Source organism: Ranitomeya imitator, chromosome 4 (assembly GCF_032444005.1).
Source record: "Ranitomeya imitator isolate aRanImi1 chromosome 4, aRanImi1.pri, whole genome shotgun sequence".
Lineage (NCBI taxonomy): Eukaryota > Metazoa > Chordata > Amphibia > Anura > Dendrobatidae > Ranitomeya > Ranitomeya imitator.
Genome location: NC_091285.1, coordinates 715322769 through 715466947, shown reverse-complemented (window position 1 = coordinate 715466947; position 144179 = coordinate 715322769). Strand labels below are relative to the sequence as shown.

Genomic DNA, 144179 nt, shown 5'->3' with positions numbered 1-144179 from the left:
CCGCGCATGCGTGGCCGTAACTCCGCCCCCTCCTCCCCAGGACATAGATTGGGCAGCGGATGCGTTGAAAAACTACAGCTGCTGCCCACGTTGTGCACAATTTTCACAACGTGCGTCGGTATGTCGGGCCGACGCATTGCGACGGCCCCGTACCGACGTAAGTGTGAAAGAAGCCTAACCCTAAATTTAGCCCCAACCCTAACCCTAAATTTAGCCCCAACCCTAACCCTAAATTTAGCCCCAACCCTAGCCCTAACCCTAGCCCTAGCCCTACCCCTAACCTAACCCTACCCCTAACCTAACCCTACCCCTAACCCTACCCCTAACCCTAACCTAACCCTACCCCTAACCTAACCCTAGCCGTAACCCTACCCCTAACCCTAACCTAACCCTACCCCTAACCTAACCCTAGCCGTAACCCTACCCCTAACCTAACCCTAGCCCTAACCCTACCCCTACCCTAACCCTAACCCTACCCCTAACCCTACCCCTAACCCTACCCCTAACCCTACCCCTAACCTAACCCTAGCCCTAACCCTACCCCTACCCTACCCCTACCCCTAACCCTACCCCTACCCCTAACCCTACCCCTAACCCTACCCCTAACCCTACCCCTAACCCTAATTTTAGCCCTAACCGCTGTTCTCCTGCCGGCCGGCAGATGGAGACAGATGGCGGGCGCACTGGGCATGCGTCCGCCATGTTCTTCTGCCGGCGGCCAGGAGGAGCAGCAAGAGGATCCAGGGACCTAGGTGAGTATGCTAGGGTCCCCGAATCCCCCTATTTCTCTGTCCTCTGATGTGCGATCACATCAGAGGACAGAGAATTACACTTTACTTTTTTTTTTTTTTTTTGCGGTCGCCGGTAAACAGTTAATTACCGGCGATCGCAAAACAGGGGTCGCTAAAACCGACCCCCGATCATGCTCTTTGGGGTCTCGGCTACCCCAGGCAGCCGAGACCCCAAAGATTCTCCCGGTGCCGGCCGGCGGGCACACTGCGCATGCGCCCGCCATTTTGAAGATGGCGGCGCCCACCGGGAGACACGAGGAGCATCAGGGGAGCTAGGTGAGTATTGGGGGGCCACCTGGGACCCCTTTTCTCTGTCCTCCGATGTGCGATCACATCGGAGGACAGAGAAATTAAAAAGAGATCGCTTTTTTTTTTTTTTTTTTTTTTTTTTTGCGATCGCCGGTAAACGGTTAATTACCGGCGATCGCAAATGCGGGGAGGGTTAAAAACCCCCCGAATCATGTTCTCTGGGGTCTCGGCTACCCTCGGCAGCCGAGACCCCGGAGAAAATCGGCCTGTGGGGGGCGCTATACACTTTTTCCACAGCGCCGTTAATTAACAGCGCTGTGGTTTAAGTACCCTTAGCGGCCGCCGTTAAAAGGCGTATCGGCGGTCGCTAAGGGGTTAATAAACCGTTTGTCAGTATGTATATATTGAGTTTGGAGTGTGACCCATTTGTGACTTGAGGAAATGGGTTGGTGCGTTATGTTCATCACCCACAAAATTTAGGCAGTGCTTTATCAAAATATGTTACAAAGATGTTACAAATGAGACAATTGCAAATATGTACAAGGTAATTATAAAGGGATTACAGGAGAAAAGATAACACTCACATGTTTTCAAATCATTGCAGGCAACCAGGCTAGTGAAGTTTCCATACGTCCCAGTTCGTTGGACGTGCTCAGGGCTCTCCAGGAAAAAAAGACAAGAAGTGACTGCTGGGATCTGGGCAGACAGTTATAGCTTCAGCCTGTGACATCCCAGAAAGGGGTTGGATCACCTCATCCCTCCTACCTCTTCAGTTAACTAATTTTACCCTAACTTTTATCTAATTTCTATAACTCCGCTACAAAACATGTCATAGTCATAACAAACCCAGCATTCATCTCGGATTAACGTGGGCATTCTAATGAGATCAAATATGTCCTATCTGTGATACATATTTACAGAGAAATCCCTACTTCTTTACCAGATGGAGTTAGAAGCCTGTGTTTAGAGTGATGAGTAGATCCACCGAGGGAGATTAAGAATATATATTTTCGTGTTCTTAACTTAAATTGTTTGCCTAATATCTTCCAATAATGGAACAAAGGACTTCCATGAATTTTGGAGCCATTTTTCCAGTTCTAGCTGGTCACTTTCCACTGCAGGGATGCCGGTCGTAAATACCTTCGCTTTCAGAGCTAGAAGCAATAAACTCCTCTTCCCCCATACCTTGGAAAGGAAAGCTCTTGGCTGAGTGAAAGGGAAGATGGGCTTTTTAGCCCACAGCCTGCTAGCAAGAGAAACTACTTATATGATATTTCATACCATATCGTGACACTTTATTAGCCTTCTGGGGTTTGCTCCAAGCTATTTATCAGTAAGATTTATGCTGTTCTTATTGTATTCAGTTTATTACTCTCACCTGTTTTACGGCATTATATTTGTGTTTACATTACACACCATGGCAACTGCAGCTCATAGATAATAATAATCTTTATTTTTATATAGCGCTAACATATTCCGCAGCACTTTACAGTTTGCACACATTATCATCGCTGTCCCCAATGGGGCTCACAATCTAAATTCCCTATCAGTATGTCTTCGGAATGTGGGAGGAAACCGGAGAACCCGGTGGAAACCCAGCAAACACGGGGAGAACATACAAACTCCTTGCAGATGTTGTCCGAGGTGGGATTAGAACCCAGGACTCCAGCGCTGCAAGGCTGCTGTGCTAGCCACTGCGCCACTGTGCTGCCCCTGGACTAATGGCTCAATACAGAACCCATCCAAAGTTGGGATTATAACCTTATTAGGCAGTACTTCTTTGTTTTTGTATCTCCAATTTTATTGATTATTTTTATTCGGATGTTTTCAATAAAGGTGATTTAATTTTACTTTATGGCTTCCTTGCTCTATTTGGACATTCTCATCAAGGCTGAGTCCTTTTACCAGGCCCAGGAAAGTCTGTCCATTGTTCTCGACACCCTGTCCTGATTCGGATGGCTAATCAACAGGGCAAAGTCTTGCCTTGTCCCGCCCCACCCCCTCATTTTTCTAGGCATGCTTTTCCACACCCATCCGACAAGGGTTTTTCTGCCAAAGGAGAAGAGAGCAATCCTCCAGTGGGGGGGTTCGCTCTCTGCAGGGCCCTTGGCCTCCATCTTTCCGCTCAGCCATGGCGGCCCTGGAAGGATGGTGGCAGCATCAGAAGTGATTCCTTTTGCACAATTCAGTTCAAGATCACTTCAGCAGGCCATTCTATCGCAGTGGAACACGTGTGTTCTCTCTCTGAACCGTCCGGTATGGCTCTCTTCCCAAGTCTGGCAATCTCTCAGTTGGTGACTGTCATCCTCTCTCATCTTCCAGGGTCGGTCATTCCTTCCCGTTCACTGGCAGGTGGTGACGACGGACGCCAGCCTTCTCAGCTGGGAGGCTGTCTTTCGTCACCTGACTGTTCAAGGAGGTTGGTTGACATGAATCTTCCCTACCGATCAACATCCTCGAGATAAGGGCCATTCTTCTGTCCCTCTGCCATTGGGATAGACTTCTTAGGGGTCTGCAAATCCGAGTTTAGACAATCCCACGGTGGTGGCATATATCAATCACCACAGAGGAACTCTGGAGGCCTTTTGCAATGGCCGAGGTATTCAAGATTCTCCTCTGGGCAGAGGCGACGGTTCTGGCAATATCAGCAGTGCATGTCCCCGGCGTCGAAAATTGGGCCGCCGACTTTCTCAGCCGCGAGGGTCTCGCTGTGGGAGAATGGACCCTGCATTAGGAAGTCGTCCATCAGATTTGCCTTGTCTTTGCTGGTGCACTCCGGTTGTGGATCTCATCGCATCCCGCCTAAACAGAGAGGTTCCACAGTTCGTTTTCATGTCCTGCGATCCTCTCGTGGTGGGAGCCGATGCTCTGGCAATACGCTGGTGACAGTTTGTTCTTCCCTATCTGTTCCCTTCCCAGGCTGTTGAAGAAGATCAAGGCGGAAGGGGTGTCCGTTGTTCTGATAGCACTGGATTGGCCCAGCAGGTCTTGGTTTGCAGAGATTGTCAATCTTCTCACAGATGCCCCCTGGAGTCTCCCAGACAGATCGGTTCTTCTGTCTCAAGGGCCGATCTGCCACCAGAATTCTCGGTCGCTCGATTTAACGGCGTGGCTGTTGAAACCGCGGTTCTAAGAGCGTCTGGGTTTTCCAATTGGGTGATTCAGACCATGATCCAGGCTAGGAAGCAGTCGTTGTCTCAAGTCTATTATCAGACTTGGAAAGCCTACTTCAGATGTGTGAGTGTAACCACATCTTGCCTTTGTCCATTGCTCTCCTTCTATTCTGGCGTTCCTCCAGTTGAGATTTGACGCTGGCCTTGCTTTTAGTTCGCTAAAGAGCCAGGTGTCAGCGCGCTCTATTCTTTTTCAGAAAAACATATCCTCCTGTTCTTAGGTCAGAACTTTTCTCCAGGAAGTATCGCACGCCACACCCCCATACCAGACAACCGTGGACCTCTAGGACCTCTATCTAGTCCTGGAGGCCCTTAGGAGTTCTCCCTTTGAACCACTCAAAGAAGTCTCTCTGTCTATTCTGTCTTGGAAGGTGGTGTTTCTTGTGGCCATCACCTCCATGAGTAGCATCTTGGAATTGGCGGCTCTTTCCTGTCGCTCTCCTTTCCTGGTTTTCCACCAGGACAAGGTGGTTTTACGTCCTCTACCTTCCTTCCTTTCCAAGGCTCACTTAAATGAGGATATTGTCCTCCCTTCCTTTTGCCCGGCTCCGACTCCTCCTCTGGAGCGTTCACTGAACAGGTTAGACCTAGTCAAGGCGGTGCTGCGGGTCTATTTTGCTAGGACCACCCCCTTTAGGAAGACAGACTCTTTTTGTCAATCCATAGGATGCGAGTAGAGGCCTGCAAGCCTCCAAGGCTACAATTGCTCTCTGGATCCGAACAGCAATTGTGGGGGAATACCGGGTTAAGAATAGAGCGCCTCCCCTGAGATTAAGGCACACTCTACCCGGGCAGTGGGCGCCTCCTGGGCTGTTCACACTCTACCCGGGCAGTGGGCGCCTCCTGGGCTGTTCACCATAGGGCATCCGCCCTGCAACTCTGCAAAGCGACAACCCGGTCCTCCATCCACACGTTCACTAAATTTTACAGGGTCCATACCTATTCTTCAGCATACGCCAGCCTAGGTAGAAGGATCTTGCAGGCGGCAGTGGTGAGTTCTCCGACCTGAATGGAGTTTCTGCTGTTCCCTCCCCAGGGACTGTTTTGTGCTTTGAGACGTCCCATGGTTTCCTGTCTCCCCCAATGAAGCGATAGAGAAAACAGGATTTTTGGTTACTAACCGTAAAATCTGTTTCTTGGAGCCTTATGTGGGGAGACACAGCACCCCCCATGTTTATCAGCTGTGTTTACTGTGCTATATTGTTACACTTTGAGTTGTTTTCTTCCTCTTTTACAGTGAAGGAAATAAGTATTTGATCCCTTCTTGATTTTGTAAGTTTGCCCACTGACAAAGACATGAACAGTCTATAATTTTAAGGGAAGGTTAATTTTAACATTGAGAGATAGAATATCAAAAATAAAATCCAGAAAATCACATTGTATAAATTATATAAATTTATTTGCATTTTGCAGTGAGAAATAAGTATTTGATCCCTCTGGCAAACAAGACTTAATACTTGGTGGCAAAACCCTTGTTGGCAAGCACAGCAGTCAGACGATGTCAGGAGGAATTTTGGTCCACTCCTCTTTGCAGGTCATCTTTAAATCATTAAGATTTTGAGGCTGCCGCTTGCCAACTCGGAGCTTCAACTCCCTACATAAGTTTTCTATGGGATTAAGGTCTGGAGACTGGTTAGGCTACTCCATGACCTTAGTGTGCTTCTTTTTGAACGACTCCTTCATTGCCTTGGCTGTATGTTTTGGGTCATTGTCTTGCTGGAAGACCCAGCCACGACCCATTTTTAATGTCATGGCAGAGGGAAGGAGGTTGTCACTCAGGATTTTACAGTACATGGCTCCATCCATTCTCCCATTGATGCGGTGAAGTAGTCCTGTGCCCTTAGCACAAAAACACCCCCAAAACATGTTTCCACCTCCATGCTTGACAGTGGGGACTGTGTTCTTTTGGTCATAGGCAGCATTTCTCTTCATCCAAACACAGTTAATGCCAAAGACCTCAATTTTTGTCTTATCTGACCACAGCACCTTCTCCCAATCACTCACAGAATCATCTAGGTGTTCATTGTCAGACTTCAGACGGCCTGCACATGTGCCTTCTAGAGCAGGGGAACCTTGCGGCACTGCAGCATTATAAACCTTTACGGTGTAATGTGTTAGCAATGGTTTTCTTGGTGACTGTGGTCCCAGCTGCCTTGAGATCATTAACAAGTTCCCCCAGTGTAGTTTTAGGTTGATCGCTCACCTTCCTCATGATCAGGGATATCCCACGAGGTGAGATTTTGCATGGTGCCCCAGATCGATGTCGATTGACAGTCATTTTGTATTTCTTCCATTTTCTTACTATTGCACCAACAGTTGTCTCCTTCTCACCCAGCGTCTTACTTATGGCTTTGTTGACCAGTCCAGCTTTGTGCAGGTCTATGTGGATCTTGTCCTTTATAAAGCTCTTTGGTCTTGCCCATGTTGTAGAGGTCAGAGTCTGACAGATTAATTGTGTCTGTGGACAGGAGTCTTTTATAAAGGTGACTATGTAAGACGGCTGTCTATAATGCAGGTAACGAGTTGATTAGGAGCGTCTAACTGATCTGTAGGAGCCAGAACTAGTTGGTAGAGGATCAAATACTTATTTCTCACTGCAAAATGCTAATAAATGTATATAATGTATACAATGTGATTTTCTGGATTTTATTTTTGATATTCTATATTCTATCTCTCAATGTTAAAATTAACCTACCCTTAAAATTATAGACTGTTCATGTCTTTGTCAGTGGGCAAACTTACAAAATCAAGAAGGGATCAAATACTTATTTCCTTCACTGTACATGTTGCTTCTCCTGCATTCTCACTAACTGATTAACCTGGTGCCGGTCGGTGGGTGGACACTTCTGAGGAGCCACCTTTTTTATTGCACAGTGTCTCCTAGTGGCAGCAGCGTACATCCAAGGTTTCCTGTGTCCCCCAAAGAAGGCTCCGAGAAGCAGATTTTATGATGAGTAACCAAAAATCCTGTTTTCTCTGATAAGCAGGTGCACATGGTGGCTAGTTGCAGGGTAAAGCATGGTGGATAGCAGAGCAGGATCTAATTGTCCACATTTACGTCTGTACTTCGGGTTTTTGTCAGATTCTGACTTTTCCTTAGGTTTATATAAGAGATGCAGAGATGTAACCTGACGGTAGCAGCCATCACATGATATGACGGAGAACGGCCCTCAGAAGGGAACGAGGAAGGCGCAGAGTCTGGAGAACTCCACCGAGAACGGCCCTTAGAAGGGAGGATGGTAGGCGCAGAGTCTGGAGAGCTCCACCAAGAATGACCCTCAGAAGGGATGGAGGAAGACAGAGGTGGTGCATTTGTGGCTAGAGAACCCCACAGAGAATGGCCTTCAGAAGGGACGGAGGAAGGCAGAGGCTGTGCATTGTGGCTAGAGAACCCCACCGAGAATGGCCTTCAGAAGGGACAGGAAGGCACAGAGGTGGGGCTCAGCGTCTGGAGAACCCCACCGAGAATGGCCTTCAGAAGAGACAGAGGAAGGCAGAGGCTGTGCATTGTGGCTAGAGAACACCACCGAGAATGGCCTTCAGAAGGGACGGAGGAAGGCAGAGGCTGTGCATTGTGGCTAGAGAACCCCACCGAGAATGGCCTTCAGAAGGGACAGGAAGGCAGAGGCTGTGCATTGTGGCTAGAGAACTCCACCGAGAATGGCCTTCAGAAGGGACAGGAAGGCAGAGGCTGTGCATTGTGGCTAGAGAACCCCACCGAGAATGGCCTTCAGAAGGGACAGGAAGGCACAGAGGTGGGGCGCAGCGTCTGGAGAACCCCACCGAGAATGGCTTTCAGAAGGGACAGGAAGGCAGAGGCGGTGCATTGTGGCTAGAGAACCCCACAGAGAATGGCCTTCAGAAGGGACGGTGGACGGCAGAGGCTGTGCATTGTGCCTAGAGAACCCCACCAAGAATGACCTTCAGAAGGGACGGAGGATGGCAGAGGCTGTGCATTGTGGCTAGAGAACCCCACCGAGAATGGCCTTCAGAAGGGACAGGAAGGCACAGAGGTGGGGCGCAGCGTCTGGAGAACCCCACCGAGAATGGCCTTCAGAAGGGTCGAAGGAAGGCAGAAGCGGTGCATTGTGGCTAGAGAACCCCACCGAGAATGGACTTCAAAAGGGACAGGAAGGTGCAGCGTCTGGAGAACCCCACCGAGATTGGCCTTCAGAAGACGCGGAGGTCGTGCTCAGCTTCTGGAGAACCCCACCAAGAACGCCTTTCACAAGGGATGGAGGAAGGCGCAGAGGGGGTGTGCTGCTTCTGGAAAACCCCACTGAGAAAGGCCTTCAGAAGAAATGGTGAGAGACACAGATGGAGAGCACCGTATATAGTGGTCCCCAGTGAGAGGTTCATTGTCTATAGAAAACCCCACCGAGAATGGTCTGCTGCAGGGATGGTAAAGCAGGAGCGTTGTAACCCTCTGCCAGATGTGGGTCTGAACAGTACACAGAGCTGACTATACACCAGCCAGAATGTGGCCCCTCAGTGCAGACCGGTGGGTAAGGTCCTGGTGGGTGAGGACAAGGCGCATTCGGCTCTAGAAATACAGCAGGCTTCTTCTATAACTGTCCTACATGAGAAGCTGAACATGGCCCCCAGGATTGGGCTACGTATTCTCTCTAACGTGTGCACAGTGTCGGTACAGGAATGAGTCACAGTGTCAGTTTATTGACGTGGCGTATTGTCAGCACCACGAGGATGAGGCTTATATTGCTTATTCTTGGGACCTGACCCCACAGAGGTGATATATAATTCTATGGGGAGCCCCTGACCCCCACAGTGGTGATGTATAACTATGGGGAGACCCTGACCCCTAACCCCCATGGAGGTGGTGTATAACTCTATGGGGGGCCCTGACTCCTACAGAGGTGGTGTATAATTCTATGGGGGGGGCCCTGACTCCTACAGAGGTGGTGTATATCTCTACGGGGGGCCACGAACAGCCTTTGACTCCCACAGAGGTGATGTATAACTCTACAGGGGTTTCCCAATGGGACCTTTGCCCCAGGTACCTAGTGTATAACTGAGGGCCACCTGACTGGTCTTTAGCCCCCACAGAACTATTGTATAACTACGGGAGTCCCCTAGACGTGGTATATAACTCTGGGGGTCTCCCTTGATTGGACCACTGCCCCTTACAGAGGGTTATGACTGCTCGCATCATGACGAGTTACGGTTGGCTTCATTACAAATCCTGACCGGTTTTCCAGCAACGTTCACCTTCCATACAGATGTCGGGGGGCTTACGTTCCTCTTCCATACTGATGTCGGGGGCTTACGTTCCTCTTCCATACTGATGTCGGGGGCTTACGTTCCCCTTCCATACTGATGTCGGGGGGCTTACGTTTCCCTTCCATACAGATGTCGGGGGGCTTACGTTCCACTTCCATACTGATGTCGGGGGGCTTACGTTCCTCTTCCATACTGATGTCGGGGGGCTTACGTTCCCCTTCCATACTGATGTCGGGGGGCTTACGTTCCCTTTCCATACTGATGTCGGGGGGCTTACGTTCCTCTTCCATACTGATGTCGGGGGGCTTACATTCCCCTTCCATACTGATGTCGGGGGCTTACATTCCCCTTCCATACTGATGTCGGGGGGCTTACGTTCCTCTTCCATACTGATGTCGGGGGCTTACATTCCCCTTCCATACTGATGTCGGGGGCTTACATTCCCCTTCCATACTAATGTCGGGGGGCTTACGTTCCCCTTCCATACTGATGTCGGGGGGGCTTACGTTCCCCTTCCATACTGATGTCGGGGGGCTTACGTTCCCCTTCCATACTGATGTCGGGGGGCTTACGTTCCCCTTCCATACTGATGTCGGGGGGGCTTACGTTCCCCTTCCATACTGATGTCGGGGGGCTTACGTTCCCCTTCCATACTGATGTCGGGGGGCTTACGTTCCTCTTCCATACTGATGTCAGGGGGCTTACGTTCCCCTTCCATACTGATGTCGGGGGGCTTACGTTCCCTTTCCATACTGATGTCGGGGGGCTTACGTTCCTCTTCCATACTGATGTCGGGGGGCTTACGTTCCCCTTCCATACTGATGTCGGGGGCTTACGTTCCCCTTCCATACTGATGTCGGGGGGCTTACGTTCCTCTTCCATACTGATGTCGGGGGCTTACATTCCCCTTCCATACTGATGTCGGGGGCTTACGTTCCCCTTCCATACTGATGTCGGGGGGCTTACGTTCCCCTTCCATACTGATGTCGGGGGGGCTTACGTTCCCCTTCCATACTGATGTCGGGGGGGCTTACGTTCCCCTTCCATACTGATGTCGGGGGGGCTTACGTTCCCCTTCCATACTGATGTCGGGGGGCCTACGTTACTCTTCCATACTGATGTCGGGGGGCTTACGTTCCTCTTCCATACTGATGTCGGGGAGCTTACGTTCCTCTTCCATACTGATGTCGGGGGGCTTACGTTCCATTTCCATACTGTCAGGGGCTTACGTTCCTCTTCCATACTGATGTCGGGGGCTTACGTTCCTCTTCCATACTGATGTCGGGGGGCTTACGTTCCTCTTCCATACTGATGTCGGGGGCTTACGTTCCCCTTCCATACTGATATCGGGGCTTACGTTCCTCTTCCATACTGATGTCGGGGGCTTACGTTCCCCTTCCATTTTGATATCGGGGCTTACGTTCCCCTTCCATACTGTCAGGGGCTTACGTTCCCCTTCCATACTGATGTCGGGGGCTTACGTTCCTCTTCCATACTGATGTCGGGGGCTTACGTTCCTCTTCCATACTGATGTCAGGGGCTTACGTTCCCCTTCCATACTGTCAGGGGCTTACGTTCCCCTTCCATACTGTCAGGGGCTTACGTTCCCCTTCCATACTGATATCGGGGCTTACGTTCCCCTTCCATACTAATGTTGTGGGGTTTACGTTCCACTTCCATACTGATGTCGGGGGGCTTACGTTCCTCTTCCATACTGATGTCGGGGGGCTTACGTTCCCCTTCCATACTGATGTCGGGGGCTTACGTTCCCCTTCCATACTGATGTCGGGGGCTTACGTTCCCCTTCCATAGTAATGTTGGGGGCTTACGTTCCTCTTCCATACTGATGTCGGGGGGCTTACCTTCCTCTTCCATACTGATGTCGGGGGCTTACGTTCCCCTTCCATACTGATGTCGGGGGGCTTACGTTCCCCTTCCATACTGATGTCGGGGGCTTACGTTCCCCTTCCATACTGATGTCGGGGGCTTACGTTCCCCTTCCATAGTAATGTTGGGGGCTTACGTTCCTCTTCCATACTGATGTCGGGGGGCTTACCTTCCTCTTCCATACTGATGTCGGGGGCTTACGTTCCTCTTCCATACTGATGTCGGGGGGCTTACGTTCCCCTTCCATACTGATGTCGGGGGCTTACGTTCCCCTTCCATACTGATGTCGGGGGCTTACGTTCCCCTTCCATAGTAATGTTGGGGGCTTACGTTCCTCTTCCATACTGATGTCGGGGGCTTACGTTCCCCTTCCATACTGCTGTCGGGGGGCTTACGCTCCCTTTCCATACTGATGTCGGGGGGCTTACGTTCCCTTTCCATACTGATGTCAGGGGCTTACGTTCCTCTTCCATACTGATGTCGGGGGGCTTATGTTCCCCTTCCATACTGTCAGGTGCTTACGTTCCTCTTCCATACTGATGTCGGGGGGCTTGCGTTCCTCTTCCATACTGATGTTGGGGGGCTTACATTCACCTTCCATACTGATGTCGGGGGCTTATATTCCCCTTCCATACTGATGTCGGGGGGGCTTACGTTCCCCTTCCATACTGATGTCGGGGGGCTTACGTTCTTCTTCCATACTGATGTCGGGGGCTTACGTTCCCCTTCCATACTGATGTCGGGGGGCTTACGTTCCCCTTCCATACTGATGTCGGGGGGCTTACGTTCCCCTTCCATACTGATGTCGGGGGGCTTACGTTCCCTTTCCATACTGATGTCGGGGGGCTTACGTTCCCCTTCCATACTGATGTCGGGGGGGCTTACGTTCCTCTTCCATACTGATGTCGGGGGGGCTTACGTTCCTCTTCCATACTGATGTCGGGGGGCTTACGTTCCCCTTCCATACTGATGTCGGGGGCTTACGTTCCCCTTCCATACTGATGTCGGGGGCTTACGTTCCCCTTCCATAGTAATGTTGGGGGCTTACGTTCCTCTTCCATACTGATGTCGGGGTCTTACGTTCCCCTTCCATACTGATGTCGGGGGGCTTACGCTCCCTTTCCATACTGATGTCGGGGGGCTTACGTTCCCTTTCCATACTGATGTCAGGGGCTTACGTTCCTCTTCCATACTGATGTCGGGGGGCTTACGTTCCCCTTCCATACTGTCAGGTGCTTACGTTCCTCTTCCATACTGATGTCGGGGGGCTTACGTTCCTCTTCCATACTGATGTTGGGGGGCTTACATTCACCTTCCATACTGATGTCGGGGGCTTATATTCCCCTTCCATACTGATGTCGGGGGGGCTTACGTTCCCCTTCCATACTGATGTCGGGGGGCTTACGTTCTCCTTCCATACTGATGTCGGGGGCTTACGTTCCCCTTCCATACTGATGTCGGGGGGCTTACGTTCCCCTTCCATACTGATGTCGGGGGGCTTACGTTCCCCTTCCATACTGATGTCGGGGGGCTTACGTTCCCCTTCCATACTGATGTCGGGGGGCTTACGTTCCCCTTCCATACTGATGTCGGGGGGGCTTACGTTCCTCTTCCATACTGATGTCGGGGGGCTTACGTTCCTCTTCCATACTGATGTCGGGGGGCTTACGTTCCTCTTCCATACTGATGTCGGGGGGCTTACGTTCCATTTCCATACTGTCAGGGGCTTACGTTCCTCTTCCATACTGATGTCGGGGGCTTACGTTCCTCTTCCATACTGATGTCGGGGGGGCTTACGTTCCTCTTCCATACTGATGTCGGGGGCTTACGTTCCCCTTCCATACTGATGTCAGGGGCTTACGTTCCCCTTCCATACTGTCAGGGGCTTACGTTCCCCTTCCATACTGATATCGGGGCTTACGTTCCTCTTCCATACTGATATCGGGGCTTAAGTTCCCCTTCCATACTGATGTCAGGGGCTTACGTTCCCCTTCCATACTGATGTCAGGGGCTTACGTTCCCCTTCCATACTGATATCGGGGCTTACGTTCCTCTTCCATACTGATGTCGGGGGGGCTTACGTTCCCTTTCCATACTGATATCGGGGCTTACGTTCCCCTTCCATACTGTCAGGGGCTTACGTTCCCCTTCCATACTGATATCGGGGCTTACGTTCCCCTTCCATACTGATGTCAGGGGCTTACGTTCCCCTTCCATACTGATGTCAGGGGCTTACGTTCCTCTTCCATACTGATATCGGGGCTTACGTACCTCTTCCATACTGATGTCAGGGGCTTACGTTCCCCTTCCATACTGTCAGGGGCTTACGTTCCCCTTCCATACTGTCAGGGGCTTACGTTCCCCTTCCATACTGATATCGGGGCTTACGTTCCCCTTCCATACTAATGTTGTGGGGTTTACGTTCCACTTCCATACTGATGTCGGGGGGCTTACGTTCCACTTCCATACTGATGTCAGGGGGCTTACGTTCCTCTTCCATACTGATGTCGGGGGTCTTACGTTCCCCTTCCATACTGATGTCGGGGGCTTACGTTCCCCTTCCATACTGATGTCGGGGGCTTACGTTCCCCTTCCATAGTAATGTTGGGGGGCTTACGTTCCCCTTCCATACTGATGTCGGGGGGCTTACCTTCCTCTTCCATACTGATGTCGGGGGCTTACGTTCCCCTTCCATACTGATGTCGGGGGGCTTACCTTCCTCTTCCATACTGATGTCGGGGGGCTTACCTTCCTCTTCCATACTGATGTCGGGGGGCTTACCTTCCTCTTCCATACTGATGTCGGGGGCTTACGTTCACCTTCCATACTGATGTCGGGGGGCTTACGTTCTCCTTCCATACTGATGTCGGGGGCTTACGTTCCCTTTCCATACTGATGTCGGGGGGCTTACGTTCCCTTTCCATACTGATGTCCGGGGGCTTACGTTCCCTTTCCATACTGATGTCGGGGGCTTACGTTCCCCTTCCATACTAATGTGGGGGGGCTTACGTTCCCCTCCACATCCGCAGTCTGTCACGGCTCGAGCAGTGGATTATCCTGTAGTAGAGACTCCGCCGTCCGTCACACGAATGTCACCAGATAATTGTGCTCCTAGAGAAATGGCCACAAGGTGGCAACAGCCAGTAAAAGTAGAACTGGGCGGCTGATACCAGAGACAATAGTGCGCTATTATACACACAGGCATGTAGATAACCAAATCCTAAAAGACATATGACAGGGCTGCACAAAAGTTTTAGGCGGGTGTAGGATGAGGATAATGGCGGCTCCAGATATCCATGTTCGCTCCCCCTTGCGATGAAATCTCACGAATGCATGAAGATTAAGATTGCTTTCAGCCGAATGTTATTCTGATTGTGTGATCGTCTGCAGCATGCTGCGATTGTTTATGGAAATTGGATCACATTCACATGTAGAAATCAATGGGTGCGAGAAATAAAATCGCATGGCACCCGGACCATGCAAGTCTGATTTCTCCATACCCATGGCCCTGCCGCATACAGTAAAATCACAGCGTTACCCAACAGGATCCACAGGACAGGTATAGAGGTCAGGCACATATATAATTATTACAGGGCGCAGCTTACTATGCAAATTACCTTCCAAAAAAACAGACATGGGATCCCCAGACGTTCCTCTTCCATACTGATGTCGGGGGGCTTACGTTCCTCTTCCATACTGATGTCGGGGGCTTACGTTCCTCTTCCATACTGATGTCGGGGGGGCTTTCGTTCCCCTTCCATACTGATGTCTGGGGGGCTTACGTTCTTCTTCCATACTGATGTCGGGGGCTTACGTTCCTCTTCCATACTGATGTCGGGGGGCTTACGTTCACCTTCCATACTGATGTCGGGGGGCTTACGTTCCCCTTCCATACTGATGTCAGGGGGGCTTACGTTCCCTTTCCATACTGATGTCGGGGGCTTACGTTCCTCTTCCATACTGATGTCGGGGGGCTTACGTTCCTCTTCCATACTGATGTCAGGGGCTTACGTTCCTCTTCCATACTGATGTCGGGGGGCTTACGTTCCTCTTCCATACTGATGTCAGGGGCTTACGTTCCCCTTCCATACTGATGTCAGGGGCTTACGTTCCTCTTCCATACTGATGTCGGGGGGCTTACGTTCCTCTTCCATACTGATGTCGGGGGGCTTACGTTCCTCTTCCATACTGATGTCAGGGGCTTACGTTCCTCTTCCATACTGATGTCGGGGGGCTTACGTTCCTCTTCCATACTGATGTCGGGGGCTTACGTTCCCCTTCCATACTGATGTCGGGGGGCTTACGTTCCTCTTCCATACTGATGTCGGGGGGGCTTACGTTCCTCTTCCATACTGATGTCGGGGGGCTTTCGTTCCTCTTCCATACTAATGTCGGGGGGCTTACGTTCCTCTTCCATACTAATGTCGGGGGGCTTACGTTCACCTTCCATGCTGATGTCGGGGGCTTACGTTCCCCTTCCATACTGATGTCGGGGGGCTTACGTTCCTCTTCCATACTGATGTCGGGGGGGCTTACGTTCCTCTTCCATACTGATGTCGGGGGGCTTTCGTTCCTCTTCCATACTAATGTCGGGGGGCTTACGTTCCTCTTCCATACTAATGTCGGGGGGCTTACGTTCACCTTCCATACTGATGTCGGGGGCTTACGTTCCTCTTCCATACTGATGTCGGTGGGGCTTACGTTCCCCTTCCATACTGATGTCGGGGGCTTACGTTCCCCTTCCATACTGATGTCGGGGGGCTTACGTTCCCCTTCCATACTGATGTCAGGTGCTTACGTTCCTCTTCCATACTGATGTCGGGGGGCTTACGTTCCCCTTCCATACTGATGTCAGGGGCTTACGTTCCCCTTCCATACTGATGTCGGGGGGCTTACGTTCCCTTTCCATACTGATGTCGGGGGGCTTACGTTCCTCTTCCATACTGATGTCGGGGGGCTTACGTTCCTCTTCCATACTGATGTCGGGGTGCTTACGTTCCCCTTCCATACTGATGTCAGGGGCTTACGTTCCCCTTCCATACTGATGTCGGGGGGGCTTACGTTCCCCTTCCATACTGATGTCGGGGGGGCTTACGTTCCCTTTCCATACTGATGTCGGGGGCTTACGTTCCCCTTCCATACTGATGTCGGGGGCTTACGTTCCCCTTCCATACTGATGTCGGGGGGGGCTTACGTTCCCTTTCCATACTGATGTCGGGGGCTTACGTTCCTCTTCCATACTGATGTCGGGGGGCTTACGTTCCTCTTCCATACTGATGTCGGGGGGCTTACGTTCCTCTTCCATACTGATGTCGGGGGGCTTACGTTCCTCTTCCATACTGATGTCGGGGGGCTTACGTTCCTCTTCCATACTGATGTCGGGGGGCTTACGTTCCCTTTCCATACTGATGTCAGGGGGGCTTACGTTCCCCTTCCATACTGATGTCAGGGGGGCTTACGTTCCTCTTCCATACTGATGTCGGGGGCTTACGTTCCTCTTCCATACTGATGTCAGAGGGGCTTACATTCCCCTTCGATACTGATGTCAGGGGCTTACGTTCCTCTTCCATACTGATGTCGGGGGGCTTACGTTCTCCTTCCATACTGATGTCAGGGGCTTACGTTCCCCTTCAATACTGATGTCAGGGGCTTACGTTCCCCTTCAATACTGATGTCGGGGGGCTTACAATCCCCTTCCATACTGATGTCGGGGGGCTTACTTTCCCCTTCCATACTGTCAGGTGCTTACGTTCCTCTTCCATACTGATGTCGGGGGGCTTACGTTCACCTTCCATACTGATGTCGGGGGGCTTACGTTCCTCTTCCATACTGATGTCGGGGGGCTTACGTTCACCTTCCATACTGATGTCAGGGGCTTACGTTCCCCTTCAATACTGATGTCGGGGGGCTTACGTTCTCCTTCCATACTGATGTCGGGGGGCTTACGTTCCTCTTCCATACTGATGTCGGGGGGCTTACGTTCACCTTCCATACTGATGTCAGGGGCTTACGTTCCTCTTCCATACTGATGTCGGGGGGCTTACGTTCTCCTTCCATACTGATGTCAGGGGCTTACGTTCCCCTTCAATACTGATGTCGGGGGGCTTACAATCCCCTTCCATACTGATGTCGGGGGCTTATATTCCCCTTCCATACTGATGTCGGGGGGCTTACGTTCCCCTTCCATACTGATGTCGGGGGCTTATATTCCCCTTCCATACTGATGTCGGGGGGCTTACGTTCCCCTTCCATACTGATGTCGGGGGGCTTACGTTCCCCTTCCATACTGATGTCGGGGGCTTACTTTCCCCTTCCATACTGATGTCGGGGGGGCTTACGTTCCCTTTCCATACTGATGTCGGGGGCTTACGTTCCCCTTCCATACTGATGTCGAGGGGCTTACGTTCCCCTTCCATACTGATGTCGGGGGGCTTACGTTCCCCTTCCATACTGATGTCGGGGGGCTTACGTTCCTCTTCCATACTGATGTCAGGGGCTTACGTTCCCCTTCCATACTGATGTCGGGGGGCTTACGTTCCCCTTCCATACTGATGTCGGGGGCTTACGTTCCCCTTCCATACTGTCAGGGGCTTACGTTCCTCTTCCATACTGATGTCGGGGGGCTTACGTTCCCCTTCCATACTGTCAGGTGCTTACGTTCCTCTTCCATACTGATGTCAGGGGGCTTACGTTCACCTTCCATACTGATGTCGGGGGGCTTACGTTCCTCTTCCATACTGATGTCGGGGGGCTTACGTTCCTCTTCCATACTGATGTCGGGGGGCTTACGTTCCCCTTCCATACTGATGTCGGGGGGCTTACGTTCCCCTTCCATACTGATGTCGGGGGGCTTACGTTCCCCTTCCATACTGATGTCGGGGGGGCTTACGTTCCTCTTCCATACTGATGTCGGGGGGCTTACGTTCCTCTTCCATACTGATGTCGGGGGGCTTACGTTCCTCTTCCACACTGATGTCAGGGGCTTACGTTCACCTTCCATACTGATGTCGGGGGGCTTACGTTCCCTTTCCATACTGATGTCGGGGAGCTTACGTTCCTCTTCCATACTGATGTCAGGGGCTTACGTTCCCTTTCCATACTGATGTCGGGGGGCTTACGTTCCCCTTCCATACTGATGTCAGGGGCTTACGATCCTCTTCCATACTGATGTCAGGGGCTTACGTTCCACTTCCATACTGATGTCGGGGGCTTACGTTCCTCTTCCATACTGATGTCGGGGGCTTACGTTCACCTTCCATACTGATGTCAGGGGCTTACGTTCCCCTTCCATACTGATGTCAGGGGCTTACGTTCCTCTTCCATACTGATGTCGGGGGGCTTACGTTCCTCTTCCATACTGATGTCAGGGGCTTACGTTCCCCTTCCATACTGTCAGGGGCTTACGTTCCTCTTCCATACTGATGTCAGGGGCTTACGTTCCTCTTCCATACTGATGTCGGTGGGCTTACGTTCCCTTTTCCATTCTGATGTCGGGGGCTTACGTTCCTCTTCCATACTGATGTCGGGGGGCTTACGTTCCTCTTCCATACTGATGTCGGGGGGCTTACGTTCCCTTTCCATGCTGATGTCGGGGGCTTACGTTCCTCTTCCATACTGATGTCAGGGGGGCTTACGTTCCTCTTCCATACTCATGTCGGGGGCTTACGTTCCCCTTCGATACTGATGTCAGGGGCTTACGTTCACCTTCCATACTGATGTCGGGGGCTTACGTTCCTCTTCCATACTGTCAGGGGCTTACGTTCCTCTTCCATACTGATGTCAGGGGCTTACGTTCCCCTTCCATACTGTCAGGGGCTTACGTTCCTCTTCCATACTGATGTCAGGGGCTTACGTTCCCCTTCCATACTGTCAGGGGCTTACGTTCCTCTTCCATACTGATGTCGGGGGGCTTACGTTCTCCTTCCATACTGATGTCAGGGGCTTACGTTCACCTTCCATACTGATGTCGGGGGCTTACGTTCCTCTTCCATACTGTCAGGGGCTTACGTTCCTCTTCCATACTGATGTCAGGGGCTTACGTTCCCCTTCCATACTGTCAGGGGCTTACGTTCCTCTTCCATACTGATGTCAGGGGCTTACGTTCCTCTTCCATACTGATATCGGGGGCTTACGTTCCCCTTCCACACTGATGTCAGGGGCTTACGTTCACCTTCCATACTGATGTCGGGGGGCTTACGTTCCCTTTCCATACTGATGTCGGGGGGCTTACGTTCCTCTTCCATGCTGATGTCAGGGGCTTACGTTCACCTTCCATACTGATGTCGGGGGGCTTACGTTCCCTTTCCATACTGATGTCGGGGGGCTTACGTTCCTCTTCCATACTGATGTCAGGGGCTTACGTTCACCTTCCATACTGATGTCGGGGGCTTACGTTCCCTTTCCATACTGATATCGGGGGGCTTACGTTCCTCTTCCATACTGATGTCGGGGGCTTACGTTCCTCTTCCATACTGATATTCGGGGGCTTACGTTCACCTTCCATACTGATGTGGGGGGGGGCTTACGTTCCCTTTCCATACTGATGTCGGGGGGCTTACGTTCACCTTCCATACTGATGTCGGGGGGCTTACGTTCACCTTCCATACTGATGTGGGGGGGGGCTTACGTTCCCTTTCCATACTGATATCAGGGGCTTACGTTCCCCTTCCATACTGCTGTCGGGGGGCTTACGTTCCCCTTCCATACTGATGTCAGGGGCTTACGTTCCCCTTCCATACTGATGTCGGGGGCTTACGTTCCTCTTCCATACTGATGTCGGGGGCTTACGTTCCTCTTCTATACTGATGTCGGGGGCTTACGTTCCTCTTCTATACTGATGTCAGGGGCTTACGTTCCCCTTCCATACTGATGTCGGGGGCTTACGTTCCTCTTCCATACTGATGTCGGGGGCTTACGTTCACCTTCCATACTGATGTCGGGGCTTACGTTCCTCTTCCATATTGATGTCAGGGGCTTACGCTCCCCTTCCATACTGATGTCAGGGGCTTATGTTCCCTTTCCATACTGATGTCGGGGGGCTTACGTTCCCCTTCCATATTGATGTCAGGGGCTTACGCTCCCCTTCCATACTGATGTCAGGGGCTTATGTTCCCTTTCCATACTGATGTCGGGGGGCTTACACTCCCCTTCCATACTGATGTCAGGGGCTTACGTTCCTCTTCCATACTGATGTCGGGGGGCTTACGTTCCTCTTCCATACTGATGTCAGGTGCTTACGTTCCTCTTCCATACTGATGTCGGGGGGCTTACGTTCCCTTTTCCATTCTGATGTCGGGGGCTTACGTTCCTCTTCCATACTGATGTCAGGGGCTTACGTTCACCTTCCATACTGATGTCGGGGGCTTACGTTCCTCTTCCATACTGTCAGGGGCTTACGTTCCTCTTCCATACTGATGTCAGGGGCTTACGTTCCCCTTCCATACTGTCAGGGGCTTACGTTCCTCTTCCATACTGATGTCGGGGGGCTTACGTTCCTCTTCCATACTGATATCGGGGGCTTACGTTCCCCTTCCACACTGATGTCAGGGGCTTACGTTCACCTTCCATACTGATGTCGGGGGGCTTACGTTCCCTTTCCATACTGATGTCGGGAGGCTTACGTTCCTCTTCCATACTGATGTCAGGGGCTTACGTTCACCTTCCATACTGATGTCGGGGGGCTTACGTTCCCTTTCCATACTGATGTCGGGGGGCTTACGTTCCTCTTCCATACTGATGTCAGGGGCTTACGTTCACCTTCCATACTGATGTCGGGGGCTTACGTTCCCTTTCCATACTGATATCGGGGGGCTTACGTTCCTCTTCCATACTGATGTCGGGGGCTTACGTTCCTCTTCCATACTGATATTCGGGGGCTTACGTTCACCTTCCATACTGATGTGGGGGGGGGCTTACGTTCCCTTTCCATACTGATGTCGGGGGGCTTACGTTCACCTTCCATACTGATGTCGGGGGGCTTACGTTCACCTTCCATACTGATGTGGGGGGGGGCTTACGTTCCCTTTCCATACTGATGTCAGGGGCTTACGTTCACCTTCCATACTGATGTCGGGGGGCTTACGTTCCTCTTCCATACTGATGTCGGGGGGCTTACGTTCCCCTTCCATACTGATATCGGGGGTGCTTACGTTCCCCTTCCATACTGATATCAGGGGCTTACGTTCCCCTTCCATACTGCTGTCGGGGGGCTTACGTTCCCCTTCCATACTGATGTCAGGGGGGCTTACGTTCCTCTTCCATACTGATGTCGGGGGCTTACGTTCCTCTTCCATACTGATGTCGGGGGGCTTACATTCCCCTTCCATACTGATGTCGGGGGGCTTACGTTCCCCTTCCATACTGATGTCGGGGGGCTTACGTTCCCTTTCCATACTGATGTCGGGGGGCTTATGTTCCCCTTCCATACTGATGTCGGGGGGCTTACGTTCCTCTTCCATACTGATGTCGGGGGGCTTACGTTCCCCTTCCATACTGTCAGGTGCTTACGTTTCTCTTCCATACTGATGTCAGGGGCTTACGTTCCCCTTCCATACTGATGTCGGGGGGCTTACGTTCCCCTTCCATACTGATGTCGGGGGGCTTACGTTCCCCTTCCATACTGATGTCGGGGGGCTTACGTTCCCTTTCCATACTGATGTCGGGGGGCTTACGTTCCCCTTCCATACTGATGTCGGGGTGCTTACGTTCCTCTTCCATACTGATGTCGGGGGCTTACGTTCCCCTTCCATACTGATGTCGGGGGGCTTACGTTCCCCTTCCATACTGATGTCGGGGGGCTTACGTTCCTCTTCCATACTGATGTCGGGGGCTTACGTTCCTCTTCCATACTGATGTCGGGGGGCTTACGTTCCTCTTCCATACTGATGTCGGGGGGCTTACGTTCCCTTTCCATACTGATGTCAGGGGGGCTTACGTTCCCCTTCCATACTGATGTCAGGGGGGCTTACGTTCCCCTTCGATACTGATGTCAGGGGCTTACGTTCCCCTTCCATACTGTCAGGGGCTTACATTCCTCTTCCATACTGATGTCGGGGGGCTTACGTTCTCCTTCCATACTGATGTCAGGGGCTTACGTTCCCCTTCAATACTGATGTCGGGGGGCTTACAATCCCCTTTCATACTGATGTCGGGGGGCTTACGTTCCCCTTCCATACTGTCAGGTGCTTACGTTCCTCTTCCATACTGATGTCGGGGGGCTTACGTTCACCTTCCATACTGATGTCGGGGGGCTTACGTTCCCCTTCCATACTGATGTCAGGGGGGCTTACGCTCCCCTTCCATACTGATGTCAGGTGCTTACGTTCCTCTTCCATACTGATGTCGGGGGGCTTACGTTCCCCTTCCATACTGATGTCAGGGGCTTACGTTCCTCTTCCATACTGATGTCGGGGGGCTTACGTTCCTCTTCCATACTGATGTCGGGGGGCTTACATTCCCCTTCCATACTGATGTCGGGGGGCTTACGTTCCCCTTCCATACTGATGTCGGGGGGCTTACGTTCCCTTTCCATACTGATGTCGGGGGGCTTATGTTCCCCTTCCATACTGATGTCGGGGGGCTTACGTTCCTCTTCCATACTGATGTCGGGGGGCTTACGTTCCCCTTCCATACTGTCAGGTGCTTACGTTCCTCTTCCATACTGATGTCGGGGGGCTTACGTTCCCCTTCCATACTGATGTCGGGGGGCTTACGTTCCCTTTCCATACTGATGTCGGGGGGCTTATGTTCCCCTTCCATACTGATGTCGGGGTGCTTACGTTCCTCTTCCATACTGATGTCGGGGGCTTACGTTCCCCTTCCATACTGATGTCGGGGGGCTTACGTTCCCTTTCCATACTGATGTCGGGGGGCTTACGTTCCCCTTCCATACTGATGTCGGGGGGCTTGCGTTCCTCTTCCATACTGATGTCGGGGGCTTACGTTCCTCTTCCATACTGATGTCGGGGGGCTTACGTTCCTCTTCCATACTGATGTCGGGGGGCTTACGTTCCCTTTCCATACTGATGTCAGGGGGGCTTACGTTCCCCTTCCATACTGATGTCAGGGGGGCTTACGTTCCTCTTCCATACTGATGTCGGGGGGCTTACGTTCCTCTTCCTTACTGATGTCGGGGGGCTTACGTTCCTCTTCCATACTGATGTCGGGGGGCTTACGTTCCTCTTCCATACTGATGTCAGGGGCTTACGTTCCCCTTCCATACTGATGTCGGGGGGCTTACGTTCCTCTTCCATACTGATGTCGGGGGGCTTACGTTCCTCTTCCATACTGATGTCGGGGGGCTTACGTTCCTCTTCCATACTGATGTCGGGGGGCTTACGTTCCTCTTCCATACTGATGTCGGGGGGCTTACGTTCCTCTTCCATACTGATGTCAGGGGCTTACGTTCCCCTTCCATACTGATGTCGGGGGGCTTACGTTCCCTTTCCATACTGATGTCGGGGGGCTTACGTTCCTCTTCCATACTGATGTCGGGGGCTTACGTTCCCGTTCCATACAGATGTCAGGGGCTTACGTTCCCTTTCCATACTGATGTCGGGGGGCTTACGTTCCTCTTCCATACTGATGTCAGGGGCTTACGTTCCCCTTCCATACTGTCAGGGGCTTACGTTCCTCTTCCATACTGATGTCAGGGGCTTACGTTCCTCTTCCATACTGATGTCGGGGGGCTTACGTACCCCTTCCACACTAATGTCAGGGGCTTACGTTCACCTTCCATACTGATGTCGGGGGGCTTATGTTCCCTTTCCATACTGATGTCGGGGGGCTTACGTTCCTCTTCCATTCTGATGTCGGGGAGCTTACGTTCCTCTTCCATACTGATGTCAGGGGCTTACGTTCCCTTTCCATACTGATGTCGGGGGGCTTACGTTCCCCTTCCATACTGATGTCAGGGGCTTACGTTCCCCTTCCATATTGATGTCAGGGGCTTACGCTCCCCTTCCATACTGATGTCAGGGGCTTATGTTCCCTTTCCATACTGATGTCGGGGGCTTACGTTCCCCTTCCATACTGATGTCAGGGGCTTACGTTCCCCTTCCATACTGATGTCGGGGGCTTACGTTCCCCTTCCATACTGATGTCAGGGGCTTACGTTCCCCTTCCATATTGATGTCAGGGGCTTACGCTCCCCTTCCATACTGATGTCAGGGGCTTATGTTCCCTTTCCATACTGATGTCGGGGGGCTTACGTTCCCCTTCCATACTGATGTCAGGGGCTTACGTTCCCCTTCCATACTGATGTCAGGGGCTTACGTTCCACTTCCATACTGATGTCTGGGGGGCTTACGTTCCACTTCCATACTGATGTCGGGGGGCTTACGTTCCTCTTCCATACTGATGTCAGGGGCTTACGTTCCCCTTCCATACTGATGTCGGGGGGCTTACGTTCCCTTTCCATACTGATGTCGGGGGGCTTACGTTCCTCTTCCATACTGATGTCGGGGTGCTTACGTTCCCCTTCCATACTGATGTCAGGGGCTTACGTTCCTCTTCCATACTGATGTCGGGGGGCTTACGTTCCCTTTCCATACTGATGTCAGGGGGGCTTACGTTCCCCTTCCATACTGATGTCAGGGGGGCTTACGTTCCTCTTCCATACTGATGTCGGGGGCTTACGTTCCCCTTCGATACTGATGTCAGGGGCTTACGTTCCCCTTCCATACTGATGTCAGGGGGGCTTACGTTCCCCTTCCATACTGATGTCGGGGGGCTTACGTTCCTCTTCCATACTGATGTCGGGGGGCTTACGTTCTCCTTCCATACTGATGTCAGGGGCTTACGTTCCCCTTCAATACTGATGTCGGGGGGCTTACAATCCCCTTCCATACTGATGTCGGGGGGCTTACGTTCCCCTTCCATACTGTCAGGTGCTTACGTTCCTCTTCCATACTGATGTCGGGGGGCTTACGTTCACCTTCCATACTGATGTCGGGGGGCTTACGTTCCTCTTCCATACTGATGTCGGGGGGCTTACGTTCACCTTCCATACTGATGTCGGGGGCTTATATTCCCCTTCCATACTGATGTCGGGGGGCTTACGTTCCCCTTCCATACTGATGTCGGGGGGGCTTTTGTTCCCTTTCCATACTGATGTCGGGGGCTTACGTTCCCCTTCCATTCTGATGTCGGGGGGCTTACGTTCCCCTTCCATACTGATGTCGGGGGGCTTACGTTCCCCTTCCATACTGATGTCGGGGGGCTTACGTTCCCCTTCCATACTGATGTCGGGGGGCTTACGTTCCTCTTCCATACTGATGTCGGGGGGCTTACGTTCCCCTTCCATACTGATGTCGGGGGGCTTACGTTCCCCTTCCATACTGATGTCGGGGGGGGCTTACGTTCCCTTTCCATACTGATGTCGGGGAGCTTACGTTCCTCTTCCATACTGATGGCAGGGGCTTACGTTCCCTTTCCATACTGATGTCGGGGGGCTTACGTTCCCCTTCCATACTGATGTCAGGGGCTTACGATCCTCTTCCATACTGATGTCAGGGGCTTACGTTCCACTTCCATACTGATGTCGGGGGCTTACGTTCCTCTTCCATACTGATGTCGGGGGCTTACGTTCACCTTCCATACTGATGTCAGGGGCTTACGTTCCCCTTCCATACTGATGTCAGGGGCTTACGTTCCTCTTCCATACTGATGTCGGGGGGCTTACGTTCCTCTTCCATACTGATGTCAGGGGCTTACGTTCCCCTTCCATACTGTCAGGGGCTTACGTTCCTCTTCCATACTGATGTCAGGGGCTTACGTTCCTCTTCCATACTGATGTCGGGGGGCTTACGTTCCCTTTTCCATTCTGATGTCGGGGGCTTACGTTCCTCTTCCATACTGTCAGGGGCTTACGTTCCTCTTCCATACTGATGTCAGGGGCTTACGTTCCCCTTCCATACTGTCAGGGGCTTACGTTCCTCTTCCATACTGATGTCAGGGGCTTACGTTCCTCTTCCATACTGATATCGGGGGCTTACGTTCCCCTTCCACACTGATGTCAGGGGCTTACGTTCACCTTCCATACTGATGTCGGGGGGCTTACGTTCCCTTTCCATACTGATGTCGGGGGGCTTACGTTCCTCTTCCATACTGATGTCAGGGGCTTACGTTCACCTTCCATACTGATGTCGGGGGGCTTACGTTCCCTTTCCATACTGATGTCGGGGGGCTTACGTTCCTCTTCCATACTGATGTCAGGGGCTTACGTTCACCTTCCATACTGATGTCGGGGGGCTTACGTTCCCTTTCCATACTGATATCGGGGGGCTTACGTTCCTCTTCCATACTGATGTCGGGGGCTTACGTTCCTCTTCCATACTGATATTCGGGGGCTTACGTTCACCTTCCATACTGATGTGGGGGGGGGCTTACGTTCCCTTTCCATACTGATGTCGGGGGGCTTACGTTCACCTTCCATACTGATGTCGGGGGGCTTACGTTCACCTTCCATACTGATGTGGGGGGGGGGCTTACGTTCCCTTTCCATACTGATGTCAGGGGCTTACGTTCACCTTCCATACTGATGTCGGGGGGCTTACGTTCCTCTTCCATACTGATGTCGGGGGGCTTACGTTCCCCTTCCATACTGATATCAGAGGCTTACGTTCCCCTTCCATACTGATATCAGAGGCTTACGTTCCCCTTCCATACTGATGTCGGGGGGCTTACGTTCCCCTTCCATACTGATATCAGGGGCTTACGTTCCCCTTCCATACTGCTGTCGGGGGGCTTACGTTCCCCTTCCATACTGATGTCAGGGGGGCTTACGTTCCTCTTCCATACTGATGTCGGGGGCTTACGTTCCCTTTCCATACTGATGTCGGGGGGCTTACGTTCCCCTTCCATATTGATGTCAGGGGCTTACGCTCCCCTTCCATACTGATGTCAGGGGCTTATGTTCCCTTTCCATACTGATGTCGGGAGGCTTACACTCCCCTTCCATACTGATGTCAGGTGCTTACGTTCCTCTTCCATACTGATGTCGGGGGGCTTACGTTCCCCTTCCATACTGATGTCAGGGGCTTACGTTCCTCTTCCATACTGATGTCGGGGGGCTTACGTTCCTCTTCCATACTGATGTCGGGGGGCTTACATTCCCCTTCCATACTGATGTCGGGGGGCTTACGTTCCCCTTCCATACTGATGTCGGGGGGCTTACGTTCCCTTTCCATACTGATGTCGGGGGGCTTATGTTCCCCTTCCATACTGATGTCGGGGGGCTTACGTTCCTCTTCCATACTGATGTCGGGGGGCTTACGTTCCCCTTCCATACTGTCAGGTGCTTACGTTTCTCTTCCATACTGATGTCAGGGGCTTACGTTCCCCTTCCATACTGATGTCGGGGGGCTTACGTTCCCCTTCCATACTGATGTCGGGGGGCTTACGTTCCCCTTCCATACTGATGTCGGGGGGCTTACGTTCCCTTTCCATACTGATGTCGGGGGCTTACGTTCCCCTTCCATACTGATGTCGGGGTGCTTACGTTCCTCTTCCATACTGATGTCGGGGGCTTACGTTCCCCTTCCATACTGATGTCGGGGGGCTTACGTTCCCTTTCCATACTGATGTCGGGGGGCTTACGTTCCCCTTCCATACTGATGTCGGGGGGCTTACGTTCCTCTTCCATACTGATGTCGGGGGCTTACGTTCCTCTTCCATACTGATGTCGGGGGGCTTACGTTCCTCTTCCATACTGATGTCGGGGGGCTTACGTTCCCTTTCCATACTGATGTCAGGGGGGCTTACGTTCCCCTTCCATACTGATGTCAGGGGGGCTTACGTTCCTCTTCCATACTGATGTCGGGGGCTTACGTTCCCCTTCGATACTGATGTCAGGGGCTTACGTTCCCCTTCCATACTGTCAGGGGCTTATGTTCCTCTTCCATACTGATGTCGGGGGGCTTACGTTCTCCTTCCATACTGATGTCAGGGGCTTACGTTCCCCTTCAATACTGATGTCGGGGGGCTTACAATCCCCTTTCATACTGATGTCGGGGGGCTTACGTTCCCCTTCCATACTGTCAGGTGCTTACGTTCCTCTTCCATACTGATGTCGGGGGCTTACGTTCACCTTCCATACTGATGTCGGGGGGCTTACGTTCACCTTCCATACTGATGTCGGGGGGCTTACGTTCCCCTTCCATACTGATGTCGGGGGCTTACGTTCCCCTTCCATACTGATGTCGGGGGGCTTACGTTCCCCTTCCATACTGATGTCGGGGGGCTTACGTTCCCCTTCCATACTGATGTCGGGGGGCTTACGTTCCCCTTCCATACTGATGTCGGGGGGCTTACGTTCCTCTTCCATACTGATGTCGGGGGGCTTACGTTCCCCTTCCATACTGATGTCGGGGGGCTTACGTTCCCCTTCCATACTGATGTCGGGGGGGGCTTACGTTCCCTTTCCATACTGATGTCGGGGGGGCTTACGTTCCCTTTCTATACTGATGTCAGGGGCTTACGTTCCCCTTCCATACTGATGTCGGGGGGCTTACGTTCCCCTTCCATACTGTCAGGGGCTTACGTTCCCCTTCCATACTGATGTCGGGGGCTTACGTTCCCCTTCCATACTGTCAGGGGCTTACGTTCCTCTTCCATAGTGATGTCGGGGGGCTTACGTTCCCCTTCCATACTGTCAGGTGCTTACGTTCCTCTTCCATACTGATGTCGGGGGGCTTACGTTCACCTTCCATACTGATGTCGGGGGGCTTACGTTCCTCTTCCATACTGATGTCGGGGGGCTTACGTTCCTCTTCCATACTGATGTCGGGGGGCTTACGTTCCCCTTCCATACTGATGTCGGGGGGGCTTACGTTCCCTTTCCATACTGATGTCGGGGGCTTACGTTCCCCTTCCATACTGATGTCGGGGGCTTACGTTCCCCTTCCATACTGATGTCAGGGGCTTACGTTCCCTTTCCATACTGATGTCGGGGGCTTACGTTCCTCTTCCATACTGATGTCAGGGGCTTACGTTCACCTTCCATACTGATGTCTGGGGCTTACGTTCCTCTTCCATACTGATGTCGGGGGGCTTACGTTCCTCTTCCATACTGTCAGGGGCTTACGTTCCTCTTCCATACTGATGTCAGGGGCTTACGTTCCTCTTCCATACTGATGTCGGGGGGGCTTACGTTCCTCTTCCATACTGATGTCAGGAGCTTACGTTCCCTTTCCATACTGATGTCGGGGGCTTACGTTCCTCTTCCATACTGATGTCAGGGGCTTACGTTCACCTTCCATACTGATGTCGGGGGCTTACGTTCCTCTTCCATACTGTCAGGGGCTTACGTTCCTCTTCCATACTGATGTCAGGGGCTTACGTTCCCCTTCCATACTGTCAGGGGCTTACGTTCCTCTTCCATACTGATATCGGGGGCTTACGTTCCCCTTCCACACTGATGTCAGGGGCTTACGTTCACCTTCCATACTGATGTCGGGGGGCTTACGTTCCCTTTCCATACTGATGTCGAGGGGCTTACGTTCATCTTCCATACTGATGTCAGGGGCTTACGTTCACCTTCCATACTGATGTCGGGGGCTTACGTTCCCTTTCCATACTGATGTCGGGGGCTTACGTTCCCTTTCCATACTGATATCGGGGGGCTTACGTTCCTCTTCCATACTGATGTCGGGGGCTTACGTTCCTCTTCCATACTGATATTCGGGGGCTTACGTTCACCTTCCATACTGATGTCGGGGGCTTACGTTCCCTTTCCATACTGATATCGGGGGGCTTACGTTCCTCTTCCATACTGATGTCGGGGGCTTACGTTCCTCTTCCATACTGATATTCGGGGGCTTACGTTCACCTTCCATACTGATGTGGGGGGGGGGGCTTACGTTCCCTTTCCATACTGATGTCGGGGGGCTTACGTTCCTCTTCCATACTGATGTCGGGGGGCTTACGTTCCCCTTCCATACTGATATCGGGGGGCTTACGTTCCCCTTCCATACTGATATCAGAGGCTTACGTTCCCCTTCCATACTGATATCAGAGGCTTACGTTCCCCTTCCATACTGATGTCGGGGGGCTTACGTTCCCCTTCCATACTGATATCAGGGGCTTACGTTCCCCTTCCATACTGCTGTCGAGGGGCTTACGTTCCCCTTCCATACTGATGTCAGGGGGGCTTACGTTCCTCTTCCACACTGATGTCGGGGGCTTACGTTCCTCTTCCATACTGATGTCGGGGGCTTACGTTCCTCTTCCATACTGATGTCGGGGGCTTACGTTCCCCTTCCATACTGATGTCGGGGGCTTACGTTCCCCTTCCATACTGATGTCGGGGGCTTACGTTCCCCTTCCATACTGATGTCGGGGGCTTACGTTCCCCTTCCATACTGATGTCGGGGGCTTACGTTACCCTTCCATACTGATGTCGGGGGCTTACGTTCCTCTTCCATACTGATGTCGGGGGGCTTACGTTCCTCTTCTATACTGATGTCGGGGGCTTACGTTCCCCTTCCATACTGATGTCGGGGGCTTACGTTCCCCTTCCATACTGATGTCGGGGGCTTACGTTCCCCTTCCATACTGATGTCGGGGGCTTACGTTCCCCTTCCATACTGCTGTCGGGGGGCTTACGTTCCCCTTCCATACTGATGTCGGGGCTTATGTTCCTCTTCTATACTGATGTCAGGGGCTTACGTTCCCCCTCCATACTCATGTCGGGGGGCTTACGTTCCCCTTCCATATTGATGTCGGGGCTTACGTTCCTCTTCTATACTGATGTCGGGGGGCTTACGTTCCCCTTCCATACTGATGTCGGGGGGCTTACGTTCCCTTTCCATACTGATGTCGGGGGCTTACGTTCCCTTTCCATACTGATGTCGGGGGGCTTACGTTCCCCTTCCATACTGATGTCGGGGGGCTTACGTTCCCCTCCACATCCGCAGTCTGTCACGGCCCGAGCAGTGGATTATCCTGTAGTAGAGACTCCGCCGTCCGACACACGAATGTCACCAGATAATTGTGCTCCTAGAGAAATGGCCACAAGGTGGCAACAGCCAGTAAAAGTAGAACTGGGCGGCTGATACCAGAGACAATAGTGCGCTATTATACACACAGGCATGTAGATAACCAAATCCTAAAAGACATATGACAGGGCTGCACAAAAGTTTTAGGTGGGTGTAGGATGAATACAGGATAATGGTGGCTCCAGATATCCATGTTCGCTCCCCCTTGCGATGAAATCTCACGAATGCATGAAGATTAAAAGATTGCTTTCAGCCGAATGTTATTCTGATTGTGTGATCGTCTGCAGCATGCTGCGATTGTTTATGGAAATTGGATCATATTCACATGTAGAAATCAATGGGTGCGAGAAATAAAATCGCATGGCACCCGGACCATGCAAGTCTGATTTCTACATACCCATGGCCCTGCCGCATACAGTAAAATCACAGCGTTACCCAACAGGATCCACAGGACAGGTATAGAGGTCAGGCACATATATAATTATTACAGGGCGCAGCTTACTATGCAAATTACCTTCCAAAAAAACAGACATGGGATCTCCAGACTTTTTTTTATTAACCAGCAGGGGAAAAGCGGACAGCTGATGTGTACAGCCTGGGAAGGGGGTCGTATCCACGGAGCTTCCCAGGCTATTAATTCTTATTCTTTATTGGTTATTAAAATGGAGGACATCTCCCCCCCCCCCCACACCCTTCCCCCCAATAAAAAAAAACCAACAGCTAAACAAAGACATAGGATCCCCTATATTTAATAACCAGCAAAGGCTAGGCAGACAGCTGTGGGCTGATATTAGACTAACAAGGGACCATAGATGATAGCTCCCTACCAGACTTAAAACATCAGCTCTCACCCACACCAGAAAAGGAGCATCTATAATGCGCTAATTCTGGCACTTAGCCTCACTCTTCCCTCTTGCCCTGGTGCGGTGTTAAGTGGGGGGACAGTTGGGGGGATTGCAGCTTTGTATTGTCAGGTGACATCAGGCCCAGGGATTAGTTATGGAGGTGTCAATAGGACACCCCCATTACTAACCCCATAGCGGGGTTTGCTTTGGCGGACCGTCGGGAGCAAAAAACGCTACATGAAACGTTTTTTGCTCCTGACGGACCGTTTTTTCCGACCGCGCATGCGCGGCCGGAACTCCACCCCCACAATGGGGCAGCGGATGCGCCGGAGAAATGCATCCGCTGCCTCCATTGTGCAGTGCGTTAAACACTAGCGTCGGAATCTCTGCCCGACACATTGCGACGGGGAGATTCCGACGCTAGTGTGAAAGTAGCCTTAATTGAAATAATCACACAGACACCTTTTAATGAATCTACATTTACCAAAACCACATGTAGGCAGATCGCCCAGTCCACTGAAGCCAATGTGTCCTGTAACAGAATGTAATAAACAATATTCCTCACCTTTCCGCAGAGAAGATAAAACTCCAATTGTCTAGCGCTGCGACGGGCTCTGCTACATTTAGATGGCAGACTGACTTTAATTGAAATAATCACAGACTCCTTTTAATGAATCTACATTTACACAATCCACGTATAGGCAGATCATCGCCCAGTCCACTGAAGCCAATGTGTCTTGTAACAGAATGTAATAAACAATAGTCCTCACCTTTCCGCAGAGAAGATAAAAATCCAATTGTCCGGCGCCGCGTCTAGCTCTGCTACATCTAGATGGCAGGCTGCATTGATGCATATTGCGACCATCCAGCAGCGTCTCACGGTCCCCCCCCCCCTACAACACCAGGAATGCCAGAAAGTTCTCACCCTCGTGGAGCCGTCTTAAAAGGTCCTGGGATTTCACAGCCAATGAACTCGGCTTAACTCACTGATGTTAGTGCGAGCGCCATGGGAAAAGTTCTAAGGTGAAAGGCGTTCACGCTGTGCAGCTCAGTGTCTCTGCTGGATGGCAGGCTGCATAGTCACATCTTGCAACTACGCTTCACCTTCTGCTAGGTTATTTCTACAGTCGGGACCGTGTACGAGTATAGAGGGTTACAGACTGAGACAGAAACAGCTGTGGAAGGATGAAAACTGGGTAAGAGACAGCTGTACTCTGCTACAACGGTGAGGTTGTGGAAGACGGATGTAATCTCTATATATCACGCGCCTGGGGCTCCCTCCAGGGGTCACAGCAGATATTACACTAGACACCAGTATTATTTATTGCACAATTTCAGTTTTCATTTAAAATATTTCCATTAAAAAAAAAAGTAAAAAAAATACAATTTTGGCAGCGAATAATTTAAAGCGTTTTGTACAGAAGCGGCGAATGCTCTTTATAAAGCGTCTCGGCGCGGCGACCTCTGGCTCCGTCTCTTGCTCCGAGGGTCTGGTAACATGAAGGCGGCGTGGGATGAAGATCAGCGGCAACACCGTAGTGATGATGCCGTAGTGATGGTGCAGCGCACAACTCCGCTATGATGGAGCCAGAGCACGGGGTAAAGACGAGAACCATCTGCTGATGACTGCCCCCTAGTGACAGACGGTGCGGCCGCCATGATTGGTGCCAGACGGACCCCTCTGCTCAGAGTCCTACACGGGAGGGAGTCGCCCTAGGGTCAAGGATCCACGAATGACACCATGATGTAGCGCGTCCCCCGGGTGGTGGGCAGCCCCTCGTGGTAATGTGTCAGCCGCCCCGGGTGGATGAAGGACCAGCCCTTCCGCGGAGACTCCACACGGCAGTTGTAGCGGATGAATCTGCAGCCACCGCCCTGCGGAGGAAGAGTCACCACGTCAGTGCCACAGCCCCCACAGATGGAGACCTGGCCGATCACAAATCTCTCCCGTGCCTGGTAATACCAGTGGCCAAGAGACCCCGCACACGACGCCCTTCGTTACCCTCCAGGCACACAAACGACGCCCCTCGTTACCCGCCAAGCCCACAACGCCCCTCATTACCCGCCAGGCACACGAACGACGCCCCTCGTTACCCGCCAAGCCCACGACGCCCCTCGTTACCCGCCAGGCACACGAACGACGCCCCTCGTTACCCGCAAAGCCCACGAACGACGCCCCTCGTTACCCGCCAAGCCCACAACGCCCCTAGTTACCCGCCAAACACACACCGCCCCTCGTTACCCACCAGCCACACGACGCCCCTCGTTACCCGCCAAGCCCACGACCCCCCCCCCCCCATCGTTACCCGCCAAACACACACCGCCCCTCGTTACCCACCAGCCACACGACGCCCCTCGTTACCCGCCAGCCACACGACGCCCCTCGTTACCCGCCAGCCACACGACGCCCCTCGTTACCCGCCAGCCACACGACGCCTCTCGTTACCCGCCAGCCACACGATGCCCCTCGTTACCCCCCAGCCACACGACGCCCCTCGTTACCCACCAGCCACACGATGACCCTCGTTACCCGCCAGGCACACGACGCCCCTCTTTCCCACCAGGCACATGAAGGACCCCGTGACACCCCCAAGAACCCACCTCATAGTCGATGTCTTTATTGTTGAGGGCCACGTTGATGGTGAAGGTGGAGGAGTCGTGGTGCGGGCGCAGGGACGGCTGCTCGTCCGGCCGATACCGCACTATGAAGTTCAGGAACGCCTTGGCCTGACAAGAAGATGGTGGTCAGTGCAGGCGACAAATAACGACCGGCGGACGGGCGAGAAGGGCGATACCTTGGTGTAGTATCCAGGGAACAGCTTTTCGGTGACGGGCGCAATGTAATCCTTCAGGAACTTCAACCATTCGTCCTGGTACCCGACCTGCGTCATGTGGATGTCCACAGTGGGAACGCTCTCGTAACCGCCGGCCAGACGCTTATCCTGCGAGCGGAGGGAACGGGAGGACGGGTTATAATGTACGCAGTATCACAGGCTCATTATTATCCCCGCGGTATATTACAGGCTCATTATTATTATTATCCCTGCGGTATATTACAGGCTCATTATTATTATTATCCCTGCGGTATATTACAGGCTCATTATTATTATTATCCCTGCGGTATATTACAGGCTCATTATTATTATTATCCCTGCGGTATATTACAGCTCATTATTATTATTATCATCTCCGCGGTATATTACAGGCTCATTATTATTATTATTATCCCTGCGGTATATTACAGGCTCATTATTATTATTATCCCTGCGGTATATTACAGGCTCATTATTATTATTATCCCTGCGGTATATTACAGCTCATTATTATTATTATTATCATCTCCGCGGTATATTACAGGCTCATTATTATTATTATTATCCCTGCGGTATATTACAGGCTCATTATTATTATCCCTGCGGTATATTACAGGCTCATTATTATTATCCCTGCGGTATATTACAGGCTCATTATTATTATTATCCTGCGGTATATTACAGGCTCATTATTATTATCCCTGCGGTATATTACAGGCTCATTATTATTATTATCCCTGCGGTATATTACAGGCTCATTATTATTATTATCCTGCGGTATATTACAGGCTCATTATTATTATCCCTGCGGTATATTACAGGCTCATTATTATTATTATCCCTGTGGTATATTACAGGCTCATTATTATTATCCCTGCGGTATATTACAGGCTCATTATTATTATTATTATCCCTGCGGTATATTACAGGCTCATTATTATTATTATCCCTGCGGTATATTACAGGCTTATTATCATCATCTCTGCGGTATATTACAGGCTTATTATCATCATCTCTGCGGTATATTACAGCTCATTATTATTATCCCTGCGGTATATTACAGCTTATTATTATTATTATCATCTCCGCGGTATATTACAGGCTCAATATTATTATTATTATCCCTGCGGTATATTACAGGCTCATTATTATTATCCCTGCGGTATATTACAGGCTCATTATTATTATCCATGCGGTATATTACAGGTTTATTATTATTATCCCCGCGGTATATTACAGGCTTATTATCATCATCTCTGCGGTATATTACAGCTCATTATTATTATCCCTGCGGTATATTACAGCTTATTATTATTATCATCTCCGCGGTATATTACAGCTCATTATTATTATTATTATCCCCGCGGTATATTACAGGCTTATTATCATCATCTCTGCGGTATATTACAGGCTCATTATTATTATCATCTCCGCGGTATATTACAGCTCATTATTATTATCTCCGTGGTATATTACAGGCTCATTATTATTATCCCTGCGGTATACTACAGGCTCATTATTATTATTATTATTACTAGTTGAAGAGCCCGGCGTTGCCTGGGCATAATAAATATCTGTGGTTAGTTATAGCACCTCACTTCTCTCATTTTCTCCCTCACTCCTCTCATTCCCCCCTAACACTTGTCATTTCGACCTCACATCTGTCATTTTCACCTCAGTATATACATGTTTGTCATCTCCCTTATATATAGTATACACCTGTATGTCATCTCCTGTATATAGTATATACCTGCTGTGTGTCATCTCCCCTGTATATAGTATATACCTGTATGTCATCTCCTCCTATATATAGTATATACCTGTATGTCATCTCCTTCTATATATAGTATATATCTGTATGTCATCTCCTCCTGTATATAGTATATACCTGTGTGTCATCTCCCCTGTACATACTATATATAGTATATATCTGTATGTCATCTCTCTTGTATATAGTATATACCTGTATGTCATCTCCTCCTGTATATAGTATATACCTGTGTGTCATCTCCCCTGTATATACTATATATAGTATATATCTGTGTGTCATCTCCCCTGTATATAGTATATACCTGTATGTCATCTCCTGTATATAGTATATACCTGTGTGTCATCTCCTCCTGTATTAGACCTCGTTCACACGTTATTTGCTCAGTATTTTTACCTCAGTATTTGTAAGCTAAATTGGCAGCCTGATAAATCCCCAGCCAACAGGAAGCCCTCCCCCTGGCAGTATATATTAGCTCACACATACACATAATAGACAGGTCATGTGACTGACAGCTGCCGTATTTCCTATATGGTACATTTGTTGCTCTTGTAGTTTGTCTGCTTATTAATCAGATTTTTATTTTTGAAGGATAATACCAGACTTGTGTGTGTTTTAGGGCGAGTTTCGTTTGTCAAGTTGTGTGTGTTGAGTTGCGTGTGGCGACATGCATGTAGCGACTTTTGTGAGATGAGTTTTGTGTGGCAACATGCGTGTAGCAACTTTTTGTGTGTCGAGTTGCATGTGACAGGTTAGTGTAGCAAGTTGTGTGCAGCAAGTTTTGCGCATGGCGAGTTTTGCGCATGGCGAGTTTTATGTGTGGTGCCTTTTGAGTATGTGCAAGTTTTGTGTGAGGCAACTTTTGCGTGTGTTGCAACTTTTGTGCATGTGGCATTTTTTCTGCGTGTGCAAGTTTTGCATGTGGCGAGTTTTCCATGAGGTGAGTTTTGCACTTGTGGCGAGTTTTGCGTGAGCCTAGTTTTTGCATGTGGCGAGTTTTGCGCATGGCGAGTTTTGTGTTTCGACTTTTATGTGGCAAGGTTGGTGTATGTGTGGTGAAATGTGTCCTGAGGGCGGTATATGTGTTCAAGCACGTGGTAGTGTGTGGAGCATTTTGTGTATGTGTTCATATCCCCCGTGTGTGGTGAGTATCCCTTGTCGGGGCCCCACCTCAGCAACTGTACGGTATATACTCTTTGGCGCCATCGCTCTCACTCTCTAAGTCCCCCTTGTTCACATCTGGCAGCTGTCAATTTGCCTCCAACACTTTTCCTTTCACTTTTTCCCCATTATGTAGATAGGGGCAAAATTGTTTGGTGAATTGGAAAGCGCGGGGTTAAAATTTCACCTCACAACGTAGCCTATGACGCTCTCGGGGTCCAGACGTGTGACTGTGCAAAATTTTGTGGCTGTAGCTGCGACGGTGCAGATGCCAATCCCGGACATACACACACACACACACATTCAGCTTTATATATTAGATTACTAGATGGTGGCCCGATTCTAACGCATCGGTTATTCTAGAATATGCATGTCCACGTAATATATTGCCCAGCCACGTAGTATATTGCCCAGTGACGTAAAATAAAAAATAAACATATACTCACCATCGGAGGGCCCCTTGTAGTCCTGTCGCCTGTGTGCGGTGCACGCGGCAGGTTCCGGTCCCAGGGTTAGATGGGCGCAGGACCTGTGATGACGTCGCGGTCACATGACCGTGACGTCATGCAAGGTTTTTCTCGCATACCATCCTTGGCCCCGGAACCTGCCGCTTGCACTACCGAGGACAGGATGCGACGGCGGAGGGTGAGAATAACCTTTTTTTTATTATTATTATTTGTAACATTAGATCGTTTTACTATTGATGCTGCATACGCATCATCAATAGTAAAAACTTGGTCGCACAGGGTTAATAGCTGCGTTACCAGAGTGCGTTATAACGCGGCATAACGCGGTCCATTACCGCTGCCATTAACCCTGTGTGAGGGCCGACTATGGAACGGGCACTGACTGCAGGGAGGAAAGAGCGGCCATGTTGCCGCCGGACTGTGCCCATCGCTGATTGGTCGTGGCGATGGTCGTGGGCGTTTTGCCATGACCAATCACCGACTTGGATTCCATGACAGACAGAGGCCGCGACCAATGAATATCTGTGACAGACAGACAGACAGAAGGCAAGAAAGATGGAAGTGACCCTTAGATAATTATATAGTAGATACCCGATGCGTTAGAATCGGGCCACCATCTAATATTCATATACTGTAAACATTGGTGCTTCCATTTATGTATTAACCCATTGGACACACTGCCATTGTTTTTCTCCTGTCTTTATTTTAAGAGTCAAAACTTTATTAGTCATCTATCGCTATATGACAGCTTGTTTTCTACAGGACAACTTGTAGTTTTCAAAGACACCATTTATTTTTCCATAATGATAAACTTAAAAATGGGGAAAATTTTTATTCTCTCCCTCACAGACTGTCCTCCATGTTATTCTCTCCCTCATAGACTGTCCTCCATGTGATTCTCTCCCTCACAGACTGTCCTCCATGTTATTCTCTCCCTCACAGACTGTCCTCCATGTGATTCTCTCCCTCATAGACTGTCCTCCATGTGATTCTCTCCCTCACAGACTGTCCTCCATGTTATTCTCTCCCTCACAGACTGTCCTCCGTGTGATTCTCTCCCTCACAGACTGTCCTCCGTGTTATTCTCTCCCTCAGACTGTCCTCCATGTGATTCTCTCCCTCACAGACTGTCCTCCATGTGATTCTCTCCCTCACAGACTGTCCTCCATGTGATTCTCTCCCTCACAGACTGTCCTCCATGTTATTCTCTCCCTCACAGACTGTCCTCCATGTGATTCTCTCCCTCACAGACTGTCCTCCATGTGATTCTCTCCCTCACAGACTGTCCTCCATGTGATTCTCTCCCTCACAGACTGTCCTCCATGTGATTCTCTCCCTCACACACTGTCCTCCATGTTATTCTCTCCCTCACACACTGTCCTCCATGTTATTCTCTCCCTCACACACTGTCCTCCATGTTATTCTCTCCCTCACACACTGTCCTCCATGTTACTCTCTCCCTCACAGACTGTCCTCCATGTTATTCTCGCCTTCAGACTGTCCTCCATGCTATTCTCTCCCTCACAGACTGTCCTCCATGTTATTCTCTCCCTCACACACTGTCCTCCATGTTATTCTCTCCCTCACACACGGTCCTCCATGTTATTCTCTCCCTCACACACTGTCCTCCATGTTATTCTCGCCTTCAGACTGTCCTCCATGTTATTCTCTCCCTCACAGACTGTCCTCCATGTTATTCTCTCCCTCACAGACTGTCCTCCATGTTATTCTCTCCCTCACAGACTGTCCTCCATGTTATTCTCGCCTTCAGACTGTCCTCCATGTTATTCTCTCCCTCACAGACTGTCCTCCATGTTATTCTCTCCCTCACACACTATCCTCCATGTTATGCTCTCCCTCACACACTGTCTTCCATGTTATGCTCTCCCTCACACACTGTCCTCCATGTTACTCTCGTGCTAGTATATGTATGTAGTTTATTTATGAACGCTGATTCGTTGAGGGCGGCCGGTCTCGATGAAACAGCAAAGCGGGATTTCGGTTACAAACAGACCCTTAGACAATATCTACTATATAATTGTCTAAGGGTTACTTCCATCTGTCTGTCTGTCACGGATATTCATTGGTCGCGGCCTCGGTCTGTCATGGAAATCCAAGTCACTGATTGGTCGTGGCAAAATGCCCACGACCAGTCAGCGACGGGCACAGCCTGGCGTCAACATGGCCGCTCCATACTCCCCTCCAGTCAGCGCTTACACAGGGTTAATGGCAGCGTTAACGGACCGCATTATGCCACGGTGTAACGCACTCCATTAATGCTGCTATTAACCCTGTGTGACCAACTTTTTTTTTACTATTGATGCTGCCTATGCAGCATCAATAGTAAAAAGATCTAATGTTAAAAATAATAAAAAAAATAAAAAATCGTTATATACTCGCCATCCGTCAGCCCCTCGGATCCAGAACAGGCCTTTCCCGCTCGCGACGCTCTGGTGACCGCTCCATGCATTGTAATCTCGCGAGATGATGACGTATCGGTCTCGTGAGACCGCTACGTCATCATCTCGCGAGACCACCATGCACTCGAGACCGAAGCGCGCGAGGAGCGTCGGTAAACGCTTCCTGGATCCGGGGGCCAACGGAAGGTGAGTATATAACTTTTCTATTTTAATTCTTTTTTTTTAACAAGGATATGATGCCCACATTGCTATATACTACGCGGGCTGTGCAATATACTACGCGGGCTGTGCTATATACTGCGTGGGCTATGCAGTACACTGCGTGTGCTGTGCAATACACTGCGTGTGCTGTGCAATACACTACTTGGGCTGTGCAATACACTACGTGGGCTGTGCAATACACTACGTGGGCTGTGCAATACACTACGTGGGCTGTGCAATACACTACGTGGGCTGTGCAATACACTACGTGGGCTGTGCAATACACTACGTGGGCTGTGCAATACACTACGTGGGCTGTGCAATACACTACGTGGGCTGTGCAATACACTACGTGGGCTGTGCAATATACTACGTGGGCTGTGCAATACACTACGTGGGCTGTGCAATACACTACGTGGGCTGTGCAATACACTACGTGGGCTGTGCAATACACTACGTGGGCTGTGCAATACACTACGTGGGCTGTGCAATACACTACTTGGGCTGTGCAATACACTACTTGGGCTGTGCAATACACTACGTGGGCTGTTATACACTGTGCTCTACGTGGCTGTGATATATACTATGTGGCTGTGCAATATACTATGTAGCTCTGCTATATACTCCGTGGGCTGTGCTATATACTCCGTGGCTGTGCTATTTACTACGTGGGCTGTTATAAACTTTGTGGCTGTGCTATATACTACGTGGCCGGCGGCTAACAATCAACGACAGGCGCAGTCCGGCCACGAATTGGCGAGGGAGTTGAACCACGCTTCGCTAATTGGTCGCGGCTGGCCGAATCCTGTGTATTCAATGTATTTTTCTAAAATCTTCATAAGTGAACTACATACATATTCTAGAATACCCGATGCGTTAGAATCCGGCTACCATCTAGTGTATATATTTATTTATTTTATCCCTGCAGTATATTATAGGCTCATTATTAATATCATCCCTGCGGTATATTACAGGCTCATTATTATTATTATCCCCGCGGTATATTACAGGTTCATTATTATTATTATCCCTGTGGTATATTACAGGCTCATTATTTTTTTTTTTTATAAAATAGGTTTTTATTAAAGTCGAATATGAACAATACAATTTATGCATTTTTCCATTATTTTACAAAATTTTTACATTTTCCAAATCCCCAACAATCCCAACAAAACCCAAACCTCCCCTGACAGCTCATAGCCATTTATACTTTTGTTACCAGTATTGATGGCTCTTTGAGCCATTTGACTCACTTATGTCCGCTTGTTCCTTTAGCACTCTCTTCCTTTCAGAGGCCCTCATCCTCTCACTTCCCATAACTACTCATCCCAGCTCGAGCCACGGAGACCACATTTTGTCAAACGTTTCTATTTTCCCACGTCTTTTGTAGACCCCCTTTTCCAAATTGAGACCATGTTTAACATATTTCAGAAATTCCCCCCTTGTAGGCGGTTCCTCCTTGATCCAGTTCCTTGCTATCACCTTCCTTGCCATATATAATAGCCTGGCTATTGCTATCTTCCAGATGTTATCCACTCTAATTTCCTCTACATGTCCCAGTATACACACTATCGGATCTCTCGGCACTCTGCATTTATACGCCCCTTCCACCCGGCTCAGTACCACCAGCCAAAAAGCAGCCAGTCTTGGACATGTCCACATCATGTGGTATATTCCTGCATTCTCAGTCCTGCATCTCGGGCATTCAGAGTCCGCACGCAACCCCGCTCTGTGCAACACTTCCGGTGATTTATAGACTGTGCACGATGTACAGCTGCGATAGTCTATACGGCTCGCTCAGTGACACTTGTGGGACCCACTCCAACACCGACTCCCAGGTTTCATCCTCCATTGGGCCTAAATCTCTTTCCCATTTCGCTCTCGCTTTTAGGGGGAAGTCTAGCAAATATGCATGTAGAAGGTCCTTATAAAGGGTGGTAATGACTCCCCTTGTGGACCCTTCCCCACACACGTATTCCAGAACTATGTCCTCCTGGATCTCAATACCACCGCCCTTGTTTTGAGCTTTAAAAGCATGTTTCATCTGAGCATATTGATACTCCCCAGTCGGTCTCAATCCAAACTCCCCTTGAAGCTGCGAAAAGGACTTTAATCCTCGTTGTTGAACTATCTGAGCCACCAAGTGGATTCCTTTGGCCTGCCACTCCGCCGGCACTCCAAGGGCCGCAAATTCAACCAAATTATTATTAAGCCATATCGGTGTAAATTTAGTCAGCCCCGTAACCCCCCGAATATGTCGCAGTCTGGTCCATAATTTATGTATCAAAAACATAGTTGGGTATAATTTCCCCAATACTTTCAAGGAGCCATCCTCCAGACACTGCACCACCGGTCGTCGGTCCGTCACCCTCTCCATCAAGTGCTGTACCGCACTGGCAGACGCCTCCCGCGCCCAGCCCTTCAAATGCTGGCTCTGGCCTGCAAGAAAATATAACTCAGGATTGGGCAAAGCCAACCCTCCATCTTCCTTGGGCCGCTGAAGCGTCTCCAGGCGAATACGTGGGTACCGCCTCCCCCATATCAGACTTCTAAAAAGAGCACTAATCTGCCGGAATTTCCCACGTGGAATCCAAACTGGCGCATTATGTAAGACGTAAAGTAATTTGGGCATCAGAACCATTTTAATGAGATTAACCCTACCCACCACCGATAGGTGCAATTTATTCCATGCATCCACTTTTGCTTTAAGGGCGCCCATGAGAGGTGTCAAATTCCTATAAAGAAACTCCGTAACTGGCATCGAGATCCATATTCCCAGGTATTTGAAAAGGGATGCCACCTTAAGCCGCTCCTCTCCCAATGGCTCACTTCTGCTCTCCTCCACCTCATCCACCTCAAAGAGGACAGATTTATCCCAATTTATCCTCAATCCCGACAAGTCTCCAAATTTCCCAATGATCTCGATAGCCCCATTCAAGGCTTCATCCGGGTCCGCCAGGAACAGTAAGATGTCATCTGCATATAGCGCGATCTTCTCCTCAACACTCCCATAACTGAACCCAGGGACCTCATCCGACTGTCGTATCTTGGCGGCCAGTGGCTCCACAGCTAAGGCAAACAGAAGGGGCGACAGTGGGCATCCCTGCCTCGTACCTCTGTCCAACTTTATAGGCTGAGAAAGTTCCCCATTCACTCTGATTCTAGCTGTCGGTAGTGAATATAACAGTTGAGTCCACGCCACAAATTGCGGACCAATACCCATACACTTCAACACCTGCCAGAGATATCCCCACTCCACACTGTCAAACGCCTTATGGGCATCCAAGGACGCAATGACCCTTCGGCCACAGTTGTCAGACTTCAGCTGCAGGTTCATATGCAGCCTCCGCAGATTAACCGCTGTAGACCTGTCAGGCATAAAACCAGACTGATCCGGATGTACAAGATTAGTAATGACACTGGACAGACGGGTAGCTAACACCTTGGCCAAGAGCTTGACATCGATGGTTAACAGAGAGATTGGCCGATATGACTCGGGCTTCCCCAGATCCTTATCCTCCTTCGGAATAACCACTATAATAGCCTCCCTCATAGATGCTGGGACATACCCCCGGCATCCAGCCTCCTCCAGTACTAACTTTAATCTAGACTTTTATAGATTTCGGCTGGTAACCCATCAACTCCAGGTGCCTTCCCGTTGGCCATAGACTTCAGCGCCCGACTCACTTCCTCCTCGGTGATAGGGGCATCGAGGCTCACCCTATCCTCCTCACTCAATTTCGGAAGACCCAGACTCTCAAGGAAAGTCTCCGTATCTCCGGCTGACTCATTGACCCTGGAGGAATATAAGTCCGCGTAGAAGTCCGCAAAGACCTTTATAATTTCAGGTGTTTCAGATACCCTGCTCCCCCCATCCGAAACCAACGAGTGCACATACGAGGTACTACGCTGAGCCGCGACTACCACCGATAGCATGTGACCCACTGTTTCTCCCTCCTGAAAATAAGTCATCCTCTGAAACTACAGGTTCATTATTAATATCATCCCTGCGGTATATTACAGGCTCATTATTAATATCATCCCTGCGGTATATTACAGGCTCATTATTAATATCATCCCTGCGGTATATTACAGGCTCATTATTAATATCATCCCTGCGGTATATTACAGGCTCATTATTAATATCATCCCTGCGGTATATTACAGGCTCATTATTATTATCATCCCTGCGGTATATTACAGGCTCATTATTATTATCCCTGCGGTATATTACAGGCTCATTATTATTATCCCTGCGGTATATTACAGGCTCATTATTATTATCATCCCTGCGGTATATTACAGGCTCATTATTATTATTATCCCTGCGGTATATTACAGGCTCATTATTATTATTATCCCTGCGGTATATTACAGGCTCATTATTATTAACATCCCTGCGGTATATTACAGGCTCATTATTATTATTATCCCTGCGGTATATTACAGGCTCATTATTATCATCCCTGCGGTATATTACAGGCTCATTATTAATATCATCCCTGCGGTATATTACAGGCTCATTATTAATATCATCCCTGCGGTATATTACAGGCTCATTATTAATATCATCCCTGCGGTATATTACAGGCTCATTATTATTATCCCCGCGGTATATTACAGGCTCATTATTATTATCCCCGCGCTATATTACAGGCTCATTATTATTATTATCCCTGCGGTATATTACAGGCTCATTATTATTATCCCCGCGGTATATTACAGGCTCATTACTATTATTATCCCTGCGGTATATTACAGGCTCATTATTATTATCCCTGCGGTATATTACAGGCTCATTATTATTATTATCCCTGTGGTATATTACAGGCTCATTATTATTATTATCCTGCGGTATATTACAGGCTCATTATTATCCTGCGGTATATTACAGGCTCATTATTATTATTATCCCTGCGGTATATTACAGGCTCATTATTATTATTATCCCTGCGGTATATCACAGGCTCATTATTATTATTATCCCTGCGGTATATTACAGGCTCATTATTATTATCCCCGCGGTATATTACAGGCTCATTATTATTATCCCCGCGCTATATTACAGGCTCATTATTATTATTATCCCTGCGGTATATTACAGGCTCATTATTATTATCCCCGCGGTATATTACAGGCTCATTACTATTATTATCCCTGCGGTATATTACAGGCTCATTATTATTATCCCTGCGGTATATTACAGGCTCATTATTATTATTATCCCTGTGGTATATTACAGGCTCATTATTATTATTATCCTGCGGTATATTACAGGCTCATTATTATCCTGCGGTATATTACAGGCTCATTATTATTATTATCCCTGCGGTATATTACAGGCTCATTATTATTATTATCCCTGCGGTATATTACAGGCTCATTATTATTATTATCCCTGTGGTATATTACAGGCTCATTATTATTATCCCGCGGTATATTACAGGCTCATTATTATTATTATCCCTGTGGTATATTACAGGCTCATTATTATTATTATCCCTGTGGTATATTACAGGCTCATTATTATCCTGCGGTATATTACAGGCTCATTATTATTATTATCCCTGCGGTATATTACAGGCTCATTATTATTATCCCTGCGGTATATTACAGGCTCATTATTATTATTATCCCTGCGGTGTATTACAGGCTCATTATTATTATCCCTGCGGTATATTACAGGCTCATTATTATTATCCCGCGGTATATTACAGGCTCATTATTATTATTATCCCTGCGGTATATTACAGGCTCATTATTATTATTATCCTGCGGTATATTACAGGCTCATTATTATTATTATCCTTGCGGTATATTACAGGCTCATTATTATCCCTGCGGTATATTACAGGCTCATTATTATTATTATCCTTGCGGTATATTACAGGCTCATTATTATTATTATCCCTGCGGTATATTACAGGCTCATTATTATTATTATCCTGCGGTATATTACAGGCTCATTATTATTATTATCCTTGCGGTATATTACAGGCTCATTATTATCCCTGCGGTATATTACAGGCTCATTATTATTATTATCCTTGCGGTATATTACAGGCTCATTATTATTATTATCCCTGCGGTATATTACAGGCTCATTATTATTATTATCCCTGCGGTATATTACAGGCTCATTATTATTATTATCCTTGCGGTATATTACAGGCTCATTATTATTATTATCCCTGCGGTATATTACAGGCTCATTATTATTATTATCCTGCGGTATATTACAGGCTCATTATTATCCTGCGGTATATTACAGGCTCATTATTATTATTATCCCTGCGGTATATTACAGGCTCATTATTATTATTATCCCTGCGGTATATTACAGGCTCATTATTATTATTATCCCTGTGGTATATTACAGGCTCATTATTATTATCCCGCGGTATATTACAGGCTCATTATTATTATTATCCCTGTGGTATATTACAGGCTCATTATTATTATTATCCCTGTGGTATATTACAGGCTCATTATTATCCTGCGGTATATTACAGGCTCATTATTATTATTATCCCTGCGGTATATTACAGGCTCATTATTATTATCCCTGCGGTATATTACAGGCTCATTATTATTATTATCCCTGCGGTGTATTACAGGCTCATTATTATTATCCCTGCGGTATATTACAGGCTCATTATTATTATCCCGCGGTATATTACAGGCTCATTATTATTATTATCCCTGCGGTATATTACAGGCTCATTATTATTATTATCCTGCGGTATATTACAGGCTCATTATTATTATTATCCTTGCGGTATATTACAGGCTCATTATTATCCCTGCGGTATATTACAGGCTCATTATTATTATTATCCTTGCGGTATATTACAGGCTCATTATTATTATTATCCCTGCGGTATATTACAGGCTCATTATTATTATTATTATTATCCTGCGGTATATTACAGGCTCATTATTATTATCCCGCGGTATATTACAGGCTCATTATTATTATTATCCCTGTGGTATATTACAGGCTCATTATTATTATTATCCCTGCGGTATATTACAGGCTCATTATTATCCTGCGGTATATTACAGGCTCATTATTATTATTATCCCTGCGGTATATTACAGGCTCATTATTATTATCCCTGCGGTATATTACAGGCTCATTATTATTATTATCCCTGCGGTGTATTACAGGCTCATTATTATTATCCCTGCGGTATATTACAGGCTCATTATTATTATCCCGCGGTATATTACAGGCTCATTATTATTATTATCCCTGCGGTATATTACAGGCTCATTATTATTATTATCCTGCGGTATATTACAGGCTCATTATTATCCTGCGGTATATTACAGGCTCATTATTATTATTATCCTGCGGTATATTACAGACTCATTATTATTATCCCTGCGGTATATTACAGGCTCATTATTATTATTATCCCTGCGGTATATTACAGGCTCATTATTATTATTATCCTTGCGGTATATTACAGGCTCATTATTATCCTGCGGTATATTACAGGCTCATTATTATTATTATCCCTGCGGTATATTACAGGCTCATTATTATTATTATCCCTGCGGTATATTACAGGCTCATTATTATTATTATCCCTGCGGTATATTACAGGCTCATTATTATTATTATCCTTGCGGTATATTACAGGCTCATTATTATTATTATCCCCGCGGTATATTACAGGCTCATTATTATTATTATCCCTGCGGTATATTACAGGCTCATTATTATTATTATCCCTGCGGTATATTACAGGCTCATTATTATTATTATCATCCCCGCGGTATATTACAGGCTCATTATTATTATCATCCCCGCGGTATATTACAGGCTCATTATTATTATTATCCCTGCGGTATATTACAGGCTCATTATTATTATTATCCCTGCGGTATATTACAGGCTCATTATTATTATTATCATCCCCGCGGTATATTACAGGCTCATTATTATTATCATCCCCGCGGTATATTACAGGCTCATTATTATTATTATCCCTGCGGTATATTACAGGCTCATTATTATTATTATCCCCGCGGTATATTACAGGCTCATTATTATTATTATCCCTGCGGTATATTACAGGCTCATTATTATTATTATCCCTGCGGTATATTACAGGCTCATTATTATTATTATCCCTGCGGTATATTACAGGCTCATTATTATTATTATCCCCGCAGTATATTACAGGCTCATTATTATTATTATTATTATCCTGCGGTATATTACAGGCTCATTATTATTATCCCGCGGTATATTACAGGCTCATTATTATTATTATCCCTGTGGTATATTACAGGCTCATTATTATTATTATCCCTGCGGTATATTACAGGCTCATTATTATCCTGCGGTATATTACAGGCTCATTATTATTATTATCCCTGCGGTATATTACAGGCTCATTATTATTATCCCTGCGGTATATTACAGGCTCATTATTATTATTATCCCTGCGGTGTATTACAGGCTCATTATTATTATCCCTGCGGTATATTACAGGCTCATTATTATTATCCCGCGGTATATTACAGGCTCATTATTATTATTATCCCTGCGGTATATTACAGGCTCATTATTATTATTATCCTGCGGTATATTACAGGCTCATTATTATCCTGCGGTATATTACAGGCTCATTATTATTATTATCCTGCGGTATATTACAGACTCATTATTATTATCCCTGCGGTATATTACAGGCTCATTATTATTATTATCCCTGCGGTATATTACAGGCTCATTATTATTATTATCCTTGCGGTATATTACAGGCTCATTATTATCCTGCGGTATATTACAGGCTCATTATTATTATTATCCTTGCGGTATATTACAGGCTCATTATTATCCTGCGGTATATTACAGGCTCATTATTATTATTATCCCTGCGGTATATTACAGGCTCATTATTATTATTATCCCTGCGGTATATTACAGGCTCATTATTATTATTATCCCTGCGGTATATTACAGGCTCATTATTATTATTATCCTTGCGGTATATTACAGGCTCATTATTATTATTATCCCCGCGGTATATTACAGGCTCATTATTATTATTATCCCTGCGGTATATTACAGGCTCATTATTATTATTATCCCTGCGGTATATTACAGGCTCATTATTATTATTATCATCCCCGCGGTATATTACAGGCTCATTATTATTATCATCCCCGCGGTATATTACAGGCTCATTATTATTATTATCCCTGCGGTATATTACAGGCTCATTATTATTATTATCCCCGCGGTATATTACAGGCTCATTATTATTATTATCCCTGCGGTATATTACAGGCTCATTATTATTATTATCCCTGCGGTATATTACAGGCTCATTATTATTATTATCCCTGCGGTATATTACAGGCTCATTATTATTATTATCATCCCCGCGGTATATTACAGGCTCATTATTATTATTATCCCTGCGGTATATTACAGGCTCATTATTATTATTATCCTGCGGTATATTACAGGCTCATTATTATTATTATCCCCGCGGTATATTACAGGCTCATTATTATTATTATCCCCGCGGTATATTACAGGCTCATTATTATTATTATCCCCGCGGTATATTACAGGCTCATTATTATTATTATCCCCGCGGTATATTACAGGCTCATTATTATTATTATCCCCGCGGTATATTACAGGCTCATTATTATTATTATCCCTGCGGTATATTACAGGCTCATTATTATTATTATCCCTGCGGTATATTACAGGCTCATTATTATTATTATCCCTGCGGTATATTACAGGCTCATTATTATTATTATCCCTGCGGTATATTACAGGCTCATTATTATTATTATCCTGCGGTATATTACAGGCTCATTATTATTATTATCCTGCGGTATATTACAGGCTCATTATTATTATTATCCCTGCGGTATATTACAGGCTCATTATTATTATTATCCCTGCGGTATATTACAGGCTCATTATTATTATTATCCTGCGGTATATTACAGGCTCATTATTATTATTATCCTGCGGTATATTACAGGCTCATTATTATTATTATCCTGCGGTATATTACAGGCTCATTATTATTATCCTGCGGTATATTACAGGCTCATTATTATTATTATCCCTGCGGTATATTACAGGCTCATTATTATTATCCTGCGGTATATTACAGGCTCATTATTTTTATTATCCCTGCGGTATATTACAGGCTCATTATTATTATTATCCTGCGGTATATTACAGGCTCATTATTATTATTATCCCTGCGGTATATTACAGGCTCATTATTATTATTATCCTGCGGTATATTACAGGCTCATTATTATTATCCTGCGGTATATTACAGGCTCATTATTTTTATTATCCTGCGGTATATTACAGGCTCATTATTATTATTATCCCTGCGGTATATTACAGGCTCATTATTATTATTATCCTGCGGTATATTACAGGCTCATTATTATTATTATCCCCGCAGTATATTACAGGCTCATTATTATTATTATCCCCGCAGTATATTACAGGCTCATTATTATTATTATCCTGCGGTATATTACAGGCTCATTATTATTATTATCCCCGCAGTATATTACAGGCTCATTATTATTATCCCTGCGGTATATTACAGGCTCATTATTATTATTATCCCCGCGGTATATTACAGGCTCATTATTATTATTATCCCGCGGTATATTACAGACTCATTATTATTATTATCCTGCGGTATATTACAGGCTCATTATTATTATTATCCCCGCAGTATATTACAGGCTCATTATTATTATTATCCTGCGGTATATTACAGGCTCATTATTATTATTATCCCCGCAGTATATTACAGGCTCATTATTATTATTATCCCTGCGGTATATTACAGGCTCATTATTATTATTATCCCTGCGGTATATTACAGGCTCATTATTATTATTATCATCCCCGCGGTATATTACAGGCTCATTATTATTATTATTATCATCCCCGCGGTATATTACAGGCTCATTATTATTATTATCCCCGCGGTATATTACAGGCTCATTATTATTATTATCTCCGCGGTATATTACAGGCTCATTATTATTATTATCCCCGCGGTATATTACAGGCTCATTATTATTATTATCCCCGCGGTATATTACAGGCTCATTATTATTATTATCTCCGCGGTATATTACAGGCTCATTATTATTATTATCTCCGCGGTATATTACAGGCTCATTATTATTATCCCTGCGGTATATTACAGGCTCATTATTATTATCATCCCCGCGGTATATTACAGGCTCATTATTATTATTATCCCTGCGGTATATTACAGGCTCATTATTATTATTATCCCTGCGGTATATTACAGGCTCATTATTATTATTATCATCCCCGCGGTATATTACAGGCTCATTATTATTATTATCCCCGCGGTATATTACAGGCTCATTATTATTATTATCCCCGCGGTATATTACAGGCTCATTATTATTATTATCCCCGCGGTATATTACAGGCTCATTATTATTATTATCCCCGCGGTATATTACAGGCTCATTATTATTATTATCCCCGCGGTATATTACAGGCTCATTATTATTATTATCCCTGCGGTATATTACAGGCTCATTATTATTATTATCATCCCCGCGGTATATTACAGGCTCATTATTATTATTATTATCATCCCCGCGGTATATTACAGGCTCATTATTATTATTATCCCCGCGGTATATTACAGGCTCATTATTATTATTATCCCTGCGGTATATTACAGGCTCATTATTATTATTATCCCTGCGGTATATTACAGGCTCATTATTATTATTATCATCCCCGCGGTATATTACAGGCTCATTATTATTATTATCCCCGCGGTATATTACAGGCTCATTATTATTATTATCCCCGCGGTATATTACAGGCTCATTATTATTATTATCCCCGCGGTATATTACAGGCTCATTATTATTATTATCCCTGCGGTATATTACAGGCTCATTATTATTATTATCCCTGCGGTATATTACAGGCTCATTATTATTATCCTGCGGTATATTACAGGCTCATTATTATTATTATCCTGCGGTATATTACAGGCTCATTATTATTATTATCCCTGCGGTATATTACAGGCTCATTATTATTATCCTGCGGTATATTACAGGCTCATTATTTTTATTATCCTGCGGTATATTACAGGCTCATTATTATTATTATCCCTGCGGTATATTACAGGCTCATTATTATTATCCTGCGGTATATTACAGGCTCATTATTATTATTATTATCCTTGCGGTATATTACAGGCTCATTATTATTATTATCCTGCGGTATATTACAGGCTCATTATTTTTATTATCCTGCGGTATATTACAGGCTCATTATTATTATTATCCCTGCGGTATATTACAGGCTCATTATTATTATTATTATCCTTGCGGTATATTACAGGCTCATTATTATTATCCCCGCGGTATATTACAGGCTCATTATTATTATTTTTATTATCCTGCGGTATATTACAGGCTCATTATTATTATCCTGCGGTATATTACAGGCTCATTATTATCCCTGCGGTATATTACAGACTCATTATTATTATTATCCCCGCGGTATATTACAGGCTCATTATTATTATTATCCCCGCGGTATATTACAGGCTCATTATTATTATTATCCCCGCGGTATATTACAGGCTCATTATTATTATTATTATCCCTGCGGTATATTACAGGCTCATTATTATTATTATCCCTGCGGTATATTACAGGCTCATTATTATTATGCCCCGCGGTATATTACAGGCTCATCATTATTATTATCCCTGCGGTATATTACAGGCTCATTATTATTATTATTATTATCTTGCGGTATATTACAGACTCATTATTATTATTATCCCTGCGGTATATTACAGGCTCATTATTATTATTATCCCTGCGGTATATTACAGGCTCATTATTATTATCCCTGCGGTATATTACAGGCTCATTATTATTATCCCGCGGTATATTACAGGCTCATTATTATTATTATCCCTGCGGTATATTACAGGCTCATTAGTATTATCCCGCGGTATATTACAGGCTCATTATTATTATCTTGCGGTATATTACAGGCTCATTATTATTATCCTGCGGTATATTACAGGCTCATTATTATTATTATTATTATCCCTGCAGTATATTACAGGCTCATTATTATTATTATCCCGCGGTATATTACAGGCTCATTATTATTATTATCCCTGCGGTATATTACAGGCTCATTATTATTATCCCTGCGGTATATTACAGGCTCATTATTATTATCCCGCGGTATATTACAGGCTCATTATTATTATTATCCCTGCGGTATATTACAGGCTCATTAGTATTATCCCGCGGTATATTACAGGCTCATTATTATTATTATCCCTGCGGTATATTACAGGCTCATTATTATTATTATCCCTGCGGTATATTACAGGCTCATTAGTATTTTCCCGCGGTATATTATAGGCTCATTATTAATATCATCCCTGCGGTATATTACAGGCTCATTATTATTATTATCCCTGCGGTATATTACAGGCTCATTATTATTATCCCGCGGTATATTACAGGCTCATTATTATTATTATCCCTGCGGTATATTACAGGCTCATTATTATTATTATCCCTGCGGTATATTACAGGCTCATTATTATTATCCCGCGGTATATTACAGGCTCATTATTATTATCCCGCGGTATATTACAGGCTCATTATTATTATTATCCCTGCGGTATATTATAGGCTCATTATTATTATTATCCCTGCGGTATATTACAGGCTCATTATTATTATTATCCTTGCGGTATATTACAGACTCATTATTATTATTATCCCTGCGGTATATTACAGGCTCATTATTATTATCCTGCGGTATATTACAGGCTCATTATTATTATCCTGCGGTATATTACAGGCTCATTATTATTATTATTATCCCTGCAGTATATTACAGGCTCATTATTATTATTATCCCTGCGGTATATTACAGGCTCATTATTATTATTATCCCTGCGGTATATTACAGGCTCATTATTATTATCCCGTGGTATATTACAGGCTCATTATTATTATCCCGCGGTATATTACAGGCTCATTATTATTATTATCTCCGCGGTATATTACAGGCTCATTATTATTATCCCTGCGGTATATTACAGGCTCATTATTATTATCCCTGCGGTATATTACAGGCTCATTATTATTATTATCTCCGCGGTATATTACAGGCTCATTATTATTATCCCTGCGGTATATTACAGGCTCATTATTATTATTATCCTGCGGTATATTACAGGCTCATTATTATTATTATCCCTGCGGTATATTACAGGCTCATTATTATTATTATCCCTGCGGTATATTACAGGCTCATTATTATTATTATCCCTGCGGTATATTACAGGCTCATTATTAATATCATCCCTGCGGTATATTACAGGCTCATTATTATTATTATCCCTGCGGTATATTACAGGCTCATTATTAATATCATCCCTGCGGTATATTACAGGCTCATTATTATTATTATCCTTGCGGTATATTACAGACTCATTATTATTATTATCCCTGCGGTATATTACAGGCTCATTATTATTATCCTGCGGTATATTACAGGCTCATTATTATTATCCTGCGGTATATTACAGGCTCATTATTATTATCCTGCGGTATATTACAGGCTCATTATTATTATCCCGCGGTATATTACAGGCTCATTATTATTATTATTATTATCCCTGCGGTATATTACAGGCTCATTATTATTATCCCGTGGTATATTACAGGCTCATTATTATTATCCCGCGGTATATTACAGGCTCATTATTATTATTATCTCCGCGGTATATTACAGGCTCATTATTATTATCCCTGCGGTATATTACAAGCTCATTATTATTATCCCTGCGGTATATTACAGGCTCATTATTATTATTATCTCCGCGGTATATTACAGGCTCATTATTATTATCCCTGCGGTATATTACAGGCTCATTATTATTATTATCCCTGCGGTATATTACAGGCTCATTATTATTATTATCCCTGCGGTATATTACAGGCTCATTATTAATATCATCCCTGCGGTATATTACAGGCTCATTATTATTATTATCCCTGCGGTATATTACAGGCTCATTATTATTATTATCCCTGCGGTATATTACAGGCTCATTATTATTATTATCCCTGCGGTATATTACAGGCTCATTATTATTATTATCCTTGCGGTATATTACAGACTCATTATTATTATTATCCCTGCGGTATATTACAGGCTCATTATTATTATCCTGCGGTATATTACAGGCTCATTATTATTATCCTGCGGTATATTACAGGCTCATTATTATTATTATTATTATTATCCCTGCAGTATATTACAGGCTCATTATTATTATTATCCCTGCGGTATATTACAGGCTCATTATTATTATTATCCCTGCGGTATATTACAGGCTCATTATTATTATCCCGTGGTATATTACAGGCTCATTATTATTATCCCGCGGTATATTACAGGCTCATTATTATTATTATCTCCGCGGTATATTACAGGCTCATTATTATTATCCCTGCGGTATATTACAGGCTCATTATTATTATCCCTGCGGTATATTACAGGCTCATTATTATTATTATCCCTGCGGTATATTACAGGCTCATTATTATTATCCCGCGGTATATTACAGGCTCATTATTATTATTATCCCTGCGGTATATTACAGGCTCATTATTATTATTATCCCTGCGGTATATTACAGGCTCATTATTATTATTATCCCTGCGGTATATTACAGGCTCATTATTAATATCATCCCTGCGGTATATTACAGGCTCATTATTATTATTATCCCTGCGGTATATTACAGGCTCATTATTATTATTATCCCTGCGGTATATTACAGGCTCATTATTATTATTATCCCTGCGGTATATTACAGGCTCATTATTATTATTATCCCTGCGGTATATTACAGGCTCATTATTAATATCATCCCTGCGGTATATTACAGGCTCATTATTATTATTATCCCTGCGGTATATTACAGGCTCATTATTATTATTATCCCTGCGGTATATTACAGGCTCATTATTATTATCATCCCTGTGGTATATTACAGACTCATTATTATTATTATCCCTGCGGTATATTACAGGCTCATTATTATTACCCTGCGGTATATTACAGGCTCATTATTATTACCCTGCGGTATATTACAGGCTCATTATTATTATCCCTGCGGTATATTACAGGCTCATTATTATTATCCCCGCGGTATATTACAGGCTCATTATTATTATCCTGCGGTATATTACAGGCTCATTATTATCCCTGCGGTATATTACAGGCTCATTATTATTATTATCCCTGCGGTATATTACAGGCTCATTATTATTATTATCCCTGCGGTATATTACAGGCTCATTGTTATTATCATCCCTGCGGTATATTACAGGCTCATTATTATTATCATCCCTGCGGTATATTACAGGCTCATTATTATTATTATCCCTGCGGTATATTACAGGCTCATTATTATTATTATCCCTGCGGTATATTACAGGCTCATTATTATTATTATCCCTGCGGTATATTACAGGCTCATTATTATTATTATCCCTGCGGTATATTACAGGCTCATTATTATTATTATCCCTGCGGTATATTACAGGCTCATTATTATTATCCCGCGGTATATTACAGGCTCATTATTATTATCCCGCGGTATATTACAGGCTCATTATTATTATCCTGCGGTATATTACAGGCTCATTATTATTATTATCCCTGCGGTATATTACAGGCTCATTATTATTATCCCTGCGGTATATTACAGGCTCATTATTATTATCATCCCTGCGGTATATTACAGGCTCATTATTATTATCCCTGCGGTATATTACAGGCTCATTGTTATTATCATCCCTGCGGTATATTACAGGCTCATTATTATTATCCCTGCGGTATATTACAGGCTCATTATTATTATTATCCCTGCGGTATATTACAGGCTCATTATTATTATCCTGCGGTATATTACAGGCTCATTATTATTATTATCCCTGCGGTATATTACAGGCTCATTATTATTATTATCCCTGCGGTATATTACAGGCTCATTATTATTATCCTGCGGTATATTACAGGCTCATTATTATTATTATCCCTGCGGTATATTACAGGCTCATTATTATTATCCTGCGGTATATTACAGGCTCATTATTATTATTATCCTGCGGTATATTACAGGCTCATTATTATTATCCTGCGGTATATTACAGGCTCATTATTATTATCCTGCGGTATATTACAGGCTCATTATTATTCCCGGGTCTCGTTACCTCGTTTTTGCCTCCGGACCAGCGGCCGAAGTTCTCCATTTGCTCCACAAACTCGTCACACATGACGTCCTTGAAGATCGGGAACCAGTAGACGTCCGGACAGGGCTGCGGAGAGCGACACCTCGTCACACCCCACCCCCACACATGGCGCCATCAAACCCTCGGCCGCCACCATGTTACCTGCTGATAATAATCCTCCTCAAAGATCCGGGAGTAATTCTCATGGATGTATTTCTCCTTCCAGTCCTAGCGAGGAAAAAACCCCAATGAAACTGCTGGGGGAGGGGCCACGAGGCAGGGGAGGAGCCAAGATGAAGGAGGAGCATAGTTAGAAGAGGCGCTGCATCAGGTGAAAGCAGCAAGAATCAGGTCGGTGATAGATCTGAAAGGCTAGATCTGGGGGGAGGAGCATAGAGTGAGGCCAGATCTGGGGGGAGGAGCATAGAGAGGCCAGATCTGGGGGGAGGAACATAGAGTGAGAGTCTAGATCTGGGGGGAGGAGCATAGAGTGAGAGGCTAGATCTGGGGAGGAGCATAGAGTGACAGGCTAGATCTGGGGAGGAGCATAGAGTGACAGGCTAGATCTGGGGAGGAGCATAGAGTGAGGCCAGATCTGGGGGAAGGGTATAGAGTGAGAGTCTAGATCTGGGGGGAGGAGCATAGAGTGAGAGGCTAGATCTGGGGGAGGAGCATAGAGTGAGAGGCTAGATCTGGGGAGGAGCATAGAGTGACAGGCTAGATCTGGGGAGGAGCATAGAGTGAGGCCAGATCTGGGGGAAGGGTATAGAGTGAGAGGCTAGATCTGGGGGAGGAGCATAGAGTGAGAGGCTAGATCTGGGGGAGGAGCATAGAGTGAGAGGCTAGATCTGGGGAGGAGCATAGAGTGATAGGCTAGATCTGGGGGAAGGGTATAGAGTGAGAGGCTAGATATGGGGGAGGAGCATATAGTGAGAGGCTAGATCTGGGGGAAGGGTATACAGTGAGAGGCTAGATCTGGGGGAAGGGTATAGAGTGAGGCTAGATCTGGGGGAAGGGTATAGAGTGAGAGGCTAGATCTGGGGGAAGGGTATAGAGTGAGAGGCTAGATCTGGGGGATGGGTATAGTGTGAGAGGCTAGATCTGGGGGAGGAGCATAGAGTGAGAGGCTAGATCTGGGGGAGGAGCATAGAGTGAGAGGCTAGATCTGGGGGAGGAGCATAGAGTGAGAGGCTAGATCTGGGGGAGGAGCATAGAGTGAGAGGCTAGATCTGGGGGAGGAGCATAGAGAGAGAGGCTAGATCTGGAGGAGGAGCATAGAGAGGCTAGATGTGGGGGAGGAGCATATAGAGGCTAGATCTGGGGGAGGGGCAGTGAGAATGGGGACGGGCTTCTTACCACGGGGTTTTCAAAGATTTGCCACAAGTCGCTGTGCAGTCGGGAGGTGTTGTACTTGGACGTGGAGATCAGACGACCAAAGTCATCGCGATTACTGATGTGCAGAAAGACGCTCTGCAGAGGATAGAAGAGGAGTCACCCAGGGGGAACCATCACCCTCATCATCCCCCGCACGCCGTCACCTACCTTATCCCTCACGCTCTTACAGAAAGACATGTCCGAGTCGACTCCTGACAACGTGAAGACGTTCCTGCGCGACAGCTCCTGCCGAATCGTCTCCCCCGAAATGAGGTAAGAGTGGGCGATGTACGGGACGTTCCACACCCCACTGCAAGGCAGACAGGTGTGAGCAGCCCCGCCCCCGGAGGGTGATGGGATAATCATGCACATTGTCCCCACCCACTGCAGGGCGCCACTCACATCCGCTTTCCCTGCACGATATCCACGTAGTCCTCAGACCGGGCGTAGTACCCCTCCGGGCTGAGCGCCCCCCAGAAGTTGGACCACAGTTTGCCACTGCGAGACACCATAGGGGCGATGACTTTCCTGCAGATATAGGATTGGGTGTCAGGTCACCTGTCCACAGAGCCCCTCCCCACTGACTGTAGGGTGAGACCCTCCCCACTGACTGTAGGGTGAGCCCCTCCCCACTGACTGTAGGATGAGCCCCTCCCCACTGACTGTAGGGCGAGCCCCTCCCCACTGACTGTAGGGCGGCGGCACTGACCGCTTCTCCTGGATCAGGATGTACAGGGTGTCGGGGTTGGTCAGCACCACGTCGGCGTCCAGGCTGAAGTAGTAGTCGCAGGTGTCGTCCTGGCGGCACAGGTCCCTGCCACACACAGTGAGTGAGACGGGGGTCAGCGCACTGCGCCCCCCAGCCCAGCCTCCGCCGCGGTACTTACATGCCCATGTCCCGGGCCTCCCCCTGGCTCAGCCCTTCCTCAGGACCCACCACCTTCACAGCCGGGAACTCCTCCTTGTGGTTCTCAAAGAAGTTCTGGATGTGCTGCTCGTGGTAAACTTCCTGCGGGCAAGAAACGGCGCGGCGGCGTCACTATCGTCATGGAAACAGAAGAGCAAAGAAGACCACCCACAGAAAATGCCCCCCACTGCTCTAGAAGTGTATGGAAAAGGAAAACTTTACTGACAACATCCATTAAAACCAATAACCAATTCCTCCCACCATGATCCTGCAAATAAACAGGTAATGGATATATATAACATACAAACCTACAGCCAGCAATCTTCATAACGCAACATAGAAGTTCCCCAACACCTCGAACACCTCGGCTGCAATAACCTTTATGTTCCCCTCAGGTCATTTTGGTCTTTGACCTCTGGACCTTGTATAACTCTGGAGTTCTGTGTTCTCTGAATACGGTGGTTGGCCTCTCTGGCCCAGTGATACGGATTCTCATCGGGATCTGTTCGGGCCTTGCTGGGCTTCAGCTTCTATAACACACGATCATGGAGAACATCCCAGTAGGCCAATGTGGCAATGGCTGAGAAGACCTCGGTTCCATCACGGATGGGGCGGCTCTCTAATAACTCATTTCTGGACGATGTCTCCAACTTCTGGGGTTATTCCGAACTATTAGGCGACATCTGAGTGTTGGGACCATCTCCTCTGGACTTGTTCTATATTAGTTTGGGGATCTTTTCCATCACGGATGGAGCTCGTGTTTCCATGCTGCCCTCTATGTATTGACGCTTCAGGCTCACCTTTGGGTTCCATATATATGTCTGGGCACCATGGTTAGCGGGCTTTAGCCTTTGTTTTCCACAGAATACGATATGGCTGTTTTATCTTTGACTATTTGTGCGCCTTGATATATGCTCGCAACCAGTCAGGGGGTAGTATAGCGTTCTCGTGTTGGGGTAGTATAGCGTTCTCGTGTTGGGGGAGTATAGCGTTCTCGTGTTGGGGGAGTATAGCGTTCTCGTGTTGGGGGAGTATAGCGTTCTCGTGTTGCGGTAGTATAGCGTTCTCGTGTTGCGGTAGTATAGCGTTCTTGTGTTGGGGTAGTATAGTGTTCTCGTGTTGGGGGAGTATAGCGTTCTCGTGTTGGGGGAGTATAGCGTTCTCGTGTTGGGGGAGTATAGGGTTCTCGTGTTGGGGCAGTATAGGGTTCTCGTGTTGGGGTAGTATAGCGTTCTCGTGTTGGGGTAGTATAGCGTTCTTGTGTTGCGGTAGTATAGTGTTCTTGTGTTGCGGTAGTATAGTGTTCTTGTGTTGCGGTAGTATAGTGTTCTTGTGTTGGGGTAGTATAGTGTTGCGGTAGTATAGCGTTCTTGTGTTGGGGTAGTATAGTGTTCTTGTGTTGCGGTAGTATAGTGTTCTTGTGTTGCGGTAGTATAGTGTTCTCGTGTTGGGGTAGTATAGTGTTGCGGTAGTATAGCGTTCTTGTGTTGGGGTAGTATAGCGTTCTTGTGTTGCGGTAGTATAGTGTTCTTGTGTTGCGGTAGTATAGTGTTCTTGTGTTGCGGTAGTATAGTGTTCTTGTGTTGGGGTAGTATAGTGTTGCGGTAGTATAGCGTTCTTGTGTTGGGGTAGTATAGCGTTCTTGTGTTGCGGTAGTATAGCGTTCTTGTGTTGCGGTAGTATAGTGTTCTTGTGTTGCGGTAGTATAGTGTTCTTGTGTTGCGGTAGTATAGTGTTCTTGTGTTGGGGTAGTATAGTGTTGCGGTAGTATAGCGTTCTTGTGTTGGGGTAGTATAGCGTTCTTGTGTTGCGGTAGTATAGCGTTCTTGTGTTGGGGTAGTATAGTGTTCTTGTGTTGCGGTAGTATAGTGTTCTTGTGTTGCGGTAGTATAGCGTTCTTGTGTTGCGGTAGTATAGCGTTCTTGTGTTGGGGCAGTATAGTGTTCTTGTGTTGCGGTGCGTTTCACACATGTTTGGTTATTTCCGCAATTTGTTCCTGTTTGGTTCTGCTTTTTGCCGTTATTGCGGTACTATCCATTATGGCAAAGGATACATTTCTTCTTCCCCTTTTCTTTTGTTCTCTTCTTCATTTATTCATTTTGTTTGTTGGTTTATTTTTCTTATTTATTTTGTTTATTTTCACTTTATACTATCATTATTGTTTTGTGTAAGGCTCATTTCTTCATCATTCATTGTCAATTATTATTCTTTTTGTTTTGCTTATTTATTTATTTATTTATTATCTTAATTTTTCTTACTTTGTCCATTTATTCATTATTTATTTTTGTATTTTTCTTGTTTTGTTTAAATATTCATTTTCAGTAATTTTATTTATTTTATTTCCCCTTTTTTTTACTTTTGTTTGGTTGGCGTTCTATTTATATAGTAGATGTTGTGCACACCCCTTTTTCCGTTGCTCATTGTGTTTCAGCCCAATATTTATGGGTTTAAACCTCCATGCTCCTTAATTCCTCCTTCTCCATTCTGCGCAGGCGCCCTCCACAGTTGCACATTACTCTCCGACGCGCTGAATATCTTTGGCGCATGCGCACTGCATAGTACGGGCAGAGACGTCTGCCCACAGTTCGTGGCCGGTGAGCTGACGTCCGGTTTTCTGCAGACCGGCGCTCACTAATCATTTGTCATCTTCAGGTATTGATCATGGCTTTGACGCCTTACTTCACACTTCCCCTGACGAAGCCATCAGTGTAACGGCGACGCGCGTTGGGTTCCCCCCCCCCACGCTCACTCCTGCTCCCCTTCACCTCTGGGCTGGACATGTGAGCGGCTATTGTCCGGGGCCATCTTCTGGGTGTAGACCCTTGCTATATTGCTTAACTCTGGAGCTCGCACACAGACGGCCCATTTAGCACTTTTAGTGGCCGGTAGGTTTTGATTGCAATTATAGCTTCTGACACGGGCATTTTAGTGTCAGCGGACATGATGGTCCCTGTGGACATGGTGGTCCCTGTGGGCAGCCTTGTATATATCTGCCACTCCGTGCAACCACGGTGTTGGGTAACTTCTATGTTGCGTTATATAAACCTACAGACGACAATCTTAATGTTATATATATATATCCATATACCTGATTATTGGCAGGATCATGGGGGGAGGAATTGGTTACTGGTTATAATGGGCGTTGTCAGTAAAGTCTCCCTTTTTCCATACACGTATAGCAGTGGGGGGCACTTTCTGTGGGTGGTCTTCTTCGTTCTTCTTTGCTCTTCTGTTTCTATAGATTTCATGACCACTTATTTGCATCCCTGGAATATTATATTATACATAGATAGTGCGCCAGTATTTCTTCTTACATTAACTGTACCGTCATGGCACTAACAAGCGGCGCACTGTGCAATCCCCCGCTAATGGAGAGGGAGCCGAGTAATCCCCCGCTAATGGAGGAGGGAACCGAGTAATCCCCCGCTAATGGAGGAGGGAACCGAGTAATCCCCCGCTAATGGAGAGGGAACCGAGTAATCCCCCGCTAATGGAGGAGGGAACCGAGTAATCCCCCGCTAATGGAGGAGGGAACCGAGTAATCCCCCGCTAATGGAGAGGGAACCGAGTAATCCCCCGCTAATGGAGGAGGGAACCGAGTAATCCCCCGCTAATGGAGGAGGGAACCGAGTAATCCCCCGCTAATGGAGAGGGAACCGAGTAATCCCCCGCTAATGGAGGAGGGAACCGAGTAATCCCCCGCTAATGGAGGAGGGAACCGAGTAATCCCCCGCTAATGGAGGAGGGAACCGAGTAATCCCCCGCTAATGGAGGAGGGAACCGAGTAATCCCCCGCTAATGGAGGAGGGAACCGAGTAATCCCCCGCTAATGGAGGAGGGAACCGAGTAATCCCCCGCTAATGGAGGAGGGAACCGAGTAATCCCCCGCTAATGGAGGAGGGGAACTGAGTAATCCCCCGCTAATGGAGGAGGGAACCGAGTAATCCCCCACTAATGGAGGAGGGGAACTGAGTAATCCCCCGCTAATGGAGGAGGGAACCGAGTAATCCCCCGCTAATGGGGGAGGGAACCGAGTAATCCCCCGCTAATGGAGGAGGGAACCGAGTAATCCCCCGCTAATGGAGGAGGGAACCGAGTAATCCCCCGCTAATGGAGGAGGGGAACCGAGTAATCCCCCGCTAATGGAGGAGGGAACCGAGTAATCCCCCGCTAATGGAGGAGGGAACCGAGTAATCCCCCGCTAATGGGAGAGGGATACCAGGCAATACCCCAGTAATTTGGGAGGACTCTGGGTAATATCCCACTTACTGAGGGTGCTTCGGGGAATGCCCTGCTGGGGGGCACTGAGTAACAATGGGGGAGGAGGCGTGTATCTGGGCACTCGGCGTGGGATCTCTAGGGGGCGCCGTCCCGCGGACACTCACACTGTTGTGGATGTAGAGGGACAGCCGGTCCCGCGGGTAGTTTATCATCATCAGTCGCTCCAGGAACTGCGGCAGGAACGGCGTCGGCTGCTCGATGAACACGGCCAGGAGAACCCGGGGCAGATCCTCGTCCTGCGGGAGACATCACCGGTCACTCCCGGGAGCGGGCATGCTCTGCTGCAGTGCATTGTGGGAGAGGACTGCAGGGGTAGGGTTATATCCCACAATACAATGCTCTACAGAGCAAGACATGATGTAGCAGCAGAATAGTGACTGCAGCTCTGGAGGTGACTGGAGGATAAGACACGATGTAGCAGCAGAATAGTCTCACAACCCTAAACAGCTTTTCAACACTTAATTCTCTACTCCGTCCCCCAGCATCTCCTCCGTCTTCTTTCATTTCTGCTGAAGACTTCGCCTCTTTCTTTAAACAGAAGATCGATACGATCAGAGAAAGCTTTGGCCCACAGCGCCCACTGCCCCTCTTAGCTGCTCAACCCTGCTCCTCCATAACTAACTTCTCCACCATGACAGAAGATCAGCTCTCCACCCTCCTGTCTAGATCACACCTCACCACCTGCACGCTTGACCCGCTCCCGTCCCACCTCATCTCTAACCTCACCACGGTCTTCATCCCAACCCTAGCGCACCTCTTCAGCCTCTCACTCACAACAGGTGTCTTCCCCTCATCCTTCAAACATGCCAAGATCACACCCCTCCTCAAAAAGCCCTCCCTCGACCCATCCTCTGTGTTCAGCCATCGCCCAATATCTCTTCTCCCTTATGCCTCAAACCTACTGGAACAACGCGTCCATCTTGAACTGTCCTCCCACCTCTCCTCCTGCTCCCTCTTTGATCGGTTACAATCAGGCTTCCGTTCCCATCACTCAACTGAAACTGCCCTAACTAAAGTCACCAATGACCTATTAACTGCCAGGAGCAAGCGACACTACTCTGTCCTCCTTCTCCTGGACTTGTCTTCTGCCTTTGACACTGTAGACCACTCCCTTCTGCTACAAATCCTCTCATCCCTTGGCATCACAGACTTGGCCCTTTCCTGGATGTCGTCATATCTGACAGACCGAACATTCAGTGTCTCCCTCCCCCACACCACCTCCTCACTTCACCCCTTGTCAGTCGGTGTTCCTCAAGGCTTTGTTCTAGGACCCCTACTCTTCTCCATCTACACCTTCGGCCTGGGACAGCTCATAGAATCCCACGGTATGCAGTACCATCTCTACGCTGATGACACGCAGATTTACCTCTCCGGACCTGACCTCACCTCCTTACTGACCACAATCCCACACTGTCTGTCTGCTATTTCAGCCTTCTTTTCTGCTCGCTTTCTACAACTGAACATGGACAAAACAGAATTCATCATCTTTCCCCCATCTCACTCTGCCCCTCCACCAGACCTATCCATCAATGTCAATGGCTGCTCACTTTCCCCAGTCCCACACGCCCGGTGCCTCGGGGTGATCCTCGACTTTGCCCTCTCTTTCAAGCCACATATCCAAGCCCTTGTCTCCTCCTGCCGTCTCAAACTCATAAATATTTCCCAGATCCGTGCTTTCCTTGACCGCGACACCGCTAAAACACTAGTGCATGCCCTTATCTCCCGCCTCGACTACTGCAACCTCCTACTCTCTGGACTCCCCTCTAGCACTCTGGCACCACTCCAATCCATCCTACACTCTGCTGCCCGACTAATCCACCTGTCCCCCCGCTATTCCCCGGCCTCTCCCCTATGTCAAGCCCTTCACTGGCTTCCTATCACCCAGAGACTCCAGTTCAAAACCCTAACCATGACGTACAAAGCCATCCACAACCTGTCTCCTCCATACATCTGTGACATGGTCTCCCGGTACCTACCTACACGCAACCTCCGATCCTCTCAAGATCTCCTTCTCTACTCCTCTCTTATCTCTTCTTCCCACAATCGCATCCAAGACTTCTCCCGTGCTTCCCCCATGCTCTGGAACTCTCTACCACAACACATCAGACTCTCGCCTACCATAGAAACCTTCAAAAAGAGCCTGAAGACCCACCTCTTCCGACAAGCCTACAGCCTGCAGTGATCCTCAACCTACTGAACCTCCACACAACCTGCCCTACCCTCTCCTACCGTATCCTCACCCACCCCCTGCAGACTGTGAGCCCTCGCAGGCCGGGTCCTCCCTCCTTCTGTACCCATGTGCCTTGTTTTTTTACTCATGTTTATTGTATTTGTCTATATTTGCCCCCTTTTCACATGTAATAAATGGCGCTATAAAAAATGTATAATAATAACAGCAGAATATTGACTGCAGCTCTGGAGGTCACTGGAAGATAAGACATGACGTAACAGCAGAATAGTGAGTGCAGCTCCGGAGGTGACAGGATAATAAGACATGATGTAACACCCCATCATACGGATCTATGATGTACCCGGCAGGACCACAAGGGCTCTGCACTCACCTCCACCTCAGAGAGGTCCAGCAGGTCATCGTCGCAGACCTCACAGCCGCCCTCATGGGTCCAGGCGTTTGGCACATAATTCCCAAGATAGTTCAACTGCAGCTAAAGAGAAACCGGGATCAGTGGGTGCGGGGGCTGCAGGGCGAGCCGCAGGACGGGGGGCAGGGCGAGCCGCAGGACGGGGGGCAGGGCGAGCCGCAGGACAGGGGGCAGGGCGAGCAGCAGGACGGGGGGGCAGGGCGAGCAGCAGGACGGGGGGGCAGGGCGAGCCGCAGGACGGGGGGCAGGGCGAGCCGCAGGACGGGGGGCAGGGCGAGCAGCAGGATGGGGGGCAGGGCGAGCAGCAGGACGGGGGGGCAGGGCGAGCAGCAGGACGGGGGGGGGGGGGGGGGGGGGCGGCAGCAGCACGGGGGGCAGGGCGAGGCGCAGGACGGGGGGCAGGGTGAGCAGTACCTTTGTGGGTCCGTTTCCATGGATGATGACTGGGATGGTATCGTAGGCCACGTTCCGCGCTCGCACCTTGTTCTTGTCGAACTTCATGACCACCTCATCTGTGAGATGAGATGTTACCTTCTAGCTATAGACGGCAGCCCGACGCCCCGTTACCTTCTACCTATAGACGGCAGCCCGACGCCCCGTTACCTTCTAGCTAGACGGCAGCCCGACGCCCCGTTACCTTCTAGCTATAGACGGCAGCCCGACGCCCCGTTACCGTCTAGCTATAGACGGCAGCCCGACGCCCCGTTACCTTCTAGCTATAGACGGCAGCCCGACGCCCCGTTACCTTCTAGCTAGACGGCAGCCCGACGCCCCGTTACCTTCTAGCTAGACGGCAGCCCGACGCCCCGTTACCTTCTAGCTATAGACGGCAGCCCGACGCCCCGTTACCTTCTACCTATAGACGGCAGCCCGACGCCCCGTTACCTTCTACCTATAGACGGCAGCCCGACGCCCCGTTACCTTCTACCTATAGACGGCAGCCCGGCGCCCCGTTACCTTCTAGCTATAGACGGCAGCCCGACGCCCCGTTACCTTCTAGCTATAGACGGCAGCCCGACGCCCCGTTACCTTCTAGCTAGACGGCAGCCCGACGCCCCGTTACCTTCTACCTATAGACGGCAGCCCGACGCCCCGTTACCTTCTACCTATAGACGGCAGCCCGACGCCCCGTTACCTTCTACCTATAGACGGCAGCCCGACGCCCCGTTACCTTCTACCTATAGACGGCAGCCCGACGCCCCGTTACCTTCTACCTATAGACGGCAGCCCGACGCCCCGTTACCTTCTAGCTATAGACGGCAGCCCGACGCCCCGTTACCTTCTACCTATAGACGGCAGCCCGACGCCCCGTTACCTTCTACCTATAGACGGCAGCCCGACGCCCCGTTACCTTCTACCTATAGACGGCAGCCCGACGCCCCGTTACCTTCTACCTATAGACGGCAGCCCGACGCCCCGTTACCTTCTACCTATAGACGGCAGCCCGACGCCCCGTTACCTTCTAGCTATAGACGGCAGCCCGACGCCCCGTTACCTTCTACCTATAGACGGCAGCCCGACGCCCCGTTACCTTCTACCTATAGACGGCAGCCCGGCGCCCCGTTACCTTCTAGCTATAGACGGCAGCCCGACGCCCCGTTACCTTCTAGCTATAGACGGCAGCCCGACGCCCCGTTACCTTCTAGCTATAGACGGCAGCCCGACGCCCCGTTACCTTCTAGCTATAGACGGCAGCCCGACGCCCCGTTACCTTCTAGCTATAGACGGCAGCCCGACGCCCCGTTACCTTCTAGCTATAGACGGCAGCCCGACGCCCCGTTACCTTCTAGCTAGACGGCAGCCCGACGCCCCGTTACCTTCTAGCTATAGACGGCAGCCCGACGCCCCGTTACCTTCTACCTATAGACGGCAGCCCGACGCCCCGTTACCTTCTAGCTATAGACGGCAGCCCGACGCCCCGTTACCTTCTACCTATAGACGGCAGCCCGACGCCCCGTTACCTTCTACCTATAGACGGCAGCCCGACGCCCCGTTACCTTCTAGCTATAGACGGCAGCCCGACGCCCCGTTACCTTCTACCTATAGACGGCAGCCCGACGCCCCGTTACCTTCTAGCTATAGACGGCAGCCCCCCCGACGCCCCGTTACCTTCTACCTATAGACGGCAGCCCCCCGACGCCCCGTTACCTTCTACCTATAGACGGCAGCCCGACGCCCCGTTACCTTCTAGCTATAGACGGCAGCCCGACGCCCCGTTACCTTCTAGCTATAGACGGCAGCCCGATGCCCCGTTACCTTCTAGCTATAGACGGCAGCCCCCCGACGCCCCGTTACCTTCTAGCTATAGACGGCAGCCCGACGCCCCATTACCTTCTACCTATAGACGGCAGCCCGACGCCCCGTTACCTTCTACCTATAGACGGCAGCCCGACGCCCCGTTACCTTCTAGCTATAGACGGCAGCCCGATGCCCCGTTACCTTCTAGCTATAGACGGCAGCCCCCCCGACGCCCCGTTACCTTCTAGCTATAGACGGCAGCCCGATGCCCCGTTACCTTCTAGCTATAGACGGCAGCCCCCCGACGCCCCGTTACCTTCTAGCTATAGACGGCAGCCCGACGCCCCGTTACCTTCTACCTATAGACGGCAGCCCCCCGACGCCCCGTTACCTTCTACCTATAGACGGCAGCCCGACGCCTCGTTACCTTCTACCTATAGACGGCAGCCCGACGCCCCGTTATCTTCTAGCTGTAGACGGCAGCCCGACGCCCCGTTACCTTCTACCTATAGACGGCAGCCCGACGCCTCGTTACCTTCTAGCTATAGACGGCAGCCCGGCGCCCCGTTACTCAACAGTTGCTCCACACACAGCAGCCTGGTGCCGTTTCGTAGCAGAAACCTCACAAACGGCAACCAGTTACCCAGCAGCAGCCCCGCAGACGGCAGCCCGGCCCTTTGTTACTCAACAGCTGCTCTACTAACAGCAGCCTGGCACTCCATTACTCAGCAGCAGCCCCGTTACCAAACAGCAGCCCCACAGACGGCCCAATGGCAGTCTGGCATACTGCAGCCCTGAGTCCTGTTACCCAGCTGACGGCAGCAAATCCACCTACCGATGGCTCCATTAAGATTCTGGAAGATCTTAGACTTGTGGTCGAGGCCGATGTTAAACTTCTCCTACGAGAGAGGGGACAGGTCAGTTAGCTGACTACCTGGGCACAGGGGCATTGGCTGATAAATTTGTGGCCCCTCACCCTGAACTCCTCATCCAGGTAGACCTTGGTGTAGAATAGTTGGTCGTCGTCGTCGTCCTTGAACTTCCACAGTTGGGCGATGCGGTAAAGCTGCGGAGCGTAACCGATGAAACCTGCAGAGAGACGGGTGTAAGAGAAGTGAGGTGTCACACTGCACCACGTGTAAACATGCCTGCCATCGCACACTCACCTCCGGAGTTCAGGAAACGTTTGCCGTTGCTGACCGGCGGGTATTTCTCCGCCAGGGACCAGTCCGGCCAGCAGAAGCCCTCCGCAGAGAAGACCACCTTCTGATCAAACTGCTGGAACTTCCAGAGCAGCTCGATGGGGCTCCCAGCCAGGATGACGTCATAACTACGAGGAAAGATGGCAGACAGAGGGTCAGATACAGCCCGGACCCTCACCCAGCAGTCAGGGGACACTCACCTGTCCACAAACAGGATGATCCTGTCCTCCTCCTCCCGATAATCCTCCAGCGCCTCCTTCAGCCAGCGCACCTTCTGACCGCCTCCGACAGTGCGGGCTACGTCTCCACCCTTCCACTCCTGCCCCAGGCCAAGGGTCTGTGAGAACAGGGGATGAAGTTAGAAACAGAGACCCCCATATGTGGCATGTCCAGGTACACTGCCTTACCTTTACTGTGTAGTTAAAATGGCGGGCGGTTCGGAGGAAGCGCTGGTAGCCCTCTGTGGTGTCCGTGGCCACAGTGATGACCAGGAGCTTCTCTGCAAGACAAGAAGAGCAATGAGCGATGGGAAAATGGAGGAGCCCTGACCGACCGCCATACAGAGCCTCACACCGGAGGAGCCCCGACCAACAAGAGGAGCCCTGACCGACTGCCATATAGAGCAGAGGAGCCCTGACCGGCCGCCATACAGAACCTCACACCGGAGGAGCCTCGACCAGCCGCCATACAGAGCCTCACACCGGATGAGCCTCGACCAGCCGCCATACAGAGCCTCACACCGGAGGAGCCTCGACCAGCCGCCATACAGTGCCTCACACCGGAGGAGCCCCGACCAACGGGAGGAGCCCTGACCGACTGCCATATAGAGCAGAGGAGCCCTGACCGACCGCCATACAGAGCCTCACACCGGAGGAGCCCCGACCAACGAGAGTAGCCCTGACCGACTGCCATATAGAGCAGAGGAGCCCTGACCGGCCGCCATACAGAACCTCACACCGGAGGAGCCTCGACCAGCCGCCATACAGAGCCTCACACCGGAGGAGCCTCGACCAGCCGCCATACAGTGCCTCACGCCGGAGGAGCCCGACCAACGAGAGGAGCCCTGACCGACTGCCATATAGAGCAGAGGAGCCCTGACCGACTGCCATACAGAGCCTCACACCGGAGGAGCCTCAACCAGCCGCTATAGAGAGCCTCACACCGGAGAAGCCTGACCAACGAGAGGAGCTGTGCCCGACCACCATAAAGAGAGGAGCACATGGCGGTCAGTCAGGGCTCCTCCATACGGTGGTACAGAGCCGCCATATAGATCCTTACATGGAGGAGCCCCGACCAACGAGAGGAGCCGTGACCGACCACCATGCAGAGCGGAGGAGCCCTTACTGACCACTGACAGAGCCGCCATGTAGATCCTTACATGGAGACCCGACCAATTAGAGGAGCTGTGACCGACCGCCATAAAGAGATGAACCCTGACAGACCACTGTACAGAGCCACCATATAGATCCTTACATGGAGGAGCCCCGACAAACGAGAGGAGCTGTGACCGACCGCCATATAGAGCAGAGGAGCCCTGACCGACCGCTGTACAGAGCCGCCATATAGATCCTTACATGGAGGAGCCCGACCAACGAGAGGAGCTGTGCCTGACCGTCATATAGATCCTCACACAGAGGAGCCCTGACCGACCGCCATACAGAGCCTCACATGGAGGAGCCCCAACAAACAAGAGGAGCCCTGATCGGCTATCATAAATCCTCACATCGGAGGACTACCAACCGATGGGAGAAGTCCTGACCGACTGCCATACAGAGCCTCACACGGAGAAGCCCCCACCGGTGAGCGGAGACCTGACTGTCCGCCATATAGATCCTCACACTAAGGAGCCTGACCGATCGCCAGACAGAGCCTCACACTGGACGAGCCTCAACTGATGAAAAGAGCTCTGACTGACCGCCATACAGAGCCTCCCACTGAGGAGCCCCGACCGAGAGCCATACAGAGCCTCCCACGGAGGAGCCCTGACCGAGAGCCATACAGAGCTTCCCACGAAGGAGCCCCGACCGAGCGCCATACAGAGCCTCACACTGGACGAGCCTCAACTGATGAAAAGAGCTCTGACTGACCGCCATACAGAGCCTCCCACTGAGGAGCCCCGACCGAGCGCCATACAGAGCCTCCCACGGAGGAGCCCTGAGCAAGCGCCATACAGAGCCTCCCACGGAGGAGCCCGACCGAGCGCCATACAGAGCCTCCCACGGAGGAGCCCCGACCGAGCGCCATACAGAGCCTCCCACGGAGGAGCCCCGACCGACCGCCATACAGAGCCTCACATGGAGGAGCCCCAACAAACAAGAGGAGCCCTGATCGGCTATCATAAATCCTCACATCGGAGGACTACCAACCGATGGGAGAAGTCCTGACCGACTGCCATACAGAGCCTCACACGGAGAAGCCCCCACCGGTGAGCGGAGACCTGACTGTCTGCCATATAGATCCTCACACTAAGGAGCCTGACCGATCGCCAGACAGAGCCTCACACCGGACGAGCCTCAACTGATGAAAAGAGCTCTGACTGACCGCCATACAGAGCCTCCCACTGAGGAGCCCCGACCGAGGGCCATACAGAGCCTCCCACTGAGGAGCCCTGACCGAGAGCCATACAGAGCCTCCCAAAGTCTACACTGACTCAACCACTCCAGAACATTTACATGTTTCTCCTTAAACCGCTCGAGTGTTGCTTTAGGCTACGTTCACATTAGCGTCGCGTCGCTGTTGCGACGCGCCCCTATGTTTAACATAGGGGACGCGTGCGTCTTTTTGCACGCGTTTTCCGACACGTGCGTCGTTTTAGACGCTAGCGTCGGACGCAAGAAAACGCTACAAGTTGCATTTTTCTTGCGTCCGATTTCGTCAAAAAACGACGCACGCGTTTTTCCGTGCGTCGCGCGTTGCGTCGCCGACGCAGGGCGGCGCAACGCTAGTGTGAACGTAGCCTTAGCAGTATGCTTTGGGTCATTGTCTTGCTGTAAGGTGAACCTCCGTCCCAGGCTCAAATGACTGACAGACAAACAGTCTGTCGACTCAGACCATTTTCTCTGCTGCTTAAAAACATCCTCACATCATGATACCCTGTTGTGTGGAGATCTCCTGGGTCTTCATGGTGGTGTGTGGAGATCTCCCGGGTCTTCATGGTGGTGTGTGGAGATCTCCTCGGTCTTCATGGTGGTGTGTGGAGATCTCCCGGGTCTTCATGGTGGTGTGTGGAGATCTCCCGGGTCTTCATGGTGGTGTGTGGAGATCTCCCGGGGCTTCATGGTGGTGTGTGGAGCTCTCCTCGGCCTTCATGGCGGTGTGTGGAGATCTCCCGGGTCTTCATGGTGGTGTGTGGGGATCTCCCGGGTCTTCATGGTGGTGTGTGGGGATCTCCCGGGTCTTCATGGTGGTGTGTGGGGATCTCCTTGGTCTTCATGGTGGTGTGTGGAGCTCTCCTCGGTCTTCATGGTGGTGTGTGGAGATCTCCCGGGTCTTCATGGTGGTGTGTGGAGATCTCCTCGGTCTTCATGGTGGTGTGTGGAGATCTCCCGGGTCTTCATGGGTGTGTGTGGAGCTCTCCTCGGTCTTCATGGTGGTGTGTGGAGCTCTCCTCGGTCTTCATGGTGGTGTGTGGAGATCTCCCGGGTGTTCATGGGTGTGTGTGGAGCTCTCCTCGGCCTTCATGGTGGTGTGTGGAGATCTCCTTGGTCTTCATGGTGGTGTTGGTTAGTGGTGCCTCTTGTTAATGGTGTTGCAGCCTCTGTGGCCTTATAGAGAGGGTAAAGAGTACAGGCTGACAGACTTGTGACACTTAGAGGACGTCCTGTCACTAAGCATGGCTGCCAAGGCAAACAGGATCATGGGGTGCATTAAAAGAGGTCTGGATACACATGATGAGAGCATTATACTGCCTCTGTACAAATCCCTAGTTAGACCGCACATGGAGTACTGTGTCCAGTTTTGGGCACCGGTGCTCAGGAAGGATATAATGGAACTAGAGAGAGTACAAAGGAGGGCAACAAAATTAATAAAGGGGATGGGAGAACTACAATACCCAGATAGATTAGCGAAATTAGGATTATTTAGTCTAGAAAAAAGACGACTGAGGGGCGATCTAATAACCATATATAAGTATATAAGGGGACAATACAAATATCTCGCTGAGGATCTGTTTATACCAAGGAAGGTGACGGGCACAAGGGGGCATTCTTTGCGTCTGGAGGAGAGAAGGTTTTTCCACCAACATAGAAGAGGATTCTTTACTGTTAGGGCAGTGAGAATCTGGAATTGCTTGCCTGAGGAGGTGGTGATGGCGAACTCAGTCGAGGGGTTCAAGAGAGGCCTGGATGTCTTCCTGGAGCAGAACAATATTGTATCATACAATTATTAGGTTCTGTAGAAGGACGTAGATCTGGGGATTTATTATGATGGAATATAGGCTGAACTGGATGGACAAATGTCTTTTTTCGGCCTTACTAACTATGTTACTATGTTACTATGTATGTTACTTATGGAGGGAATTGCTTGCACCACAAATTTATAGGGGCTTCAAATCAAAAGGGGTGAATACATGCGCACATGACAATTTTTAGTGACACCATAAGTTGTAATGTAGCAAAATAGGTAAAAAGCCAAGGGTGTGAATACATTCGCAAGCCGCTGCAGATCCTCCCTCTGGAGGTGCCCCGCCCTCCACAGATCCGCACCCTCCGCGGCGGTGCACACAGGAGGCGCGGGGCGGCCGGAGCCAGACGCTGCTGTGCAGGAATTCTCATTATCTGCCGTCCCACAATCCTCTGCTCTCCAGGGTATTAATACTAATGCACGTGGCGCAGCAGCGCACAAAGACGCCGTTTCATCCCTCGCTGTGGATGTCAGGAGTCGGGGGCCGGGGCGGCAGTAGTGACGGGGGAGGGGAGCAGCTGCCGGATGGAAGAAACCTCTGGAATCTGAAAGGAACTTTCCAGGGAAATAAAAACATTCCATGAGAAATGGAGACGATGACGCAGAACGGGGGAGGGGGCCGAGACCCTCCGAATACCTCCAGCCGAATACCTCCAGCCGTGCTCCCTGTATACACCGGCCACACTGCTGTATACCACCACCCTCCATAATCACCGCCCGTCACAGGACACCGCCGGACGCCGCCTCCCCGGAGACAGAACTGAGCGCCAAGAGCAAGAGCTGACACTCTGAGCCAATCAGAACAACTCCAGGAAGTCACATGACAAGAAACAAGATGGATCATGGCCAATCAATAGAGCTCTGGGGGTCACATGACCTCTCTCCATGCCCGACTTGTGACAACCAATCAGATTCCAGCACACAGATTTCCAGCTCTGTTGTGATTGGTTGCTATGAAAACCATGTGTCCTATGGAAAGTTGAGGATGTATCACTATGACAACCACAGATCCACCCCCTGATGGAAAGTGTGACCCTCCTGTGCAGGGAGCGACGCTCTGCGGGTCTGCCGGCCGGCGATGCCATGAGTCACAGCACGTCTGGCCCGGGGCGAGCAGAGCAGCCGGGTGTGCGCAGCTCTGGTATTTCTAAAGTATTCCACCCCTCAAGGCGCGGAAAATGCTGGAAAGTAGCGAACACGTGAAGCGCAGCATGAGGAAGAGTGAACACGGGGCGCACCGGGGAGAGGGCAAAGACACGGGGCGCACCAGGGAGAGGGCAAAGACACACACACACACGGGGCGCACTGGGGAGAGGGCACACACACACACACACACACGGGGCGCACCGGGGAGAGGGCACACACACACGGGGCGCACCGGGGAGAGGGCACACACACACACACACGGGGCGCACCGGGGAGAGGGCACACACACACGAGCGCACCGGGGAGAGGGCACACACACACGGGGCGCACCGGGGAGAGGGCACACACACACGAGCGCACCGGGGAGAGGGCACACACACACGGGGCGCACCGGGGAGAGGACAAAGACACACACACACACGAGCGCACCGGGGAGAGGGCACACACACACACGAGCGCACCGGGGAGAGGGCACACACACACACACACACGGGGCGCACCGGGGAGAGGACAAAGACACACACACACACACACACGAGCGCACCGGGGAGAGGGCACACACACACACACACACACACACACGAGCGCACCGGGGAGAGGGCACACACACACACACACACACACACGGGGCGCACCGGGGAGAGGGCAAAGACACACACGGGGCGCACCGGGGAGAGGGCACACACACACACGGGGCGCACCGGGGAGAGGGCACACACACACACACACACACACACGAGCGCACCGGGGAGAGGGCACGCACACACACACAAGCGCACCGGGGAGAGGGCACACACACACACACACGGGGCGCACCGGGGAGAGGGCAAAGACACACACACACACGGGGCGCACCGGGGAGAGGGCACACACACACACGGGGCGCACCGGGGAGAGGGCAAAGACACACACACACACGGGGCGCACCGGGGAGAGGGCACACACACACACGAGCGCACCGGGGAGAGGGCAAAGACACACACGGGGCGCACCGGGGAGAGGGCACACACACACACACACGGGGCGCACCGGGGAGAGGGCGCACACACACACACACACACACGGGGCGCACCGGGGAGAGGGCAAAGACACACACACACACGGGGCGCACCGGGGAGAGGGCACACACACACACGGGGCGCACCGGGGAGAGGGCACACACACACACACGGGGCGCACCGGGGAGAGGGCACACACACACACACGGGGCGCACCGGGGAGAGGGCGCACACACACACGGGGCGCACCGGGGAGAGGGCACACACACACACACACGGGGCGCACCGGGGAGAGGGCACACACACACGGGGCGCACCGGGGAGAGGGCACACACACACAAGCGCACCGGGGAGAGGGCACACACACACACGGGGCGCACCGGGGAGAGGGCACACACACACACGGGGCGCACCGGGGAGAGGGCACACACACACACGGGGCGCACCGGGGAGAGGGCACACACACACACACGGGGCGCACCGGGGAGAGGGCACACACACGGGGCGCACCGGGGAGAGGGCACACACACGGGGCGCACCGGGGAGAGGGCACATGTCAAGGCCCATACCAGTCACTGGGGCATAGATCCAGCGCTCCCCAAACCCTGCTCTGTCCCTGCGCAATCCATGCAGTGGCGCTACCCCCTGACCCCCGATCTATTTCCTCCCCGATCTCATCTCTCTCCGGTCCCTCTCATTCCTCCCCCCTTGATCATTTTCCCTCCAGTCTCTCCCCCAACTGTGTTCTCCTCCCCCCTCTCTCTACAGCCGGTGCCCGTTACCTTTCCCCCTCTCCCCGGTCTCTACAGCCGGAGCCCGTTACCTTTCCCCCTCTCCCCGGTCTCTACAGCCGGTGCCCGTTACCTTCCCCCTCTCCCCGGTCTCTATAGCCGGTGCCCGTTACCTTCCCCCTCTCCCCGGTCTCTACAGCCGGAGCCTGTTACCGGCGCAACGGGGAGAGGGCACACGCACACACACGGGGCGCAGCGGGGAGAGGGCACACACACACACGGGGCGCACCGGGGAGAGGGCACACACACACACACGGGGCGCACCGGGGAGAGGGCACACACACACGGGGCGCACCGGGGAGAGGGCACACACACACACACACACGGGGCGCAGCGGGGAGAGGGCACACACACACACACACACACACACACGGGGCGCACCGGGGAGAGGGCGCACACACACACACGGGGCGCACCGGGGAGAGGGCACACGCACACACACACGGGGCGCACCGGGGAGAGGGCACACACACACGGGGCGCACAGGGGAGAGGGCACACACACACGGGGCTCACCGGGGAGAGGGCACACACACACACACACACACACACACACGGGGCGCACCGGGGAGAGGGCGCAAACACACACACACACGGGGCGCACCGGGGAGAGGGCACACACACACACACGGGGCGCACCGGGGAGAGGGCACACACACACACACGGGGCGCACCGGGGAGAGGGCACACACACACACACGGGGCGCACCGGGGAGAGGGCACACACACACACGGGGCGCACCGGGGAGAGGGGGCACACACACACACGGGGCGCACCGGGGAGAGGGCACACACACACACACACGGGGCGCACCGGGGAGAGGGCACACACACACACGGGGCGCACCGGGGAGAGGGGGCACACACACACACGGGGCTCACCGGGGAGAGGGCACACACACACACACACACACACACACGGGGCGCACCGGGGAGAGGGCACACACACACACGGGGCGCACCGGGGAGAGGACACACACACGGGGCGCACCGGGGAGAGGGCACACACACACACACGGGGCGCACCGGGGAGAGGGCACACACACACACACGGGGCGCACCGGGGAGAGGGCACACACACACACACGGGGCGCACCGGGGAGAGGGCACACACACACACGGGGCGCACCGGGGAGAGGGGGCACACACACACACGGGGCGCACCGGGGAGAGGGCACACACACACACACGGGGCGCACCGGGGAGAGGGCACACACACACACGGGGCGCACCGGGGAGAGGGGGCACACACACACACGGGGCTCACCGGGGAGAGGGCACACACACACACACACACGGGGCGCACCGGGGAGAGGGCACACACACACACACGGGGCGCACCGGGGAGAGGACACACACACGGGGCGCACCGGGGAGAGGGCACACACACACACACGGGGCGCACCGGGGAGAGGGCACACACACACACACGGGGCGCACCGGGGAGAGGGCACACACACACACACGGGGCGCACCGGAGAGAGGGCAAAGACACACACACACACGGGGCGCAGCGGGGAGAGGGCACACACACACACGGGGCGCACCGGGGAGAGGGCAAAGACACGAGCGCACCGGGGAGAGGGCAAAGACACACACACACACGGGGCGCACCGGGGAGAGGGCAAAGACACGGGACGCACCGGGGAGAGGGCACACACACACACGGGGCGCACCGGGGAGAGGGCACACACACACACACACGGGGCGCACCGGGGAGAGGGCACACACACACACACACACGGGGCGCACCGGGGAGAGGGCACACACACACACACGGGGCGCACCGGGGAGAGGGCACACACACACACACGGGGCGCACCGGGGAGAGGGCACACACACACACACGGGGCGCACCGGGGAGAGGGCACACACACACACACGGGGCGCACCGGGGAGAGGGCACACACACACACAGGGCGCACCGGGGAGAGGGCACACACACACACGGGGCGCACCGGGGAGAGGGCACACACACACACGGGGCGCACCGGGGAGAGGGCACACACACACACGGGGCGCACCGGGGAGAGGGCACACACACACGGGGCGCACCAGGGAGAGGGCACACACACACGGGGCGCACCGGGGAGAGGGCACACACACACGGGGCGCACCGGGGAGAGGGCACACACACACGGGGCGCACCGGGGAGAGGGCACACACACACGGGGCGCACCGGGGAGAGGGCACACACACGGGGCGCACCGGGGAGAGGGCACACACACACACGGGGCGCACCGGGGAGAGGGCACACACACACGGGGCGCACCGGGGAGAGGGCAAAGACACACACGGGGCGCACCGGGGAGAGGGCACACACACACACACGAGCGCACCGGGGAGAGGGCAAAGACACACACGGGGCGCACCGGGGAGAGGGCACACACACACACACGGGGCGCACCGGGGAGAGGGCGCACACACACACACACACGGGGCGCACCGGGGAGAGGGCAAAGACACACACACACACACGGGGCGCACCGGGGAGAGGGCACACACACACACGGGGCGCACCGGGGAGAGGGCAAAGACACACACACACACGGGGCGCACCGGGGAGAGGGCACACACACACACACGGGGCGCACCGGGGAGAGGGCGCACACACACACACGGGGCGCACCGGGGAGAGGGCGCACACACACGGGGCGCACCGGGGAGAGGGCACACACACACAAGCGCACCGGGGAGAGGGCACACACACACGGGGCGCACCGGGGAGAGGGCACACACACACGAGCGCACCGGGGAGAGGGCACACACACACACGGGGCGCACCGGGGAGAGGGCACACACACACACGGGGCGCACCGGGGAGAGGGCACACACACGAGGCGCACCGGGGAGAGGGCACACACACGGGGCGCACCGGGGAGAGGGCACACACACGGGGCGCGGGCACACACACGGGGCGCACCGGGGAGAGGGCACATGTCAAGGCCCATACCAGTCACTGGGGCATAGATCCAGCGCTCCCCAAACCCTGCTCTGTCCCTGCGCAATCCATGCAGTGGCGCTACCCCCTGACCCCCGATCTATTTCCTCCCCGATCTCATCTCTCTCCGTTCCCTCTCATTCCTCCCCCCTTGATCATTTTCCCTCCAGTCTCTCCCCCAACTGTGTTCTCCTCCCCCCTCTCTCTACAGCCGGAGCCCGTTACCTTTCCCCCTCTCCCCGGTCTCTACAGCCGGTGCCCGTTACCTTCCCCCTCTCCCCGGTCTCTATAGCCGGTGCCCGTTACCTTCCCCCTCTCCCCGGTCTCTATAGCCGGTGCCCGTTACCTTCCCCCTCTCCCCGGTCTCTACAGCCGGAGCCTGTTACCGGCGCAACGGGGAGAGGGCACACGCACACACACGGGGCGCAGCGGGGAGAGGGCACACACACACACGGGGCGCACCGGGGAGAGGGCACACACACACACGGGGCGCACCGGGGAGAGGGCACACACACACACACGGGGCGCAGCGGGGAGAGGGCACACACACACACACACGGGGCGCAGCGGGGAGAGGGCACACACACACACACACACACACACACACACACGGGGCGCACCGGGGAGAGGGCACACACACACACACGGGGCGCACCGGGGAGAGGGCACACACACACACACGGGGCGCATCGGGGAGAGGGCACACGCACACACACACGGGGCGCACCGGGGAGAGGGCACACGCACACACACACGGGGCGCACCGGGGAGAGGGCACACGCACACACACACGGGGCTCACCGGGGAGAGGGCACACACACACACACGGGGCGCACCGGGGAGAGGGCACACACACACACACACACGGGGCGCACCGGGGAGAGGACACACACACGGGGCGCACCGGGGAGAGGGCACACACACGGGGCGCACCGGGGAGAGGGCACACACACGGGGCGCACCGGGGAGAGGGCACACACACACACACGGGGCGCACCGGGGAGAGGGCACACACACACACACACGGGGCGCACCGGGGAGAGGGCACACACACACACACACGGGGCGCACCGGGGAGAGGGCACACACACACACGGGGCGCACCGGGGAGAGGGGGCACACACACACACACGGGGCGCACCGGGGAGAGGGGGCACACACACACACGGGGCGCACCGGGGAGAGGGCACACACACACACACGGGGCGCACCGGGGAGAGGGGGCACACACACACACGGGGCTCACCGGGGAGAGGGCACACACACACACACACGGGGCGCACCGGGGAGAGGGCACACACACACACGGGGCGCACCGGGGAGAGGACACACACACGGGGCGCACCGGGGAGAGGGCACACACACACACACGGGGCGCACCGGGGAGAGGACACACACACACGGGGCGCACCGGGGAGAGGGCACACACACACACACGGGGCGCACCGGGGAGAGGGCACACACACACACACGGGGCGCACCGGGGAGAGGGCACACACACACACACGGGGCGCACCGGGGAGAGGGCACACACACACACACGGGGCGCACCGGGGAGAGGGCACACACACACACGGGGCGCACCGGGGAGAGGGCACACACACACACGGGGCGCACCGGGGAGAGGGGGCACACACACACACGGGGCGCACCGGGGAGAGGGGGCACACACACACACGGGGCGCACCGGGGAGAGGGGGCACACACACACGGGGCGCACCGGGGAGAGGACACACACACACACGGGGCGCACCGGGGAGAGGGCACACACACACACCGGGGAGAGGGCACACACACACACGGGGCGCAGCGGGGAGAGGGCACACGCACACACCGGGGAGAGGGCACACACACACACACGGGGCGCAGCGGGGAGAGGGCACACGCACACACCGGGGAGAGGGCACACACACACGGGGCGCACCGGGGAGAGGGCACACACACACCGGGGAGAGGGCACACACACACACACGGGGCGCAGCGGGGAGAGGACACACACACACGGGGCGCACCGGGGAGAGGGCACGCACACACACGGGGCGCACCGGGGAGAGGGCACACGCACACACACACGGGGCGCACCGGGGAGAGGGCACACACACACACACGGGGCGCACCGGGGAGAGGGCACACACACACACACGGGGCGCACCGGGGAGAGGGCACACACACACACACGGGGCGCACCGGGGAGAGGGCACACACACACACACGGGGCGCACCGGGGAGAGGGCACACACACACACACGGGGCGCACCGGGGAGAGGACACACACACACGGGGCGCACCGGGGAGAGGACACACACACACGGGGCGCACCGGGGAGAGGACACACACACACGGGGCGCACCGGGGAGAGGGCACACACACACGGGGCGCACCGGGGAGAGGGCACACACACACACGGGGCGCACCGGGGAGAAGGCGCACACACACACGGGGCGCACCGGGGAGAGGGCACACACACACACGGGGCGCACCGGGGAGAGGGCACACACACACATGGGGCGCACCGGCACACACACACGGGGCGCACCGGGGAGAGGGCACATGTCAAGGCCCATACCAGTCACTGGGGCATAGATCCAGCGCTCCCCAAACCCTGCTCTGTCCCTGCGCAATCAATGCAGTGGCGCTACCCCCTGACCCCCGATCTATTTCCTCCCCGATCTCATCTCTCTCCGGTCCCTCTCATTCCTCCCCCCTTGATCATTTTCCCTCCAGTCTCTCCCCCAACTATGTTCTCCTCCCCCCTCTCTCTACAGCCGGAGCCCGTTACCTTTCCCCCTCTCCCCGGTCTCTACAGCCGGTGCCCGTTACCTTCCCCCTCTCCCCGGTCTCTATAGCCGGTGCCCGTTACCTTTCCCCGGTCTCTACAGCCGGTGCCCGTTACCTTTCCCCCTCTCCCCGGTCTCTATAGCCGGTGCCCGTTACCTTTCCCCTTCTCCCCGGTCTCTATAGCCGGTGCCCGTTACCTTTCCCCCTCTCCCCGGTCTCTACAGCCGGTGCCCGTTACCTTTCCCCCTCTCCCCGGTCTCTACAGCCGGTGCCCGTTACCTTTCCCCCTCTCCCCGGTCTCTACAGCCGGTGCCCGTTACCTTTCCCCCTCTCCCCGGTCTCTACAGCCGGTGCCCGTTACCTTTCCCCCTCTCCCCGGTCTCTATAGCCGGTGCCCGTTACCTTTCCCCCTCTCCCCGGTCTCTACAGCCGGTGCCCGTTACCTTTCCCCCTCTCCCTGGTCTCTACAGCCGGTGCCCGTTACCTTTCCCCCTCTCCCCGTTACCTTTCCCCCTCTCCCCGGTCTCTACAGCCGATGCCCGTTACCTTTCCCCCTCTCCCCGGTCTCTATAGCCGGTGCCCGTAACCTTTCCCCTTCTCCCCGGTCTCTACAGCCGGTGCCCGTTACCTTTCCCCCTCTCCCCGGTCTCTACAGCCGGTGCCCGTTACCTTTCCCCCTCTCCCCGGTCTCTACAGCCGGTGCCCGTTACCTTTCCCCCTCTCCCCGGTCTCTACAGCCGGTGCCCGTTACCTTTCCCCCTCTCCCCGGTCTCTATAGCCGGTTCCCGTTACCTTTCCCCCTCTCCCCGGTCTCTACAGCCGGTGCCCGTTACCTTTCCCCCTCTCCCCGGTCTCTACAGCCGGTGCCCGTTACCTTTCCCCCTCTCCCCGGTCTCTATAGCCGGTTCCCGTTACCTTTCCCCTCTCCCCGGTCTCTACAGCCGGTGCCCGTTACCTTTCCCCCTCTCCCCGGTCTCTACAGCCGGTGCCCGTTACCTTTCCCCTTCTCCCCGGTCTCTATAGCCGGTGCCCGTTACCTTTCCCCCTCCCTGCTCACCGGGCTTCACGGCCTCTCTGCTCCGGCTCTCGGCGGCCCCGGCCGCTCCGCACAGGACCACCAGCAGCAGCGCTCGCAGCACCGGACGATCCATCGCTCTCGGGCCGGACTCTTCCTCTATCTCACGGCCTCCAGCTGTAGGAGAGACCGGCGCTCCAGCTCCGCCCATAGAAGGTCCTTCTAGCCAATAACAAGTGGCGCCCAGTTTTTGGCAGCCAATCACAGCGCTAAGCGAATTCCTTAAGTTTTGTAACCAGCGAAGGCAACCTTGAGTAGCCAATCAAGACGCGGCGCTTGTCACATTCAGCCAATGCGGTCTGGCCGGTCTGGCAGGCGTCCAATCAGCGGGAGGAGCGGCGGCTGCTCAGTGCTCGGAGGGTCAGCGCTGCGGGTCCAGTGTGGGGTCTGTGCCACGTCACTGCCGCCGCCTGTGTGACCCTGTGCGGCCCCCGTACACCGGGAGGGATGCGGGAATACCTGTGCCCACCCGTCCCAGAACACGTCATATTTCCCAATGAATTCTGGGACTTATAGTCCTCCTTGTGTGAAGTGAACAGCAGAGAATAACACACATGCGCAGAACGTCTCATATTCACTGACAGCAAGCAGAGGTATGACTACTGCTCAAGCGGCTTCTCCGAGGACCCTGAGCTCTGTGCAATGTGTCACCTGTGCTGAGGGGGCGCTAGAGTGTATCACTGCTCACCACAGCGTCACCGAGCACGCTCACCACAGCGTCACCGAGCACGCTCACCACAGCGTCACCAAGCACGCTCACCACAGCGTCACCGAGCACGCTCACCACAGCGTCACCGAGCACGCTCACCACAGCGTCACCGAGCACGCTCACCACAGCGTCACCGAGCACGCTCACCACAGCGTCACCGAGCACGCTCACCACAGCGTCACCGAGCACGCTCACCACAGCGTCACCGAGCACGCTCACCACAGCGTCACCGAGCACGCACACCACAGCGTCACCGAGCACGCTCACCACAGCGTCACCGAGCACGCTCACCACAGCGTCACCGAGCACGCACACCACAGCGTCACCGAGCACGCTCACCACAGCGTCACCGAGCACGCACACCACAGCGTCACCGAGCACGCTCACCACAGCGTCACCGAGCACGCACAACACAGCGTCACCGAGCACGCTCACCACAGCGTCACCGAGCACGCACACCACAGCGTCACCGAGCACGCTCACCACAGCGTCACCGAGCACGCTCACCACAGCGTCACCGAGCACGCTCACCACAGCGTCACCGAGCACGCTCACCACAGCGTCACCGAGCACGCTCACCACAGCGTCACCGAGCACGCTCACCACAGCGTCACCGAGCACGCACACCACAGCGTCACCGAGCACGCTCACCACAGCGTCACCGAGCACGCTCACCACAGCGTCACCGAGCACGCACACCACAGCGTCACCGAGCACGCTCACCACAGCGTCACCGAGCACGCTCACCACAGCGTCACCGAGCACGCACACCACAGCGTCACCGAGCACGCTCACCACAGCGTCACCGAGCACGCTCACCACAGCGTCACCGAGCACGCACACCACAGCGTCACCGAGCACGCTCACCACAGCGTCACCGAGCACGCTCACCACAGCGTCACCGAGCACGCTCACCACAGCGTCACCGAGCACGCTCACCACAGCGTCACCGAGCACGCTCACCACAGCGTCACCGAGCACGCTCACCACAGCGTCACCGAGCACGCTCACCACAGCGTCACCGAGCACGCTCACCACAGCGTCACCGAGCACGCTCACCACAGCGTCACCGAGCACGCTCACCACAGCGTCACCGAGCACGCTCACCACAGCGCCACCGAGCACGCTCACCACAGCGTCACCGAGCACGCTCACCACAGCGTCACCGAGCACGCTCACCACAGCGTCCCCGAGCACGCTCACCACAGCGTCACCGAGCACGCTCACCACAGCGTCACCGAGCACGCTCACCACAGCGTCACCGAGCACGCTCACCACAGCGTCACCGAGCACGCTCATCACAGCGCCACCGAGCACGCTCACCACAGCGTCACCGAGCACGCTCACCACAGCGTCACCTGCCACCGAGCACGCTTACCCCAGCGTCACTGAGCACGCTCACCACAGCGTCACCCATCACCGAGCACGCTCACCACAGCGTCACCCGTCACCGAGTACGCTCACCACAGCGTCACCCATCACCGAGCACGCTCACCACAGCGTCACCCATCACCGAGCACGCTCACCACAGCGTCACCGAGTACGCTCACCACAGCGTCACCGAGCACGCTCACCACAGCGTCACCCATCACCGAGCACGCTCACCACAGCGTCATCCATCACCGAGTACGCTCACCACAGCGTCACCCATCACCGAGCACGCTCACCACAGCATCACCGAGTACGCTCACCACAGCGTCACCGAGCACGCTCACCACAGCGTCACCCATCACCGAGCACGCTCACCACAGCGTCACCCATCACCGAGCACGCACACCACAGCGCCACCGAGCACGCTCACCACAGCGTCACCCATCACAGCGCCACCGAGCACGCTCACCACAGCGTCACCCATCACCGAGCATGCTCACCACAGCGTCACCGAGCACGCACACGACAGCGTCACCGAGCACGCTCACCACAGCGTCACCTGTCACAGAGCACGCTCACCACAGCGCCACCGAGCACGCTCACCACAGCGTCACCGAGCACGCTCACCACAGCGTCACCGAGCACGCTCACCACAGCGTCACCGAGCACGCTCACCACAGCGTCACCGAGTACGCTCACCACAGCGCCACCGAGCACGCTCACCACAGCGTCACCGAGCACGCACTCCACAGCATCACTGAGCACGCACACCACAGCGTCACCGAGCACGCTCACCACAGCGTCACCGAGCACGCACACCATAGCGCCACCGAGCACGCTCACCACAGCGTCACCGAGCACGCTCACCACAGCGTCACCGAGCACGCACACCACAGCGTCACCGAGCACGCTCACCACAGCGTCACGGAGCACGCTCACCACAGCGTCATCGAGCACGCTCACCAAAGCATCACCGAGCACGCTCACCACCCGTCACTGAGCACGCTCACCACAGCGTCACACGTTACTGAGCACGCTCCCTACAGCGTCACACATCTCCAAGCACGCCACCGAGCACGCTCACCACAGCGTCACCGAGCACGCTCACCACAGCGTCACCTGCCACCGAGCACGCTCACCACAGCGTCACCCATCACCGAGCACGCTCACCACAGCGTCACCCATCACCGAACACGCTCACCACAGCGTCACCGAGTACGCTCACCACAGCGTCACCCATCACCGAGCACGCTCACCACAGCGTCACCCATCACCGAGCACGCTCACCACAGCGTCACCGAGTACGCTCACCACAGCGTCACCGAGCACGCTCACCACAGCGTCACCCATCACCGAGCACGCTCACCACAGCGTCATCCATCACCGAGTACGCTCACCACAGCGTCACCCATCACCAAGCACGCCCACCGCGGAGTCATATGTCACTGAGCACGCTCACCACAGCATCACACATCACCGAGCATGCTCATCACAGCATCATCCGTCACCGAGCATGCCCACTGTGGAGTCATACGTCATCAAGCATGCTCACCACAGCGTCATCCGTCACCGAGCATGCCCACGCGAAGTCATACGTCACCAAGCATGCTCACCACAGCGTCATCCATCACCAAGCATGCCCACCGCAGAGTCATACATCACAGAACATGCCCACTGCAGCGTCTTAAGTCACTGAGCAAGTACACTACAGCGTCATAAGTCACTGAGCACGCTCACTACAGCGTCATAAGTCACTGAGCACGCTCACTACAGCGTCATAAGTCGCTGAGCACGCTCACTACAGTGTCATAAGTCACTGAGCACGCTCACTACATCATCATAAGTCACTGAGCACGCTCACTACAGTGTCATAAGTCACTGAGCACGCTCACTACAGTGTCATAAGTCACTGAGCACGCTCACTACAGTGTCATAAGTCACTGAGCACGCTCACTACATCATCATGTCACTGAGCACGCTCACTACAGTGTCATAAGTCACTGAGCACGCTCACTACAGCGTCATAAGTCACTGAGCACGCTCACTACAGCGTCATAAGTCACTGAGCACGCTCACTACAGCGTCATAAGTCACTGAGCACGCTCACTACAGCGTCATAAGTCACTGAGCACGCTCACTACAGCGTCATAAGTCACTGAGCACGCTCACTACAGCGTCATAAGTCACTGAGCACGCTCACTACAGCGTCATAAGTCACTGAGCACGCTCACTACAGTGTCATAAGTCGCTGAGCACGCTCAGTAGAGCATCATAAGTCACTGAGCACGCTCACTACAGCGTCATAAGTCACTGAGCACGTTCACTACAGCGTCATAAGTCACTGAGCACGCTCAGTAGAGCATCATAAGTCACTGAGCACGCTCACTACAGTGTCATAAGTCGCTGAGCACGCTCACTACAGTGTCATAAGTCACTGAGCATGCTCAGTAGAGCATCATAAGTCACTGAGCACGCTCACTACATCATCATAAGTCACTGAGCACGCTCACTACAGCGTCATAAGTCACTGAGCACGCTCACTACAGCGTCATAAGTCACTGAGCACGCTCACTACATCATCATAAGTCACTGAGCACGCTCACTACATCATCATAAGTCACTGAGCACGCTCACTACATCATCATAAGTCACTGAGCATGCTCACTACAGCGTCATAAGTCACTGAGCACGCTCACTACAGCGTCATAAGTCACTGAGCATGCTCACTACAGTGTCATAAGTCACTGAGCATGCTCACTACAGCGTCTCTCGTCCTGCCCCGTGCCACGTCTCCTATCCTACACGGTGCCGAGTCTTCCGTCCTGCCCTGTTCCACGTCTCGCGTCCTGCACAGTGGCGCGTCTCCCGTCCTGCCCTGTGCCACGTCTCCTATCCTACACGGTGCTGCGTCTCCCGTCCTGCCCCGTGCCACGTCTCCCGTCCTGCCCCGTGCCATGTCTCCTGTCCTGCACGGTGGCGCGTCTCCCATTCTGCATGGTGCCGCATCTCTCGTCCTGCCACGTCTCCTATCCTACACGGTGCCATGTCTCCCGTCCTGCCCTGTGCTGTGTCTGCCGTCCTGCATGGTTCCGCATCTCTCGTCCTGCCCCGTGCCACGTCTCCTATCCTACACGGTGCCATGTCTCCCGTCCTGCCCCGTCTCCTGTCCTACACGGTGCCATGTCTCCTGTCCTACACGGTGCCGCGTCTCTCGTCCTGCCCTGTGCTGCATTTCTCCCGTCCTGCACGGTGCCGCGTCACTTGTCCTGCCCAGGACAGTGCCCAAGTGTGACCAGTCCCTCTAAGACAGTCCTTGTTTACGCGTCTCATCACCCTGTAGTGGGGGCTCCTCAGCGGAGGTGGCTGTATATAAGGGGGAGACTATCCTGATATCGCAGCCCCTTTATGTGGCAGAACGCTGACAGCGCGGTGCAGCACATGGATCCTGCTCACCCCTACTCACACAGGTCTCGTGCCCCGCAGCGCTGGAGCGTTACTGACACCAGCGATCACTAATCGGACATAATGACCCAGAGGGGAAATAAGGACGAAAGTGAACCGAGGCCAGATGGAGTCCAGAGAAACTCTGCCGCCTCATTATAGTGAATGGATCCCTCGGGGGTTTCATCTGAATCACGTCACTCAGAGATTTGGAAGGAAACCCCATAGTAAGTGCTCAGCGTAGAGCGCAGGATAAATGTGATCCCAAACATAATGTAAAATGTTCCCAATAAAAGCTTAAACTCAATCCAAAAAATAAGCAAGTCCTCACTCAGATCTGTCATCTGTTAATGGAAATATAGGGGGCATCAACGTTACTGGTAGTACAAAGGCTCTGGAAAAGCAAAATGGCTCCTCACCTGCCAAAAGAAATTCAGCAAATTCAGCGCTCCCAAATTTAAATGCTCCCTCCCTTCTGGGCCGCAGTGTGCCTAAACCACACATAGCGTCCACATGTATGGCATTTTTAAAGCGATGAGAGCCCGCCTAATTTACGGGTTTGTGTTTTCAGAAGAATGAGCTGGGCACTACAATGTTCTAAGCACTATAATATATGGGCACTACAACGTACTGGGCACTATAATGTACTGGAAACTACAATGTATGGGTACTACAATGTATGGGTACTACAATGTACAGGGCACTATAATGTACTGGGCACTATAATGTACTGGGCAATATAATGTACTGTACTGGAAACTACAACGTACTGGGCACTACCATGTACTGGGCATTATAACGTACTGGAAACTACAATGTATGGGTTCTACAACGTACTGGGCACTACAATGGCAGTTTGCAATTTTCACTCAGTAACATTCATTGCTGCTTGTTTCTGTATTATAGGCCCCACATAGTCCTCCATACAGTATTATGGGCCCCATATAGTCCTCCAAACAGTATTATGGCCCCATATAGTCATCCATACGGTATAATGGGCCCCACGTAGTCCTCCATACAGTATTATGGGCCTCACATAGTCCTCCATACAGTATTATGGGCCTCACATAGTCCTCCATACAGTATTATGGGCCCCACATAGTCTTCCATACAGTATTATGGGCCTCACATAGTCCTCAATACAGTATTATGGGCCCCACATAGTCTTCCATACAGTATAATGGGCCCCATATAGTCCTCCATACAGTATTATGGGCCCCACATAGTCCTCCATACAGTATTATGGGCCCCATATAGTCCTCCATACAGTATAATGGGCCCCATATAGTCCTCCATACAGTATTATGGGCCCCATATAGTCCTCCATACAGTATAATGGGCCCCATATAGTCCTCCATACAGTATAATGGGCCCCATATAGTCCTCCATACAGTATTATGGGCCCCATATAGTCCTCCATACAGTATAATGGGCCCCATATAGTCCTTCATACGGTATAATGGGCCCCATATAGTCCTCCAAACAGTATTATGGGCCCCATAGTGCTTCATACGGTATTATGGTCCCCATATAGTCCTCCATACAGTATAATGGGCCCCATATAGTCCTCCATACAGTATTATGGGCCTCACATAGTCCTCCATACAGTATAGTGGGCCCCATATAGTCCTTCATACAGTATTATGGGCCCCACATAGTCCTCCAAACAGTATTATGGGCCCCATATAGTACTCCAAACAGTATTATGGGCCCCATATAGTCCTCCATACGGTATAATGGGCCCCATATAGTCCTCCATACAGTATAATGGGCCCCATATAGTCCTCCATACAGTATTATGGGCCCCATATAGTCCTCCATACAGTATTATGGGCCCCACATAGTCCTCCATACAGTATAGTGGGCCCCATATAGTCCTTCATACAGTATTATGGGCCCCACATAGTCCTCCAAACAGTATTATGGGCCCCATATAGTCCTCCATACGATATAATGGGCACCATATAGTCCTCCATACAGTATAGTGGGCCCCATATAGTCCTCCATACAGTATAATGGGCCCCATATAGTCCTCCATACCGTATTATGGGTCCCACATAGTCCTCCATACAGTATAGTGGGCCCCATATAGTCCTTCATACAGTATTATGGGTCCCACATAGTCCTCCATACAGTATTATGGGCCCCATATAGTCCTCCAAACAGTGTTATGGGCCCCATATAGTCCTCCAAACAGTATTATGGGCCCCATATAGTCCTCCAAACAGTATTATGGGCCCCATATAGTCCTCCATACGGTATAATGGGCCCCATATAGTCCTCCATACAGTATAATGGGCCCCATATAGTCCTCCATACAGTATTATGGGCCCCATATAGTCCTCCATACAGTATTATGGGCCCCACATAGTCCTCCATACAGTATAGTGGGCCCCATATAGTCCTTCATACAGTATTATGGGCCCCACATAGTCCTCCAAACAGTATTATGGGCCCCATATAGTCCTCCATACGATATAATGGGCACCATATAGTCCTCCATACAGTATAGTGGGCCCCATATAGTCCTCCATACAGTATAATGGGCCCCATATAGTCCTCCATACCGTATTATGGGTCCCACATAGTCCTCCATACAGTATAGTGGGCCCCATATAGTCCTTCATACAGTATTATGGGTCCCACATAGTCCTCCATACAGTATTATGGGCCCCATATAGTCCTCCAAACAGTGTTATGGGCCCCATATAGTCCTCCAAACAGTATTATGGGCCCCATATAGTCCTCCAAACAGTATTATGGGCCCCATATAGTCCTCCATACGGTATAATGGGCCCCATATAGTCCTCCATACAGTATAATGGGCCCCATATAGTCCTCCATACAGTATTATGGGCCCCATATAGTCCTCCATACAGTATTATGGGCCCCACATAGTCCTCCATACAGTATAGTGGGCCCCATATAGTCCTTCATACAGTATTATGGGCCCCACATAGTCCTCCAAACAGTATTATGGGCCCCATATAGTCCTCCATACGATATAATGGGCACCATATAGTCCTCCATACAGTATAGTGGGCCCCATATAGTCCTCCATACAGTATAATGGGCCCCATATAGTCCTCCATACCATATTATGGGTCCCACATAGTCCTCCATACAGTATAGTGGGCCCCATATAGTCCTTCATACAGTATTATGGGTCCCACATAGTCCTCCATACAGTATTATGGGCCCCATATAGTCCTCCAAACAGTGTTATGGGCCCCATATAGTCCTCCATACAGTATAATGGGCCCCATATAGTCCTTCATACAGTATTATGGGCCCCATATAGTCCTCCATACAGTATAATGGGCCCCATATAGTCCTCCATACAGTATTATGGGCCCCACATAGTCCTCCATACAGTATTATGGGCCCCATATAGTCCTCCAAACAGTATTATGGGCCCCATATAGTCCTCCATATGGTATAATGGGCCCCATATAGTCCTCCATACAGTATAATGGGCTCCATATAGTCCTCCATACAGTATTATGGGCAACATATAGTCCTCCATACAGTATTAAGGGGCCCATATAGTCCTCCATACATGAAAGTAACTACGTGCCTCTCCCTGTCCTTCGCTGCTCCGGTCTCCTCAGCGTCTTTTGACCCTCCGCACCGCTCGTCACAGAGCTCAGACGCAGAGGGGGAATGATGGGAGAGGAAGCGTCAGCGGACGGCTCCCTCTAATATCATTGCTGTCACTTGTATCAGCATCCAGGACCCCCATCTCCTTATAGATTGCAGCTTGTGGACAGCAGGACCCTCGCTGCGCCTTTTACTGGTAAACTGTGTGTTAAGATTTTAATGCCCTGTAATATAGAGAGTAAACAGTAATATATAAGAGCAAAACAATTCTTACCTCCTATGAACTTAACCCTTGTAGATAAACCAAAATTAAGAATTAAATTATCGCAAAGCTTATTGAAATGCAATTAGTGCTTATGAAATTCGATGCGCATAGCAATTTTTCAACAACAGCAGATTCAGATGCAGATGGACCGGATTAATTATTCAGTCAGGGAATACATTTCTATAACCTGGTAGCAATCACAAAAGGTCCAAAAATGTTATATATGGAACATCAATTATATATCAGTCCAAATGGACAAAATAGCGCACATTAGCTCTAGGAAAGATCAATAAGGACAACCAAAGTCAAAAAAACATATGTCATGGGTACGTCGATTAAAAAATGCTTTAGCATCACAGTTGGTGCTCATAGAGTTCAATGTATAGAGCTATCCACTCTTCACTGAAAATAAGGCACAAAGGCATACACGATGCTAAAGTACATAGTGCCTAGGGTAGTACCAATAGTTTAAGTTCGTAAGAAATGAAGATGGAAAGTTCTAATAGAATAAAGAATACATGACATGGTTTTGCAGAGTAGCGCCCCGACGCGCGTTTTGTTAGCTTTTTCCTTGGTGGGTTGGCAGATCCGTTTTGTTGTTTATGTTCCCATGAAATTTTTAATTTGTATGTGACATTTTGTTTAAATAAAGATTTGCATATTTTTTTCAAACATATGGCAGTTGCTTCCCATTTGTGTACTCTGTATTGTCTGCACAAGACCCCAGATATTGTAGAGCCACACATGGAGATGGCAATGTCGGGGGAGCAGAGGTGTGGAGGGGTGCGGCTCAGGGAAGAAGCCGAACATCCGAGTGCTCCACTAACCAGGTAACGGTGATTACAACTACAGCAACCGGCGCAGCCTGATCGTGGGTATAATGGCGCCTCCGCAGATGACCGCGCAGCTACTAAAAATACATCTCTACAAGAAGACCAACACCGATATTACCACCATGTAGTGACTATATAGTGCTGAAGAGCATACAGTATAGAAGAGTAAAGTGCAGATATAGTGACTTACACAGTATGAGGCCCCCCAAACTATATGAGGGCCCCCTTAGTGTTTGAGAAAGAAGAGAGACCCAAGGACTGAATCCTGAAGAACCCCCAACGGTAAGAGAAGGAGACCTAGGACTGAACCCTGAGGAACCCCGACAGTATGAGGAGACCTGGGACTGAACCCTGAGGAACTCCAACAGTAAGAGGAGGGGCCCTATGACTGAATCCTAAAGAACACCCAAAAGTAAGAGGAGGAGACCTAGAACTGAATCGTGAGGAACAGTGACAGTATGAGGAGGAGACCTAGGACTGAACCCTGAGGAACCCCGACAGTAAGAGGAGACCTGGCACTGAACCCTGAGGAACCCCAACAGTAAGAGGAGGGGCCCTAGGACTGAATCCTAAAGAACACCCAAAAGTAAGAGGAGACTTTGGACTGAACCCTGAGGAACCCCAACAGTAAGAGCAGGAGACCTAGAATTGAACCCTGAAGAGCCCCGACAGTAAGAGGAGACCTAGGACTGAACCCTGAGGAGCCCCCAACAGTAAAAGGAGGGGCCGTAGAACTGAACCGTGAGGAGCCCTGACAGTAAGACGAGGAGACTTAGAACTGAACCCTGAGGAACCCCGACAGTAAGAGGAGACCTAGGACTGATCCCCGAGGAACCCCAACAGTAAGAGAAGCCCTAGGGCTGAGTCCTGAGGAACCTCGAAAGTAAGAGGAGGAGACCAAGGACAGATTCCTGAGGAACCCCGACAGTAAGAGGAGACCTAGGACTGATCCCTGAGGAACCCCGACAGTAAGAGGAGACTTAGGACTGATTCCTGAGGAACCCCGATGTCCCGATTCCCACCGTGCCGACACCAATGGGTCACAGATCGTGGGGGACCTTTGGCCAACACACGGCTATCACATGTGCAGGGGGCTTATCTTAGTTATCCCTCCACTGCTACAATGTGATGAAACACAAACAAGGCTATTTATCAATTTATCGCAGGGGCTTATTTTAGTTATCCCACTGCTGCTACAATATCACGCAACTGCAGGGATTTATGTATATCCCGCTTTCCAGTTCCGCTTCGGAACTTGCAGCTCTCCAGCGCCCCCCTTACCCTCAGATCAGTCAGGGAACTACACCTGAGATAATTAGTCGCCGGACGGGCCGCTTCACTGTGGACTGGCTAGCAGACACGCTGCAGCGAGGGAATTCTAAATGCTCAGGCCGCAGCCAGACAATAGCTTATAAAACCCTGTTCTGTCGCTGCCAGAGGTAACCCCCCCAGCCCAGAACACACTTCGCTGCCACCAGCTCAGATTTCTCCACAGAGGGGTTCAGAGCCAACCCAATTTAGTAGCGTAATGAACTTCAGAATACTTAGGGTACGTTTTAGAGCAAGTGAACGAAACTAGTAAATATTATAACTTTTTCTCCATAGAAAGATTAGGCAGTGTTTATAAAAGGTATATCAAGATTTTACAATATGAGACCATTTAAAGTATGTACAGCAATTATAAAAATACATGGATTCAAGAAAGATAAAACTCACATTTGCTTAGATCATTTCAGCTAACCATGCTGGTAGGCGGAGCCAAATGCCCACAGCTCCTCAGGCAAGACTGAAGGTTGGGCTCACTGGCAGTAACTTATACTTGTAGGCTTGTGACATCACGAAAGGGGCTGAGTTACCACCGCCCTCCCCTTTCCCTCAAAGTTGCAGATTTGCCAGCCTAACTTATTATTGTCATATCTTCCCTGGACAACGTAGCAGAGTAACGGCACCCACATCATTCATCTTGTATTGAAATTAGCTTTCTATTGATACCAAATTCGTACACGGTTCCGGAGAAATGCACACTTTGCACTCGTTGTGTTTAGCTTCTAGCGCTTACAGTGGTTGACAGATCTACCGATGGAAATTTGCAATATGGACTTCTTATTTTCTAGCCCAAATCGGTGGCCCAATATCTCACTATAATAGAACAAAAAACCTCATGTCTTTTGAGAGAGACTATACTAGTTCTAGCTGGTACTAGATGGGAGAATTGTCTACTGCAGCTACAGAGGCCGTAAAAATTCTTGTGGGGAGAGGGAATGAGAGGTTTAGAATTCAGACACACACAGGAGAAGCAAAGAGAGAAGGGGGGTCAGAGCCCACAGCGTGCGTGATAACAGGGAAAATGAAAAATACTACTCCATTTTATACATTATCGTGACACCCGACAGTAATAGGAGACCTAGGACTGAACCCTGAGGAACCTAACCAGTAAGAGGAGGAGACCTAGGACTAATCCCTGAGGAACCCTGATAGTAAGAGGAGACCTAGGACTGAACCCTGACAGAAAGTGGAGGGGACCTAGGACTGAACCCTGAGTATCCCCGACTGAAAGAGGAGACCTAGGACTGAACCCTAAGAAAGCCTAACAGTAAGAGGAGGAAAACCAAGGACTGATCCCTGAGGGAACCGGACGGTAAGAGGAGGAGACCTTGAACTGAACCCTGAGGAACCCCGAAAGTAAGAGGAGACCTAGGACTAATCCTTGAGGAACCCCGACAGTAAGGGGAGACCTAGGACTGAACCCTGAGGAACCCCGACAGTAAGAGGAAACCTAAGACTGATCCCTGAGGACCCCGACTGTAAGAGGAGGAGACCTAGGACTGAGCCCTGAGGAACCCTGAAAGTAAGATGAGACCTAAGACTGAGGAACCCCGACAGTAAGAGGAGGAGACCTAGGACTGATCCCTGAGTAACCCCAAAGTAAGAGAAGGGGCCGTAGGACTGAGCCCTGAGGAACCCTGACAGAAAGAGGAGACCTACGACTGAAACCTGAGGAACCTCGACAGTAAACGGAGACCTAGGACTGAACCCTGAGGAATCCCGACAGTAAGAGGAGGAGACCTAGGACTAATCTCTGAGGAACCCCGACAGTAAGAGGAGGATACCTAGGACTGATCCCCGACAGTAAGAGAACTGAAAATACATCTCTACAAGAAGACCAACACCGATATTACCACCTTATAGTGCTGAATTGCATAAAGTATAGGAGAGTAAAGTACAGATATAGTGACTTACACAGTATGAGGCCCCCCAAACTATATGAGGGCCCCCTTAGTGTTTGAGAAAGAAGAGAGACCCAAGGACTGAATCCTGAAGAACCCCCAACAGTAAGAGAAGGAGACTTTGGACTGAACCCTGAGGAACCCCAACAGTAAGAGCAGGAGACCTAGAATTGAACCCTGAATGAAGAGCCCCGACAGTAAGAGGAGGAGACCTAGAACTGAACCGAGGAACAGTGACAGTAAGAGGAGGAGACCTAGGACTGAACCCTGAGGAACCCCCAACAGTAAAAGGAGGGGCCCTAGGACTGAACCCTGAGGAACCGCGACAGAAAGAGGAGACCTAGGACTGAACCCTGAGGAGCCCCGACAGTAAGAGACCTAGGACTGAACCCTGAGGAACCCCCGACAGTAAGAGGAGACCTAGGACTGAACCCTGAGGAACCCCGACAGTAAGAGGAGGAGACCTAGGACTGAACATGTGGTACCCCAACAGTAAGAGGAGAACTATGACTGATCCCTGAGGAACCCAAACTGTAAGAGGGGACCAAGGTCTGATCCCTGAAGAAACCAGACAGTAAGAGGAGACCTCGAACTGAACTCTGAGGAAACCCAACAGTAAGAGAAGACCTAGGACTGATCCCTGAGGAACCCCGACAGTAAGAGGAGGAGACGAAAAACTGAACCCTGACAGTAAGAGGAGGAGACCTAGGACTGAACCCTGAGGAATCATGACAGTAAGAGGAGACGTAATGACTGATCCCTGAGGAATCTCGACAGTAAGAGGAGGGGACCTAAGACTGAGCCCTGAGGAACCCCAACAGTAAGAGGAGGAGACCTAGGACTGAACCCTGAGGAACCCCCAACAGTAAGAGGAGGGGCCCTAGGACTGAGCCCTGAGGAACCCTGACAGAAAGAGGAGACCTACGACTGAAACCTGAGGAACCTCGACAGTAAACGGAGACCTAGGACTGAACCCTGAGGAATCCCGACAGTAAGAGGAGGAGACCAAAGACTGAACCTTGATGAAACCCAACAGTAAGAGGAGCAGACCTAGGACTGATCCCTGAGGAACCTCGACAGTAAGATCAGGAGACGAAAAACTGAACCCTGAGGAAACCCGACAGTAAGAGGCGACCTAGGACTGAACCCTGAGGAACCTCGACAGTAAGAGGAGACCTGGGACTGAATACTGGGGAACCCGAACAGTAAGAGGAGGGTCCCTAGGACTAATCCCTGAGGAACCCCGACAGTAAGAGGAGGAGACCTAGGACTGAGCCCTGAGGAACACTGACAGTAAGAGATGAAAAACTGAACCCTGAGGAACCCCGACAGTAAGAGGAGACCTAGGACTGAGCCCTGAGGAACCCCAACAGTAAGAGATGAAAAACTGAACCCTGAGGGACCCCGACAGTAAGAGGAGGAGACCTAGGACTGATCCCTGAGGAACTCCAACAGTAAGAGAAGGAGCACTAAGACTGAACTCTGAGGAACCCCAACAGTAAAAGGAGACCTAGGACTAATCCCTGAGGAACCCCCACAGTAAGAGAAGAAGCACTAAGACTGAACTCTGAGGAACCCCAACAGTAAAAGGAGACCTAGGACTAATCCCTGAGGAACCCCAACAGTAAGAGAAGGAGACCTAGGACTGAGCCCCAACAGTAAGAGGAGACCTAGGACTGATCCCTGAGGAACCCCAACAGTAAGAGGAGGAGACCTAGGACTGAGCCCCGACAGTAAGAGAAGACCTTGGACTGATCCCTGAGGAACCACGACAGTAAGAGAAGACCTAAGACTGAACCCTGAAGAACCCCCAACAGTAAGAAGAGGGGCCCTAGGACTGAACCCTGAGGAACCGCGACAGAAAGAGGAGACCTAGGACTGAACCCTGAGGAACCCTCTAACAGTAAGAGGAGGAGACCTAGGACTGAACACTGAGGAACCCCGACAGTAAGAGGAGACCTAGGACTCAACCCTGAGGAACCCCGACAGTAAGAGGAGGGGACCAAGGTCTGATCCCTGAAGAAACTGGACAGTAAGAGGAGACCTCGAACTGAACCCTGAGGAAACCCAACAGTAAGAGGAGCAGACCTAGGACTGATCCCTGAAGAACCCCGACAGTAAGAGGAGGAGACGAAAAACTGAACCCTGAGAAACTCGACAGTAAGAGGAGACCTAATGACTGATCCCTGAGCGCTCTGAGGAGAAGCTCATTCCCCAAGTTCCTTATATATGTAAGGACCAATCACTTCACGGCTCTCATACAGGAAATTATGGGAAAAATAAAGCCATACAATCTAATTGGTTGCTATAGGCCACACCCCCTCTACTGGACAAATGAGAGCTGAGATCTGACTGGCTTCCAAGGAAAAGATTCCAAGAAAAAAAATGATTGGTTGCTTTGGATGACAACATATGATTGTTCAGATAAAAGCTGCATTCTGAGTGGTCAGGTATCAGGATTTGTGATTGGCCCCTTCTTCCTGACTGATGGGGGAGCTCCAGCCCCCAGCCCAATGCCCCCTGCAGCCCCCAGCCCAATGTCCCCAGCAGCCTCCAGCCCAATGTCCCCAGCAGCCCCCAGCCCAATGTCCCCAGCAGCCCCCAGCCCAATGTCCCCAGCAGCCCCCAGCCCAATGTCCTCAGCAGCCCCCAGCCCAATGTCCTCAGCAGCCTCCAGCCCAGTGTCCCCAGCAGCCTCCAGCCCAGTGTCCCCAGCAGCCTCCAGCCCAATGTCCCCAGCAGCCCCCAGCCAAATGTCCCCAGCAGCCTCCAGCCCAATGTCCTCAGCAGCCTCCAGCCCAATGTCCCCAGCAGTCTCCAGCCCAATGTCCTCAGCAGCCTCCAGCCCAATGTCCTCAGCAGCCTCCAGCCCAATGTCCTCAGCAGCCTCCAGCCCAATGTCCTCAGCAGCCTCCAGCCCAATGTCCTCAGCAGCCTCCAACCCAATGTCCTCAGCAGCCCCCAGCCCAATGTCCCCAGCAGCCTCCAGCCCAATGTCCTCAGCAGCCTCCAGCCCAATGTCCCCAGCAGCCTCCAGCCCAATGTCCCCAGCAGCCTCCAGCCCAGTGTCCCCAGCAGCCCCCAGCCCAATGTCCCCAGCAGCCCCCAGCCCAATGTCCTCAGCAGCCCCCAGCCCAATGTCCCCAGCAGCCTCCAGCCCAATGTCCCCTACAGCCTCCAGCCCAATGTCCTCAGCAGCCTCCAGCCCAATGTCCCCAGCAGCCCCCAGCCCAATGTCCCCAGCAGCCCCCAGCCCAATGTCCCCAGCAGCCTCCAGCCCCCAGCCCAGTGTCCCCAGCAGCCCACAGCCCAATGTCCCCAGCAGCCTCCAGCCCAATGACCCCAGCAGCCCCCAGCCCAATGTCCCCAGCAGCCTCCAGCCTAATGTCCCCAGCAGCCTCCAGCCCAATGTCCCCAGCAGCCTCCAGCCCAATGTCCCCTGCAGCCTCCAGCCCAATGTCCCCAGCAGCCCCCAGCAGCCTCCAGCCCAATGTCCCCAGCAGCCCCCAGCCCAATGTCCCCAGCAGCCTCCAGCCCAATGTCCCCAGCAGCCTCCAGCCCAATGTCCCCTACAGCCTCCAGCCCAATGTCCCCAGCAGCCTCCAACCCAATGTCCTCAGCAGCCTCCAGCCCAATGTCCTCAGCAGCCCCCAGCCCAATGTCCCCAGCAGCCTCCAGCCCAATGTCCCCTACAGCCTCCAGCCCAATGTCCCCAGCAGCCCCCAGCCCAATGTCCTCAGCAGCCCCCAGCCCAATGTCCCCAGCCCAATGTCCTCAGCAGCCCCCAGCCCAATGTCCCCAGCAGCCTCCAGCCCAATGTCCCCTACAGCCTCCAGCCCAATGTCCCCAGCCCTATGTCCTCAGCAGCCCCCAGCCCAATGCCCCCTGCAGCCCCCAGCCCAATGTCCCCAGCAGTCTCCAGCCCAATGTCCCCTACAGCCTCCAGCCCAATGTCCCCAGCAGTCTCCAGCCCAATGTCCCCTACAGCCTCCAGCCCTATGTCCTCAGCAGCCTCCAGCCCAATGTCCCCAGCAGCCCCCAGCCCAATGCCCCCTGCAGCCTCCAGCCCAATGTCCTCAGCAGCCTCCAGCCCAATGTCCTCAGCAGCCCCCAGCCCAATGTCCCCTACAGCCTCCAGCCCAATGTCCCCAGCAGCCCCCAGCCCTATGTCCTCAGCAGCCCCCAGCCCAATGCCCCCTGCAGCCCCCAGCCCAATGTCCCCAGCAGTCTCCAGCCCAATGTCCCCTACAGCCTCCAGCCCAATGTCCCCAGCAGCCTCCAGCCCAATGCCCCCTGCAGCCCCCAGCCCAATGTCCCCAGCAGTCTCCAGCCCAATGTCCCCTACAGCCTCCAGCCCAATGTCCCCAGCAGCCCCCAGCCCTATGTCCTCAGCAGCCTTCAGCCCAATGTCCCCAGCAGCCCCCAGCCCAATGCCCCCTGCAGCCTCCAGCCCAATGTCCTCAGCAGCCTCCAGCCCAATGTCCTCAGCAGCCCCCAGCCCAATGTCCCCTACAGCCTCCAGCCCAATGTCCCCAGCAGCCCCCAGCCCTATGTCCTCAGCAGCCCCCAGCCCTATGCCCCCTACAGCCTCCAGCCCAATGTCCCCAGCAGCCTCCAGCCCAATGTCCCCAGCAGCCTCCAGCCCAATGTCCCCAGCAGCCCCCAGCCCAATGTCCCCAGCAGCCTCCAGCCTCCAGCCCAGTGTCCCCAGCAGCCTCCAGCCCAATGTCCCCAGCAGCCTCCAGCCCAATGTCCCCAGCAGCCTCCAGCCCAATGTCCCCAGCAGCCTCCAGCCCAATGTCCTCAGCAGCCTCCAGCCCAATGTCCCCAGCAGCCTCCAGCCCAATGTCCTCAGCAGCCCCCAGCCCAATGTCCCCAGCAGCCTCCAGCCCAATGTCCTCAGCAGCCTCCAGCCCAATGTCCCCTACAGCCTCCAGCCCAATGTCCTCAGCAGCCTCCAGCCCAGTGTCCCCTACAGCCTCCAGCCCAATGTCCCCAGCAACCTCCAGCCTCCAGCCCAATGTCCTCAGCAGCCTCCAGTCCTCAGCAGCCTCCAGCCCAGTGTCCCCAGCAGCCTCCAGCCCAATGTCCCCAGCAGCCCCCAGCCCAATGTCCCGTACAGCCTCCAGCCCAATGTCCCCAGCAGCCCCCAGCCCTATGTCCTCAGCAGCCCCCAGCCCATTGCCCCCTGCAGCCCCCAGCCCAATGTCCCCAGCAGCCTCCAGCCCAATGTCCTCAGCAGCCTCCAGCCCAATGTCCCCTACAGCCTCCAGCCCAATGTCCTCAGCAGCCTCCAGCCCAATGTCCCCAGCAACCTCCAGCCTCCAGCCCAATGTCCTCAGCAGCCTCCAGTCCTCAGCAGCCTCCAGCCCAGTGTCCCCAGCAGCCTCCAGCCCAATGTCCCCAGCAGCCCCCAGCCCAATATCCCGTACAGCCTCCAGCCCAATGTCCCCAGCAGCCCCCAGCCCTATGTCCTCAGCAGCCCCCAGCCCAATGCACCCTGCAGCCCCCAGCCCAATGTCCCCAGCAGCCTCCAGCCCAATGTCCCCAGCAGCCTCCAGCCCAATGTCCCCAGCAGCCCCCAGCCCAATGTCCTCAGCAGCCTCCAGCCCAATGTCCCCAGCAGCCTCCAGCCCCCAGCCCAGTGTCCCCAGCAGCCCCCAGCCCAATGTCCCCAGCAGCCTCCAGCCCAGTGTCCCCAGCAGCCTCCAGCCCAATGTCCCCAGCAGCCTCCAGCCCCCAGCCCAGTGTCCCCAGCAGCCTCCAGCCCAATGTCCCCAGCAGCCCCCAGCCCAATGTCCCCAGCAGGCTCCAGCCCCCAGCCCAGTGTCCCCAGCAGCCTCCAGCCCAATGTCCCCAGCAGCCTCCAGCCCAATGTCCCCAGCAGCCTCCAGCACAATGTCCCCAGCAGCCCCCAGCCCAATGTCCTCAGCAGCCCCCAGCCCAATGTCCTCAGCAGCCTCCAGCCCAATGTCCCCAGCAGCCCCCAGCCCAATGTCCCCAGCAGCCCCCAGCCCAATGTCCCCAGCAACCTCCAGCCCAATGTCCCCAGCAGCCCCCAGCCCAATGTCCCCAGCAGCCCCCAGCCCAATGCCCCCTGCAGCCCCCAGCCCAATGTCCCCAGCAGTCTCCAGCCCAATGTCCCCTACAGCCTACAGCCCAATGTCCCCTACAGCCTCCAGCCCAATGTCCTCAGCAGCCCCCAGCCCAATGTCCCCTACAGCCTCCAGCCCAATGTCCCCAGCAGCCCCCAGCCCTATGTCCTCAGCAGCCCCCAGCCCAATGCCCCCTGCAGCCCCCAGCCCAATGTCCCCAGCAGCCTCCAGCCCAATGTCCCCTACAGCCTCCAGCCCAATGTCCCCAGCAGTCTCCAGCCCAATGTCCCCTACAGCCTCCAGCCCAATGTCCCCAGCAGCCCCCAGCCCAATGCCCCCTGCAGCCCCCAGCCCAATGTCCCCAGCAGCCTCCAGCCCTATGTCCTCAGCAGCCCCCAGCCCAATGCCCCCTGCAGCCCCCAGCCCAATGTCCCCAGCAGCCTCCAGCCTAATGTCCCCTACAGCCTCCAGCCCAATGTCCCCAGCAGCCTCCAGCCCAATGTCCCCAGCAGCCTCCAGCCCAATGTCCTCAGCAGCCTCCAACCCAGTGTCCCCAGCAACCTCCAGCCTCCAGCCCAATGTCCCCAGCAGCCTGCAGCCTCCAGCCCAATGTCCTCAGCAGCCTCCAGTCCTCAGCAGCCTCCAGCCCAGTGTCCCCAGCAGCCTCCAGCCCAATGTCCCCAGCAGCCCCCAGCCCAATGTCCCCAGCAGCCCCCAGCCCAATGTCCCCAGCAGCCTCCAGCCCAATGTCCCCAGCAGCCTCCAGCCCAATGTCCCCAGCAGCCTCCAGCCCAATGTCCCCAGCAGCCTCCAGCCCAATGTCCCCAGCAGCCTCCAGCCCAATGTCCTCAGCAGCCTCCAGTCCTCAGCAGCCTCCAGCCCAGTGTCCCCAGCAGCCTCCAGCCCAATGTCCCCAGCAGCCCCCAGCCCAATGTCCCCAGCAGCCTCCAGCCCAATGTCCCCAGCAGCCCCCAGCCCAATGTCCTCAGCAGCCTCCAGCCCAATGTCCCCAGCAGCCTCCAGCCTCCAGCCCAATGTCCCCAGCAGCCCCCAGCCCAATGTCCCCAGCAGCCCCCAGCCCAGTGTCCCCAGCAGCCTCCAGCCCAATGTCCCCAGCAGCCTCCAGCCCAATGTCCCCAGCAGCCCCCAGCCCAATGTCCCCAGCAGCCCCCAGCCCAATGTCCCCTACAGCCTCCAGCCCAATGTCCCCAGCAGCCCCCAGCCCAATGTCCCCAGCAGCCTCCAGCCCAATGTCCCCAGCAGCCCCCAGCCCAATGTCCCCAGCAGCCTCCAGCCCAATGTCCCCAGCAGCCTCCAGCCCAATGTCCCCAGCAGCCTCCAGCCCAATGTCCCCAGCAGCCTCCAGCCTCCAGCCCAATGTCCCCAGCAGCCTCCAGCCCAATGTCCCCAGCAACCTCCAGCCCAATGTCCCCAGCAACCCCCAGCCCAATGTCCCCAGCAGCCTCCAGCCCAATGTCCCCAGCAGCCTCCAGCCTCCAGCCCAATGTCCCCAGCAGCCCCCAGCCCAATGTCCTCAGCAGCCTCCAGTCCTCAGCAGCCTCCAGCCCAGTGTCCCCAGCAGCCTCCAGCCCAATGTCCCCAGCAGCCCCCAGCCCAATGTCCTCAGCAGCCTCCAGCCCAATGTCCCCAGCAGCCCCCAGCCCAATGTCCCCAGCAGCCTCCAGCCCAATGTCCCCAGCAGCCTCCAGCCCAATGTCCCAAGCAGCCCCCAGCCCAATGTCCCCAGCAGCCTCCAGCCCAATGTCCCAAGCAGCCCCCAGCCCAATGCCCCCTGCAGCCCCCAGCCCAATGTCCCCAGCAGCCTCCAGCCCAATGTCCCCAGCAGCCTCCAGCCCAATGTCCCCAGCAGCCCCCAGCCCAATGTCCTCAGCAGCCTCCAGTCCTCAGCAGCCTCCAGCCCAGTGTCCCCAGCAGCCTCCAGCCCAATGTCCCCAGCAGCCCCCAGCCCAATGTCCTCAGCAGCCTCCAGCCCAATGTCCCCAGCAGCCTCCAGCCCAATGTCCCCAGCAGCCCCCAGCCCAATGTCCCAAGCAGCCCCCAGCCCAATGTCCCCAGCAGCCTCCAGCCCAATGTCCCAAGCAGCCCCCAGCCCAATGCCCCCTGCAGCCCCCAGCCCAATGTCCCCAGCAGCCTCCAGCCCAGTGTCCCCAGCAGCCCCCAGCCCAATGTCCCCAGCAGCCTCCAGCCCAGTGTCCCCAGCAGCCTCCAGCCCAATGCCCCCTGCAGCCCCCAGCCCAGTGTCCCCAGCAGCCTCCAGCCCAATGCCCCCTGCAGCCCCCAGCCCAATGTCCCCAGCAGCCTCCAGCCCAGTGTCCCCAGCAGCCCCCAGCCCAATGTCCCCAGCAGCCCCCAGCCCAATGTCCTCAGCAGCCTCCAGTCCTCAGCAGCCTCCAGCCCAGTGTCCCCAGCAGCCTCCAGCCCAATGTCCCCAGCAGCCCCCAGCCCAATGTCCTCAGCAGCCTCCAGCCCAATGTCCCCAGCAGCCTCCAGCCCAATGTCCCCAGCAGCCCCCAGCCCAATGTCCCCAGCAGCCTCCAGCCCAATGTCCCCAGCAGCCTCCAGCCCAATGTCCCAAGCAGCCCCCAGCCCAATGTCCCCAGCAGCCTCCAGCCCAATGTCCCAAGAAGCCCCCAGCCCAATGCCCCCTGCAGCCCCCAGCCCAATGTCCCCAGCAGCCTCCAGCCCAGTGTCCCCAGCAGCCCCCAGCCCAATGTCCCCAGCAGCCTCCAGCCCAGTGTCCCCAGCAGCCTCCAGCCCAATGTCCCCAGCAGCCTCCAGCCCAATGTCCCCAGCAGCCCCCAGCCCAATGTCCCCAGCAGCCTCCAGCCCAGTGTCCCCAGCAGCCCCCAGCCCAATGTCCTCAGCAGCCTCCAGCCCAATGTCCCCTGCAGCCTCCAGCCCAATGTCCCCAGCAGCCTCCAGCCCAATGTCCCCTGCAGCCTCCAGCCCAATGTCCCCAGCAGCCTCCAGCCCAATGTCCTCCGCAGCCTCCAGCCCAATGTCCCCAGCAGCCTCCAGCCCAATGTCCCCAGCAGCCCCCAGCCCAATGTCCCCAGCAGCCCCCAGCCCAATGTCCCCAGCAGCCTCCAGCCCAATGTCCCCAGCAGCCTCCAGCCCAATGTCCCAAGCAGCCCCCAGCCCAATGCCCCCTGCAGCCCCCAGCCCAATGTCCCCAGCAGCCTCCAGCCCAATGTCCCCAGCAGCCTCCAGCCCAATGCCCCCTGCAGCCCCCAGCCCAATGTCCCAAGCAGCCCCCAGCCCAATGCCCCCTGCAGCCCCCAGCCCAATGTCCCCAGCAGCCCCCAGCCCAATGTCCTCAGCAGCCTCCAGCCCAATGTCCCCAGCAGCCTCCAGCCCAATGTCCCCTGCAGCCCCCAGCCCAATGTCCTCAGCAGCCTCCAGCCCAATGCCCCCTGCAGCCCCCAGCCCAATGTCCCCAGCAGCCTCCAGCCCAATGTCCCCAGCAGCCTCCAGCCCAATGCCCCCTGCAGCCCCCAGCCCAATGTCCCCAGCAGCCTCCAGCCCAATGTCCCCAGCAGCCTCCAGCCCAATGTCCCCTGCAGCCTCCAGCCCAATGTCCCCAGCAGCCTCCAGCCCAATGTCCCCAGCAGCCTCCAGCCCAGTGTCCCCAGCAGCCTCCAGCCCAGTGTCCCCAGCAGCCTCCAGCCCCCAGACCAGTTCCCTCCAGCACAGGTTCTCGAGGTCTGTCAGACCGGCTCAGCCGCAGGTTGTGTGCGGTGTCTGCTGCCCTCTAGTGGTGAAGTGGCGCACAATCAGCGCTTTTAGTTTTTCAGGTTGTCTCTATGTGACGCATGCGTAGTACGCTCTTTACCTACCATTACGTTCTGATTATGCGCGGCTGTTACCGTCTTCGCGCAGGCGCATTTCAGTTTTGACCGGGAATCTGGAGAGAGTAAAGAAACGGCATGCTGGAGAAAAAACTGTCAGGTGAGGCCGGTGCCGGCAGCGGGGGGAGCACTGACTGCCGTGTACAGCACCGGGGACAGGGCGTGTATCTTACGGGAAGCGCCCGGGGTCAGAGGTCAATGTCCGGTCACGTGATTACTGTGTATCTAACAGCTGATGTGTGATACTCTGCACAGCAGACTACGGGCCTCATGTGCTGCTGAGCCGTGTATCTAATCCCATCATGTGACACTGACTGCAGAGCCGCGTGTCATCCTGCTCTTGTGGTACGCTCTGCTGTATCTCAGCTTCCATCGTGTGGTACCGTATCTCATCCCCCTCCGTATCTCATCCCCCTCCGTATCTCATCCCCCTCCGTATCTCATCCCCCTCCGTATCTCATCCCCCTCCGTATCTCGTCCCCCTCCGTATCTCGTCCCCCTCCGTATCTCGTCCCCCTCCGTATCTCGTCCCCCTCCGTATCTCGTCCCCCTCCGTATCTCGTCCCCCTCCGTATCTCATCCCACCTCCGTATCTCATCCCCCTCCGTATCTCATCCCCCTCCGTATCTCATCCCCCTCCGTATCTCATCCCCCTCCGTATCTCGTCCCCCTCCGTATCTCGTCCCCCTCCGTATCTCGTCCCCCTCCGTATCTCGTCCCCCTCCGTATCTCATCCCACCTCCGTATCTCATCCCCCTCCGTATCTCGTCCCCCTCCGTATCTCATCCCACCTCCGTATCTCATCCCACCTCCGTATCTCATCCCTCGCTGTATCCCATCCCTCGCTGTATCTCATCCCTCGCTGTATCCCATCCCTCGCTGTATCCCATCCCTCGCTGTATCTCATCCCTCGCTGTATCCCATCCCTCGCTGTATCTCATCCCTCCCCATATCTCATCCCTCCCCGTATCTCATCCCTCGCTGTATCTCATCCCTCGCTGTATCCCATCCCTCGCTGTATCCCATCCCTCCCCGTATCTCATCCCTCGCTGTATCTCATCCCTCCCCGTATCTCATCCCTCGCTGTATCTCATCCCTCCCCGTATCTCATCCCTCCCCGTATCTCATCCCTCGCTGTATCTCATCCCTCGCTGTATCTCATCCCTCGCTGTATCCCATCCCTCGCTGTATCCCATCCCTCGCTGTATCTCATCCCTCGCTGTATCTCATCCCTCCCCGTATCTCATCCCTCCCCGTATCTCATCCCTCGCTGTATCTCATCCCTCGCTGTATCTCATCCCTCGCTGTATCTCATCCCTCCCTGTATCTCATCCCTCGCTGTATCTCATCCCTCGCTGTATCTCATCCCTCGCTGTATCTCATCCCTCCCTGTATCTCATCCCTCCCCGTATCTCATCCCTCGCTGTATCTCATCCCTCGCCGTATCTCATCCCTCGCCGTATCTCATCCCTCCCCGTATCTCATCCCTCGCTGTATCTCATCCCTCCCTGTATCTCATCCCTCCCTGTATCTCATCCCTCGCTGTATCTCATCCCTCGCTGTATCTCATCCCTCGCTGTATCTCATCCCTCGCTGTATCTCATCCCTCGCTGTATCTCATCCCTCCCCGTATCTCATCCCTCCCCGTATCTCATCCCTCGCCGTATCCCATCCCTCGCCGTATCCCATCCCTCGCTGTATCCCATCCCTCGCTGTATCCCATCCCTCGCTGTATCCCATCCCTCGCTGTATCTCATCCCTCGCTGTATCTCATCCCTCGCCGTATCTCATCCCTCCCCGTATCTCATCCCTCCCCGTATCTCATCCCTCGCTGTATCTCATCCCTCGCTGTATCTCATCCCTCGCTGTATCTCATCCCTCGCTGTATCTCATCCCTCGCTGTATCCCATCCCTCGCTGTATCTCATCCCTCGCCGTATCTCATCCCTCGCCGTATCTCATCCCTCGCCGTATCTCATCCCTCCCTGTATCTCATCCCTCCCTGTATCTCATCCCTCCCTGTATCTCATCCCTCCCTGTATCCCATCCCTCGCCGTATCCCATCCCTCGCCGTATCCCATCCCTCGCCGTATCCCATCCCTCGCCGTATCCCATCCCTCGCCGTATCCCATCCCTCGCCGTATCCCATCCCTCCCCGTATCTCATCCCTCCCCGTATCTCATCCCTCCCCGTATCTCATCCCTCCCCGTATCTCATCCCTCCCCGTATCTCATCCCTCCCCGTATCTCATCCCTCCCCGTATCTCATCCCTCCCCGTATCTCATCCCTCCCCGTATCTCATCCCTCCCCGTATCTCATCCCTCCCCGTATCCCATCCCTCGCCGTATCCCATCCCTCGCCGTATCCCATCCCTCGCCGTATCTCATCCCTCGCCGTATCTCATCCCTCGCCGTATCTCATCCCTCCCCGTATCCCATCCCTCGCCGTATCCCATCCCTCGCCGTATCCCATCCCTCGCCGTATCCCATCCCTCCCCGTATCTCATCCCTCCCCGTATCTCATCCCTCCCCGTATCTCATCCCTCCCCGTATCTCATCCCTCCCCGTATCTCATCCCTCCCCGTATCTCATCCCTCCCCGTATCTCATCCCTCCCCGTATCTCATCCCTCCCCGTATCTCATCCCTCCCCGTATCTCATCCCTCCCCGTATCTCATCCCTCCCCGTATCTCATCCCTCCCCGTATCTCATCCCTCCCCGTATCTCATCCCTCCCCGTATCTCATCCCTCCCCGTATCTCATCCCTCGCCGTATCTCATCCCTCCCCGTATCTCATCCCTCCCCGTATCTCATCCCTCCCCGTATCTCATCCCTCCCCGTATCTCATCCCTCCCCGTATCTCATCCCTCCCCGTATCCCATCCCTCCCCGTATCCCATCCCTCGCCGTATCCCATCCCTCGCCGTATCTCATCCCTCGCCGTATCTCATCCCTCCCCGTATCTCATCCCTCCCCGTATCTCATCCCTCCCCGTATCTCATCCCTCCCCGTATCTCATCCCTCCCCGTATCTCATCCCTCCCCGTATCCCATCCCTCGCCGTATCCCATCCCTCGCCGTATCCCATCCCTCGCCGTATCTCATCCCTCCCCGTATCTCATCCCTCCCCGTATCTCATCCCTCGCCGTATCTCATCCCTCGCCGTATCTCATCCCTCGCCGTATCTCATCCCTCGCCGTATCTCATCCCTCGCCGTATCTCATCCCTCCCCGTATCTCATCCCTCCCCGTATCTCATCCCTCCCCGTATCTCATCCCTCCCCGTATCTCATCCCTCCCCGTATCTCATCCCTCCCCGTATCTCATCCCTCCCCGTATCTCATCCCTCCCCGTATCTCATCCCTCCCCGTATCTCATCCCTCGCCGCATCTCATCCCTCGCCGCATCTCATCCCTCGCCGCATCTCATCCCTCGCCGCATCTCATCCCTCGCCGCATCCCATCCCTCGCCGTATCCCATCCCTCGCCGTATCCCATCCCTCGCCGTATCCCATCCCTCGCCGTATCCCATCCCTCGCCGTATCCCATCCCTCGCCGTATCCCATCCCTCGCCGTATCCCATCCCTCGCCGTATCCCATCCCTCGCCGTATCCCATCCCTCGCCGTATCCCATCCCTCGCCGTATCCCATCCCTCGCCGTATCCCATCCCTCGCCGTATCCCATCCCTCGCCGTATCCCATCCCTCGCCGTATCCCATCCCTCGCCGTATCCCATCCCTCGCCGTATCCCATCCCTCGCCGTATCCCATCCCTCGCCGTATCCCATCCCTCGCCGTATCCCATCCCTCGCCGTATCCCATCCCTCGCCGTATCCCATCCCTCGCCGTATCCCATCCCTCGCCGTATCCCATCCCTCGCCGTATCCCATCCCTCGCCGTATCCCATCCCTCGCCGTATCTCATCCCTCGCCGTATCTCATCCCTCGCCGTATCTCATCCCTCGCCGTATCTCATCCCTCGCCGTATCTCATCCCTCGCCGTATCTCATCCCTCGCCGTATCTCATCCCTCGCCGTATCCCATCCCTCGCCGTATCCCATCCCTCCCCGTATCCCATCCCTCCCCGTATCCCATCCCTCCCCGTATCCCATCCCTCCCCGTATCCCATCCCTCCCCGTATCCCATCCCTCCCCGTATCCCATCCCTCCCCGTATCCCATCCCTCCCCGTATCTCATCCCTCCCCGTATCTCATCCCTCCCCGTATCTCATCCCTCGCCGCATCTCATCCCTCGCCGCATCTCATCCCTCGCCGCATCTCATCCCTCGCCGCATCTCATCCCTCGCCGTATCCCATCCCTCGCCGTATCCCATCCCTCGCCGTATCCCATCCCTCGCCGTATCCCATCCCTCGCCGTATCCCATCCCTCGCCGTATCCCATCCCTCGCCGTATCCCATCCCTCGCCGTATCCCATCCCTCGCCGTATCCCATCCCTCGCCGTATCCCATCCCTCGCCGTATCCCATCCCTCGCCGTATCCCATCCCTCGCCGTATCCCATCCCTCGCCGTATCCCATCCCTCGCCGTATCCCATCCCTCGCCGTATCCCATCCCTCGCCGTATCCCATCCCTCGCCGTATCCCATCCCTCGCCGTATCCCATCCCTCGCCGTATCCCATCCCTCGCCGTATCCCATCCCTCGCCGTATCTCATCCCTCGCCGTATCTCATCCCTCGCCGTATCTCATCCCTCCCCGTATCTCATCCCTCCCCGTATCCCATCCCTCGCCGTATCCCATCCCTCGCCGTATCCCATCCCTCGCCGTATCCCATCCCTCGCCGTATCCCATCCCTCGCCGTATCCCATCCCTCGCCGTATCCCATCCCTCGCCGTATCCCATCCCTCGCCGTATCCCATCCCTCGCCGTATCCCATCCCTCGCCGTATCCCATCCCTCGCCGTATCCCATCCCTCGCCGTATCCCATCCCTCGCCGTATCCCATCCCTCGCCGTATCTCATCCCTCGCCGTATCTCATCCCTCGCCGTATCCCATCCCTCGCCGTATCCCATCCCTCGCCGTATCCCATCCCTCGCCGTATCCCATCCCTCCCCGTATCTCATCCCTCCCCGTATCTCATCCCTCCCCGTATCTCATCCCTCCCCGTATCTCATCCCTCCCCGTATCTCATCCCTCCCCGTATCTCATCCCTCCCCGTATCTCATCCCTCCCCGTATCTCATCCCTCCCCGTATCTCATCCCTCCCCGTATCTCATCCCTCCCCGTATCTCATCCCTCCCCGTATCTCATCCCTCCCCGTATCTCATCCCTCCCCGTATCTCATCCCTCCCCGTATCTCATCCCTCCCCGTATCTCATCCCTCGCCGTATCTCATCCCTCCCCGTATCTCATCCCTCCCCGTATCTCATCCCTCCCCGTATCTCATCCCTCCCCGTATCTCAGCCCTCCCCGTATCTCATCCCTCCCCGTATCCCATCCCTCCCCGTATCCCATCCCTCGCCGTATCCCATCCCTCGCCGTATCTCATCCCTCGCCGTATCTCATCCCTCCCCGTATCTCATCCCTCCCCGTATCTCATCCCTCCCCGTATCTCATCCCTCCCCGTATCTCATCCCTCCCCGTATCTCATCCCTCCCCGTATCCCATCCCTCGCCGTATCCCATCCCTCGCCGTATCCCATCCCTCGCCGTATCTCATCCCTCCCCGTATCTCATCCCTCCCCGTATCTCATCCCTCGCCGTATCTCATCCCTCGCCGTATCTCATCCCTCGCCGTATCTCATCCCTCGCCGTATCTCATCCCTCGCCGTATCTCATCCCTCCCCGTATCTCATCCCTCCCCGTATCTCATCCCTCCCCGTATCTCATCCCTCCCCGTATCTCATCCCTCCCCGTATCTCATCCCTCCCCGTATCTCATCCCTCCCCGTATCTCATCCCTCCCCGTATCTCATCCCTCCCCGTATCTCATCCCTCGCCGCATCTCATCCCTCGCCGCATCTCATCCCTCGCCGCATCTCATCCCTCGCCGCATCTCATCCCTCGCCGCATCCCATCCCTCGCCGCATCCCATCCCTCGCCGCATCCCATCCCTCGCCGTATCCCATCCCTCGCCGTATCCCATCCCTCGCCGTATCCCATCCCTCGCCGTATCCCATCCCTCGCCGTATCCCATCCCTCGCCGTATCCCATCCCTCGCCGTATCCCATCCCTCGCCGTATCCCATCCCTCGCCGTATCCCATCCCTCGCCGTATCCCATCCCTCGCCGTATCCCATCCCTCGCCGTATCCCATCCCTCGCCGTATCCCATCCCTCGCCGTATCCCATCCCTCGCCGTATCCCATCCCTCGCCGTATCCCATCCCTCGCCGTATCCCATCCCTCGCCGTATCCCATCCCTCGCCGTATCCCATCCCTCGCCGTATCCCATCCCTCGCCGTATCCCATCCCTCGCCGTATCCCATCCCTCGCCGTATCCCATCCCTCGCCGTATCCCATCCCTCGCCGTATCTCATCCCTCGCCGTATCTCATCCCTCGCCGTATCTCATCCCTCGCCGTATCTCATCCCTCGCCGTATCTCATCCCTCGCCGTATCTCATCCCTCGCCGTATCTCATCCCTCGCCGTATCCCATCCCTCGCCGTATCCCATCCCTCCCCGTATCCCATCCCTCCCCGTATCCCATCCCTCCCCGTATCCCATCCCTCCCCGTATCCCATCCCTCCCCGTATCCCATCCCTCCCCGTATCCCATCCCTCCCCGTATCCCATCCCTCCCCGTATCTCATCCCTCCCCGTATCTCATCCCTCCCCGTATCTCATCCCTCGCCGCATCTCATCCCTCGCCGCATCTCATCCCTCGCCGCATCTCATCCCTCGCCGCATCTCATCCCTCGCCGTATCCCATCCCTCGCCGTATCCCATCCCTCGCCGTATCCCATCCCTCGCCGTATCCCATCCCTCGCCGTATCCCATCCCTCGCCGTATCCCATCCCTCGCCGTATCCCATCCCTCGCCGTATCCCATCCCTCGCCGTATCCCATCCCTCGCCGTATCCCATCCCTCGCCGTATCCCATCCCTCGCCGTATCCCATCCCTCGCCGTATCCCATCCCTCGCCGTATCCCATCCCTCGCCGTATCCCATCCCTCGCCGTATCCCATCCCTCGCCGTATCCCATCCCTCGCCGTATCCCATCCCTCGCCGTATCCCATCCCTCGCCGTATCCCATCCCTCGCCGTATCCCATCCCTCGCCGTATCCCATCCCTCGCCGTATCCCATCCCTCGCCGTATCCCATCCCTCGCCGTATCCCATCCCTCGCCGTATCCCATCCCTCGCCGTATCTCATCCCTCGCCGTATCTCATCCCTCGCCGTATCTCATCCCTCGCCGTATCTCATCCCTCGCCGTATCTCATCCCTCGCCGTATCTCATCCCTCGCCGTATCTCATCCCTCGCCGTATCCCATCCCTCGCCGTATCCCATCCCTCCCCGTATCCCATCCCTCCCCGTATCCCATCCCTCCCCGTATCCCATCCCTCCCCGTATCCCATCCCTCCCCGTATCCCATCCCTCCCCGTATCCCATCCCTCCCCGTATCCCATCCCTCCCCGTATCCCATCCCTCCCCGTATCCCATCCCTCCCCGTATCCCATCCCTCCCCGTATCCCATCCCTCCCCGTATCCCATCCCTCCCCGTATCCCATCCCTCCCCGTATCCCATCCCTCCCCGTATCCCATCCCTCCCCGTATCCCATCCCTCGCCGTATCCCATCCCTCGCCGTATCCCATCCCTCGCCGTATCCCATCCCTCGCCGTATCCCATCCCTCGCCGTATCCCATCCCTCGCCGTATCCCATCCCTCGCCGTATCCCATCCCTCGCCGTATCCCATCCCTCGCCGTATCCCATCCCTCGCCGTATCCCATCCCTCGCCGTATCCCATCCCTCGCCGTATCCCATCCCTCGCCGTATCCCATCCCTCGCCGTATCCCATCCCTCGCCGTATCCCATCCCTCGCCGTATCCCATCCCTCGCCGTATCTCATCCCTCGCCGTATCTCATCCCTCGCCGTATCTCATCCCTCGCCGTATCTCATCCCTCGCCGTATCTCATCCCTCCCCGTATCTCATCCCTCCCCGTATCTCATCCCTCCCCGTATCCCATCCCTCGCCGTATCCCATCTCTCGCCGTATCCCATCCCTCGCCGTATCCCATCCCTCGCCGTATCCCATCCCTCGCCGTATCCCATCCCTCGCCGTATCTCATCCCTCGCCGTATCTCATCCCTCGCCGTATCTCATCCCTCGCCGTATCTCATCCCTCCCCGTATCTCATCCCTCGCCGTATCCCATCCCTCGCCGTATCCCATCCCTCGCCGTATCCCATCCCTCGCCGTATCCCATCCCTCGCCGTATCCCATCCCTCGCCGTATCCCATCCCTCGCCGTATCCCATCCCTCGCCGTATCCCATCCCTCGCCGTATCCCATCCCTCGCCGTATCCCATCCCTCGCCGTATCCCATCCCTCGCCGTATCCCATCCGTATCTCATCCCTCCCCGTATCTCATCCCTCCCCGTATCTCATCCCTCCCCGTATCTCATCCCTCGCCGTATCTCATCCCTCCCCGTATCTCATCCCTCGCCGTATCTCATCCCTCGCCGTATCTCATCCCTCGCCGTATCTCATCCCTCCCCGTATCTCATCCCTCGCTGTATCTCATCCCTCCCCGTATCTCATCCCTCGCCGTATCTCATCCCTCCCCGTATCTCATCCCTCCCCGTATCTCATCCCTCGCCGTATCTCATCCCTCCCCGTATCTCATCCCTCCCCGTATCTCATCCCTCCCCGTATCCCATCCCTCCCCGTATCCCATCCCTCCCCGTATCCCATCCCTCCCCGTATCCCATCCCTCCCCGTATCCCATCCCTCCCCGTATCCCATCCCTCCCCGTATCCCATCCCTCCCCGTATCCCATCCCTCCCCGTATCCCATCCCTCCCCGTATCCCATCCCTCCCCGTATCCCATCCCTCCCCGTATCCCATCCCTCCCCGTATCCCATCCCTCCCCGTATCCCATCCCTCCCCGTATCCCATCCCTCCCCGTATCCCATCCCTCCCCGTATCCCATCCCTCCCCGTATCCCATCCCTCCCCGTATCCCATCCCTCCCCGTATCCCATCCCTCCCCGTATCCCATCCCTCCCCGTATCCCATCCCTCCCCGTATCCCATCCCTCCCCGTATCCCATCCCTCCCCGTATCCCATCCCTCCCCGTATCCCATCCCTCCCCGTATCCCATCCCTCCCCGTATCCCATCCCTCGCCGTATCCCATCCCTCGCCGTATCCCATCCCTCGCCGTATCCCATCCCTCGCCGTATCCCATCCCTCGCCGTATCCCATCCCTCGCCGTATCCCATCCCTCCCCGTATCCCATCCCTCCCCGTATCCCATCCCTCCCCGTATCTCATCCCTCCCCGTATCTCATCCCTCCCCGTATCTCATCCCTCCCCGTATCTCATCCCTCCCCGTATCTCATCCCTCCCCGTATCTCATCCCTCCCCGTATCTCATCCCTCGCCGTATCTCATCCCTCCCCGTATCTCATCCCTCCCCGTATCTCATCCCTCCCCGTATCTCATCCCTCCCCGTATCTCATCCCTCCCCGTATCTCATCCCTCCCCGTATCTCATCCCTCCCCGTATCTCATCCCTCCCCGTATCTCATCCCTCGCCGTATCCCATCCCTCGCCGTATCCCATCCCTCGCCGTATCCCATCCCTCGCCGTATCCCATCCCTCGCCGTATCCCATCCCTCGCCGTATCCCATCCCTCCCCGTATCTCATCCCTCCCCGTATCTCATCCCTCCCCGTATCTCATCCCTCCCCGTATCTCATCCCTCCCCGTATCTCATCCCTCCCCGTATCTCATCCCTCCCCGTATCTCATCCCTCCCCGTATCTCATCCCTCCCCGTATCTCATCCCTCCCCGTATCTCATCCCTCCCCGTATCTCATCCCTCCCCGTATCTCATCCCTCCCCGTATCTCATCCCTCCCCGTATCTCATCCCTCCCCGTATCTCATCCCTCCCCGTATCTCATCCCTCCCCGTATCTCATCCCTCCCCGTATCTCATCCCTCCCCGTATCCCATCCCTCGCCGTATCCCATCCCTCGCCGTATCCCATCCCTCGCCGTATCTCATCCCTCGCCGTATCTCATCCCTCGCCGTATCTCATCCCTCGCCGTATCTCATCCCTCGCCGTATCTCATCCCTCGCCGTATCTCATCCCTCGCCGTATCCCATCCCTCGCCGTATCCCATCCCTCGCCGTATCCCATCCCTCGCCGTATCTCATCCCTCCCCGTATCTCATCCCTCCCCGTATCCCATCCCTCCCCGTATCCCATCCCTCCCCGTATCCCATCCCTCCCCGTATCCCATCCCTCCCCGTATCCCATCCCTCCCCGTATCCCATCCCTCCCCGTATCCCATCCCTCCCCGTATCCCATCCCTCCCCGTATCCCATCCCTCCCCGTATCCCATCCCTCCCCGTATCCCATCCCTCCCCGTATCCCATCCCTCCCCGTATCCCATCCCTCCCCGTATCCCATCCCTCGCCGTATCCCATCCCTCGCCGTATCCCATCCCTCGCCGTATCCCATCCCTCGCCGTATCCCATCCCTCGCCGTATCCCATCCCTCGCCGTATCCCATCCCTCCCCGTATCTCATCCCTCCCCGTATCTCATCCCTCCCCGTATCTCATCCCTCCCCGTATCTCATCCCTCCCCGTATCTCATCCCTCCCCGTATCTCATCCCTCCCCGTATCTCATCCCTCCCCGTATCTCATCCCTCCCCGTATCTCATCCCTCCCCGTATCTCATCCCTCCCCGTATCTCATCCCTCCCCGTATCTCATCCCTCCCCGTATCTCATCCCTCCCCGTATCTCATCCCTCCCCGTATCTCATCCCTCCCCGTATCTCATCCCTCCCCGTATCTCATCCCTCCCCGTATCTCATCCCTCCCCGTATCTCATCCCTCCCCGTATCTCATCCCTCGCCGTATCCCATCCCTCGCCGTATCCCATCCCTCGCCGTATCCCATCCCTCGCCGTATCTCATCCCTCGCCGTATCTCATCCCTCGCCGTATCTCATCCCTCGCCGTATCTCATCCCTCGCCGTATCTCATCCCTCGCCGTATCCCATCCCTCGCCGTATCCCATCCCTCGCCGTATCCCATCCCTCGCCGTATCCCATCCCTCGCCGTATCTCATCCCTCCCCGTATCTCATCCCTCCCCGTATCTCATCCCTCCCCGTATCTCATCCCTCCCCGTATCTCATCCCTCCCCGTATCTCATCCCTCCCCGTATCTCATCCCTCCCCGTATCTCATCCCTCCCCGTATCTCATCCCTCCCCGTATCTCATCCCTCCCCGTATCTCATCCCTCCCCGTATCTCATCCCTCCCCGTATCTCATCCCTCCCCGTATCTCATCCCTCCCCGTATCTCATCCCTCCCCGTATCTCATCCCTCGCCGTATCTCATCCCTCCCCGTATCTCATCCCTCGCCGTATCTCATCCCTCCCCGTATCTCATCCCTCCCCGTATCTCATCCCTCCCCGTATCTCATCCCTCGCTGTATCCCATCCCTCGCTGTATCTCATCCCTCGCTGTATCTCATCCCTCCCCGTATCTCATCCCTCCCCGTATCTCATCCCTCCCCGTATCTCATCCCTCCCCGTTTCTCATCCCTCCCCGTTTCTCATCCCTCGCTGTTTCTCATCCCTCGCTGTTTCTCATCCCTCCCCGTATCTCATCCCTCGCTGTTTCTCATCCCTCGCCGCATCTCATCCCTCGCCGCATCTCATCCCTCGCCGCATCTCATCCCTCGCCGCATCTCATCCCTCGCCGCATCTCATCCCTCGCCGCATCTCATCCCTCGCCGCATCTCATCCCTCGCCGCATCTCATCCCTCGCCGCATCTCATCCCTCGCCGCATCTCATCCCTCGCCGCATCTCATCCCTCGCCGCATCTCATCCCTCGCCGCATCTCATCCCTCGCCGCATCTCATCCCTCGCCGCATCTCATCCCTCGCCGCATCTCATCCCTCGCCGCATCTCATCCCTCGCCGCATCTCATCCCTCGCCGCATCTCATCCCTCGCCGCATCTCATCCCTCGCCGCATCTCATCCCTCGCCGCATCTCATCCCTCGCCGCATCTCATCCCTCGCCGCATCTCATCCCTCGCCGTATCCCATCCCTCGCCGCATCTCATCCCTCGCCGCATCTCATCCCTCGCCGCATCTCATCCCTCGCCGCATCTCATCCCTCGCCGTATCTCATCCCTCGCCGTATCTCATCCCTCGCCGTATCTCATCCCTCGCCGTATCTCATCCCTCGCCGTATCTCATCCCTCGCCGTATCTCATCCCTCGCCGTATCCCATCCCTCGCCGTATCCCATCCCTCGCCGTATCCCATCCCTCGCCGTATCTCATCCCTCGCCGTATCCCATCCCTCGCCGTATCTCATCCCTCGCCGTATCTCATCCCTCGCCGTATCTCATCCCTCGCCGTATCTCATCCCTCGCCGTATCTCATCCCTCCCCGTATCTCATCCCTCCCCGTATCTCATCCCTCCCCGTATCTCATCCCTCGCCGTATCTCATCCCTCGCCGTATCTCATCCCTCGCCGTATCTCATCCCTCGCCGTATCTCATCCCTCGCCGTATCTCATCCCTCCCCGTATCTCATCCCTCCCCGTATCTCATCCCTCCCCGTATCTCATCCCTCCCCGTATCTCATCCCTCGCTGTATCTCATCCCTCGCTGTATCTCATCCCTCGCTGTATCTCATCCCTCCCCGTATCTCATCCCTCGCCGTATCTCATCCCTCGCCGTATCTCATCCCTCGCCGTATCTCATCCCTCGCCGTATCTCATCCCTCGCCGTATCTCATCCCTCCCCGTATCTCATCCCTCGCCGTATCTCATCCCTCGCCGTATCTCATCCCTCGCCGTATCTCATCCCTCCCCGTATCTCATCCCTCGCCGTATCTCATCCCTCGCCGTATCTCATCCCTCGCCGTATCTCATCCCTCGCCGTATCTCATCCCTCGCCGTATCTCATCCCTCGCCGTATCTCATCCCTCGCCGTATCTCATCCCTCCCCGTATCTCATCCCTCGCCGTATCTCATCCCTCCCCGTATCTCATCCCTCCCCGTATCTCATCCCTCGCCGTATCTCATCCCTCGCCGTATCTCATCCCTCCCCGTATCTCATCCCTCCCCGTATCTCATCCCTCGCCGTATCTCATCCCTCGCCGTATCTCATCCCTCGCCGTATCTCATCCCTCGCCGTATCTCATCCCTCGCCGTATCTCATCCCTCGCCGTATCTCATCCCTCGCCGTATCTCATCCCTCGCCGTATCTCATCCCTCGCCGTATCTCATCCCTCGCCGTATCTCATCCCTCGCCGTATCTCATCCCTCGCCGTATCTCATCCCTCGCCGTATCTCATCCCTCGCCGTATCTCATCCCTCGCTGTATCCCATCCCTCGCCGTATCTCATCCCTCGCCGTATCTCATCCCTCGCTGTATCTCATCCCCACAGTGCGCTCCAATGACCCCTCGCAGCGGCGGGTGTTGGACTCGGCCACGCGGCAGCGGCGTCTGACCCGGCAGCTGGAGGCGCTGGAGAAGGACAACTTCCAGGACGACCCTCACGCCAACCTCCCCCAGCTGAAGAGGCTGCCGCAGTTCGATGACGACCACGAGACGGGTGAGGACACGAGCTGCAGCCGCTTCCCATGGGGCCGGGTGGGATGTCTTCCTGAGCAGCGGTGCTGGACGAGAGGAGAACTCCCATCCTCCGCACATGATGGGTGATGCTGTAGTGTAATCTCAGGAGCAGCGAGAGCGCTGCTGCCACCTGGTGGTAGAAAAGCGGAATAACGGCCGTCATTACATCCATAGGGAAGAAGAAGAAGAAAACGCGCGGCGATCACTTCAAGCTGCGATTCCGCAAGAACTTCCAGGCGCTTCTGGAGGAGCAGGTGGGTGTCACCTTATTGTCACCCTGCTGGGGGTGGGCTTACAGCCCCCGGTGTCACCCTGCTGGGGGTGGGCTCACAGCCCCCGGTGTCACCCTGCTGGGGGTGGGCTCACAGCCCCCGGTGTCACCCTGCTGGGGGTGGGCTCACAGCCCCTGGTGTCACCCTGCTGGGGGCGGGCACACAGCACTCTACTCTCACCCTGCTAGGGGCGGGGTCTCACCCCCCTTCTCTCGCCCTGCAGGGGGCGGGGCCACACTCTGCTGACATTTGCTGTCTTGCAGAACCTGAGCGTCTCGGAGGGTCCTAACTACCTGACCGCCTGCTCCCCGGCCTCCGGCTTCCCGCAGCGTCACTTCTGCTCGGTGTGCGGCTTCCCCTCGCACTACTGCTGTGTGTCCTGCGGGGCGCGCTACTGCTGTGTGAAGTGTCTTGGGACTCACCAGGAGACCAGGTGAGGAAGCTCTGCCCTCCTTGCTCCTCCCCCTTGTCACTGATGTCCCCTTTAACCCTTCCTTGTCTGTGTCGCAGGTGCCTGAAGTGGACGGTGTGACGGCAGCGGTGGCCGAGCCTTTCCTGTAAATATGTTGATTTGTGTTTGGAGCTTTTATTTCTCAATAAACCTCAATGTTTTGTGAAGTTTCTCCGGTGCCGCGGATCTCACGGTAGAATTATCTGTGTGCCAGCAATGTGGCCTCCACCGCCATGTGGGCGGCAAGCGGTGGGGCTCCTGTTCTACCACGATAGAGATATATACCATATACACTGCTCAGAAAAATAAGGGGAACACTAAAATCCCACCTCCTAGATATCGCTGCATGAAATATTACAGCTGTAAATCTTTATTCATTGCATAGTGGAATGTGTTGAGAACAATAAACCTAAAAATGATCAACGTAAATCACAACTAATATCCCACGGAGGTCTGGAGTTGGAATGATGCTCAAAATCAAAGTGGAAAATGAAGTTACAGGCTGATCCAACTTCAGTGGAAATGCCTCAAGACAATGAAAAGATGCTCAGTAGTGTGTGTGGCCTCCACGTGCCTGTATGACCTCCCTACAACACCTGGGCATGCTCCTGATGAGGTGGCGGATGGTCTCCTGAGGAATCTCCTCCCGGACCTGGACTAAAGCATCCGCCAACTCCTGGACAGTCTGTGGTGTAACGTGACGTTGGTGGATGGAGCGAGACATGATGTCCCAGATGTGTTCAATCGGATTCAGGTCTGGGGAACGGGCGGCCAGTCCATAGCTTCAATGCCTTCATCTTGCAGGAACTGCTGACACACTCCAGCCACATGAGGTCTGGCATGGTCCTGCATTAGGAGGAACCCAGGGCCAACCGCACCAGCATATGGCCTCACAAGGGGTCTGAGGATCTCATCTCGGTACCTAATGGCAGTCAGGCTACCTCTGGCGAGCACATGGAGGGCTGTGTGGCCCTCCAAAGAAATGCCACCCCACACCATTACTGACCCACTGCCAAACTGGTCATGCTGAAGGATGTTGCAGGCAGCAGATCGCTCTCCACGGCGTCTCCAGACTCTGCCACGTCTGTCACACGTGCTCAGTGTGAACCTGTTTTCATCTGTGAAGAGCACAGGGCACCAGTGGTGAATTTGCCAATTCTGGTGTTCTGTGGCAAATGCCAAGCGTCCTGCACGGTGTTGGGCTGTGAGCACAACCCCCACTTGTGGACGTTGGGCCCTCAGACCATCCTCATGGAGTCGGTTTCTAACCGTTTGTGCAGACACATGCACATTTGTGGCCCGCTGGAGGTCATTTTGCAGAGTTCTGGCAGTGCTCCTCCTGTTCCTCCTTCCACAAAGGCGGAGGTAGCGGTTCCGCTGCTGGATTGTTGCCCTCCTACGGCCCCCTCCACGTCTCCTGGTGTACTGGCCTGTCTCCTGGTAGCGCCTCCAGCCTCTGGACACTACGCTGATAGACACAGCAAATCTTCTTGCCACAGCTCGCATTGATGTGCCATCCTGGATGAGCTGCACTACCTGAGCTACTTGTGTGGGTTGTAGAGTCCGTCTCATGCTACCACGAGTGTGAAAGCACAACCAACATTCAAAAGTGACCAAAACATCAGCCAGAAAGCATTGGTACTGAGATGTGATCTGTGGTCCCCACCTGCAGAACCACTCCTTTATTGAGGGTGTCTGGATAATTGCCAATAATTTCCATCTTGTCTATTCCATTTGCACAACATGTGACATTGATTGTCAATCAGTGTTGCCTCCTAAGTGGACAGTTTGATTTCACAGAAGTTTGATTTTCTTGGCGTTAAATTCTGTTGTTTAAGTGTTCCCTTTATTTTTTGAGCAGTGTATATTAGATATATATATATATATATAGAGAGAGAGAGATATAGATACACACTTAGGCAGGCTTCACACTAGCGTTCGGCAAGGCTGCGGCCGGCAGCCTTCTTCCTCCATCAAGCCACGCCCACTGCCACGCCTCTTGTTTCAGCTCCGCATGCGTCTGCATGCGTCCTGCGTACCCTATCTTTAACATTGGGCACGCAGGCCATGCGGACGCCTTCACATGTTTTGAAGCTGCGCCAACCGCAAAAAAATCCTAACGTTGCGTTTTACGCAGGTCAGCGCAGCATCAAGACGACGCATGTGGAAACATCCACATACATCCACATGGTTAATAGGGTTATATAATATATATATGTAATAGTGTTAATAGGGTACGCAGGACGCATGCAGGCGTAGGCGGGGCTGAAGGAAGAGGCGTGGCAGTGGGCGGGGCTTCACAGAGGAAGAAGGCTGCCGAACGCTAGTGTGAAGCCTGCCTTACTGCAGCTGCATACAGTCATGGCCAAAAGTATTGACACCCCTGCAGTTCTGTCAGATAATACTCTTTCTTCCTGAAAATGATTGCAAACACAAATTCTTTGGTATTATTATCTTCATTTAATTTTTCTTAAATGAAAAAACACAAAAGAGAATGAAGCAAAAAGCAAAACATTGATCATTTCACACAAAACTCCAAAAATGGTCCGGACAAAAGTATTGGCACCCTCAGCCTAATACTTGGCTGCACAACCTTTAGCCAAAATAACTGCGACCAACCGCTTCCGGTAACCATCAATGAGTTTCTTACAATGCTCTGCTGGAATTTTAGACCATTCTTCTTTGGCAAACTGCTCCAGGTCCTTGATATTTGAAGGGTGCCTTCTCCAAACTGCCATTTTTAGATCTCTCCACAGGTGTTCTATGGGATTCAGGTCCGGACTCATTGCTGGCCACCTTAGAAGTCTCCAGTACTTTCTCTCAAACCATTTTCTAGTGTTTTTTGAAGTGTGTTTTGGGTCATTGTCCTGCTGGAAGACCCATGACCTCTGAGGGAGACCCAGCTTTCTCACACTGGGCCCTACATTATGCTGCAAAATTTGTTGGTAGTCTTCAGACTTCATAATGCCATGCACACGGTCAAGCAGTCCAGTGCCAGAGGCAGCAAAGCAACCCCAAAACATCAGGGAACCTCCGCCATGTTTGACTGTAGGAACCGTGTTCTTTTCTTTGAATGTTTCTTTTTTTCTCCTGTAAACTCTATGTTGATGCCTTTGCCCAAAAAGCTCTACTTTTGTCTCATCTGACCAGAGAACATTCTTCCAAAACGTTTTAGGCTTTTTCAGGTAAGTTTTGGCAAAATCCAGCCTGGCTTTTTTATGTCTCGGGGTGAGAAGTGGGGTCTTCCTGGGTCTCCTACCATACATCCCTTTTCATTCAGACACCGACGGATAGTACGGGTTGACACTGTTGTACCTCGGACTGCAGGGCAGCTTGAACTTGTTTGGATGTTAGTCGAGGTTTTTTATCCAACATCCGCACAATCTTGCGTTGAAATCTCTTGTCAATTTTTCTTTTCCGTCCACATCTAGGGAGGTTAGCCACAGTGCCATGGGCTTTACACTTCTTGATGACACTGCGCACGGTAGACACAGGAACATTCAGGTCTTTGGAGATGGACTTGTAGCCTTGAGATTGCTCATGCTTCCTCACAATTTGGTTTCTCAAGTCCTCAGACAGTTCTTTGGTCTTCTTTCTTTTCTCCATGCTCAATGTGGTCACACAAGGACACAGGACAGAGGTTGAGTCAACTTTAATCCATGTCAACTGGCTGCAAGTGTGATTTAGTTATTGCCAACACCTGTTAGGTGCCACAGGTAAGTTACAGGTGCTGTTAATTACACTAATTACAGAAGCATCACATGAGTTTTCGAACAGCGCCAATACTTTTGTCCACCCCCTTTTTTGTGTTTGGTGTGGAATTATATCCAATTTGGCTTTAGAAAAATTCTTTTTGTGTTTTTTCATTTAAGAGGGCGTTAAACTAGAAGAAGAGGGGACGGGAAGAAAAACATTAGACTCGTACAAAGACGACCCAGGAAAACATACTCAGAAGGGAGGTAAGAACATTTCTAAAACAATCCACAGTGAGGAGATTGGAACAAAACAAAATCCTCTAAACTGCATGCTCGCAAACGCCAGAAGCCTGACAAACAAGATGGAAGAACTAGAAGCAGAAATATCTACAGGTAACTTTGACATAGTGGGAATAACCGAGACATGGTTAGATGAAAGCTATGACTGGGCAGTTAACTTACAGGGTTACAGTCTGTTTAGAAAGGATCGTAAAAATCGGAGAGGAGGAGGGGTTTGTCTCTATGTAAAGTCTTGTCTAAAGTCCACTTTAAGGGAGGATATTAGCGAAGGGAATGAGGATGTCGAGTCCATATGGGTTGAAATTCATGGAGGGAAAAATGGTAACAAAATTCTCATTGGGGTCTGTTACAAACCCCCAAATATAACAGAAAGCATGGAAAGTCTACTTCTAAAGCAGATAGATGAAGCTGCAACCCATAATGAGGTCCTGGTTATGGGGGACTTTAACTACCCGGATATTAACTGGGAAACAGAAACCTGTGAAACCCATAAAGGCAACAGGTTTCTGCTAATAACCAAGAAAAATTATCTTTCACAATTGGTGCAGAATCCAACCAGAGGAGCAGCACTTTTAGACCTAATACTATCTAATAGACCTGACAGAATAACAAATCTGCAGGTGGTCGGGCATCTAGGAAATAGCGACCACAATATTGTGCAGTTTCACCTGTCTTTCACTAGGGGGACTTGTCAGGGAGTCACAAAAACATTGAACTTTAGGAAGGCAAAGTTTGAACAGCTTAGAGATGCCCTTAATCTGGTAGACTGGGACAATATCCTCAGAAATGAGAATACAGATAATAAATGGGAAATGTTTAAGAACATCCTAAATAGGCAGTGTAAGCGGTTTATACCTTGTGGGAATAAAAGGACTAGAAATAGGAAAAACCCAATGTGGCTAAACAAAGAAGTAAGACAGGCAATTAACAGTAAAAAGAAAGCATTTGCACTACTAAAGCAGGATGGCACCATTGAAGCTCTAAAAAACTATAGGGAGAAAAATACTTTATCTAAAAAACTACTTAAAGCTGCCAAAAAGGAAACAGAGAAGCACATTGCTAAGGAGAGTAAAACTAATCCCAAACTGTTCTTCAACTATATCAATAGTAAAAGAATAAAAACTGAAAATTTAGGCCCCTTAAAAAATAGTGAGGAAAGAATGGTTGTAGATGACGAGGAAAAAGCTAACATACTAAACACCTTCTTCTCCACGGTATTCACGGTGGAAAATGAAATGCTAGGTGAAATCCCAAGAAACAATGAAAACCCTATATTAAGGGTCACCAATCTAACCCAAGAAGAGGTGCGAAACCGGCTAAATAAGATTAAAATAGATAAATCTCCGGGTCCGGATGGCATACACCCACGAGTACTAAGAGAACTAAGTAATGTAATAGATAAACCATTATTTCTTATTTTTAGTGACTCTATAGCGACAGGGTCTGTTCCGCAGGACTGGCGCATAGCAAATGTGGTGCCAATATTCAAAAAGGGCTCTAAAAGTGAACCTGGAAATTATAGGCCAGTAAGTCTAACCTCTATTGTTGGTAAAATATTTGAAGGGTTTCTGAGGGATGTTATTCTGGATTATCTCAATGAGAATAACTGTTTAACTCCATATCAGCATGGGTTTATGAGAAATCGCTCCTGTCAAACCAATCTAATCAGTTTTTATGAAGAGGTAAGCTATAGGCTAGACCACGGTGAGTCATTGGACGTGGTATATCTCGATTTTTCCAAAGCGTTTGATACCGTGCCGCACAAGAGGTTGGTACACAAAATGAGAATGCTTGGTCTGGGGGAAAATGTGTGTAAATGGGTTAGTAACTGGCTTAGTGATAGAAAGCAGAGGGTGGTTATAAATGGTATAGTCTCTAACTGGGTCGCTGTGACCAGTGGGGTACCGCAGGGGTCAGTATTGGGACCTGTTCTCTTCAACATATTCATTAATGATCTGGTAGAAGGTTTACACAGTAAAATATCGATATTTGCAGATGATACAAAACTATGTAAAGCAGTTAATACAAGAGAAGATAGTATTCTGCTACAGATGGATCTGGATAAGTTGGAAACTTGGGCTGAAAGGTGGCAGATGAGGTTTAACAATGATAAATGTAAGGTTATACACATGGGAAGAGGGAATCAATATCACCATTACACACTGAACGAGAAACCACTGGGTAAATCTGACAGGGAGAAGGACTTGGGGATCCTAGTTAATGATAAACTTACCTGGAGCAGCCAGTGCCAGGCAGCAGCTGCCAAGGCAAACAGGATCATGGGGTGCATTAAAAGAGGTCTGGATACACATGATGAGAGCATTATACTGCCTCTGTACAAATCCCTAGTTAGACCGCACATGGAGTACTGTGTCCAGTTTTGGGCACCGGTGCTCAGGAAGGATATAATGGAACTAGAGAGAGTACAAAGGAGGGCAACAAAATTAATAAAGGGGATGGGAGAACTACAATACCCAGATAGATTAGCGAAATTAGGATTATTTAGTCTAGAAAAAAGACGACTGAGGGGCGATCTAATAACCATGTATAAGTATATAAGGGGACAATACAAATATCTCGCTGAGGATCTGTTTATACCAAGGAAGGTGACGGGCACAAGGGGGCATTCTTTGCGTCTGGAGGAGAGAAGGTTTTTCCACCAACATAGAAGAGGATTCTTTACTGTTAGGGCAGTGAGAATCTGGAATTGCTTGCCTGAGGAGGTGGTGATGGCGAACTCAGTCGAGGGGTTCAAGAGAGGCCTGGATGTCTTCCTGGAGCAGAACAATATTGTATCATACAATTATTAGGTTCTGTAAAAGGACGTAGATCTGGGGATTTATTATGACGGAATATAGGCTGAACTGGATGGACAAATGTCTTTTTTCGGCCTTACTAACTATGTTACTATGTTACTATGTAAGACACGCCCGTGTATTCGATGAGTGGTGGCAGCGTGTATGAGCGGGTGTGTGGTCTGGGTCGGTGTGTGACTTATGCTCCCATTACAGCATAGGACAGAGGTTGAATGCTGGACTGTTGTGAATTCTGCTCTTGGGCTCCCTCCGGTGGTTATGAGTGGTAGTGCTGCGGTAGTTGGATCGCAGCATTTATCAGGTGTGTCCATTTTTTGCAATTTGGGCTGGGCTATTTAAGTCCTGCTTTATCCTTTAGTCAGTGCCAGTTGTCCATTGTTTTTGGAGGATTCACATCCATACTTGGTCTCTCCTGGTCTGCTGTTCATTTCTTCAAAGATAAGTTCTGGCCTTGTTTTTGCTGTCCACCTGCTGTGGACCTTATAGTCTGTGCATTTTCTTGTTTTGTTTTGTCCAGCTTTGTCTTTGAAGGATTTTTTGCAGCCTTGCTGTGTCTCTGGAGATGCAGATATACCCTCCATGTCTTTAGTCAGATGTGGTGTTTTGTATTTTCTGTGGTGGATATTTTCTAGTGTTTTAATACTGACCGCATAGTACTCTGTCCTATTCTTCCTTTTTAGCTAGTATGGCCTCCTATGCTAAATCCTGATTTCATGTCTGCGTATGTTATTTCCCTCTCCTTTCACAGTCAATATTTGTGGGCGGCTGTCTATCCTTTGGGGATTTTCTCTGAGGCAAGATAGTTTTCCCGTTTCTGTCTTTAGGGGAAGTTAGTTCTTAGGCTGTGTCGAGGGGTCTAGGGAGTGTTAGGTACCCCCCACGGCTACTTCTAGTTGCGCTGCTAGTTTGCGGTCAGTAAAGGTACCACCTTCTCCAGAGTACGTCTCATGCTGCTCCTAGGCCACCAGATCATAACACTGGACTGAGAGTGGGGAGATAGATTAACCCTTGCAGGCACAACCCCAAGTCACATGTGAGAGCAGGCACGTGACGAATAAGTGACACCACGGAGAAGGGATCCGTGACAATTGGCAGAGTGGTGGGATAGAATTATTTCTATTAGAGCATTAGTGCATGGTTTAAGCAATTATTCCCTGTACTAAAGAATTGATATCCTTGCGAGGAGTGCACCAGTTCTACAAGGTTCAACTCCGTGCTTACTTAGACATACTTGCAAACTGTTTCCCCTCCCCGTTTTTCTTTTCTATCTTTTATTTGGCAAAGGCTGTTCATCGATATGGCAGCCCAGTACAAGAAGCAGAGCAAAGAGGCTCTGACCGGCCTCTGTGAGCAGAGAGGAATAGAGACAGCCGACAGATCCAGGGAGCTGCTGATACGCGCCCTGGTTGAGCAGGACATAGAGCAAAGTGCTGGAACATCTGGGCAAGGTGAGAGCCCACCTCAGAGAGACCCAGCAATGCCAGCTCTTGCACCGGAGATGCCTGATGGAAGTGTCAGCAATGCCAGTGCTGAGGAGCCTATCGACTGTACTTTGCAAATGGACTTACAACGGCTGGGAACAATTGATCCCTATCTGCGCATGCAGCTGATTCTACAGTACCGACAGGCTGCTGCTGCAGAACGCTGGGACCGGGCTGATAGAGAGGCTGCAAAACGCCGGGAGGACAGAGCGTTCCAGCTTCAGATGGCTCAAATAGAGCGTGGTATCAGTCCTCAGATAACCCCCTTCCAGGACATAAATCCAAGGAGGCCACATCTTGAAAACTTCCCTGTGATGGAGAAGTGTTATGAAAGGCAATTCAGAATCACAATGGACATGGAGGTCAGAGCACATACAGTGAACTGACAATAACCCAAAATAATAGAACGAGCTCTGAGACGTGGGAACTCTGCAGACCGCAATCCCTAAGCCTATCAAACCACACTAAAGGTAGCCGTGGAGCGCTCCTGACCAGAACCTAGGCGCCTCGTCACAGCCTGAGAAACTAGCTAATCCTGAAGATAGAAAAATAAGCCTACCTTGCCTCAGAGAAATTCCCCAAAGGAAAAGGCAGCCCCCCACATATAATGACTGTGAGTAAGATGAAAACACAAACATAGAGATGAAACAGATTTAGCAAAGTGAGGCCCGACTAGCTGAACAGAACGAGGATAGGGAAGATAACTGCGGCTAAATAAGATTAAAATAGATAAATCTCCGGGTCCGGATGGCATACACCCACGAGTACTAAGAGAACTAAGTAATGTAATAGATAAACCATTATTTCTTATTTTTAGGGACTCTATAGCGACAGGGTCTGTTCCGCAGGATTGGCGCATAGCAAATGTGGTGCCAATATTCAAAAAGGGCTCTAAAAGTGAACCTGGAAATTATAGGCCAGTAAGTCTAACCTCTATTGTTGGTAAAATATTTGAAGGGTTTCTGAGGGATGTTATTCTGGATTATCTCAATGAGAATAACTGTTTAACTCCATATCAGCATGGGTTTATGAGAAATCGCTCCTGTCAAACCAATCTAATCAGTTTTTATGAAGAGGTAAGCTATAGGCTGGACCACGGTGAGTCATTGGACGTGGTATATCTCGATTTTTCCAAAGCGTTTGATACCGTGCCGCACAAGAGGTTGGTACACAAAATGAGAATGCTTGGTCTGGGGGAAAATGTGTGTAAATGGGTTAGTAACTGGCTTAGTGATAGAAAGCAGAGGGTGGTTATAAATGGTATAGTCTCTAACTGGGTCGCTGTGACCAGTGGGGTACCGCAGGGGTCAGTATTGGGACCTGTTCTCTTCAACATATTCATTAATGATCTGGTAGAAGGTTTACACAGTAAAATATCGATATTTGCAGATGATACAAAACTATGTAAAGCAGTTAATACAAGAGAAGATAGTATTCTGCTACAGATGGATCTGGATAAGTTGGAAACTTGGGCTGAAAGGTGGCAGATGAGGTTTAACAATGATAAATGTAAGGTTATACACATGGGAAGAGGGAATCAATATCACCATTACACACTGAATGGGAAACCACTTGGTAAATCTGACAGGGAGAAGGACTTGGGGATCCTAGTTAATGATAAACTTACCTGGAGCAGCCAGTGCCAGGCAGCAGCTGCCAAGGCAAACAGGATCATGGGGTGCATTAAAAGAGGTCTGGATACACATGATGAGAGCATTATACTGCCTCTGTACAAATCCCTAGTTAGACCGCACATGGAGTACTGTGTCCAGTTTTGGGCACCGGTGCTCAGGAAGGATATAATGGAACTAGAGAGAGTACAAAGGAGGGCAACAAAATTAATAAAGGGGATGGGAGAACTACAATACCCAGATAGATTAGCGAAATTAGGATTATTTAGTCTAGAAAAAAGACGACTGAGGGGCGATCTAATAACCATGTATAAGTATATAAGGGGACAATACAAATATCTCGCTGAGGATCTGTTTATACCAAGGAAGGTGACGGGCACAAGGGGGCATTCTTTGCGTCTGGAGGAGAGAAGGTTTTTCCACCAACATAGAAGAGGATTCTTTACTGTTAGGGCAGTGAGAATCTGGAATTGCTTGCCTGAGGAGGTGGTGATGGCGAACTCAGTCGAGGGGTTCAAGAGAGGCCTGGATGTCTTCCTGGAGCAGAACAATATTGTATCATACAATTAGGTTCTGTAGAAGGACGTAGATCTGGGGATTTATTATGATGGAATATAGGCTGAACTGGATGGACAAATGTCTTTTTTCGGCCTTACTAACTATGTTACTATGTAACTGCGGTCAGCACAAAAACCTATAAAAAACCACGCAGAGGGGACAAAAAGACCCTCCGCACCGACTAACGGTACGGAGGTGGTCCCTCTGCGTCTCAGAGCTTCCAGCAGGTGAGAAAAACCAATTAAGCAAGCTGGACAGAAAAATAGCAACAAAATAACATAAGCAAAACTTAGCTTTGCAGAGCAGCAGGCCACAGGAAAGATCCAGGGAAAAAACAAGTCCCACACTGAAACATTGACAGGAAGCATAGATCAAAGCATCAGGTGGAGTTAAGTAGAGAAGAAGCTAACGAGCTCACCAGATCACCTGAGGGAGGAAACTCAGAAGCCGCAGTACCACTTTCCTCCACAAACGGAAGATCCCAGAGAGAATCAGCCGAAGTACCACTTGTGACCACAGGAGTGAACTCTGCCACAGAATTCACAACAGTACCCCCCCCTTGAGGAGGGGTCACCGAACCCTCACCAGAGCCCCCAGGCCGACCAGGATGAGCCACATGAAAGGCACAAACAAGATCGGGAGCATGGACATCAGAGGCAAAAACCCAGGAATTATCCTCCTGAGCATAACCCTTCCATTTAACCAGATACTGGAGTTTCCGTCTTGAAACACGAGAATCCAAAATCTTTCCACAATATACTCCAATTCCCCCTCCACCAAAACCGGGGCAGGAGGCTCAACAGATGGAACCATAGGTGCCACGTATCTCCGCAACAATGACCTATGGAATACGTTATGTATGGAAAAAGAATCTGGAAGGGTCAGACGAAAAGACACAGGATTAAGAACCTCAGAAATCCTATACGGACCAATAAAACGAAGTTTAAACTTAGGAGAGGAAACCTTCATAGGAATATGACGAGAAGACAACCAAACCAGATCCCCAACACGAAGTCGGGGACCCACACGGCGTCTGCGATTAGCGAAAAGTTGAGCCTTCTCCTGGGACAAGGTCAAATTGTCCACTACCTGAGTCCAAATCTGCTGCAACCTGTCCACCACAGTATCCACACCAGGACAGTCCGAAGACTCAACCTGTCCAGAAGAGAAACGAGGATGGAACCCAGAATTGCAGAAAAACGGTGAAACCAAGGTAGCCGAGCTGGCCCGATTATTAAGGGCGAACTCAGCCAAAGGCAAAAAGGACACCCAGTCATCCTGATCAGCAGAAACAAAGCACCTCAGATATGTTTCCAAGGTCTGATTGGTTCGCTCGGTCTGGCCATTAGTCTGAGGATGGAAAGCCGAGGAAAAAGACAAGTCAATGCCCATCCTACCACAAAAGGCTCGCCAAAACCTCGAAACAAACTGGGAACCTCTGTCAGAAACAATATTCTCTGGAATGCCATGCAAACGAACCACATGCTGGAAGAACAAAGGCACCAAATCAGAGGAGGAAGGCAATTTAGACAAGGGTACCAGATGGACCATCTTAGAAATGCGATCACAGACCACCCAAATGACTGACATCTTTTGAGAAACGGGAAGGTCAGAAATAAAATCCATAGAGATATGTGTCCATGGCCTCTTCGGGACCGGCAATGGCAAAAGCAACCCACTGGCACGAGAACAGCAGGGCTTAGCCCAAGCACAAATCCCACAGGACTGCACAAAAGCACGCACATCCCGCGACAGAGAGGGCCACCAAAAGGATCTAGCCACTAACTCTCTGGTACCAAAGATTCCAGGATGACCAGCCAACACCGAACAATGAAGTTCAGAGATAACTCTATTCGTCCACCTATCAGGGACAAACAGTTTCTCCGCTGGGCAACGATCAGGTTTATTAGCCTGAAATTTTTGCAGCACCCGCCGCAAATCAGGGGAGATGGCAGACACAATTACTCCTTCCTTGAGGATACCCGCCGGCTCAGATAAACCCGGAGAGTCGGGTACAAAACTCCTAGACAGAGCATCCGCCTTCACATTTTTAGAGCCCGGAAGGTACGAAATCACAAAGTCAAAACGGGCAAAAAACAACGACCAACGAGCTTGTCTAGGATTCAAGCGCTTGGCAGACTCGAGATAAGTCAAGTTCTTATGATCAGTCAAGACCACCACGCGATGCTTAGCTCCTTCAAGCCAATGACGCCACTCCTCGAATGCCCACTTCATGGCCAGCAACTCTCGGTTGCCCACATCATAATTACGCTCAGCAGGCGAAAACTTCCTGGAAAAGAAAGCGCATGGTTTCATCACTGAGCAACCAGAACCTCTCTGCGACAAAACAGCCCCTGCTCCAATCTCAGAAGCATCAACCTCGACCTGGAACGGAAGAGAAACATCTGGTTGACACAACACAGGGGCAGAAGAAAAACGACGCTTCAACTCTTGAAAAGCTTCCACAGCAGCAGAAGACCAATTGACCACATCAGCACCCTTCTTGGTCAAATCGGTCAATGGTTTAGCAATACTAGAAAAATTGCAGATGAAGCGACGATAAAAATTAGCAAAGCCCAGGAACTTTTGCAGACTTTTCAGAGATGTCGGCTGAGTCCAATCATGGATGGCTTGGACCTTAACAGGATCCATCTCGATAGTAGAAGGGGAAAAGATGAACCCCAAAAATGAAACCTTCTGCACACCAAAGAGACACTTTGATCCCTTCACAAACAAATAATTAGCACGCAGGACCTGAAAAACCGTTCTGACCTGCTTCACATGAGACTCCCAATCATCCGAGAAGATCAAAATGTCATCCAAGTACACAATCAGGAATTTATCCAGGTACTCTCGGAAGATGTCATGCATAAAGGACTGAAACACTGATGGAGCATTGGCAAGTCCGAACGGCATCACGAGATACTCAAAATAACCCTTGGGCGTATTAAATGCAGTTTTCCATTCATCACCTTGCTTAATTCGCACCAGATTATACGCACCACGAAGATCTATCTTTGTGAACCAACTAGCCCCCTTAATCCGAGCAAACAGATCAGATAACAATGGCAAGGGGTACTGAAATTTAACCGTGATCTTATTAAGAAGGCGGTAATCTATACAAGGTCTCAGCGAACCATCCTTCTTGGCTACAAAAAAGAACCCTGCTCCTAATGGCGACGATGACGGGCGAATATGCCCCTTCTCCAGGGATTCCTTCACATAACTGCGCATAGCGGTGTGCTCAGGCACGGACAAATTAAACAATCGACCTTTTGGGAATTTACTACCAGGAATCAAATTGATAGCACAATCACAATCCCTATGCGGAGGTAGGGTATTGGACTTGGGCTCATCAAATACATCCCGGTAATCAGACAAGAACTCTGGGACCTCAGAAGGAGTGGATGACGAAATTGACAGAAATGGAACATCACCATGTACCCCCTGACAACCCCAGCTGGACACCGACATGGATTTCCAATCTAATACTGGATTATGGACTTGTAGCCATGCAACCCCAACACGACCACATCATGCAGATTATGCAACACCAGAAAGCGAATAACCTCCTGATGTGCAGGAGCCATGCACATGGTCAGCTGGGTCCAGTATTGAGGCTTATTCTTGGCCAAAGGCGTAGCATCGATTCCTCTCAATGGAATAGGACACTGCAAGGGCTCCAAGAAAAACCCACAACGCTTAGCATATTCCAAGTCCATCAAATTCAGGGCAGCGCCTGAATCCACAAATGCCATGACAGAATATGATGACAAAGAGCAGATCAAGGTAACAGACAGAAGAAATTTTGACTGTACAGTACCAATGGTGGCAGACCTAGCGAACCGCTTAGTGCGCTTAGGACAATCAGAGATAGCATGAGTGGAATCACCACAGTAGAAACACAGACCATTCAGACGTCTATGTTCTTGCCGTTCAACTCTGGTCAAGGTCCTATCACACTGCATAGGCTCAGGTTTAAGCTCAGGTAATACCGCCAAATGGTGCACAGGTTTACGCTCACGCAAGCGTCGACCGATCTGAATGGCCAAAGACATAGACTCATTCAAACCAGCAGGCATAGGAAATCCCACCATGACATCCTTAAGGGCTTCAGAGAGACCCTTTCTGAATATTGCTGCCAGCGCAGATTCATTCCATTGAGTGAGCACTGACCACTTTCTAAATTTCTGACAATATACCTCTATCTCATCCTGAGCCTGACAAAGAGCCAGCAAATTTTTTTCTGCCTGATCCACTGAATTAGGCTCATCGTACAGCAACCCAAGCGCCAGGAAAAACGCATCGATATTACTCAATGCAGGATCTCCTGACGCAAGAGAAAACGCCCAGTCCTGAGGGTCGCCGCGCAAAAAAGAAATGACGATCCTAACCTGTTGAATTAGGTCACCAGAAGAGCGAGGTTTCAAAGCCAGAAATAGTTTACAATCATTTTTGAAACTCAGAAATTTAGTTCTATCTCCAAAAAACAAATCTGGAATAGGAATTCTCGGTTCAAGCAAAGAATTCTGGACCACAAAATCTTGAATATTTTGAACTCTTGCCGTGAGCTGATCCACACATGAAGACAGACCTTTAATGTCCATCGCTACACCTGTGTCCTGAACCACCCAAATGTCTAGGGGAAAAAAAAGACAAAACACAGTGCAAAGAAAAAAAAATGGTCTCAGAACTTCTTTTTTCCCTCTATTGAGAATCATTAGCACTTTTGGCTTCCTGTACTGTTATGAAAGGCAATTCAGAATCACAATGGACATGGAGGTCAGAGCACATACAGTGAACTGACAATAACCCAAAATAATAGAACGAGCTCTGAGACGTGGGAACTCTGCAGACCGCAATCCCTAAGCCTATCAAACCACACTAAAGGTAGCCGTGGAGCGCTCCTGACCAGAACCTAGGCGCCTCGTCACAGCCTGAGAAACTAGCTAATCCTGAAGATAGAAAAATAAGCCTACCTTGCCTCAGAGAAATTCCCCAAAGGAAAAGGCAGCCCCCCACATATAATGACTGTGAGTAAGATGAAAACACAAACATAGAGATGAAACAGATTCAGCAAAGTGAGGCCCGACTAGCTGAACAGAACGAGGATAGGGAAGATAACTTTGCGGTCAGCACAAAAACCTATAAAAAACCACGCAGAGGGGACAAAAAGACCCTCCGCACCGACTAACGGTACGGAGGTGGTCCCTCTGTGTCTCAGAGCTTCCAGCAGGCGAGAAAAACCAATAAAGCAAGCTGGACAGAAAAATAGCAACAAAATAACAAAGCAAAACTTAGCTATGCAGAGCAGCAGGCCACAGGAATGATCCAGGGAAAAAACAAGTCCCACACTGAAACATTGACAGGAAGCATAGATCAAAGCATCAGGTGGAGTTAAGTAGAGAAGAAGCTAACGAGCTCACCAGATCACCTGAGGGAGGAAACTCAGAAGCTGCAGTACCACTTTCCTCCACAAACGGAAGATCCCAGAGAGAATCAGCCGAAGTACCACTTGTGACCACAGGAGTGAACTCTGCCACAGAATTCACAACAGAGAAGGATACAGACTTAGATACTTTCCTGCGGGTATTTGAAAAAACCTGCAGGCAGTACCATCTACCCCGCGAGCAGTGGGCACAGTATCTAACCCCAGGGTTGAGAGGCAAAGCCCTGGAAGTTTTTGCTGGCCTCCCACCAGAGCTAGATGCGAACTATGAGGCCATAAAAGAGGCCCTGATCAGGAAATACAACCTGACACCAGAAGAGTATCGTAGAAAGTTCCGGAACCTACAGCGTGGATCAACTGACAGCTATGGCGGATGTTGTGAGCACCTTGAGGACCACGTTCCACCAATGGATTAGGGGACTTTCTGTTAACAGTTTTGAGGACTTAACGGATCTTATGGTCAAGGGTCAATTTCTTCACATGTGCCCCACGGATGTACGACAATTTGTGTGTGAACGGGAGCCACAAACTGCGGATCAGGCTGCAAGGATTGCGGACTGCTATGTGGCTAACAGGATGCCTGAGGTGCGGAAGCCATCGGGATTCAGCTGGAGGGGAGGTAAGCCAAACGGGGACCCTTCTTCCTCTGCCGGCCGATCACCAGTGCTGTCCAAGCCCACCTTCTATGGGGCCCCGGGAAATAGACATTCTCTAGGCCATGCACGCCGGTGCTTCTCCTGCAACAAAGTGGGACATGTTAGCGCTGTCTGCCCTGATAGGGAGAAACGCCCAACTACCACCACAAAGCCGTCTATGCCCCCACCGTCTGTCCTCTTTGTAGCCGGCTCTGATGCGAGGGCGAATGAGAACTGTCAATCTGTCACTGCTGGCAATGAAGTCACCATTGGTCTCAGAGACACTGGGGCAGAGGTGACCCTGGTGCATCCAGCCATGATAACCCCTGCCGATATCATACCAGGAAAGACTATGTCTATAACCGGGATTGGAGGGGTCAGCCCTGCCGTGCCCATGGCCCGTGTGTACCTGGACTGGGGAGCAGGGAAAGGACTGAGAGAAGTGGGAGTATCAGAGGCTATTCCCACCAATGTGATGCTAGGCAAGGACCTGAGGAGGATGGTGTCCCACTATGTTCCTCCCTTGCAAGTTAATGATGCAGAGAAGGTGGAAGAAAGTAACCCACCTGAGATCCCGTGCAAGGAGGGAAAATGTCCCAATGCACAGGACTGTAATTATGTGGCAGCTGTGAACCGGAGTCAGGCTTCAGCTCAAACTCAGGCCCATAGATTAGAGGATGAGTCTCAGACAGAACTGCCAGAACAGGAGGCCCATACTGTGGTCCCGGAGCCTCCATCCATGGCAGACCCACCAAGGTCCCTGATAACAGACACTGAAAACTCAGCTTCATACCAGGGCCTGGCAGCCACACTAGGCCAGGGCCTGCAGGCTGACCGTCAGAGCTTCCAGGAGGCCCTGCAGACAGATGGCAGTCTGGAGGAGCTCAGATGTCTTGCAGACCAACCCCATGCTGCTTCTGGCAAAGAGAGAGTATACTGGGACCAGGGCAGACTGTATACAGAGACTATCCCCACGGATACAACAGAATCTTGGGACTATGAACGGCGGCTGACCGTCCCTTACCCCTTTAGGGAACAATTATTGAGGATTGCCCATGAAATTCCTTTGGCCGGACACCTTGAAATACAAAAGACTAAAGCTCGCCTGACACATAACTTCTATTGGCCCAAGATGGGGACAGATATTGCCAACTACTGCCGATCGTGCGTAGTTTGTCAGCGAGTTGGAAAGTCCGGGAATATACAGAAAGCTCCATTGATACCACTGCCTGTGATCGATGAACCTTTCCAGTGAGTGGCTGTGGATATCATAGGGCCACTTGCAATCCCTAGCAGCTCTGGCAAAAAGTACATCCTCACAGTGGTGGACTATGCTACACGATACCCGGAAGCTGTGGCACTATCCTCCATCCGAGCAGACAAAGTGGCGGATGCTTTACTGACTGTGTTCTCTCGTGTGGGTTTCCTCAGGGAAATGTTGGTCGATCAGGGAACCCAGTTCATGTCTGATCTGATGGAAAGCCTCTGTGAAAGAATACAAGTACAGCATCTTGTGGCCAGCGCCTATCATCCCCAAACCAACGGACTCTGCGAGCGTTTCAATGGAACATTAAAGCAAATGCTCAAAATGTTGGTGGAGACTGAAGGGAGAGACTGGGAGCGGTACCTCCCCCATCTGCTGTTCGCCTACAGAGAGGTACCCCAGGCGTCTACTGGATTCTCCCCCTTTGAACTGGTCTATGGGAGGAGGGTCAGGGGGCCACTTGATTTGATTAAGGACTGTTGGGAGGACGACCCCAGAACTACTGGAGTCTCAGTGGTCGAATATGTACTGCGGCTCAGAGACAGAATGCAAAAACTGAGCAACCTGGCCCATGAGAATGTGGCCCAGGCCCAAACCAACCAGAAGGTCTGGTACGACCGTAATGCCAGACTGAGGGCCTACGAGGAGGGGCAGAAGGTTTGGGTGTTGGTCCCTATGTTACAGAACAAATTGCAGGCCGCATGGGAGGGACCATATACTGTACATAAGCGGCTGAATGATGTTAATTATGTGGTGACACTAGATGAGCATGCAAAGCGTCAGAAAGTGTTTCATGTAAATATGTTGAAGGCTCATCATGGCAGGGAGGCCTGTGTCTTACCTGTCTGTAGCCGGCCTGAAGAGGGGGAGGCTGATCTGTTACTGGATGTGGGGGCCGGGACTCAGTACATGGAGTCCCTGGAGTCAGCAGAGTTTAACCCTGAGCTATCCCACAGTCAGAGGTCTGAGCTGATGGGGGCGCTCAGCGAGTTCAACGAAGTCTTCACAGGGGAGCCTGGGAGGACACACTTAGCAGTTCACCATGTGGACACTGGTACTAATCCCCCAGTACGGCAGTCTGCACACCGTGTGTCAGCAGAGGTGAAGGCACACATGAGGGAACAGGTAGAGGAGATGCTGAAACTCAAGGTGATACAAAAATCCCAGAGTGCCTGGGCCTCGCCTGTGGTTCTTGTCCCCAAAAAGGACCGTACTACCCGGTTCTGTGTAGACTACAGGAAATTAAATGTATTGACTACATGTGAGGTCTACCCCATGCCGAGGATAGATGAGCTGTTAGAGCAGCTAGCTAAAGCATCGTACCTTACCATCATGGACCTAAGTAGGGGATACTGGCAGATACCCCTGACCAGAGAAGCTCAGGAGAGGTCTGCCTTTATAACGCCATTCGGGCTGTTTGAGTTTCTGGTGATGCCCTTTGGTATGAAGAATGCCCCTGCGACCTTCCAGAGGTTGGTCAATCACTTATTGGAAGGATGTGATGGTTTTGCCGTCGCTTATCTTGATGATATAGCCATCTTTAGTGATTCTTGGGAGGAACACCTCGTACATCTTTCGCAGGTGTTGCAAAAGCTTAAAACTGCAGGTCTTACTGTTAAGCCAGGGAAGTGTCAGGTAGCCATGCGGGAAGTTCAATACCTAGGACACCGGGTGGGGGGAGGACTGCTAAAACCTGAGCCAGGGAAGGTAGAAGCCATTACAGCCTGGGCCACCCCACGAACCAAGAAGCAGGCACTGTCCTTCCTGGGTACGGCTGGCTACTATAGGAGGTTTGTACCAAACTACAGTGCTCTGGCCAAACCGTTAACTGATCTGACCAGGAAGAGACTTCCTAAAATTGTCTCCTGGAGTCCTCCGTGTGAGGAATCATTTTCTGCCCTAAAGTCGGCATTGGTTAGTTCACCCGTCCTGCAGGCTCCAGATATCACTCGCCGGTTTGTAGTGCAGACAGATGCCAGCACCTATGGGCTAGGTGCAGTTCTCAGCCAGGTGAACCAACAAGGAGAGGAACACCCAATTCTGTACCTAAGCAGGAAACTCCTGCACAGAGAAGTGGCTTATGCTACCATTGAAAAGGAATGTTTGGCAATTGTGTGGGCTCTGCAGAAGCTGCAACCATACCTCTATGGGCGCAACTTCACCGTGATCACAGATCATAACCCACTGAGTTGGCTCAACAGAGTAGTTGGGGACAATGGGAAATTGCTTAGATGGAGTTTGATACTTCAGCAATATGATTTCACAATTCAGGCCTATCTCGCCAAGATGGCACAGAACCAGATACGTGCTCGGGAGCTGACCTGTAAGTCAACCCCCATGCACGTTCATAAGGAGGGAGGTGTGGTGGAATATGTGTATATATATTATATATATCTATATGTGTGTAGTGACCTCTGACATCTGTCTAGTGATAATGTAGCATCTGTCCTGAAGGCCAGTGGCACCTAGGTGTTAATAGGTACTTCCTTGGGAAGAGTAGGAATTCTGTCTCCATATCTCACTAGGAGGTCCAGCTAGAGCCAAGAACAAAGGGACACTTGACACTTCTGAGGTCTTGGAGGGGAGATGCTAAATGCTGCTTGAGGGAAGGTATCCCTGGGAACCATTTCACACATGTCTCCAGAGGAAAATAATATATATTCATTAGTAGCGCGGCCGTGGCCCAATCAAACAGGCAGCAGTTATGATATTGGCCTGAGGGGCCGGTCTAGAAACCTGACCTCAGACCAAAGTTATAAATTTAGGCTGCAGACAGAGAATGGGGTTCACATGATGAGGACAGCCTGAAAACCTGATGTGTTCCACAACTACATTCACCCCCCCGCAGGGAGCAGAAAGCAGGCTACAAGTTAGATGATTTCTGTAAGTTTTATCCTGTTTATGTTATACTGTTTTGCATAAGTTGTATGTCTTTTTATTATCATATTTTTATACCTTTTTCTTGTAAGCACTGAACCTTTTTCTATTAAAGTATAAACCTTTAATAAGTTGAACCTTGAATGTTCTAAAGAATCCATAGCCTAGAGGTGTGTGAGCCTTATGAGTGATAGACATATTTTGATTAGATTTCTGGGACTCATCGCCCGTGTATTCGATGAGTGGTGGCAGCGCGTATGAGCAGGTGTGTGGCCTGGGTCAGTGTGTGATTTACGCTTCCATTACAGCATAGGACAGAGGTTGAATGCTGGACGGAGAGTGGGGAGATAGATTAACCCTTGCAGGCACAACCCAAAGTCACGTGTGAGAGCAGGCACGTGACGAATAAGTGACACCACGGAGCAGCGATCCATGACACATGTCTTCACAGACAATTTGCATATTTCCCA

At 52.2% G+C, this 144179-nt stretch overlaps 2 protein-coding genes across 2 annotated transcripts; one reads left to right on the top strand and one right to left on the bottom strand.

The window, feature by feature from the left end:
- Nucleotides 1-33476: 33476 nt before the first annotated feature.
- On the bottom strand, nucleotides 33477-85245 carry PLOD3 (procollagen-lysine,2-oxoglutarate 5-dioxygenase 3). Its single transcript, XM_069767501.1, has 19 exons — nucleotides 85091-85245; nucleotides 71387-71478; nucleotides 71180-71316; nucleotides 70944-71107; nucleotides 70754-70866; nucleotides 70613-70676; nucleotides 67954-68051; nucleotides 67501-67602; nucleotides 65044-65175; nucleotides 60639-60760; nucleotides 60461-60565; nucleotides 60154-60279; nucleotides 59920-60061; nucleotides 59734-59847; nucleotides 58540-58605; nucleotides 58360-58464; nucleotides 34973-35119; nucleotides 34779-34904; nucleotides 33477-34052 (listed from the first exon to the last, which is right to left on the bottom strand). Exons 1-19 carry the CDS (start codon nucleotides 85182-85184, stop codon nucleotides 33897-33899), a joined length of 2205 nt encoding a protein of 734 aa, XP_069623602.1. The 5' UTR covers nucleotides 85185-85245; the 3' UTR covers nucleotides 33477-33896.
- Nucleotides 85246-108492: 23247 nt separating this feature from the next.
- Nucleotides 108493-123174, top strand: ZNHIT1 (zinc finger HIT-type containing 1). Its single transcript, XM_069767500.1, has 5 exons — nucleotides 108493-108618; nucleotides 122093-122260; nucleotides 122455-122534; nucleotides 122816-122985; nucleotides 123063-123174. The coding sequence occupies exons 1-5, from the start codon at nucleotides 108597-108599 to the stop codon at nucleotides 123082-123084; spliced, it is 462 nt and encodes a 153-aa protein (XP_069623601.1). The 5' UTR covers nucleotides 108493-108596; the 3' UTR covers nucleotides 123085-123174.
- Nucleotides 123175-144179: the final 21005 nt, after the last annotated feature.

Bases quoted from the DNA above. Each gene is read 5' to 3' on its own strand.
- PLOD3 (XM_069767501.1), bottom strand. From the start codon at position 85,184: ATGGATCGTCCGGTGCTGCGAGCGCTGCTGCTGGTGGTCCTGTGCGGA. The intron at 60,761-65,043 runs GTGAGTGTCCGC...TCTTGCCCGCAG, and splicing joins CCCTCTACATCCACAACAGT to GAAGTTTACCACGAGCAGCA. The intron at 60,280-60,460 runs GTCAGTGCCGCC...CTATATCTGCAG, and splicing joins ATCCTGATCCAGGAGAAGCG to GAAAGTCATCGCCCCTATGG.
- ZNHIT1 (XM_069767500.1), top strand. From the start codon at position 108,597: ATGCTGGAGAAAAAACTGTCAG. The intron at 108,619-122,092 runs GTGAGGCCGGTG...TCATCCCCACAG, and splicing joins GCTGGAGAAAAAACTGTCAG to TGCGCTCCAATGACCCCTCG. The intron at 122,261-122,454 runs GTGAGGACACGA...TTACATCCATAG, and splicing joins CGATGACGACCACGAGACGG to GGAAGAAGAAGAAGAAAACG.